General features: G+C 43.5%; 1 protein-coding gene and 1 long non-coding RNA gene across 4 annotated transcripts; both read left to right on the forward strand.

Moving 5' to 3' along the window:
• Positions 1–17,417: 17,417 nt before the first annotated feature.
• On the forward strand, positions 17,418–31,758 carry LOC121855078. 2 transcript variants are annotated; one of them, XM_042349905.1, is made up of 11 exons: positions 17,418–17,513; positions 18,508–18,705; positions 20,232–20,330; positions 20,791–20,889; positions 21,369–21,632; positions 23,041–23,223; positions 23,711–23,905; positions 24,330–24,553; positions 24,834–25,868; positions 26,278–26,477; positions 26,800–31,758. In XM_042349905.1, exons 3-11 carry the CDS (start codon positions 20,322–20,324, stop codon positions 27,138–27,140), a joined length of 2,550 nt encoding a protein of 849 aa, XP_042205839.1. In that variant the 5' UTR covers positions 17,418–17,513; positions 18,508–18,705; positions 20,232–20,321; the 3' UTR covers positions 27,141–31,758. The 2 variants fall into 2 exon arrangements, with proteins under 2 accessions (XP_042205839.1, XP_042205838.1); XM_042349904.1 differs by lacking the exons at positions 17,418–17,513; positions 18,508–18,705 and having other exon boundaries at positions 20,238–20,330; positions 26,293–26,477.
• A 3,132-nt stretch (positions 31,759–34,890) lies between these two features.
• Positions 34,891–81,776, forward strand: LOC121855079. 2 transcript variants are annotated; one of them, XR_006086709.1, is made up of 3 exons: positions 34,891–35,024; positions 40,440–40,515; positions 81,758–81,776. It is a non-coding gene; the product is annotated as an uncharacterized LOC121855079 (long non-coding RNA). The 2 variants fall into 2 exon arrangements; XR_006086708.1 differs by lacking the exon at positions 81,758–81,776 and adding an exon at positions 45,636–45,779.
• The last annotated feature ends 62,403 nt before the right edge of the window (positions 81,777–144,179 follow it).

A 144,179-nucleotide genomic window follows, 5' to 3' on the forward strand; every position in this document is an offset into this window, starting at 1 on the left:
TCTCTATCATTATTATGTGTTTTAGTCTATCAGAAGTTGTTATTGTGCTCGGCCTTTCGTAAGTCATCAGTCCGTCCGTAAGTCGTCAGTCCGTCCGTAAGTCATCAGTCCGTCCGTAAATCTTTCGTCGGCAAACTTTCCACATTTTCCACATCTTAAGAACTACTGGCGGCTCGATCTTGCTTAATACTTCATAGGAATGTTGTATTCCTTAAGGGGTCTTCTTTCAATATTGTATCCGACGTCTGTGTTTGTCGTCATCCCTCCCGGACGTGAAAGCCTCGTGAGGTTCATTTGCTCTTTGGTGTTGATGTCTCATTCCCAACATAATACCAAAACTAACCTTAGAAACACCCTAATAAATACAGTACCGATTTAAAAGTTACAGATTTAAGTACAAGTTTAAGATGTCCTCTGACAGATGACAAGAAAATAGATCTCTCTAGTGTGCCAGAAGTTTAGAGTAGAACTTATAGCTGACAATGTGTGGCAAAAGCTTCTCCAACACACTATGAAACCTAACGAGAGAGAGAGAGAGAGAGACATAACTAGTCGCATACTTTGAAAGAGAGAGATACAGAGAGACAGAGAGAGACGTGTGTGCAATTGATGGAGTCTTGTTATCTGCGAGTGAAGTGAGCACGAATTAGCCTCTGTCACTCCCGTCCTGAGAGTCACTGTCGGTTGAGTCGCGATGCTCTTGTCCCATAAACACTCCAACGTGACAGGTCTTAATGGGGTTATAGAATATGTTGTTCAATCGTATAACCCTTGGCTGAATTAGATCAGTTTACCCTTTCAGAGACAGACAAATTGTAGATTAAAATAGTTCCCCCTCTCTTACACTTCTGAGACATAGAAAATGGGACGAGGTTACCTTCTGATACATACAAAATGAGAAACTTATAGAAGAGCATGAGAGAATATTTTGTGTTGTAATCTAATACGAGTATACAAGAAAACTGGCTGACTGCCTGAGTGAGATAGCTGTCCAACCAACCAGTAAATGATGAGTAAAATGACCACTTCTTTATCACCTCTTGTATCCATCAACTAGAAACTTATCTAACGCCCCCCACACACAAAAAAATAACTTCTAAATTTGTCATCGAAATTGCACTGAGACTATAATGTGTTGATGTGTTCTCTTAAATTCCTGTTAAGTACAAAAAATAGCATATGGATGTTTAAGAATCCTGAAGGTGGAGGAAGTGTGATGATGATCGTTACTGTAGGGTTGTGGACGATGTGGAACTGATGCCTCAGGAAGATGGCAATGGTGTCGTATTCTCAAAAAGTTCACACGGTAATTTTTTTCTCGTAAAGTGAGAGGATTTAACGAACTGCCTCACTTAAGCTTCGGTACAAAGGTGAATTATCTAAGGTTCGTATGTTGAATTTTCCTCATTATTGGAGACTGAAGGAGGGATGTAACTGCCTTACTTAAACTACTATAGAAAGAATTCTCAGATATATAAAATTTTCCTCGTAACTGGAGATAGAAACGGGCATCAAACTGACTCACTTAACCTATAGAAGTAACGTTCAAAATGGTATCTAACTTACACTGAGACTCTGCCTTAGCTAGATGTGACTCGTTAATCCTCACAGGAAGAAAACAATCGTATGAATCTTTGTGGATGTAGACTCTAGTGTCGTAAGAGCCTTCCTTTGTCTAACGTATGGCTGGGTTGGCTGAGTCTCGCGCTTTCCACCACACTCCTATGAGCTGATATTTAGAGCCTTATTATTACATCTGTGCGTTATTCCTGTAGTTAGTGGATTATAATACTTATTCCTCTCTTTGTTTCGTTTGTGTTCCGTGTTTTCTGTTCTTTAATTTAACTCTTCTCCGTGGATTAATTTATATAGTTTACTTTATTTTAATTCTATGTGTGGATGTTTCTCTCCGTCTCGTTTTACTTTTATTCTTCTTTATCGTTTATTTCCTGTTTTCTTTGTGTGTGTGTGTGTGTGTGTGTGTGTGTGTGTGTGTGTGTGTGTTATTATCTGTATGTAAATAATTTTGATGTCTTTATATTATTTCGAGTATTTATCCTCTTGTTTTTTATCGTCTGGTTTATTGTTCATCTTGTTCTCCTCCCCCACCCCCTTCCCTATCTCCTGCTTAGAGAAAGAAAGAAAGAAAGAAAGAAAGAAAGAGCTCCAATTTACCCCCCTTCTCACCTACTTCCCTACTTCCCCCACCCACCCACCCACCGTGCCAGGCAAGCCGTGTCACAGCTGGTGTGGCCGCACGTGTCTGTGGTCAGCGACACGGAGGTACTCGCTCTCTCACACGGCGGGTGAACCTTAACATGTCCTTCCACGATGATATATGGCCCTTCCAGGTCTCGCTATACCGGCCGTTGTCGAGGGCCATTATAGGACCATGATTAGTGGAGGCCATGACCAATGAGGACCATGATCAGTGGAGGCCATGACCAATGAGGACCATGGTCAGTGGAGGCCATGACTACTGAGAACCATGATCAGTGGAGGCCATGACTACTGAGGACCATGATCAGTGGAGGCCATGACTACTGAGGACCATGATCAATGGAGGCCACGACTACTGAGGACCATGATCAGTGGAGGCCATGACTATGAGGACCAATGAAACCCATGAGATGTGAGGACCACAGTACATCCCCCCATTGAGTCCACCATGATAGACTACCATTAGAAGCTACCATTGTCACCATGATAGACTACCATTAGAACCACCATTGACACCATGATAGACTACCATTAGAAGCCACCATTGACACCATGATGATCACTCGGGAAGGTACCCATTACCCTGTCACTCAGAACATCATCATCAACAGGTAATCATCACACCTGGTGTCGTTAGTCAGACATACAGTGACACCTGGACACCTGGGGACATATCACCGACTCTCAGGTGTTCACTCATCATCCTCAGGACCAGACGAGAGAGACGTGAATGATTGGAATGATAGTGTTGAGGATGATGATTGATGATGAGGTGGATGATGATGATGATGATGAGGAGGAGGAGGAGGAGGATAATGGTGATTGATTATGATGAGGAGGAGGGGAAGGAAGAAGTTGATGATGGTGACGAAAAATGAATATTTGTTAATGATGATAATGATAAATAATAATGATGATAAAAATGATTAATAACTACGATAATGATAATAATGACAACTAATGCTTTTCACAATAACCTGAACTATAACAATAATAACATAACTAATAACATATCTCGTCATAACATCAAAGACACATCATAATATTTACCAGCGATGATTCAGCCCAGTGCTTTTGTCTCCTCTTACCTTGACAGATAAGATTTATTTCGAGTGAGTTGATTTGAGGTGTTTTTTTTTTTTAATTCATGTATTTTATTGCAGACAATGGCCAACAACATATCAACTTTATTTTGTATTGTTCAGTTTTAAATCCATCATATGTGAATGGCTGTCATGGTCGAGTGAGGATTTTAAATAAGAAATATCCCCGTGTCTCAAAAAAAAAATGTGTGTTATTGTTGTTTATGGTTCAGGTGTAATGAAATATTGGACTTTATATGATGAACCTTTATAGAAATTCATAAATATCCCTACGAGTTTTAGGTTCTGACACATAGTTGACGAGTGAAGAAAGACGATGTAGTTACGAGTGTTTGAGCGAACAATTACCACCACCATAACCACCACACCATAACCACACCCGCACCATTACACCCATGCTGCCACCATACCAACACCCGCACCACCATAATCACACCAACACCCGCACCACCACCACACTTACATCACCACACCCACACCACCACACAGACAGTTGCTGGGAGGGATCATATGGCGTGGGCCTCACCTGTGGCTAAGGCAGGTGATGAGGTGGAAGGATTACCTGTCCTTCAAGACGTTACCTGAGATGTTGAACTTTCACTCAAGCATCTTCTTCGATCGTGTGTCAGGTGTCCCCTCTCACTCAAGCATCAGGTATCTCTCAGTCAAGGTCCAGCTGTCTCTCACTCAAGCAATAGCTATCTTTAACTCAAATATTTCCCGCATGTGAAGTATCAACGCTTTCAATAACAGCGAACGAGAACTAGGCAGGTAAATACAGGTATACCACGAACACCCAGGTATATACAGGTATACCACGAACATCCAGGTATATACAGGTATACCACGAACAGCCAGGTAAAAACAGGTATATAAGGACCAATTGAGGGCCGTATCAGCACCATCCCGACAAGCAGCTCGACCCGAATAGACCATCTCAGGTACAGCCTCTCCGAAAACCCCAATAAGAAGTTCCTCGACCCGTAGACTGTAATAGTAGTGGTGAGTTTAATATAAGAGGCGTCATTAATACACCCATTGTTTTATGGTAAGAGTCTTGGCTTGAACGTAAGAACCTCATTTAATATTTTTTTAGGGGGGGGGGGTTATATTTATCATAGTGAATGGTGTATATATATATATTTAGTGCTAAGTATAATTTACCTTTTATATAATTATGTTATTTATTTAGTCATTTTTATTTTTGTTTTGACAGCCGTGACCAGATTAAATTTAAAGGTAATTATTTCCTGAGCTGGACGCCATTATTATGAGAGTAATAAGAGTGAAGTGTAGGTTAATATATGAAGCAAATATATTATGGTAATCTACGTTAATATCTTACCCACACACACATGTTGCCCTGTGTGTGTGTGTGTGTGTGTGTGTGTGTGTGTGTGTGTGTGTGTGTGTGTGTGTGTGTGTGTGTGTGTCGATTTTTTTTGTCTACCACCATTACCACCACTAGTACCAGGACACACTACTACTACTACTACTACTACTACTGCTGCTACTACTACCAACACTGCCACCATGAGACACCACCATCAGTGATACACCAGCAATCACCATGTTGAGGAGAGTCTTTTATTCAACCAAAATATAAACAAAACGCTCGAGAATCACAACATGAAGCTGGGGGTTTTTTTTAACCCCCCTCCCCCCAGTCTGACGTTCCCTGCTCTGTACCAATACGCTACGCATGACCTCTCCTGGTGCGCGTGCGTCCAATGTGTGTAGCGCGAATTACGATGTTAGAATGTTAAACGCGTGTTAGAGTACTGAAGGTGAAATGGGGTGTAGTGTAAGGTGTGTGTTGTGAGTTTTTCTTCAAATATTATTCCTTCCTACTTCTCCTTCTTCTTATTCTTCATCCTCCTTCCTCACCCCTTCTCCCCCTTTTCTCCCCATTCCTTATCGTATCTTATCTTTCCAGGTTACTAAGTAAATATATGCCTCCAGTCTGGTTATCTATCTTCGTCTATCCAACCCTCCACCCTCTTCCTCTTCTATTTCTTTCTCTCCGTTTATCAGTCCTCATCTTTCCGTGATCCATTTCATTTTATTTCTTGTCTCATATATTTTGTTTACTACCTGTTGTCCTGTTTACTTTTCTTTTGTATTTTTTCTCTTATTTTCATTTTTATCGTTGGGTTTTTAATCATTTTTCCCTTGGTTATTTTTTTTCTCTCTCTCTCTCTCTCTCTCTCTCTCTCTCTCTCTCTTAGGCTCCACAATTAATATTATTCACATTTCCACCATCACTATTTTCAACTTTCTACCCTTTACCTCTTATCTTCTTCATTCTCCCTCTCCTCCTCCCCCCTCACCATTCTTCTCGGTTACACCACACACAAATTTCTCTCTTATCTTCTCTCCCTCTCCCTCCTCGACCCCTTCCCACGTCACCCACCGCCTCTATCCTGGTTCTTGCCTCAGTAACTACAGCGGCTTCTCTCTATTGGGTTTTGTATTCTGTATTTTAGATGTTGGATTAAAAAAATATAATGTGTAATTGTTTTTTTGTAGTTGGGTCACATTTGGGGTTAAGGGAAGATGTTTATTTCCTATGTTAATGTTTCTTCTCACTAAAGGTATGTCATCTGTTTATTCTTTTTTCGTTATTTTTTCTTTTTTTTTTTTTGCTCAGTAAACAAAGAAATATATATATTTTCTTTGTTTACATTTGGTGTTGCTCAGTGAAAATATATTTTGATTGTTAACCAAGATTTATTTTCATCTTATTATGTAAAATATTGTCTTGTTGAGGTCGTATCATTGTAAGCCAAGTCATATTTCCATTTTATATGAAGTGTTTTGTCTAGCCGCCCACTACACCATCGTAAAGAATCATCAGCGTCATCACTAAAACCAACCAAGAATCTTGTATTTACTAACTGCTAACCTCCCAGACCGATCGTGTGACGTGTCAGGCTGGTTGATGATTAAGCTTTGGCTACACCTACAATGCCACTTAATAATGTGAGGGAGAATTATTTTTTATTTGTGTAATATTTTATATAATTACTGTAAAAATGTTTTATTTGGTTCTATATTCTGTTAGTAAATTTTGAGAATAGATTTTAATTAGTAACGAAGGATAAATTTTTAGTCTTTATAGGGAAACAACGAGGTTTATAGAAGGAATTTTATCTCGCTAGCCAACGTTCTTAACACTCCAACCCTTTCACCTGAAGCCCACCGATCCGCCGCCGTCCCTAACTCACCAACGCCAATTAGGCTTCCACGCTCTGGAGGACAGCCGGGCTGATAATGCCTGCTGGTAACTCATAAATACACAGAGAGGCCAGACTGGAAGCTCACACCCAGGAAAATGTCACACGTCAAAGTTGCCAATTAATTATAATACTTTAACTGTTGAGTTTTGTTTTGTTTGTGATGTTGATTAATTGTGTTGACAGAAGAGGTTGTTATCGGAGTAATGAATAGGTAATAAGTGTACTATTGACTTGTTGATCGGGTTTTATGAGGTTGGGTCTTCTGGAACGTCGTATGCTAATCTAATATAGTCATAAAAGAGGGGGGGGGGTCACTTATTACAGGTGTTACTCCGAATGTAAATAAGTATTAACTATGTTCCCCGAGCCCTGGAGTGAACCACTTTAGTCGAGCAGTCTCTGAATCTCTGCCAGAATTCTTAAAGGTTCGTGTGATTGTCAGAACGGCATCTAGGTTCACTAAAGGCTAGATAATACAGAGATTCAACCATATATTTAACTAACCTTCTCACCTTTCGTAACTTTGAGAATCTTTCACCCGCCTACAAAAGCTTAAGACAAGACCTGTTCTACGTGGTCGCCTCCTCACTGTCGTATTTAACCGGGTTCTCGCCTCTTATTTATGAAGTGTTGTGTTGGAGATAAAATAAACAACACGGAACTTCTCCCCCTCCCCTCCCCTCCCCTCCCCTCCCTTACCCTCCCCTCCCCCACAAGTTCCAACAGGTCATCATTTACCTTGGTTGCTAAAAGTTGACCCATTTGGATTTGTTGGTCTCGTCACATCTCCAGTTTATGAGGAAAATATTGACGTGTGTGTCTTTTGAGAATTGATATTGAATTTGTGGACGTGTTGGCCCTTCCAGTGTGTTTTATTTATGTGTGTGTGTGTGTGTGTGTGTGTGTTGTGATTAGGGTGACTTGTGATAGTTATTCCAAGCCTTTAGTGCCCACCACCATGATAACACGAACACTTGGCTGTGTAAGACTTTGACTATTCCCTGTGGAAGATGGTATGTGTCTGGTAAATGGCGACGCCTCCTCAGAGTAATAATAGTAATAATAATAGTAGTCTATGTCTGTATACATTCATTTAGGTGGTCAATAACTCTCCATACTCTCTTGTACAGTGGAGCGCGTAGTCTGTGTGTGTCTGTGTCTCTATGTCTGCCTTTTATGTCTTTCTTTCTTTGTCTGCCTGTCTGTCTGCTTGTCTGTCTGATCTTAACTGCTACTTGTGTTTCCATAATACCTCACAGGTACAGGGCGACTAGGGAGAGCAGAGTTCAGATTGATGCTCAGGCCATTGCTAAGATACAGTGCTATGGACCACTAACCTAACCTCAGTACTGTGGGTAATGCTTACAAAAGAATGTTTTATCTTTACTGTAATTTATATCTAGTGGGCATTCGGCGTTCATTGAAAGTGGAATCAACGTTGAAATAAAATCCTTAAGTGGTTTTGACGTTGAATTACCGTTGAGTGCCTGCTGAGTGAGTTCTTCAGTCGTGGTCGATGGCGTGGAGTGGCGGCAACAACAGTTTAGTAATTAAGGTACTGCAGGAGGTGCTTGAGACAATGGTTGGTGTGTTGATGTTATCCTCTGAGAATTCTCCTTCGTTCTTCTCTATGCATTTTATACAGAGGAGACTGAATGATATTGGGTAAGTCATGTTTCGTTTACGGTTTTATGTCTCTGAACACACACACACACACACACACACACACACACACACACACACACACACACACAAGGTCACCATCAACCACACCAAAACCGTAGTCATGCACATCAATACCGCCACCACTCCAGTGCAAGCCCCAGCAGTCACAGTGGGTGCCCATCCTCTCCAGTTGGTGCAGTCTGCCAAACTCCTGGGTGTAACTATAGACAACAAACTTGACTGGAAGGCCCATGTAAATAACACAGTCAAGGCAGCCTCGTCCCGTCTCTACATGCTACGACGACTCAGGTCACTTGGGACACCCACGCCAGAGCTGAGGACTATCTACAACGCCTTTATTCTCCCCAAACTAACGTATGAGTCACCAGCCTGGTCGTCTTCTCTCAACTCCACCCAACAACGTCAGCTAGAGAAGGTACAGAAAAGGGCCTGCAGAATCATGCTCGGCGCAGAATACTCCGGCTACACCAACGCTCTCTCCACCCTGGAATGCCATCCCTCAGTGACCTCCACCACCAAGCACTGGAAAGGTTTGGCAGTGGACTACTACACCATCCTCGTCATCGCCACATACCGCCACCGGCAGTCCCCCGCCCACCTCGCGCAGTCCGCCACTACAACAAAATTAAGCCCATAAGAGCCCGCACCGATAGATATAAGAACAGCACCATCCCATCTAGTGTTAAAATAATAAACAACAACTGATTTATGTACTGTACAGCCCTGTAAATGTATTCAATGCATATTATATCATTATGTCTAAATCAAATGCAAGTCTGTATATTTTCAGCCACCGGCTGCAACTCTATTAATAAACCGTTTATTATTATTATTATTATTATTATTATTATTATTATTATTATTATTACACACATACACACACACACACACCACACAGTCGTACACACACAGTCGTACACACACACACACACACACACACACGCACACACACACACACACACAACTCTCAACAACATTATCTAGTTAACCGCACAAGAATGTAAGTTTGTTCGAGATAAGTAAACAAGTTGGTACAGTGTTCTCTCTCTCTCTCTCTCTCGAAGTCGTCCTCCCCCCTCACTATTATCTACCCACACCTCCCCTCCCATCTCCACCTCCCCTCCCATCTCCACCTCTCCCCTTACTACTTCTGGCCTGTGTTCAAGGTGTTGTCAGATAACAGGACGATCTACACCGGTGCTTGCTGAACCGTGACCATCCTGGAAGAAACATTACAAAAAACGGACTTTATTTAATGTTTACATGATGTACTTTTACACACACACACACACACACACACACACACACACACACACACACACACCTGCGTATATATATGTTTCTTTACGTTGTTTGTTTAAGCTGGTGTTTAAGTGTAATGAGAGACGTATGTTTGTTCACGTGTTTGTGTTTACGTGCATGTTCCTATTAATCTTGTGTTTGTATGTGTATGTTTGTATGCATGTGTGTAAATATGTTTGTGTGCGTATTCATGAACTCGTATATGCATTATATATGTGTGTATTTGTGCTTGAGTTTATAAATGTTGTGTGTGTGTGTGTGTGTGTGTGTGTGTGTGTGTGTGTGTGTGTGTGTGTGTGTGTGTGTGTGTGGGATGAGTTGACAGCAGCTTAAATTAAAGATGTGATGGATACTACTGCTTAGTCCGGGAAGGAGGGTGGTGGGGGGGTCCATTTGTCATGTCACTTCACGGATTCCTCTCTCTCTCTCTCTCTCTCTCTCTCATATAACAGAGATTTTATGAAAGAGAGAGAGAGAGAGAGAGAGAGAGATAAATGACCCACAAGCCAGCACTGTTTGTCATGTGCCACGTCTGTCACCTGCTGGGCTTTGACTGATCTTTTCCTGTCTCTCTGATTTATACTGACTTTAATCCCTGTAAGTCAGTATAAGTCGTGTATATGTTGCCTCTGACTTATACTGACTGACCTGTGTATTTATGCCAGTGAATCGAACCTAATACCATTGTTACTAATTAATGTAACAATGATAACAAAGAATTATGAACCTACGCCAATACTATTCTTACCACAGTACCAATGTAACAATGATAACGCTAAGCTACCCAAAGTACCAATGTAGCAATAATAACACTAAACTACTCAAAGTACCAATGCAACAGTGATAACTAAACAAAATACCAATGTACCCACTACACTAATGCCACGCTTACTAACCCCAGTGGCAACATTGAACCGACTTTAAGCCAATTTTAATTTTAAACCTCATTCAGTATTCCACGCCGTACACATGAATGAACCGAATGCTTACAGGGTCATCGTGCATGCCAAGGCGACCAGGAGAGAGTGAGTGAAGTGCATATCAAGTGGTTTAATTCATAAGTGCATATTTTCACCCATCTGTGACTTACCCGAGGTGAAATCCTCATGTCAACACAGATTTAATAAAACCAGACGGCGATTCATTAATTATATACCTGTATGAATTACCTGGTTAGCATTCATGTTTTTATTTTTTTTATTTTATTTTTTTATTTTTTTTTACCTGTTGAAGGAAATTGTGTTTCTCTAATCCCATCAGGAACCACCACCATAGCTTTCATCATACCACCACCATAACCACCACTACCACCTTTCTACCATCACCACTACTACTATTAACACCATCACTACAACCACCACCACCACTACAACCACCACCACCACTACAACAACCACCACCACCACTACAACAACCACCACCACCACTACAACAACCACCACCACTACAACAACCACCACCACTACAACAACCACCACCACTACAACAACCACCACTACACCACCACCACAACAACCACCACCACTACAACAACCACCACCACTACAACAACCACCACCACTACAACAACCACCACCACTACAACAACAACCACCACCACTACTCCCACCACTCAAAACCTGTTTAAGGGTCCATATGACATTATCTTCATCAAGACTTTTAAAGGCTTAGTGTGGGATATACCACCATTCAGAAGGCAGCTAAAAGACGTGTTTTGATTGGCTGGATGATAACTGGGGCCACCTATTGGCTGCCTAGATCACGATTTCTGTTCTTCCCCCAGCAGCTGTATGGTGTGTGTGTGTGTGTGTGTGTGTGTGTGTGTGTGTGTGTTTATATTATTGTTGGTGTAAGTTTGTATGTATGTATGTGTGGGTGTATGTACTTTATCTTTGCATATGTTTGTTTGTGTGTGTATCTGTATTTTGTGCATGTGTTTATAGTAGTAGTAGTAGTAGTAGTAGTAGCTGATCTCCGAACAGAAGCAGCAGCCCAGAAGTTATGTCACAGCCTGGATGAGATGTCGACTGTCCTTCTCTCTCCTTCGGTCGGCTTTGCTCTGCCTCAGGGGAACGAGAGCTTCTGCCCCTACTCCGTCAACTGCTGCAGATATCGACTATGAGGCTACAGTCACCGAATGCCGCATCGATCTGCGGCTCAACTAATTTAACACAGATAGGATAGTTGCTTATGTATTAGGATATTTAATATTAAGGTAAATAAATGGTGGCGAAGGTGTGGCTATTGGGGGAGGCTGGAGGCCATTGTAGTAGTAGTAGTAGTAGTAGTAGTAGTAGTAATAGTAGTAGTAGTAGTAGTAGTAATAGTAGTAGTAGTAGTAGTAGTAGTAGTAATCTTAATATAAAATAAACTAGAACAAAATATATATATATTCGTCTCTTATCAGCTGGTCAGTCCCTCGAGTGTGTTGATAAGGTTGTGTGTGTGTAAAGTGAGGTAACCATTGTCACTTAAGAGCGTAATGGTTACCTGGTTGGGTGTGAGGGTGCAATATGAGAGTGCAGAAGCGTCTTGCGAGCTCATCAGTCATTCTGGAGTGAAATAGTTGTCTTTATGTAATGCTGAGTGCAATAGTTACGTAAGGTTTCCTGGAGTACATTGTTTATACTTTACGGTCAAAATAACCTAGAAAAAATACAACTTGTACCTTGAGAGTACAACTTTGCAACACGACCAAGAGTTCGTTTAAGAGAGAGCGCAACGAAACAGAGAGACAGGTAGGTAGGTGAGTAAGAGTCAGCAGAGTTGTGGTCGTCGCCTCACCACCACACACTTCAACTCCTCAGGTCTAAATTACGTTACCTTACCTGTTATAAGCGTCACTCGTGCCCTAGTTCCTCACCTGCTTCCCATGACCCACGACCCCTGGGGGATTAAGGCGACAAACCTCTTCCCTTCAGGAACCAGAATACCCATTAGCTAAGACAAGGTATTCTGATCTTTATGAAGCCTTTCTTTACGGTGCAAAATCCTCTCTCGTGGTCTTAACAGATTCGTCAATTTCATATGGTCGTGCAGTTAAGGAGAATAGGGCGGCTGAAAATAGGGACTACCGATTCTTAAATTGTGCCGAGATAAACGTGTTAATGGGTGTAGGTAATGGGGTTTGGATGTGATGGGGTGCCTTAATGGTAGTATGTAGCGCTATACCAGTTTTGACATGAAGCACCAGTGTTGACATTAAGCACCAGTGTTGAGATTTGGGGAGTCGAGTTGTCGTGTGTCAAGTGAAAATTGTCTCCTCCCCCCCATCTCTTTATTCTCTTCCCTTCCCTCCCTATTCATATCCACCTCCTCCCCTTCCCTTCGTTTCATTCCTTTTTTTTTTGCACACTTTCCCCTTCTCACCTTTTTGCTTTCCCATAATCACCATCCTGTTCTCTCACTTCCCTTCTTCCATTTCTTCTCTCTTTCTTCTTTCCCCCCTTCCTCTTCCTGCTCTTCCCCTTTCCTTTTTTCTGCTTCCTTCCCCTCCCATTCCCAATCGCACCCTCTTCCCTTACTTCCCCTTTCCTTATATGCACCTCACCTACCTGCCTACTTTCCTTCTACAATTTTCTCTCCCTTTTCCCTCCTCCTCTTCCTCCCTCTCCCTTCCTTTCCCCTTCCTTCCCATTTCCTACTTACCCACCATACTCTTTTCTCTTGCACTTTTCTCTCCCCTTTCCTTTCTTCTCCCTTCCTTCTCCCTTTCCCTTCCTCCCCCTTCCTCTCCCCAGACAAATGAAGAGGGTGGTAGAGGCGTGAGCTTTACCGACGTCGGAAATAGAAGTCCTTACTGTGATAACCTTAGTAATTGGCGAGTGCCCATGGTGTGTGTGTGTGTGTGTGTGTGTGTGTGTGTGTGTGTGTGTGTGTGTGTTTAAGTGTACACACATACCCAGGGGTCTCTGAAACAATTCTAGATGATTTAAAATATAACTCAAATTAAGTACGTGTCCTAACTGAGGAATACATGCCCTCCCCTTCCTCCACCTCATTCCACCCCCTCACTCCACCCTTCAAAACACACTGCCGTAACACACCCCTCTCCTTTCTCCCACCCCCCACCCCTCTCACAGACTTCCCGTAACTCACTCACTAATCACTAGGTGTGTGGCACTACCCTCTCTTGTGTAACTACCCTCGGTGCCCAGTTAATGAAATCATGATAAATAGCTCTAATTACCTTCATACCTGACTAATTAGTTCCTGAGTTACTAAGTCAAATGGTTCTCAAGTCGTATACAGGTAATATATCAAATTTAATTACTATGACTGTTTTATGTGTTCAATTAATAGTATCAGTGACACATTTACACACAGTTATATACACATGCTTATACATAATTACATACACTCGCATATATCATTTGGTATTATACATAAACATATATACAGGAGTGCTTACATAAATATATATTACACGAAAAATCATATATGGTCATTCATACACAAATACATGTGTAACTATGTACACACACACACACACACACACACACACACACACACACACACATACACACATAGATACACGCACACACACAAATATATATCACTTTTAATTATACAACAAGGTATATGCGTACATTCAATTATAAACGCGATAATTGGTTATATTCATCAATATGGCCGCGAGATACAGCCAGCTTACGCGGCCTCCATACCTGGTCACCCCTCGCGGCCCCCTCAGTTTAGATACGAAACCGACAAACGAACCCATGAACCCGAACCAACGAACCAAGTCCCGAACTCAAACTCTGAATCCCTTGAACCCCAGTCATCGCGAACCCCAAATACCCAAACCTGAACTATTTGACCCGAACCTCCGAACTCCTATATGGAAAGTTTGTTTTATTTTAGATGTTTTGACTATAAAATTATATTACCAGTATTAATTATCTCCACTTAGCTTTGGTTATTATTGGGGAAGGTTAGGTTAGGTTAGGTTAGGTTAAGCATAGTTAAATTGTATTCGATGTCGGCAAATGACTAAACCAAATCACCATCAAAAAGTTTCCACCAGATTACAGTAGATTTGGGGTAAAGTGACTCACTACTGTAGGTACACCTGGTAAATGGCACAGCCTAACCGGGAAGTGCGTCGATCACCCGGGAGGCAAAGACGTATATGGCTGACTCGCCAATACAACGGCAGATACATTCAAGACCAGATACAGAAAACTGGGTGTAATCAGCGTGGCGAATATAGAAAATGGCTCGAGGCGAATATAAGAACAATTATTTTTTTATTATTTTGGGGGTTTATTTATCTAAAATTTATATAAAGAATAAATAAAATATAGTGAAATGAGTGTTGGGAATTTTTATTGATGTTTAATCATGAAAGTGTGATATTAACTGCATGTATAGAATAAATAAGACCCTTTGTCCCGTCTAAACCTATTTTTCTCTACCTACATAACCCATTGTCTCTTTATCCCATTTATACCTATATTTCTCTACAAAACTCATTAAAATAGTCATTATGGACAGAGCCGTCAGGTATAGAACTTGAATACCTGTGTGAAGGACAGAGTTGTCAGAGGGGTGTCGGCTTGTCTCCAGGTGATCTCAGGTACACGCCAGTAATTACAGGTGTTGTGGAGGGTGACGCTGAATGACGCTCATTTGTCTCCTGTTGGTGGTGATGGTCTCCTGCTGGTGGTGGCGGTAGGTCCTGTTACTGCCCCCGTCTCTTAGTCTTGGCCTCCTCCCGAGTCTCTTTTTCCTTGTCTTCTTCTTCTTCGTCTTCTTCTTCTTCTTCTTCTTCTTCTTCTTCTTCTTCTTCTTCTTCTTCTTCTTGTATTTCCTTATGTTCCTTCTCTTAATTTTCTTGGGTTTTCTATTTGTCTTCACGTTCCTTTTCTTCTTCACCTTTTATATTTTCCTATTCTCCTTCTTGTTCTTTTTTCTCCGCTTTCTTCTCTTCCTTCTGCATTCTCATCTTCATCTTAACTTCTGCGTTTAGTTTTATTACTGTCATAAATCCCAGTTTATGGATCATTATTTTTTTTTTTTTTTTTTTCCTGCAAAAGTCAACATTGTTAGTAACCTGACCATAACCACAAGTCTCAGTGTTTCAAGACAAGGACAAAATAAACGTAAATATGCAAATGAACTGTATTCGAAATGAGCAAAAGCTTACGAAAATATTAGCTCACATATCCACAGACACACAACAGCGGTTATTACACACAACAACACGACAATACATGATATAGTGAGGCAATCTTAACCTAATCCTTTGTACAGTAATATTAATAAACGAAGCATCAGGTAGTGGTAACTCGTTCGTCAGAAATACGTATAAAGGTAAGAACCAGGTTTATAACTTACTATATTACACCTAATTATAACGAACATATATTCTAAACCCGGGGGAGTTGTCGGCTGCTATACACAAACACCTCAGTAACATAATTCCACTCACTAAAATAATATGATCGTATTCCTCACACACACACACACAGGTCGCTGACATTTATGAAACTTTTATACTGAGCTAATGTGTTTAACTTTACCGCCATTTACCAGTTAACAGATATTACAATTGCAGTCCTAGAATCCCATTTATTCGCCAGCCTCTCCCGTTACGGCTGGTGTGTGTGGAGGAGAAGGAGGGGGATAGAGGCAACGGGATTCTTGATAGTGAACGCTGGGACCACTAGTACTGCTGCCGGCCATTACTGTATGTGTCCAGGTCCTGTCACCTTAACACTCCTCCACTGGGCTCCAAGACACATGAATCACTACCATCCTCAGAAATGTATTCATAGAAATTCCTTTACTATACATAAACCAAGCGGGATTTAGTATACATAATATCATACAGGCTATTGAAGAACACTAGATGAGGAGGAATGCCAACGTAATTATTGTAGGTCTTGTTATAGAACGTGTCTGAATTAACCCGCAGTTTTTGGTTCATTTTCTTTCTTACAGGCTGGGGTGGGGGGGATACTATACTAATTTTAATTGCTATCTGAGTTTACTAAAGAAATATATTTGATATCGCCTTTACCGTCTCAAGCAGTTTATTGGGGGGTCGACTCTCTCGCCTCAATACCACCTACGTCATCGTGTCTACCATTAGTGTTTTGTTACCATACTAGCTACCACACTACCACCAATACTAGTAAGACAAATATCCACCACCACTACTACTACGACTACTACTACTACTACTACTACTATCCACCCCCACCACTGCCACCACCACCCACCCAACTCCCTCCCTCAATCACCATCATCACCACTACTGTCAACCACCACCACAACATCGGTACTAACCTCCAGCCTCACCACACCTCATTTGGAGTCCAATTTCGTCTTGCTCTCTGTGTGTGTGTGTGTGTGTGTGTGTGTGTGTGTGTGTGTGTGTGTGTTAAAGGGTTCAGTGCTCGCTGGTTTATGAAATGCAGAAAATCTCAGTTTCGTATTTGTCTTATATAGTGCTACGAGAGAGAGAGAGAGAGAGATCAAAATGACTTTAGTTCCAATAATTTTGTCCAGTGAATAAAGTCCCAGAATTTTGAACGTGTAGTCTGAGTTGTTATTTCGTCAACAGGTCTCGGGCTTATATAAGTATTAATAGTACAGTTATAAGGTTATTGTATTGTTACTCATATTAACTTGATTTCACTTGTTCTGCTGTGCTAGTTATTGGTCAACAGCAGTCATGAGAGATTTATCATAATTACTTTTTATAGGAATAATAAAATTTAATTATGATTGATATTGCATTAAGAAATATATAACAACATTCTTATTTGTCATCTGTGTGATTATATTTAATTGGTTTGCCATGATGTAATTATTTTCTGATTAAATATTATGACACGTTGTTATTCTCCGGCAGTGTGGGTACACGGCACTACAACGAGCGGCGTGTGAGGGCCACATCGATATCGTCCGTCAACTTATTAAACACAATGCGAACGTCGACCATCAGGATGACCAGGTCAGTTGGGGCAAGATAATGTTATATAGACAGATTAGATTCGATAATATTTAAATGATAAAAGTTTATAGTTAATAGAATATTTTTTATTGTTTTTAAAGTTAGTTATTTTATTAATAGATGACTTATAGTATTATTTTATGTGGTTATCTTAGGCAGAGTATTTATTATATAGTGTATAAACTGAACAATCTGGTGAGGAAAAATAATTCTAATTCTCATAATTCTTAATTGTTGATGGACTGATGTAATTACTAAGCTTGTTAGACACTTACATCTAAGTTATTGGAGAACAGTAATAAGAAAATAACAGAGTTTTATCTCATAATTTTTTAATTGTTGGTGGACTAGTGTAATTCCCGACCTTGTTACGCGCTGAAAAACCTTACCTGTTGACGTGTAGTAATGAATGATGACGTCAGTGTTAGGAAACATGGTGTGTAAAATGATTTCTTTATGTTCACGTTATATCTTTCATTCCTCAAATAACTGTGTACAGAGTCTGAGTACAAATATTTGGGGTTGAATATTATGGCGAGCATTTATGTTTTACTGTTGCGAACATCATCATTTATGGCTCAAAATATGACGATTTTTGTTTTGTGAGGCGGAAAACACGACGGTGAACTTGTAAACTGGTGTTGGTAGTAAACAAGGTGGTTGTGAATATCTGTGGTTGATGGTGTGGTCGTGCAGGTGGTTCACAACGCTCGTAATGTGTGATTTAAAAGTGACAGGAGAATATAAACACCAGCAGCACCTTGGAAGGTTCTCAGGTACTGCAGGATAACGTACAAGGAAGTGAGGTAAATTTTTTTCGCTGCTGTTTTGAACTCAGGTGATAATTATTAATGGAGGGAGAGAGAGTGAGTCAGTATGTGTGAGTCTTCATTCATATGTGTTTACAATGTCATGGTAACTATGTAATCGTATGCATCATTTACATACGTATGTACTTTATGGTGTATGCATAACCACGCACATGTATCATCAGCACGGAAACACGGCACTACACGAGGCGGCGTGGAAGGGCTACAGTCAAACGGCAGAGGCGCTGGTGCGGGCTAAGGCCAACGTGTACATCAAAAACAAGGGAGGATTCGCCCCCCTTCACCTCGCCTGCCAGAATGGACACAATCAAACCTGCCGCGTCCTCCTACTGGCTGGATGCAAACCTGACATCAAGAACAACGTGAGTTTTTTTGTGTTATCAATTTGTTGGTGATAACAACCTGAACGGGTGTAGTTAGGAGTAATTAAGTCTTGTAGGTTAGGTCAGTGATAGACTCTGGTGTTCAAGTCAACGGTAGTTATGGACAGTTAGACCTTTTATCACATAGGTTGGCCACATTAACAACGGTGCCAGAGGAGCCCAGGCCGGGGCCCTCATACTTTGCCACTATTCACCATAACTTTTATTAGTTACTCTTAATCTATTTGGTTTGGCAGTACAGTGTTTGCCATGCTGAAAAAAAACTGGTATTTGGAATATAATAGTGCCGCCCATTATACATCAACATAAATTATGCTATGAATATATAATCAGAAAGTGAACCTTATTCTGTAAAAGGAAAATGTGGATTTGCTGACAGCCACAACACCGCTGGAATCCTTGGTTGAGTTTATTGAAACACTGTGTGAGAAATTAGATGAGGTCAAAGATGTTACAAAGAATATAAAGCCACACAGAAACACCAAAGGCAAAGAAAGAGGCGTTTTGGTGAGACTACTTTACCACATGAAGCATTTACAAACGCCCCAAGTCAGATTTTCAGAATGTAGACCTTGACAGTCACTCTAGATAAGTTGCGGACATCTCTTGAGCCATGTAAAGAAGCTTACAGGGAACTAGCAGGTGATTTTGTATTTTTAAGGTGTTTCTCAGACCCAAATAAAGAACATTTATAAACTAGAATCATTCATCTCACATCAAAATATAAGGATTTTGATTTTGTATTGATGAATTTAAAAATTTCTATGACTTCATGATCCAGCTGAGGGAGGTTTCACCAGTATCAATGATTAAGTTCATAAAAGATCAGGATTCAGATGCAACTTTGCCTAACGTCACCGGAGCCTTAATCAGTTTCTTGTCGCTGCGTGTTAAGGTGTGTGAAGCAGAACATAGCTTCTCAAAAATTAAATTAGTGAAGTATGAAGGGCGAGTTACAGTGAACCAAGACAAGCTGAACTGCCTCACCATTAAGTCTATAGAAAGTGATTTCACACACATGATTGACTTTAGGATTAATGATGTGATTTCTCAGTTTGCTACTAATAAAAGCTCGAAAGGACAAAGTTTAACTGTGAATATCTCCATAACACATTACTTACAGCTTATTCTTCAAATGTTTAATTAATTTCAAAGTCTTCATAAATAATGATTCACTATAGTACCAGTATGTCATTTACAAGAAAAATACAAATTTTAGGTCCAAATATCGTGTATGTATTACAATGAACATACAGTTCAGTATTTGAATTTATTTTATCAAGTATTTCATTCAATATTTTGGTCTTTATTTCAACCTTTAAAATTAATTTATTTATTTTTCAAGTAAAAAAAAGGAAGGGGGCTTTTTTTTTTTTACTTGGAAAATAAATAACCAAACACGGCTATATTCCTTCATTTACTGCCACACATTTACTCATTCCTCCGTATCTGTTGTGATGTGTTGTTGTTAGTAGTGTCATAACCCTGCTCCGCCTCACCCACAGTACGGGGACACGCCACTCCACACAGCTGCTCGCTACGGTCACGCTGGAGTCACCCGCATCCTCCTCTCTGCCAGAACGCATGTGGGCGAGATGAACAAGGTGAGGTCCTGGCCCCTTTTTCCTCCTTCATGCTTCCTGACCCCTCCCTCCTCCTTCCTGACGCCTCCCTCCTCCTTCCTGACGCCTCCTCCTTCCTAACCTCCTCCTTCCCGACGCCTCCTCCTCCTTCCCGACGACGCCTCCTCCTCCTTCCTCCTCCTCCTTCCTGACGCCTCCCTCCTCCTTCCCGACGCCTCCCTCCTCCTTCCCGACGCCTCCCTCCTCCTTCCTGACGCCTACGGCAATCCATCCTATTACATCCTTACGTATCCTAAACATACTCCATATCCTACAACAATATCCTAGTACACCCTAACATATCCTAATTATAATACAACAATTTATCCCATTACATCCTTACGTATCCCATTCTCAAAATCCTACGACAATCCATCCTAGTACATCCTTACATATCCTAAACGCCCCTAGGCACTAAACTAATACTCCCTGGTGTCCTCAGAATGGCGACACAGCACTACACATCGCGGCGGCCATGGGCAGGAGAAAACTAACCAAGATCCTGCTGGAGTCCGGTGCTGACCAGACCGTCAAGAATAAGGTGAGTGACGTTGATGGTGAGTGACGGTGAGAGTGAGTGATGGTGATGGTGAGTGACGGTGAGGGTGAGTAATGGTGATGGTGAGTGACGATGAGGGTGAGTGACGGTAAGAGTGAGTAACAGTAATTCTGAGTGAGGGTGAATAGAGGTTAGAGTGATTGAGAATGATAGTGAGTGACGGTGATGGTGAGTGAGAGGGAAGATTTTAATAGTGTGCGAGTACTGTATTAATCAGTATATGATCATGGGTGTAATTATAAACACTGGTATGAAAAATGAATGTGAATAATGTTTAATGTTACGAATAAATAGCGAAAATTAATTGAAGACCAAAAAATTAATACTGAAATGAATAGTGAATTGTTGTGGTTTTTATGGAAACTTGAAGATAATAATAAAAACAATCATATATAATAATAATATTGTAATAATAATAATTCTGTAATAATAATAATAATAATAATAAAAACTCCCCACAGCAAAACGAGACACCCGGAGATATCGCCAGACGGAAAGAATTCGGCCAAATTCTAGAAATACTGAAGAACCCCCCGCCAGTAGTGTCCCCAGAGGAGCGCCTACGACGAGAACAGGAACAGAAGAAGAGGGAGGCGAAGGAGGCCAAGAGTAAAGGGGCGACGGGAGGGAAGGGAGGAGGGGGGAAGGGGGATAAGAAGAGAGGGAAGAATGACAGTGGGACATCAAGTAAAGACAGCAGTACGAGAGCCAAAGAAAAGAAGAAGGTAAGATAATGTGTATCTGTCTATTACTTTAATTGCCATTTCTATTAGGTTTTATTATTTGTTATTTTCATGTTTATTTACTGTAGTTTTTCCTTATATGATTGTAATGGCAAAATGACAAAAGAGAGAATGGGTTTAGCTACCTCTAGTACACTTCAATAATCTCAAACATTTATCATGCAAAATTATCCACATATTCCACATACAATAGTCACATATCATCACAAATTTTAACTACAAAGGCATAGTCAATACTTAAGTACAAAATATTAAATGCGATAGTTACACATACGAATACCATTAAAGAAAACGATTCTGTCTTGAGGGGTAACTGTTCCATCGAAGTACTGTTAATTTTTTTCATTTTTGTTCTTATTTCTTCCAGTAACTTGTTTATCTAACCTACTTATGTTATTCTTTATTTTATGTGCAGCCTCTTTACTTGTATTTATCTAATTCATTTCGTTTTCTTGTGCATCTTATCTAATGTGTTATACTTTACCTTTCATTACCTTCTTACTCCTGTTTTTGTCATGTATTTTTTTCTATGTATTTCTATAATTTCTTAATGTGCTTTTGAATCTCCACTGTATCTCATCTAGATATATAGAATAATGTGTACATAGTTAAATAGTCAGTAAAATTATTATAAAAGTTACATTGTTTCTCATGTGGACAAAAGTTCGCTTCCTGTGATGAAACTAATTTACGGGAATGAATCGTCGAACTGACTTACCCCGACTGTTTTCTTTTTTCTTTATCATATTCGCCACTTGTCAGCTCACTAGCCGTTGGGCGGTTTATCCAGTGTTAGTACAGTAGGAGACCTGTAGTGTACTCATGTGTGTCCAGGTCGATGCTCGAACCCTTGACATATTGGTGAGAGTTTAGAGCGTTACCACTGTACCACCCAACACCTGGTTGATACTGCTTTAGTTTGGGAGAGTGAACTTTTGACCCCGACTGTATTAATAAACTGTATATTAGTAGATATGTAAACAATGACAGGCAGTAAGTTAGTTTTATCGTGTATAACTTGTAACAATATAATGGCCCATGTCCAGTACACAGTTACATAGATGAGTGTTACATACAGAATAACAGTAACTGACGTGATGATGCCTGTTCCACTGTTAACACTTACCAATACACTGTCACTAGCAGATGGACAGTGACACCCTCTACACTGTCACATGTACCAGTGGCCAACTTGACCAACTTATTGTCACATACAGTATAACACAGTGAATACACCAGTGACCAACATACTGTCACATACATCAGTGACCAACATAGTACCACATATACCACAGCAAATACAGGATAAAATTAAAAGTAACACCATCGCCTCATAGAAGAGAACACACCCCCCCCCCCTAAACTCAGTATCCATTTCCACCCCTCACAGCACAAGTCGGAGCACAAGGAGAAGCGTCGAGGGAAGCAGGTCCAATGGTCTCCTTACGGGTGTCAGTACTACCCTCCCGCCCCCGTGCCGGAACTGGCCACCCCCAACATTGACTCCCTGCCTAAGGATCCACTCAACAAGGGTGAGCAGTATTTCATCGACCTCGCCGGGAATATAAAGAAAGTGAGTCCAGGAATATTGTTTTAGTCTGTTTTTTAATACTTTTCACACTATCTTACACTATTATTATTTCCTGTTCCTTTGTCGTGTCTTTATTATTTCATCCACCTCATTTACACACATGAGAGAGGAGTAATGATGATATATAAGATAGAGTTCTGGAGTGAGTGTAATTTTTTTAAGTAAGGTTTAAACTCCTCCCTAAATATGTTACGAAGACTCTCTAGTGATTATAATGAGGAGAAACTACTACAGGTATTATCTGACCTGAGAGAGATTCTGATTTGAAGAAGATAAAATAAATCAAACTTACATGTTTTTCTCGGATATGGGAAGTGAATTTAAGTAATAACTAACAGATTAAAGAGAAGTACATTACATAATACTTCTAATTTGTCTCTTATTCTCTTCTTTCTTCATCCTTCTTTATTACTGGCTACATCCTCTTTGTCATTTATTAACATCTAACACCGTGCATGACTCCTCTCAGGGTCCCGTGGGTGTGGGGTACACCTGCTACTGCGCGCCCTTCTTCAAGAACGTCGAGGACAAGCTGGAGAAAGACAAGGTGGCGCTCATGGATCACATCGATGCCGCCCATGACAAGCTGGACGCCAAGATCACCAACCTGGAACACCGCACCAAGTCCCACATTCAACACCTTAGCGATAATGTTAAACAGAAGGTAGGCTGGATGATGTGGATGGTGGGCTGGATGATGTGGATTGAGTGGGTCGTTGGAAGTGTGGGCTTGATGACAGGGGTGGTGGGCTGGATGATCTGGATATTAGAGAAGGTGGGTCGTGGGGAAGGTGAGCTTAATGACAGAGGTGGATGATGTGGGTATTAAAGATGTTCTGATATCACCCAAGAGGTCTAAACTCAGCTACGTACATCCTGTTCAGATTTCATTTATCATTATTTTCATAGATCAGTCGGACTATTTGATGGTAATAGAACACCAGTCAGAATATTAGACTTAACCTGTGTATAGTAAGTCCAGTAATAATCCCTAAATGTTTCTGTAAGAGAATATACCGATACAAATATATCTAAAGACTTGCCAGGATTTAAAGCCAAGTAAAACTGAACCTTGTTGACCATTACAGCTGGCGGAGGAGAAGGAGGAGTGTCGGCAGCGAACGGAGAGGAACAAGACCACAAAGGAGATGCAGGCGGAGGCGCGGATGACACACTTGCAGCAGTGGGTGGAGCGGCGACTGGCAACACGAGACACTATCAACCCCCCTGCCCTCGCCCCCAGGACCTGTGTGTTCAGAGGGTCTGTAAGAAGAGCGAGGGATCCTCTTACTGGTCTCTTCCCCCTCACAAGGTAATACTTCTTTGTCACTGTTTTAATTTTTGCTGTGTTTCCATTTGAGGCACGTAGCCTGCTTCTAGTAGGTTAGAGAACCATTTTATTTAACATTGTTTTTGTCAGCTGATTGGACAAAAACAGAGATTGTTACATACTGTAGTATAAAGGAAATGAAAGCCAATATGAAAGGGAGGGTTTACGAGGAATAATATATATTGTTATTAGTGATAATATGGACACTGTAGTTATGGTTGATTGTGTGAGAAAACTGCATATATTTAAAAAAAAATTCCAGATCACGGTCGGAAGAAGCAGTGTCAGAGTACCGAGAAGATGGCGAGAGTGACCGCGAGTCTGTGTACAAGGGCTTGAGAGTACTAGACCATCCGACCTCTATGTACAACATTCCACAGAACCTTCACGACGAAGCTGACATAGTCATCTACGATTCCCCCAAACCTATTCCTTCTCTAGTGCCTGGCGCCCTTCGCTGTCCCTCGCCAACTGACCTTCCCTCCAGGAGCCTCTCTGCTGAAGGCCGAAGAATGTTTGCTCATAACTCCAGAGGGAAGCAATTCCGCAGTCACTCACTAGATGCTCGCCAGGTCTTAGACGAACACCGAAGTCCATTAGAAGGGCATATATCACCACAGATGACCCAAGAAGAAACTCCAGCCAGGAGGTCTTCCAGTAGAGACATGTTGAACGACTCGGCGTGCAGCGATATCTCAGGCGGTCGACGAGGAAGCCGAAGTAGCCGAGGAATGAGTGGATCTTCCGCTCATGGCTCCCCTATGGTGCCTCGCATGAGCCGATTCTCCCCTACCCAACCATCTCCTCTGCTTCACTGCCCAGACATTCCCTCACAACCCGATGGTGCTGCTGCTGCTACTCCCTCCTGTAGACCTTCACCCCTGAACCACACAGACCTCAACCAGGCAGTCGATAACCTAAGAGTCTCTCACGCTGAAAATGGCGCCATACCAAAGACATACGGACGTTTTGACGACTCCCATCACAATGGAAATCAAGATAATGTGAGCCAGGTGCATCAGTCACAGGGATGGAGTGGCTACAGCCGCTACGACTACCGGAACACTAACCCCTACATGCACGGAGACCTACGGGGCCGGAACCCTCTGGCTCACCCACCCCACATAGCCAGTGCCCCGGCAGAACCCAAGATCACTAAGCCGGGGTATGAGACTTATACTCATTACCCGAAGTACCCGCCACCTCCTGAAGAAGGCCAGACAGCAGAAACCTACCATGCCCACATGACGACGGCACAAGAGGACTTTGATGCAGCAACTTACCTTGACATGGACAGGTAACTTTACTGAACAGAATAATCATCAAACTTGTCACGGGATGAAAGGGTTATTAATTTTTTGTGTGTGTGTGTGTGACCAAAATATCTATTAAAAAAGGATAAACCAATTTTAATTAAATTAGGTACAGTAGATGGATTAAATGTTGCTGAAAGAACTGATTTTATTTTGGAAGAATATAGACTAGCAAAGAAAATATTTCATCACAAATATTATATAGAAGAGTAAAGATACTTATGCCAGTCTCAGGTTCATAGAATGGATTAAAGATGGCCCCCGCCCTGTTCGATGCAGGTGAACTGGTGAAATTAAACAAACTATAACCACTTATGTACTTATACAGTATACTAATCAATCAATCAATTAAACTCTCTTTCTATCTCTGAACTTTCACCATAAATGATGCAGAGCTCCCCGTCGCAGGTACAGGATCCAGCAGGCAGTGAGGCGTCTTTACGATGGCTACTTGGCGGAGGGGCACCTGGAGGCCATGAGGGGGGTGGGTAGGAACACCCTGGAGTCCTCGATGGAACACGACTCTCACAACGACTCTGGTTACTCCACCAGACTCTGTACTGGCTCGCAGGGTCCTTCACCAGCACTCTCAGGTGGGTAGCATGTAGCTAACCCACTGAAATTTTAGTTACAAGAAAATCCTACCGAATGTAACCTAACCTAAACGTAATAGGATGTTAGAGGTTAAAGAAGCAGTCTGGCGAAAAGGTTTTGTTGACATGAATTGAAATGTATATGGTATTTGGGTATTATTTCAGGGCTAGAATAATGTATTGTATAGTGGTATATTTAACGTAGTATAGCGGCAACTGAAAAAAGAATAATGTACAGTAAATAATTATTGAAAGGCAGTACATTGTGAGTAACCTTAATCAAGTCAGTATTGTATCTCACCTATGATTATCCCTTATACAGGTGGCCACGAAGTACAGTCAGACAGCGAGTTGAAGCACCACCTGGCAGCAGCACATGCAGCAGACCCCAGCAGACACCATCCCCCTTACGGTGACTCACACCAGAAGCAGGATGATCCCAGCAGACAGCAGCAGCAGGAACATCAACATCAACATCAACATCAACATCATCAGCAGCCAGGGAGGGAGATGATCTACCCCGCAGCTCCAGGTCCCCGCTACAACAACGGGCTCCCCCCAACAGCAGCCGCAGCAGCCCAGCTCGCCAACAACAATCCCAGGTTCTCCACTCCCCACCTGGGCACTGATACCGTCATCATTGGGGAGTCCTCGCTCGTCTGATGCTTCTCGCAGTCAACCACAATTTGATAAACTATTTTGTTATATGCTAATCTCGTAAGATATAAATGCTGATATGACCAATGCGATACAGTACTGTACATCCTTCATATTTATACAGCATAAACGATCCACAAACAGAACTGATTTATGAAAATTTGACATAGAAATTAAAGGGAGCGACGGAAGACCATGAATATTTTCGTATTCTAGAAGTTCCTCTCAAACAGGGCTAATAGTGAATAAACTAGTTCTAGTAAGACAAAAACTGCCATTGAGTTATTATCTCTCGAGTGTCCCCTTTTAACTATATATTGTTGTCAGGAATTATAATGATCAGTTTGAACAATACAGCTACATATTTACCAAAGGTAGAGGATTCACAGTGGGTGTTGTGTGGTGACGACAGAACACTGGAACAGAGAAGCTCCCACTGGTGTAGTAATGTGTGTGTGTAGGTGGACTACAGTGTATAGTGTATATAAGAATTCATATATCTTATACAAAACAACCTTGTAATCTAACTGAAGAATAACTGTGTATTTTGTACATTTGAAATTTTTTTTTTATTGAGAGGCTTAAATCATTATGATGTTTAAACATAAGGAATATTATGTACCTGACATAATTATTGTGACTGCCCAGATGTAAATTCTCTATAATTACATAGGATACAATATATTAATCCTGTACATGTTAACACTATCATTTGTTATTGGTACAAATATCTCCCATCTTGAATACTCAATTATGAATACCAGAAGCCCTTGTTGACACCACATCTTGAAGACTGGCTGTGTAATATTGTACTAGGGAATATTTTAGATTATAAATTGCTCTTAGAAGGTAAATTACCCAGTGATTTTTGTACATGTAGTCTTCATGGATATTATTTTTTGCGTATACATTACTAAAAGTTATAACTGGTCTTTGATGGTGAATGTGATATAATGAAATGAAAAGCACCTTTATATATGGTATGTAAGATAATGTTGATGCATATATGAGTGTACGATTGTCATAGGATATATTTCTTTGTTTTTAATGATTCTGTTGGTAAGGATGGCTGTGTGTGTGTGTATCACTGAACCTTCTTCAAGCCAAATAATCACCTTTTCCTGAAGTCTAGTCGATGTCTACTGTAGAAGCATGTTTGACCTTTCTTGTCGAAGAGTTGGTTTATATTCACAACTAAATGGAGTGGAGAACCTAAACCTAAACCTAACCATATGTTAACCCCTTCACTACGAGAATCCCACTCTTAATATTTTATTTGGCTAACCCCAGGTGATTTTATTCAGCTCAGACTGTCTTCACTAAAAGAAACAATTATTACCACATAAGACATAAAAATTATTACCGTACACACTGTATCAATTTGTCTTAAATGCTCTAATTACTAACTTAAACGGAGTTACATAGTGAGTGGTTTAACATGAAACAGACGGGCTATAGGCAGTCATAACTACTGCAGTATTGAAACATATATGAACGGTAATACCTATACGACATTTTTTTAATTAGAATATAGATTACATTCTGCCCTTTACAGTAGTTCTGCATTACTTACTAAACGAATTGCATCTAACCCACACAAAATTTCTGATTGTAATACAGTTGCCTTTAACTATTCTGTATCCACTAGTAAGAATAACTAACCGTACTAATTATTACGATCAAAATGTTATGATTAACTGGTACAAACACCCCCAGCTGCTAAGGTCTACCCATTCATTACTCAGATCATGTTAACTTCTCTTGCATCTTGCTGTGTGCTGCTCAACCCAACCACCCGTGTAAATAATGTTACCTCATGCTGAGTGGTCGAGGTTCGTTTAGGCTTTACGGTACACATTTAATCTACCAAATAAATTATTCGTATAAGCAAATCAAAAATATTAACCAATGCCGAAATATAGTCCTTTATTGTTTATATATTATAGTGAAAATATAAAGATGTACTGTGTAGTCTAAGATGTTATACTGTGTCGTTTTGATGAATTAAAAGGTGAATGTCCCAAGTGAACTGTTCCTCAGTCAGTGAGAGTCCAGTATTCAGGAGGCAGTGTAATTAAGTGGTCACAAGTTGTTAAGCAAGTGTCTGGAACCGGATTATTAAAGGTTCGTGGATAAGATTATTTAATTTTAACATTAGACAAGAACATGTGTATTAATGTTTTACACTCGTAGTTCCGTGTATTTGAGATTATTTTGTTAACAATTGCGACGTTTCCTATTGACAATCAGATATTTTCAGAAGTTTACATTCGTTTTGTGTTGGATCATTGTTTTCGCTCATAAATTCAACCATATTTAGAATACTGTACAGTTCATGATTATGGTAATGAAGATAATAATCGCGGTCGACTTTAGCTAAAATGCTGTGAAGTATTAGATCAAGCTATTTATTTAGTAATGTCTGCAAACAGCACTACCACCAGAAGGATTTGTTCCATTTCGTTCATTTTCCACATGTTCTAATCATTTTAGGAGGTATTTTAATAGAGGCAACATTTACAAGAAACTAATATAACCGATAAAATTATCCTTTCGGTCATCCACCTATTTGGAAGTTGAAGTGATGTTTTACCAATGGTTTTTATGTGTTTTAAACGATTCTGACCTTAATTTCAACCGCAAATCACTACTTTCCTGGGAACTAGGGGCTTTGGCTGGGGGGAAATCACAAAAAAAGTGAATTTTACGATAGAAATGAAGGCCAGAATCGTTCAAAACACATAAAAACCATTGGTAAAACATCACTTCAACTTCCAAATAGGTGGATGACCGAAACGATAATAATACCCTGTAAACCGGACCTAACCAACCAACCTTGCCTAACTTCCTAGCCGGGGACCTGTCATATTAGATATAAAGTACCAGGGGCTGATCCTTGGGGCTCGGACCCTCCTCTTCATCAGAAAATTACAACACTCATTAATGTATTGTACTCAGGCATTTTTTGTATAGTAAAAAGTAATTTATTTTGGCATCAGAATATCTCCTCTAATATCAAGTGCACATGGCTTCAAAATGGTCTCAAAATGCCGATGATATTGGTCAGATTTAAACAAAAAAAAACTGAGAACATTGAATTAGTGGTAATGTTAGTTAAAATCGAATTTCTCAGTAAGGACGCACTTCTTCTTAATGAGTAAATAGGTTTGTGAATTTATTGAAACATACGAAACAATTTTGACCATTGAGAGATGATAAGTGAGTGATAGAGCTATGACTCCTATGCCATCGTTGTTGGGGAAAGGCAGATTAGTGTACTGTACAATGACCCACAGACAGGAAAGGTTGAGCTGTGCCCGGCTAAAGAATATACTGTACATTTAGTTGTTTCTTCCCTGCTTAACTAACAGCAGGTTGTAAGCTAACACTAGACTCTTTACTAATCGTCCAACATTCTAACACCCACTCAGTGATAATAGGTTTATGATAAACTTCAAACTATTGTTCACCTCAATCGTATTATATGACATACTGTATATCCCAGAGGAGTTTAATGAGTTGTTTTTATACTGAAAATGAATCTTTTTTTTGGTGAATTATAATCTGCTTTGTGGTAAATAACTTGTTCTTATATCGCCGCTTGGATAATTTAGAACCTTTTTTTTCTGGAATTATGTTTTTATTTCCAATTTACCGATCTTGGAACTACCGTAACTACCTATACACCTTCAAAGCTCCGGAAATTAAAGTAAGCATTTCACTCTCACTGGACTGTGTCTGATTTTATGGAATACTAACCACCGAGAACTGCCAAACTTGAATATATTGTACTGTATATATCACTCAGTGGTCCGTTCTTAATAAAATCAGACCGGCTCAATGATTTTACTGTCTCCAGAGTGATAATGACCGTCATAAAGAACAAAAAAGTTATTCTATACATACACATCAGTAGGTTCCAGGCAAACAAGTAAAATACACATTTTAGTGAAAAAATTGTGATGCTAAACAAATTTTCAACGTGGTGATAATATAGACATTAACTTCATTGCAGTACGAATGTTGAAATTATGTATTGTATAATCGTCATGTATTCGGTAAGCATTTATCATTATTGGCTAACCCGGCCATAATGACCCAGGCGTTGACGGCCAGTAAATCAAAAGTAGAAAGAGCATTCTTGTAATCATGCATAACCAAACATACTATTTGGTTTGGTGGTTAGAACCATAAACGCTTACATTATAATTATGTTCTTCTCTGTATTGCCAACTACCAGCTTACCACAAATAATGACTTGTTTAAAGGTTCATCCTTCATTGTCAACAGATATGCTAAAATATATAAACATTCTCTTTAATACGCCATATACAGTATTCATTAAGCACTGCTCAATTGAAAACAGATTTTTATAAGAAAGAATGAGAATAGACCTATAACTAAGGTATTTTGAAACTATGATATTCGGTGATACGACTTGAATCTTTTGGTAACTTTAGTATTGTAACCAAACGTGTGTGTGTGTGTGTGTGCGCGCGTGTGTGTGTGTGTGTGTGTGTGTTCAAGGGCTTCCCTGCTATTCTCTGTATTATTACTGGTCTACATCCACACACTGTTTATTTGTAAATAGCATGTAATATCAAATAAATGCTTTACTGCTTGAGTATTTCTTTTTTATTTAAATGTAAATTCCATTGACCATGTTCGTACACTAACCAAACTTCTCCTTACCTCACCTCTCCTAACCTCACTTCACCACACCTCCTCTAACGTAGCCTCACCATCCAAACCTCACCTCCCCTAACCTCGCTTCACCTCCCGTAACCTAACTTCACTTAACCTCACCTAACTTCACTTCCCTTAACCTCACCTAACTTCACTTCCCTTAACCTAACTTCACTTCCCCTCACCTCACACCATCACTCAGACCTTTCCACAGGTGCCGCCGTTTGGGAGTGCTGAAATATAGATGAGAAGACTGAGGATAGATGCAGCTGCGCCGACAGCTTATACTCACCTGGGATTCCGTGTCTAAGTGCAAGTGGTAGGACGTGGCCGCGGTGGTGGAAGTTTCCGTGAGGTGAGGTCAGGTGACCCAACCTTCAGATAGATAAAGGAGTGACCATGGGTGGAAACCCAAAACGTGAAATTGGGGTCAGCTGAGTCAGGTATGGGTGTAAGTAGGGAGTGGCTGGGTCCAGCATGGGTTTTAGAAAATGTGAAACGATGTCAGTTGGGCCAGTTTTACTGTAAATAATAAAGACATTTCCTATTCTTGGGATTATCATGGTCGGGGGGGGGGGGGGGTTCCGGGTTACCAGAAAACCCCCCCTGGGTGCGCCCTTGACTGGCGCAAGTACAGATACATTCTGGAGTCATTATGTGCGCAGTACTTACCTGCTAACAGTGTATAACAGACGTGACCAAGCGGCTAACGAGCCGACCAGTGGCGAAGCAGATAAAATTTATTAAAATATATACAGTATATAACCATTTCCATAGTTTTAACTTGCAAAAATAATATGTATCTGGTGTCCTTAACCCTTGAGGGCGACGGTGTATCTCCTTGGTGGATAGTTTAAATTGTCGTCTTTAAATCCCGTCAAGGTCGATGGTTTAAACTAATCGTCAGTTATATCATCATCCTGAAAGGTTTAAATGCAAATAATTTACCATTTATTTCGCATGTTCTATCGCATTAGTATGTCTCCACCAATCTTTTATGTATGTTGAGCATTATAATTATGATGGTTTGTTTGTTGACGGATTTAAAAACTCGCCCGTTTACTGATATTGCGGGACAACAAGCTAGGGTATTTAATTAAAGTTCACGGGCTCTTTAATTGAATCACCGTTAAGCAATTAATCATTCTCATTTTCGTATTAAACCTGTACGTGTACAGTTTTCAGGTACAATTCACGTTTAGAACACGCGTGATTATATATAAATATATATACATATAGTAAAATAATTTCCGCCTCTGTTGATATCATTAGTAATTCGATTTTTTACCAATGATTTACAAGTCTCCATTATATATAAATGCTCACCAGATAAAATTTGAGCATGAATTGATGAGAAATCTGAGGATAAATGTTTGCATGTTTAGTTTAGTTTAACAAATTTATTGGCAGAGCTTGTAGTACAGTTTGCCTATTCTGAGTAATTCAGTCAGGTCTTGACACTGAGGGTGGTATCACTTCTCACTGTCACGCAGGACAGAGGTTCACACACAAAGAAATACATCATATTCATTAACAACTATAAATGAACTATAAATGTATATAGGTCAGGTCAGTGGCGGCTCGTGAAAAATAAAATGGAGGGACTGCAAGCCTCACACAACAGTAGGATACACAAATTTGACCTACCTCAGGTATGAGTTGTAGTTGATGTCCACTAATTCCCAGGGCATGGTAGTAGTGTTGGTGGTGATGGACCAGTATTAATTGAAAATAAAGTGATGTAATTGATGGTGCTAATTCACCATGTATTAAATACTGTTCTGTTGAATGGATAAAACTGGTGTAGGTCTTCCTCTTGCTTTGATTTCAGTCTTTTCATTAATGTCAGCTGGGAAAAGTTGATGTTTTGCAAATACTTCACTCGATTTTCCATCGTCAAAGGGTAATTAAAGAAAGCACGATTTAACCACACCGTCCACACGTTGTACGAGACTGAGCTGCTTCAAGTGCGGCGGCGGCGGCGCCAATTAATAACAGACATCAATCGTACAGCATTGACAGCAACTATGAAAGTAACTTAAATTTTGGTCTGATTTTAATGAAAATTCACTTAGCAACGTATTGAAAATAATTAAATAACATATAAAATGATATATTTGTTGGTAGTGTATTATTCAGCTGTCTCTCTAAAGGAATCATACGCCTGGCAGTGAGTGTCTGGGGGGGACTGCAGCCCTATGCACAAGCCGCCACTGGGTCAGGTTCATATGGATAATGTCACTGTTCACTGCCATGCAGGACAGAGGTTCACACACAAAGAAATACATCATATTCATTAACAGTACATATACATATATGTAAACACACACACACATACATACATATACGTATATACATACACATATACATGTACACGTACATATACATGCACACACGCACACATGCATACATATACGTCGGTCAGATTCATGTGGGTAATGCCACTGTTCACTGCCACGCAGGACAGAGGTTCGTACACAAAGATTGCATCATATTCATTGACACTATATATAGGTCAGATTCATGTGGGTAATGCCACTGTTCACTGCCACGCAGGACAGAGGTTCATACACAAAGAAGGAAATACATCACATTCATCAGCAGTATATATAGGTCAGTGGATCACATACATTGGAGTCATATTCTAATTGAAGACTAATCAGTGTGGGCTAGCAAATTTGGGATAAACACCAAGAATGTCCTCAAGCACACCTGATTCAATGAAGTAATTACATAGTTCAAGATACAATAAGTAAGGTGGCCTGAAGTCTTTGACAGTATCAATGTTTGCATGGAGACGGGTATAAACCAATTTTCTTTTAAATCGGTAATTACGTCTCTGGAGAGCTCGTCGACTCCTTGTGCTGTAGGTGGCAGCACTGATACAAGTATGCAATAGTAACGGCTGAACAAGTTAAAAATAAAACAGGTTATACGATATTAATAAGACCTAGGCGAATTAATTTTATAATTCAGAATAACATAATTAAAATTAGACAGTATTAAACCACGTAGTTGAGGTAAATTAAAGTATCAATATATTAAACTGAGGAATGTAAGACCAGTATTACCTCCAACGACATTTGTGCCTTAGAGAGTTTGTTTACCTCCTTGGTGCATTCAAACCTGTGTTGTCTGGTGGTCAAGGTGTTGCTTCTCCACTATGCCCAATAACGCCTACAACAATAATAAGATACCAGCAAGGTAACGTATATTATATGTTATTTAATGTATATAATAGTAGAATACCTGTAAGTACTAGTAGATAAGAGGAGATTGGTATTACACCTGACCAGCCAAGACTTACACCTGGTGATGGTGTTTTGGGTTATTCCTTAACTCTCTTTTACCTGTGATAAGAAAATATGAGGAAATGCTGCTAATATATGTTACTTTGGGTTTCTGATTTTAATTTGATTTATTTGATCACCTAAACAGTTGATTTAAGGGGTCTGACTAATTACCCAAATGTACCCAATTTACCCAAATGTAGTCATAATGAAGTCAAATAATGGTCCTAGATGAATAAATCAGACTGCTAATCACTTCTCGACTAGTATTTGGTGTTAAAGTCACAAAAAATTGGTAAACTTAATTTAATCTGAGTTAATAGATCAAGTGCATGTACCTAACCTAACCTAATCTAACCTAACCCAACCCAACCCAACACAAATCAGATTAAATTAAGTTTACCAATTATTTTTTGACTTTATGACACCAAATACTAGTCGAGAAGTGATTCACAGCCCGAATTACACTTGTACGACCATCATTTGACTTCATTGCGGCTACATTTGGGTAATTCCTCGCTCCGTCGGTACATGCACGCGATCTATTAACTCAGATTAAAGTAAGTTTTCTAATTTTTTGTGACTTTCTGACACCAAATACTAGTCGAGAAGTGATTGGCAGTCCGATTTATTCATCTAGGACCATTATTTGATTTCATTCCGGCTATATTTGGCTACATTTGGGTAATTAGTCGGACCGGATTTAAGAGATCTTTTATGGATTTTTTGTTCATGTTTGAGATTAGCTTATGGCCATGACATGAATAGCAGTCTACAGGCTTTGCTTTTCCTTGGTTTTATTCGTGATTTTTATTTCCACTATAATCAAAGTGTTGAAAATAAACCCTGTATGGTAATATAAATTATATAAAGCATTTCTAACATCATTTTGATACATTGTAGTGAAAGCAATCAGTGCACTTTAATGTACCGTCAACGACACTAATTTTGCTGTTATTTCTGAGGCAGTGAATTTATGTTCTGACATACCTGGTATAACACAAAGGGGTGTCACTATAGAGTGCGGTCTACCGGGACATTTACATTATAGCGTGCGGTCTACCTGGAATATCTACACTGCAGGCTGCAATTTAGTATTGTTATGTTGTAGTATTTATTGTATAGTAGAGTTTTATGATAAAAATACAAAATAGTGATAAATAATTTTTTAATGAGCATCAAATAAACAAAACATATAAAGATGTTGAATAATAGCATAATATTAATGACATAAACTTTGTATCATATTTTTTGTAAATGATAAACCTAATCTAACCCCCTTTTATAAGGTTGGTAAGGGTCCTGGTGTTCAGGTAGTCAGGTCAGGTCAGGTCCGTAGACTACGGATATTGTAGTAGACCGCACGCTATAGTAGCACCCACAAAGGTTTATGTAAGGTAGTATAGCTATACTGAATACAGTCAAATAACTTGTATGCCCTTTTACCGTCAGTTCTTTTACGCATTTAAACACTTACACGTCTTGCGAATTTGTCCTTGTAGACAGATGAATTCTTGGAGACTGTTTGCATCCTCCACAATCACAGATAACTTGTGATAGTACAGTATACCAAACACGACGTGATAAAGATGCCATTGAAAAACAATATGGCTATCTTCACCCTCATTATTCCTGCTTGAGGAAGAAGAGTAAGTATGCGAATTTACAAATCATTTATTAACCAATGCTACTTGTAAGATATTGGAAGTGAATCAAAACCCATAATATTGGTTTTGAATCCAACTACTGTACTTTATAATTATGATCCTCATCATTTTTAAATAGAATAGGTTTAAGAACCAATTGTGCAAAAAGAAAAAATACTGAAAAGTATATGGGAATTGTGCAGGTCATAGGCTTGCAACTCTAGATAGTGAATCCTAAAAAGAAAAAGAGAATCGAGCCTATACAGTATAAAAGGTAATAAAACTCCCGCTATGACAACATACGAAGATGGCTGAAATATCTGCGGAATATTTATGGTACAGTATTTAATTTCTTTGCCATTTGATCATTTTTTTTGCTGTGTTTTTACCTTGTAGTTTCTCTTATCCTTCATGTCCTGTGGTGATTTGTGATTGTAGTTAGAGAAAAAGGAAAAAATTATTGAAAATAATTTTTTTTTATAAATTTTACGAGTACAGTATCACCCAAAGAACAGCTGTGGAAAATATGAATGAATTCTATAAACATGTTCAGGTGCTAACTGTCTGCTCCATTTTTACCATTAATTTACAGTGAACTCTTCATTGATAGGGCTATGAAATGGGAAATAATTTAGAATAAATATAGAATGTTACTGAAAACTATTAATAAATGCATAGCATTCTGTAATGTTATACTGTACAATGGTTGTGTACCTGAACCATTAACTTGAGGTCATTTCTGTATAGAAGTTAAATTCAGAAATATCTATGTTAGCTGGAATCCCTCAAACCCGGAACTCTCCGATAGCCGGAATTGAAATTTTCTCGGAAAATCGTCCCCAAAATCTTAATTTTCCTGAACATTTTGGCTTTGGGAACGATTTTATGAGGGGCACATTTCCGGAAAATTTAAAGAAAATTTTCTCGATACCCGTAAAATTCTTGGAAATTCGGGGGGGGGGTCTGGGTTTGATAGACAAAAATCAGGTGCATTTTCCATAAATTTCTGAAGAAAAATTTTCCAGTACCCGTAAAATTTCAGGAGTGGGGGATATTTTTCTGGGTTCAAGAGATAATGTAATGGGCAATTTCTGGAACTTCCGAGAAAATTTTTCTGATTCCCGAAAAATTTCGGGGATGAGGGATTCTATCCCGTCTTTGAGAGAGTCGTCTCTTTACCCGGAAATCTCTCCTTCCGGAAGTGCTCTGCACCAATTGTTTTGGCTAATGGAGATACCACTACTTTCTTACCTCACGACCAAAAGTTAGACAAGGTTAACATATTTATTCATACACTTTTTATGAATACATCATGTTCTTGCATACCAAATGTTGATAATCTTCACCATGACTGACTGCATGCTAAGCAACTAAGTACAGACAGTCCTCATTGTTCATGCCCCAGTTCTTCGCCTTTTCAATAATTTATTTGAAAATTATATTACCAGTATTAATTAGATTTTGATACCTGTCTTAAAAATTCCTATCCTTTTTGAGTTAGTTTTACTAACTGTATAACAGTTATGATAATCCTGCCATCTAGCGTACGATAGCTCATGTACAGTATAACTGATTTATTTTAGTGTTAAATAATATTCTACTCAATTTAATTACAGTTCATTCTGTATTCTGTATTAAAATTATTTATAAAATACAGCTCCTCCCCGACTTAAAGCAGGGTTAGGGAACCAAATCCAGGTCGTAAGTCAAAATGGTCGTAAGTCGAAAATACTTAAATAATACATAGAAAATCTATTATGGGTGTCTCTTTTTCTTCTCAGCACCACAAAACTCTCACTTTTATGCTTGCCAGCCATTTTAAAGTGAATTACAAACGGAAATGTTGTCAGTACACAGCGTAATTTAAAAAAAAAAATTTGTACTACTGAGGCAGGTCGTAAGTGCGGGTGGTCGTAAGTCGGGGAGGAGCTGTATATCTTTAATCTAATCCATGTACTGTACATGAGAGAAGTGGGACTTCTCGGAGTATCAGAAGATGATTAAAGGAGATACTGTAGTGATAAAGCAATCAACATTTAAAACATAGTGTAATGACTTGTCTAAAGCCCACAGCCATTCTGACCAGAATCTCGTTAAAATCATACGCAACCCCAATGGGTCCTGGTCAAATTGCCGATTGTTATCTGGCCGGTAATCCCGATGACACAAGTGATGGTCTGGAAGTTGACACACGTGTAATGTTGTAAGAGGTATAATGGTACTCTACTGTACTTTCAGTAAGTGTGAAAGAATCATACACACAGTACATAGCAGAGTAGGGTGTATGTACAGTACAGTATACAGCACGTGGACAACCACTCCTTCATGGAGAGAGAAGAGTGATAGCTAGCAATACCTTCTACAGTATACTGTAACTGTAGATGGTACAGGACAAAGGCAGGCCATCCTGTAGCATCATATCACCATTTGGCGTGCTTGCGTTACCAAGCACAACAAGTTCACCCAGCAGTAAATCAGTACCTAAGTTTACCAATTGGGGGATTGCATGCTGTCGAGTGCAGTATTGGCCATGATGCCTCCTTGTATAGTGAAGGCTTAGTATGCCACATCTAACATAACATGCCAGCTGATGTACCAGTTATGAGTGCTCACAATTGTACAGGGGGCCCCCCCAAATTCGCCAGGGTTAGGTTCTCAAAATGGCCATGAATCGCCAAATCCGCATTTTTACTCGTGTACAAAGAAATGTATATTCCCTTTGTGTTTGCGCTAAGGACAATTATTTCTTTTACCTGTAGTATTGTACAGTATATGTGTGTATGTGTAGACACACACGAAACACGTAAAAATAAATAATACAGTAATTGGAAAATCCTCTCTCAACTAATGAGAAACAAATTTATAAAAAATGTGACAGTCTACCCTCAAGTCTGTGCTGTATTAATAAAGTACTGTAATAGAGAACGGACTTTAGGGTAGACTTACGTTTTTAATAAATTTGTTTCTGATTATTTGTGAGAGGATTTTCCAATTAATATTTATTTGTATGTGTTTTGTGTGTGTGTGTGTGTCTACACGCACACACGTATTTACAATGCAGGTAAAGAAAATTACTGTCTCTAGAACAAATGGCTCCCTGTCCTAGCCGCGAAAATGCCGGCAACTTTAAAACTACCCACAGACATTCTTGGGTACATCCAGGGTGTCATCCGCGAATAACCGAGAACCTCACAGTAAAAATCCGCCAACTTAGGGGGGCCCCTGTACATGGTGGTGAGTACAGTAATGATCCTCTACTGAATTATTATAGTATATTTATTGGTACTATTATAGTGTGAGGTCTACAAGATATTTAGGTAAAGTTATGTTACACACGATATCTTTGTACACCGCAAGCTATAGTAGCACCTATTTATTAATTTCGAATGATTCTGCAATGTTTTTTCATCTACTATATTAGATTGCATTGCAGTACTATATGTGTGTATACTTTCATATTTTTTCATTGCATCAAGTACAGTAGTAAAGTAGAGCCAGACCTTGTTTTATGAGGATTTATGAAAGTTCACACTTATGAAAAAAGATATCCAAAGCTATGATTTATGATCATAAATTCTGAAATTATTTTTTTCCATTAGTAATCATAAAATGTGCTAATACAGTATAATCCTCTCTTTTTTTACTGCCAGTGCAGTACTGTATCACATTTGTTTCTCTTTCAGATGGGAGGAATACACAGACATGGGTCGACAGATTCCAGGGACGAGGTTCATTGCCTTCAAGGTTCCACTTCGTGAGGTAAGTACCCAAATCAATTACTGTCTCTTTTGCTTCTGGGCCCAGTATCACATGGTAGTTTTCTTTGTCATCTGGTTTCCTTTGTTTTGATGCAAACTTTTTTAATGGGAAATGGAAAAGATTTTAATTGACAGCTTTGAATGTTGAAAGAAAGTTGATGGCTTGTTTGATTCCCATATTTTTTCTGATGTCTTTGTCTTTCAGTGTTAGTCCAGGAGGAAACTGGAGTATTTAGAGAAAACCTTTGATGTTTGGGTAACACTCTTCTTGCATCTGATTCTGGGATTGAACCTGAGATGCAATATTGAGAGACAAACACATTACTGTACTGTACTGATGTACTCACCCTGTGATATACAATAGAACTGGTATCATGGTTGGTTTAGCTTCTGTTATATATCACTCCAAAACTTAGAAGCTATTACTGCATACAGTACAGTATTAAATCTAACTCCAGGGGCTATTATATTTCAAGTACAATACAGTCTCTCCTCGACTTATGACAGGGTTCCGTCCCGACGACCAGGTCGTAAGTCGAAAAGGCGAAAATAATACATAGAAATTCTAAAATGGGTGTCTCTTTTTCTTCTCAGCACCACGAGAACTCTCAATTTTACGCTTGCTAGCCATTTTAAAGGGAATTACAAACGAAAATTTGGCAGTACACAGCACGATCACTAACGTCGGGAATCGAAAATACGTAATGTGAAAAATATTTTATACGACCATGGCCGTCGTATGTCCGGGTTGTCGTAAGTCGAGGGGAGACTGTATTGGAAAGTGTACGTTTATAAATTTCATGCAACAGAGAAGAATTTAGGTATTATTTTATTACAGTACTGCAACACATCTAAGTCTAATATAGTTGCCATTGCATTGAATACAAAATAGGAGTCCAACGGTTATTTTATTAAATATTTGAACAAGACACAAAAATCTAATACAGTAACTATAATATTGGGTATTACTGTATAAAACACTGGAATTCAGGAGAATTTATTAATTAAAACTACATCTCTACACCAAAAAACTAAAGGTATTGTGTGAAAGACTAAAAACAGTAGGTATTATTGAACCCATTTAAGGGGATTGTCTGGGAAGAAATGATCAAAGTATGACCCAGAGTTGGGACATGAGCCACACTTTCCAGTTACTGTGGTATTTCCACGCTAAGCTGGCCCATAAGCCCCACCCCTCATATACAGTATAGTTACAAATAGCTGATTGGTTCCCCTGAGCGATTTACCTCCCCTGGATGCACGTACTTATATCAACCTTTTATAATAAATAGTAAAAATTTTCTAACATCCTCTCTGAAGTGCTAATGCCTTGAAATGATTTGCACTTTGATAATCCATACATTTATCATTATTTTAGATAATAACAGATCTGTTTATCAATTGTGAACACATTTGGTTTGAATTTTCTATAAACCAATCAGATATTAGTATAGAAGAGGGGCGTGGGGTACGGCCCAGGTTGGCATGGAAAGAATATAAGTGAATGTAACCAATCAGAGAATCTTGGGGTAGTCACAGTTTGGGTACAGTACTATAACCTGTCTACCAATGGATGACTGGTGAAATATGTTCAGCTGCTCCTCACCCACCAAGTTGGTGGAGGGAAGTGCAAGTTCTACTCTAGCAGTGTCTTCTTATTGCACTTGTATTGTTCAGTAGGTAAGTATTAATTTCTTACTGTTGTGGAGATTTCTTAGTGTTGTAAGTCCACTTGAAAAAAAAAGTGTTTGTCCCCCCTGATTTAGGGAAGAACACAAGCCCTTGTGTATGACACTGACATGCTCACATAAAGAAGTATCCTGGCATGTTTAACCACATCCTTGGGACTTTTTTAATTTTTTATGTAGAATGTGGTTAGTGTTTGAGTGTAGTGTTGTACTGTACTTATCCGGTATTTAGACACTCAGCAGTTGTAATATTCAGAGGATTTTTGTCTGTTTTGACTCAGTGCCTTACATTTGGCAAGGTGACTTGGTAAAACAAAATCAATATCTGACAACTCTAAATTAGGACCAGTATGTATACTATCTTATATTTACAGGAAAAATTAATTTGAACTGCAAAAGTGAACTGATGCTCCTTGGGTTCCCAACATAACCACAAAACTTTCTCTCTATTAGTATCCAAGCTTTGAACTTGCACACTGACAGCTGAATTTTCTCCCAATATTACCCAGTGTTCTATCCTAAACCTTCCCAACTTAAGTATGTTCTCTGTTTCTTGAATTAATGTCAGCTTCAGTCACACTTTCAACAGATTGTATGATATCATCAACATAGGAGATTCTAATAATCTCCTATGTACTACGTAATGCAATCATTGAAATTGTCCTGCTGGGTCGGTCTCCAAAAGCCAGTTGTCGGGACAAAATGGTCATGTGGTTTACTCATTTTCATGTCACTTTTACATTTTGGAAATATCTCCGACAGTGGCTGCCTGTTACTGATGGAATCTTACTAATATCCCCAATATGTTATTCAGCATGTCTGGACCCTTTGCACAATATTCATTTAGCCATTTAGTTTATGACCCATATAGGAGGAGAAGGAGGAGTTGAATATGATTCTCAAATGCATGCTTACAGAGCCTAGCTTCAATACTCCTCAATACTTCATGGTGAGGTATATACTGTAATGAATTGGCCCTTTATAATCATACACTTCACTCTGTTCAAGTGTCCTGGACACATTCCTGTTAATCATATCTTTCATCGCATCTTGATATGCCTTCGTGTACTCCGTTCCAAGCATACTGAGTCTCCTTTCCATAGATTTTGTCTGAGCACTGGCAATAGACGCATTATTGGGAAGCACACTTGTTTCTTTTATCCATGGGAATTGGGCAACCCACTGTCTACTGTCTAGATCATGGTTTAATCTGCAATTAATTAGAGCTAAATCTCTCTCTCTCTTCCTTAAGACTGTAATTGTTGGTACTATTTGGTTTCTGCCACATTTACAATTCCAGCAAAAGAGTTGTCCATCTGTTTTGTCAGACCAGTCATGAGTACAATTATGATGTCATTTAAATTGGAAATGCCTGCCATATGGTGAATCCATCCTCTAATGTTATTCACATTTCTTTCACTCATATTGTTAACAATGGGTGAGAACCACATAAACAAAACTTGAACTTGTTCTCTATTAATTGTAAATTTCCTGTAGTTTTAATTACGTTACCTAAGGCAGTAAGCCACAACAGTCTGATCCAACTAACTTATGTTATCTACCCGACGGCCTCACAATGTCCACGTTTCTCACTTCCAGTAATTTCACAATCTGGCAAGTTTCAACCTATGGTATGTGTGATGTTATCTCATCTGCACTGGTACCACAAGCTCTCACCTCCCATATGTCACCATTAATATCAATCAAAGGAACACAATATTATTTACTTTGAAATTTCTGTCTTATTTCCAACTTTACTAACTGCCAAATTTACTCTGGAAAACTTCGACCTAAGTTTCCTGGCCATTCTGTGTGTGATCATAGTCATGTTTGACCTCGAGTCTCACAGCTGAGGGATGACTTGATCTTTACTGTTTACACTATTCATTATGAGCAGAACTCACATGTGACAAGAGATAAGTTTCTGCTTACCGAGGATTATGAGGCATGTTATTAACAACAAATAAATCATGTAAACTGTTCTGTTGGTCCTTACTCATATGACCTATCGGAAGACAACTGAAGCACACACCATTCATGCAAGTAACCTCAAACTTAGCTTAAGTGTCTAAATGTTTTAATCCAGTACAGTACATTCAGGAATGTTAAGAGTATCAGAGTCATGATACAAAAATCTTTTTACATTCATACTCAATCTTACGTTAGAGTATTTAAGTCTGACCCCACGATCTGGTGGCTTACTTAAGTTTCCAACCAAATTAGACAGAACCATCACAGTTTTCAAACTAAACATAACTCTTAATTCAGTGTCCATGTATTCATTACCTTTTTCTCGCTTAACAAAGTTTGTGTCAGTTCCTCAAACAGTTTCCTACTGTGTAACACCCCCTGGACCAGCATGGCCCATTCCATCCTCTGTCATTAACACTCCCTGGACCAACATGGCCTGTGTAACACTCCCTGGACCAGCATGGCCCATTCCATCCTCTGTCATTCCACTTGAGTCATCATGATGAAAGTCCTGTTTTAATCAAGTCTAACCAACATCGTTCTACAATATTTACCATATCAACAAATTTCTTTGCTTTAAACCTTCAGATATAGGTCTAAGAGCCTTAATTGCACTAATGACGGCATCCACAATTTTAGCCGGATTTCCAAATTTATCATCTAAACGTTCAAACATCAACTGTCTTCAACACCCTTCACCGCCTCTACAGCTTCTACTGTTAGGCAAGATTTCAGAGCTTATGGGTCTTCTCCAAAATTCTTTGTCACAAGCCGTTCACATATAATCTTTACAGAAAGTAGGTTAATATCTTATGTTTCCACTAATTTTGAAGGATCCTATGATTTTGCTTTGACTCTTTGATTAACATCTTCATCACGAGGCTTAACATTTCTTACATGGAATTTTGCTTATTTGTATTAACTTGGAGCGGACATCATCTTTTACTCTTTCTAATTCTGTTATATATGCATCAGCTCTCTGTAATTCACCTTCATAGTCCGACTCCTCAGGATCCAACACTGATAAATATTTTTCATGTACTGTACAGTGTATCCTCAATAGCTTCATATGCCTTACATACCTCCGTAAATTTAGCATCAAGAATTTCCGTGGGGTCATTCCTCTGTAAACACTCGTCGAACAGCCTCGCCTTCCTGGTCACCTTCAATTTTGCTGTGGTTCACGGTTTCTTGAACCCCTCCATGTCGTAGAGCGTTCTTGAAATGGTTCACCAGTCAGTAAGAAACAGCAAGCTGTAGAACCATTTATTGTAGATAGATTTTGTCCTGAAATAATGGTTTATCTTGCAGAAGCCAACACAACACATGAACCATAATTGTGACAGTTCCAAACCTTCGCAAACTAAACACTTAAATCAATTATAAACTGCTGTCATTAAGCAAACAACCCTCAATGTACAGAATAATATAATGATACTATACCGTAGTGCATTTTTTCCAGCTGAGAAGAGATGCCCCGCTTCCTTCTCAAGAGTTACAGCTGATAGGAAGTTGCAAATCTGTCAGATTTCGTCCTGAAGTAATGATCTATTTATAAACGAGTTTATTCATAATCGTTGGGATGACCGTTTCTGACGAGAAAGATATTTAGCTGAATTATATAAAGATACATACATTCATTATTTCAAATATCAACACGTAGAAAGTTTATCAGAAGTATTATACATGAATTAACTGCTAAATTCTGGTACCAAACTCACGCTTTGGGTGGGAACATCTCGGAAAAATATGCAACTCTGCATTTTAGTAACATAAAGTGAGATTGCTGAAAAAAAAAAAAAATACTGTACAAAGTATTTTTAATTAAATTTATTTTTCTTTGAAAACATTTGGTCAAAACTTGGAGGAAAATATGCAAAAGAAAAACAGGTAAACCAATAAAATTAAAGATATTTTAATGAGATCTGATAAGGGGAGCTTGTAATCACAGTTCTACATCCCAGAACATTAAAGTCCTACCGACGAAGACCGTTTTCTGTAGTCTGGAGTATGGAACGTTTTCTGTTTAGTTTTGAGGACGGACTTACATGTTTTAGATACAGTAGTTAACTAAAAATTTAGATTTAGTAAAGGAGGAGGAAATTCACTGCTCTCCACTCAGTCGATAGAACTATTTTTTCTATGATCAGTTTCTTATATTACATTTCCGTCGCAAATTGATAATAAGGAAGTTACGCCCCCGGCTATTGGGTTAGGTGAGGTTTAGTTTGGTTATATTGTATTGTGGTTACTGTACTCTGTAATGTTACCAAGAACTCAACCCAGATTATAACATTAATGATGAATGTTTCAGTGTGGTCTTGTCTACCTGTGTATTAAAGCAGTTGTCGCCATCGTATTTGACTCTCCATAATCCTGTCTATATGTCCAGAAGTTTTTTAAAGTACCACAATTAATTCGACAAAAAAGTGGCTGGGATTTAAGGTAATTTCTATATTTTGAAATAGTATCAATTACCACAAACATTGCAATTCCACTACTACGGGATGATGGCTGATCGTACTGTACTAGTGGTGGAGGTTGGGGGTACTAGGGGTGTGTGGTGGTTGAGGGTAATTAGTGAAGGTTCGAGTGGTGGTTCGTTCGTGGGTCATTACCACTCACCGGGAAACAATGTTCACCTCATTACCATTGTAGGGTGGTCGACCATACCCTATACCCTACCCTTCCACCACCCACCCACCCCCCACCCCTCACTCCATCACCCTCTTACTGTCCTATCCATCTCTCACCCACCTCCCTGTTACCCCCCCCTCTCTCCTCCCTTCTCTCCCACTCTACTCTTCCATATTCTGTTCCTGTTTTCCTCTCCTTTCTACCTTATCCACCTTCTCTCTTTCTCAACCTATTTATTACCCTCACCTTTTCTCTCTTCCCCCATTTTCCTCCTCCTTGTTCCCCTTCATCCCCCTCTCTTAAAGTATAAACAATCTTGCCTTTCCTCTCTTTTTACAACACAAATTCTCTCATACCCTGATCGTAACTCACCCATCCCTCTACATTCTCCTACTATGTCCTCCCGTCCCATCCCATCCCTCTTCACTTTCTTAATATTATTCCCTTCCATTGTCACCTCTCCCCTCTCCAACTTTCCCCCACCACTCCTCTTCTCCTCCCCTCCTCACCGTTTCTCCCCTTCCTCTCTACTTTCTCTTCGTCTCTCACCTTCCTTCTTACTCCTCTTTCCATCTTCCCGCTTCGCCTTTTCCTCCGCATTCTATGTTTTTCCTTTATTTTACTCTCCTTTCTTACCATGTCCACCTCCCCCCCTCCATCAGCCACAGGAATAAATACCATACGCTTTCTGGCATCACTTGGGAGTTTAGTCAGCTGCTTTTCTATCACTAATGGAAGGCATTGGTTGTGGACACAGTGTCTGGCCATATGGGAACGAGTGGTAGCCTTTGTTCTCGTAGTGGTTTATTGACGGTGTCTGTGTATATTGTAATGTTTCAATTGGTAGCTCGTGTTGTTGATGTTGTGTAAAAGTTTGGAAAATGGTTTTGGGATGCAAAGAGACCAAAGATTGTGTGTGTGTTTTATGCATATATTAAAGCGGTTTGTACACTGCCGGTTAGAAATTAGAGTAAATTAAAGAGAAATATCGAATCTTGGTAATTATACCAATTTATTTTCTAACTCAAAATAATTAACCCTGAAAGGTACCCGAAGATTGCAGAGTTGTCTTAGTGAGAGAGTTACAGGGGCGGATCCAGGAATATCAAAAGTAGGGGTCAAAGAAGTTGTGGATGGAGGAACGTGGCGAGTACAGCTCGCTCGCTCAACGGGGGGGGCAGATTTTTCTATTAATGCCAATATCATGGTATTTTGAAAGGATGTGCACTTGATATTAGGAGATATTCTGAGGTCAATAGTAATTACTTTTTACTATACAAAAATGCTTGACTACAATACTGCATTAAAGAAAAAGTATTGGAATTATCTAATGAAAAGGGGTGTCCGGATCCCCAGGATTCCCCTCCTGGATCCGCCCCTGGGTTAAATGGCTGTAGGAAGTACCGTAGTGCAGTCTTGTAATATATTGTAGTATGTCCTCTGTATGTAAGTTCATTTTCTGACGAGAATTCTTTATGGAAGAAAATAAGAATCAACTGTGTAGGAGAAACTACTCTATACTTTCTTCTCCGTCACTATTCAGCTTTCGAGTCGGGGGTATGTTACATCATGTCCTTGTACAGTACTTAGTGTTGGCGAGATACATTAATACAAACTTGACTTTGGTTAACGCAGAATATAATAGACCAGTCACTATTTCATCACTATGCGATGACCCTCTGTCCTGTATGGCAGTGAAAAGTGACATTACCCACATGAATCTGACCGACGTATATGTATGTATGTGTGCGTGTGTGCATGTATATGTACGTGTACATGTATATGTGTATGTATATACGTATATGTATGTATATGTGTGTGTGTGTGTTTACATATATGTATATGTACTGTCAATGAATATGATGCAACTCTTTGTGTACGAACCTCTGTCCTGCATGGCAGTGAACAGTGACATTATCCATATGAACCTGACCTATATACATTTATAGTTGTTAATGAATATGATGTATTTCTTTGTGTGTGAACCTCTGTCCTGCGTGACAGTGAGAAGTGATACCACCCTCAGTGTCAAGACCTGACTGAATTACTCAGAATAGGCAAACTGTACTACAAGCTCTGCCAATAAATTTGTTAAACTAAAAAAAAAAAAACGATGAGGTACTTTGATTTTTATCTCTCTCCTTCCGTCTGTATTTATTTTCGTCACGCCCAGCTGGTTTGTTAGGAGTATTGAAAAAAATCGCAATGTAGTGCAATGCAGTTTTGCACGTCTTTTTTATAGTTTATATAAATCCGCACCTTACCTGATAAGACTTTCAAAGTGTTTGAGTGGTATACCATTTTTTGGGTAGCTAGTAAATGTGTATTTTATAATAATGGTATTTGATGGCAGTACAAACGTTGAGAAGAGTAACTGTTCCAAAAATTTTAATGCTTAAATAGTAGATTCCAAATACACTGTACAGGTATTTTGTTTCAGTACGAACTGCAACCTCAGTTATTTATGCGTGATGAGGGATTACACATTCAGTGTTGGTTATACCACGTGTGTTCAACAGGTTATACCACGTGTGTTCAACAGGTTATACCACGTGTGTTCAACAAACATGGAAGAAAAACTGTTCTTCTTTAAGCTTCATGGAGTTATCTATTTATAAATTGCACACGTTGGAAAATTATGATTAAGTTGTCCAGGACTCCAGGAGAGTGGTGACGCCCCGCCGAGAATCTGACTGTGCTGGACTAATTAGGATGATAAATGGATGTAATACGTCCTTGAGACACATCACTGACTCGCGTCCTTTATCAGCTCAACAACCATCTAGGTAATGAAATTGTTGCCGCCGAGGGTAAGATAATGCTGAGTGTGTGCGTATATAAAGTTGGCAATCCCTCGTCTAGTGTGGACACTATCATCCTTAACCCAGTTGTGATGATAACGTCTTGTGGTATTAACTGGTTGTTATTGCCTACACGGTTGGTCATTGTTGACTAGTAGAAGGATATATTGGTTCTCTGTGTGACATCTGACCCTCATTGTTGCCTCTTTGTCGTCGCTTCGGCCCGGCCATTGTGCGACCTTCCCCTGATAGCTGCCCAGCGTCATTGTCCCACTTCTGAGAGCCGCTGATGATCGTGCGGCCGCGGTGTATAGCCGAGTGAGGATTTTCACACACCCGTACGTGATTTAGTTCACCGTAATTGGACATCTAAGTACACATATGGGTGGATGGTTTAAATATTGCAAAGGTGTTAGTCGAAATAACCTCGACGGTAATTAAAAGACTGTCGTAATTTAAGGTGTGATCCATTCTACCCAATTACACCGACAATAACGAACGTGCACGTCTATGAAAAATGTTGGCCTGGCCCTCGCTGACTCCCTCCACTACTACGACACCTCATTGTTGAACCCATTATCGTCATTCTCACCTCTTTTGTCGTGGCTTCACCTCTTTTTGTCGCCCTCTGACCTTTTCTGGCTCCCCGATGACCCAAAGCTGGTGGTGTCGACTCGTGGATATAGTGAGGCAGGTGATTGACGGTGAAGTCTTTCTCTTCTATAGCACATTTTTATTTTATGAGGTTTGAAGTTGTGGGACCTTGCATTGTACTGCTTAGTTCGGTGATTAGAAAAATGACTTGTATAGTTAAATAAACTTGTATAATTAGATAAGTAATCTTGTATATATATATAATTAGTTAGCAATGTATTAAGTGTTAAGTTTAGTGAATTATTTATTAATATTTAACTGTCTCGTCTTTGTATTTTAATACAGCTTTAGCCTTTTAACAATGTAGTAATTTATTGACATTATTGTTCTCGTATAGACGTAAGGCATTAGTGTGTCGAAAAGGAAATACCAAAGTAAAGCCGATTTCAACCATTTTTCTCTCGGCTTTCTCTCTCTCTCTTTCATCTTTTGTGCCCTCCGTGTTTATGACAGCCGAGAGGGAGTATTAAGTAGGGCCTAGCTCTTGTAAAAAGGTTCCTACGTTGATTTTTTCCTCTTGTAATTGGAGATAGAATAACGTATCCATTTTTTTCGCGCTGAGAACCCAACAATGGAGAGATTCGCTCAATGGCTCTTGGCCGTGTTGGGTGTGGCAATTTAATTTGTGGTCTTATTATGATTCCCTGCGTCACGGTTCCTTACCTGAATCGACAACTGTGGAGGGAGGGAGGGAAGGAGGTAGGGTACGAATGGAATGGAGATTATTGGAGGGAGTGTAGTATTGATTTTTTTCACGCGCGCGCATATGTGTGTGTGTGTGTGTGTGTGTGTGTGTGTGTGTGTGTCAGGAAAGATAACTAATGCTAAACTTGACCCGAACATTCCGGTCATTCTACATCAGCATACAATCACCCGACACCCAGCACCCCTCTGTGACCCCGCCATGTCTCGCCGTCACCTCTTTTCATTCCTCCCTTCCATTCCTCACTCATCTTAACTCCCTCCTTCTTGCCATCCATCTACTCTCACTCAACTTCTCTCCCTCATCTTCATTGTCTACGACTGAACGATGTTTCTAGCTTTCATTGTTTTGGCTATTGGCTTCTACCCACTTGAGACGTCTTAGATACAGACTGATGAAAATATCAATGGGGAAAGCTGATTTAGTTACTGTACGTGAGTGACATAATTTGCCTTACAACTCACTACAATAATCCGAGATCGTATAGTTATGGTACTATAAATCACCTGTATTGTACTTGTATTAAAGGAACGAAACGTGACTCAATGGTGTAATTAAACTTTGGCCATTATCTACCTGTAATATTGGCCATAGTAGTTCGTGTTTTATATGCCCATTGGAAAGTGTATTCGATCTTTGCATTGTGAGGTGTGGGTGGTAGTGCCGTAAAACTTTCCAGGTGTTTCTTATAAGGACTGTTCACGTTCATACTCACCGCGCCTCCCAACACACACGACCGCTATCAAGAGACACACATCAAACTCTCCTTAATATCATACACTCTGGTCCTTACATATACCGAGCACCGACGCTTGACATTCGGCCCAGACACCTGATGAACTCGGCACCATACTAAGGGCGAGATAAAAGTCCACCGCGTCTTGAAATAAAGTACAAGGCATCAATAACCTGCCCGTCCCGCCCCTCACACAATACACACCTCTAGATAACTTATCTATCACACCCCATTGAGGACCTTGGAACGCCCATGTACCACGTCAAAAATCAACCTTTTCACGCCCCTCCCACGGTCTTGAGAAGGGGGAGGAAATGGAGGGTCGCCCCGCTCGTATATATCACCACAATTCCACAATCTCTCTGCCGTAAATCTCTGTGGGTATTAGGTAGGATCTGCAGGGGGCGGCGGTCCTAGACCCTCCATCCCTGAAGACAAGTGTTATACCTCAGCGGCTCCAGCCATACTCTCCTAACAACACCACTAACCTTCACTCACACTGAGCCTGTCACATTGGCTTTGTTAGTTGCCGGTTAAGTGTGTACAGAGGAGTGGTGTCCTGTGTCCACTACTGTCCTAGGGAAATGACTGTTCTCTGTCGTCAGCGAAACTTTGTATTTCTTCATGTTGAACTAATGTGATTTTTAGTGATTTTGTTATAATTGTTTACGTTCTCAAAAAACCATTCATCTTACATCACATTAGGATACGATACTTTTTCATTATTGCGCCAACCGCCGCGTTCAATATTAAAAAAAAATCATAGAAGCAATATACAGGATTCACTGCTGTACGGTACACAAGTTCTTAACGCTTAAGTTTGAACCTCAGGATTATCTTAGTATTTGCATTCCTTGTAGGGATGTATTCCTGCAGTGTGTACTTATAAAGTTGACAATCACAGTATTAAAAATAAATAGCCAGTACCATTTAATTACTATAAATTCCTCACCATTTACCCCAAGACCCATAAACGTAGGCCCACCCTGGGAGGATTGACGGATGCCCACACCAGCCAGTCTCCACATACTGTATACCTTGGTCACTGGAGGGCACTGGTAGATAACGAGATAATACCAAGCCTCTGCCACCTAGACGGTCGATAGTCCCAGAGGTACCCTACATGATCTTGGTTCATATATCATCCTTGTTTTAAAAACCACCTCGTGTGGTTTATTTTTTTGACGTGTGACTGGAGGAAGTTGATGAAGAGGTGGTAGTAAAAATGGTTTGCTTATACAATACATCAGTTGTGCCGCGACAGACGATGCTGATGCCTTTATATTCATGAATTTGCTGCCGTTTGTATGATGGTAAACGGAAAACAAATTTATGGGTGGGGAGGATGAACCAATGAAATGAAGTTAAGTTAGAATTGGCGGAATATCAGTATGAAGTAAATTAGAATGATATACTGTACAGGTGCTGTTTTGATTTACTGATACTGTATAAAGGTGCGTTGAGAGAGAGAGAGAGAGAGAGAGAGAGAGAGAGAGAGAGAGAGAGAGAGAGAGAGAGACTACCCAGCACCACAAGGTTAAAGTCTCCCCACATCCTTTGTTATTCATGTCTTCTTTATTACGCCTTAATTATTCTCCCTTTGTTGTTCATCTTTCTTGTCGTCGGGAATTTTGGACAACATCCGCTTTCTAACTTTTTTTTTTAATCATCATTTATCTATTTTTCTCTCCACTGTTTATATATTATTGTGTATTTCATTATGTACTTTGTTTTGAGTTTGTTGGTGTATTTTACTGTTCTGAGTCGCCACCGTGAAGGAATCTTGATGGTTTTAACCGTAGGGAGACGTAACGAGGTGGTACTGTTGCGGCTTGTAGTGGTAATGTTATTGGTGTGGTGTTAGTTTCGTTTAGTTTTGGTGCAGTAGAAATGTAGTAGTAATGCTAGTAGTGTACAGTAGTATTAGGATAGTTCAATAGTAGTAGTAGTAGTAGTGTAGGAATGAAATAGAGGTGATAAATCGTTAGTGTAGTAGTAGGTAGTAGTTAGTAGTAGTGGTAGTGTCAGCGGTACAATAGCGTTTTAGTGTAGCAGCGGTGGTGGTGGTGAAGTTAGTGGCGTAGTGGTGGTAGTGTTAGTGGTTTGGCGCAGCGGGATAGTTGAATTTGGACAGGCTGGGCTATCGGTCGGGTCGGGAAGGTTGGAGTACCTCAAGCCCCCAGCAGTAGTGGACGGGCCGAGTCGTGGCTGGAAGGGAGGGGGCTGTCTCTACTGTCTCCCCCCTTCTGTCCCTTCCCCTCCCCACAGTGAAGCACACATCCTTTGGGAGAGAAGGTGGTCATGGAGGGTGGATATGATGGGGAGAAGAGTATAGGGTATGGGGAGATGAGTGTGGGGTGGGTATGGTGGGGAGAGGAGTATGGGGTGGGTATGAGGGGGGTATGGGGTGGGTATGATGGGAGGAGGTATGGAATGAAGGGTATGGGGTAGAGAGTATGGGGTGGGTATGATGGGGAGGGTATGGGGGGGTGTATGAGGGGAGGGAGTATGATGGGGAGTTGTAGGGGAGGAAAGAAGGTTCAAGTTTGAGAAGGGAATAAGGGAAGGATGGTGGGTTGACTGTGAGAGGAAGGGGGAGAGGTAAGGAAGAGTGTGATGAATGGTACTGGCGTGTGGTGGGGGAGGGGAGAGGCGTGGTTGTGGTGGCGCGGGCGTGGGAACATGTCGGTACGGGCGTGGTGGAGGTGGTGGTAGAGTAGGCGCGGGGTGGAGGCCTCCCACTGGCCGCCAACTTAACCAGACAGTTAGTATTCCTTGGGTGACTCTTGTTGGCTGACCCACTGTCCCCAGCTGCCTTGCCTCCTTCACTCCTTCCTCCTATCTCCTTCTTTTTCCTTCCTCCATGCTCCTTCTTCAGCTCTCTCTCTCTCTTTCATCAGTTTGATTTTTTCCAAACAGTACTTAGATTGTTGTTGTATTTTGATCGTGTGTGTGTGTGTGTGTGTGTGTGTGGATAATGTGGTCGTCATGTTGTGGTGGTGGTGGAGGAATTACCCAAACATGTCGTGGTCGTCATCATCACCCCTCTTGTAGTGGTCACGTTAGCCACCTTCTCTTGTCCACATGTAAATACCTTCGTTAAGCTTCTCAAAGGTATGCGTAACGCCCTCATCAACACTTACCACTTCTCTCCCCGTATTACTGAGGGTTTTTTTTATTGAGGAGACTGAATATGCTTTTAGATAACAAAACACTTCTATTTTATATACTTTGAGGACGTCTGATAGATACTCTTTCTCGCGGGCCCTCATCTCGCAATTATAGTCTTAAGGAAGTTGTGCCTGACCAAAGATTGCCTGGTTTTTTTATATTCCCCGTCACATAATATTACTAGAGTTTAGCATATTGGAGAATATATATATGTAATCCAGTGCTCGGCAATCTCGACCTGACTTAAGATAAAAAAAAAATAGCCCACGTTTTTTTCCTTCGGTCTTTATTTTTTTTATAGTATCCAACACCTTTTGTTACCATTGTTTGGTTAAGTTCGTGGATGCCTATCTTCAAGTTTATTATTATTATTATTATTATTATTATTATTATTACTGGTCTTGTTGAAATTATTATTATTAGTATTAAAATTACTATTATTATTATTATTACTGGTATTCTTAAAATTATTATTATTATTATTATTAAAATTACTATTATTATTATTATTACTGGTATTCTTAAAATTATTATTATTATTATTACATTTTCCAGTTATGCAAATTAGGGATTATATGAGTCACTGGATAAGTATTCATATCCTGTATCGTCACCTCTTCATCCGTGATTTGCACATTTTTAGCAAGAGAAGTAAGAATGAAAAAATAATGTCGTATTTGCTTGATAATACTCGTATTTTTATAGTAAACGAAACTCATTTTCTCTGGAAGGTGACTATTACTTTTATATTTGTGAGAGAGAGAGAGAGAGAGTGTTCATGTGTTTTGGGGGTTGCGTGTGATTTGTGAGCCAGGTAAAAGTGTGTTAGAGGCAGGTGGGTCTCCCAGGTAAAGATCAACACGGGGGTCTCTGAGGTGGACGGACACAAAAACAGTCTTGGTGTCTGGGCCACTCCTGATCTTTTTAACCCGGGGTGAGGGGGGGAGTGGGGGTGTGAGAGGGGGTATATTTTGTCTCGTGGGTGGGGGGGAGTGGCGTATACTGTAGGTATGTTCACTGGCGACTGTATACGCTCTCTCTCTCGGTCTAGACCCCCTAGTGTCCAAGGCGTGTTTTCGAAATTAGTTGTTACTGGGGTATATAATTACCAGTTAACAGCGACCCCGTAATGGTTGTTAATGTCCGCCCCTCCGTCTTATCACACTTCCTGCTGGGTCACGTTGACAGCCTCTCGTCCCTTCCTCTCCTGGGGTGGTTGGGGGAGGGGGGGGGGTATATTTTATTTATTTATTTATTTATTTATTTTTATTTCTGGGCTGAGGTGAATCGGTTCGAAATTCCTTTTATTCCTGATGGAAATAAATCGGTTTGTTTCTGTGGATTTTGTTTGTTTGTTTGGTTTTTAATAAAGATATATTGGTGCATGTCTTTGTGAATTTCCCATTTTTTGTGTTTGTTTACTCTTTAATATGTGACATGGCCCTATTTTGTGTGTCTCTGCTTCTGTCTGTCAACATATATATGATTTCTTAACTCGGGTTTCCACCTCGTAGTGAACATGTGGGACCAGTTACAAGTGGGGTCAACTTGTGGGACCAATAGCGCGTGGAATCAATAAACTGTAGAATCAATAACGTGTGGAAGTAATTATTTTTAGAGTCATTAGCTTGTAGGGTCAGCAGTTTGGGCTCAGTAGCTTGTATGGTCAGCAACTTGGGGTTAGTGGTTTGTATGGATCAGTAACGTGTAGGGTCAGTAGCTTGTATGGTTAGCAACTTGGGGTTAGTAGCTTGTATGGTCAGTGTAGCTTATAGGGTGAGTATTGGGGTTCAGTATAGCTTGTATGGTCAGCATTTTTGGGTCAGTACCTTGCGTGGTTAGCGTTTTTAAGCGGACCCTAGCTACGTGGTCATTAAAATAGGTAGCGTTCTTAAGCGGCCAGTAGCTACTTGGTCAGTAACATTGAGGCTTCACACAGACCCAAGGTAAGTAGGTTCACCCTGGTAACAGATGCAGGTGTATGGAACTGGCTACTGGTGCCTGGTGTGATGGAACAGACGTCGGTTCTCTTTGATTGAATTAAGTCACTGAAGCTTAAACTGTGTGTGTGTGTGTTGGTATGAGTAAGTTTGGATATAAGTATGAGTGAGTGAAAGGTGTGTGTGGCGGGGGGGGGTGTAGTATGGGCTGTGGGGTTGGGGGAGGTAATTACAGGTAATCAAGTTACCTGGAGGTAATTAGTGCCTTCGTGACCCTCGTGACGCCTCTGTTTTCCTGTCTTTAACTTCTCTATCTTTGTCATTTCCCCTTCCCTTATTCTTCCTGTTCTCCCTACCTCTACCCCCCCATTCTTCTTGTCTTCCTGTCCACTCTTTATCTTTTCCTCTTCTCCCACTTCTTTCCCCTATTCATTTTGTCTTCTCTTCCAATCCTCCCCAACTTCTCCCCTTCCTTTGGCATCTCCTCCTCTCTCCTTATTTATTCTGTCCTGACCACCTCTTCCATTCCTCCCCTACCTTTCTCATCCTCTTTTCCTTCCTATCTATTCTCCTTCTCCTTCGTCACTCGGGAGCTCTAAGAGAACGTGGTACCATCTTCCGTCGACCTTAAATACTCTGGATGCCATAATAGTTTTGTAAATTTCCTTAGAGAAATTTTCCTTTATTTTTTTCATCTTATCCTTCGTCTTCCACCTCCTTTCCCGTTTTTCATTTTCCCTCCTCCTCCCACCCCTTTCCTTTCTTTCTCCCCTTCTCTCTCATTCATAGCTTCCCTCGTTGTTTTTCTTCCATCTTTATTCATATTTATTTTCCTTCCTGTTCCCACTATTTGGTCTTCTTTTCCTTCCCTATTTGTCTTAGTTCCCTCACATCCCTTCCCACCTGCCCTACCCCCTTCCCACCAGTCCTACCCCCTTCCCACCTTCCCTACCCCCTTCCCACCTTCCCTACCCCTTCCCCACCTGCCCTACCCCCTTCCCACCAGTCCCTACCCCTTCCCTACCTTCCGTACCCCTTCCCACCTGCCCCCCTTCTCCTGCCCTACCCCTTCTCCACCTGCCCTACCCCCTTCCCACCTGCCCTACCCCCTTCCCCACCTGCCCTACCCCTTCCCCACCTGCCCTACCCCTTCCCCCTACCCCTACCCCCTCCCCACCTACCCTACCCCCTTCCCACCTTCCCCTACCCCTTCACCTACCCCTACCCCTTCCCCACCTGCCCTACCCCCTTCCCACCTGTCCCTACCTGCCCATCCCTACCTGCCCCTACCCCTTCCCCACCTTACATACCCCATTCCCTCCTGTCTTACCCCCCCCCCTTCCTACCTGTCCTATACCCCGTCCATAAATGACCCTTCATTCTCCAGTGACCTATCTTGATGATGTAAAGATAGGTCAAGTGTAGGGAGCGCCCATCACCTCGCCCTACCTGGGGATATATAACCAGTAACGACACAAAATATGGCGTCAACTGTACCCGGAGACTCGACCGTAATCCCCTTACCTTAGTTATATCAAGATCAAGAAAATGGCGTCGACTTTACACTGAGACTACTGTACCCATAACTCCTCCCACCTTTTCCTCCCCTGTTGAGATTTACCTTCAATTACTGTACGACGCAAAACATGGCGTTGATGTTGCTCTTGACACTACAGCAGTTCATCATTCTTAACTACGGACGCACAAGATGGTGTCGACTTTACACGGAGACTTGCTGTAACTGGATACATTCTCTTACCTCACTAGTTACGGCAGGGAGGGGCGAGGGGCGAATATCAAGGTGTGAAGGATAAGAGAATTCGGACCCAGGGGACTTGACGGAGGTGTAGGAGGGGGAAGAGGAGGAGGAGGTGTTACGTAAACATTCCTGCAGGTGATGTGGCTGGTGGTTCCTCTTACTACTACTACGACTCTTGTTATTGAAAAGGAGATAATTTTTTTGGACCTTGTTCATTATTCTGTTGTGCTCTTTACCCATTGTGTTTTGTCTTTTTCTTCACTGACTTATCGAGATTTTCTTTCCTGGGTAGACTGACTCTCTCTCTCTCTCTCTCTCTCTCTCTCTCTCTCTCCTCTCTCTCTCTCTCTCTCTCTCTCTCTCTCTCTCTCTCTCTCTCTCTCTCTCTCTCTCTCTCTCAACATAAGTGGGTATCGCTGCTCATATCTCCAGGAGCTATAATATGATGCCTCAATATGATTAAGTTTTCCTCATAATGATATACCTTCACGTCAATAAGTCCCTCTAAGAAAATCCATTTGTTACCTGTGTCCGAGTGAATTGATTATGTGTCCGATATTTATTACCTGTGTCCGATATTTATTACCTGTGTCCGATATTTGTTACCTGTGTCCGATATTTATTACCTGTGTCCGATATTTGTTACCTGTGTCCGATATTTATTACCTGTGTCCGATATTTATTACCTGTGTCCGATCAAATTTATTTATTTTGTATTTTTTTTTCAGTTTATTTTACTAATTTATTATGTTGGTCAGCATTGTGGGTAATATTTAACAGATTTATTTATTTATGGGATGGTGAAGATTGGTCTCTGTGTCTTGGCTAAAACGCTGTAGAATCGAGTCATGTTCTCCAAATTCTTCGAAAGTACTTTATGGTTTCCCAAAATAAGTTAAACTCCACTAAAAGAGTTGCTAATGGTCTCCTAGTCTTCGCTAAACTCGTCTTAAGCAGTAGCTAGTGGTCTCCTAGTCTTCGCTAAACTCCACTTAAGCAATAGCTAATGGTCTCCTAGTCTTCGCTAAACTCCACTTAAGCAGTAGCTAGTGGTCTCCGAGTCTTCGCTAAACTCGTCTTAAGCAGTAGCTTGTGGTCTCCTAGTCTTCGCTAAACTCCACTTAAGCAGTAGCTAATGGTCTCCTAGTCTTCGCTAAACTCCTCTTAAGCAGTAGCTAATGGTCTCCTAGTCTTCGCTAAACTCCACTTAAGCAGTAGCTAGTGGTCTCCTAGTCTTCGCTAAACTCCTCTTCAGCAGTAGCTAGTGGTCTCCTAGTCTTCGCTAAACTCCTCTTAAGCAGTAGCTAGTGGTCTCCTAGTCTTCGCTAAACTCCTCTTAAGCAGTAGCTAGTGGTCTCCAAACTCGTGCCTTAGTTAGCGTGTGTTGTGGCTAGCGTCTCGTGCCACGGTATATAGGGCTGGGCTCCTCCTCACATTAAGTACTTGATTAAAATTGAATTCGAAGAAAAGTTATAATTTATACCAATCTGAGAAATTTATTGGGTAGCGTTAAGAGTGGTATGTTTTTTTTTTTATTATATCGGGGTCAACGTGTGTGTGCGTGTGTACTTATGTGTGTGTACGTATGTTTGTATATGTATGTATATACGTGTGTGTGTGTAAGCGTCAGTATATGCGTGGGGTTAACAGTGGCGGGCGGTCGTGATTAGATCAATAGTTAATCTAGCAGTGATGGGGCATTATGTGTAGCTATCACTGAGTGTTATTATATGGTGTTCAAATTGGCATTCTGTTTATTATAGAGTGAGTGGTGTTTACCCCGGGGCGAGGGAGGTGCCACCGTGTTCTACGTGGTTGTTGGTGGATGTAGTTTACGATCCTAACTCCCCCCCCTTCCCTCCCTCCCTTCCTTGTCCACGCCCCACCACCACCCAGGCTACCCCGGACATACCAACACACATACGGCCGCCAACACACACACACACACACACACACATTCAGAGGCACGCACGCTTAAAAAAAATGATTAAGAAGGGAAAAAATACCTGGGAGACCTTCATTACCAACAAGGTGATCACAGGTAAGGAGGAGAGGATCTTGTGAGGAGGCGGACGGAGAGGAGGAGACATAGGATAGAAAGTAGATGGTTGGGAGGAAGAGAAGGAATGTAAATATTGCTGTAAATTTAGAGGGAAAGTAAAAAGGAAATACAAACGGAAGAGAAGATGATGGGAAAGACAGGAAGGAGTGTGAGGAAAGGGGTGTAGAGGAGAAGTGAAAGAGTAACAGAGGTGACCCACGAGTTGACCAAGTAGCGGTGGTCAGGAGTAACAACACCCACAGGTATAGTGTTTGATGTGTGTCGTGTTACTGAGTGTGTTTACCTGCCTCTTGTCTGTGTGTGTCTACCTGTCTCTTGTTTGTATGTCTGTCTACCTGCCTCTTGTCTACCTGTGTCTACCTGCCCCTTGTCTACCTGTGTCTACCTGCCTCTTGTCTGTGTGTGTGTGTACCTGCCTCTGTCTGTCTGTCTAGCTGCCCCTTGTCTACCTGTCTACCCCTGTCTGTGTCTACCTGTGTCTGTCTGTCTACCTGCCTCTGTCTACCTGTGTGTGTGTGTGTGTGTACCCCTTGTCTACCTGCCTCTGTATGTACCTGCCTCTTGTTTGTATGTCTGTCTACCTGTGTGTGTGTGTACCTGCCTCTTGTCTGTGTGTGTGTGTCTAGCGTGGGCAGGACTGATATATATATATACTGTATCTTGATGAAGTAAAAGACGAGCTTCATATCTTCTCTTAATTTGGTTGCAAAATATCCCGCCAATATTTGTTGTGCAAAACATAAACCTGTTTCTGTCGTGGGTGTGAGGGAGGTATGCGGGGAAGAGTTGTTTTTATGCTCTGGTGAATATAAACCAGTTTTTTGGTGTGTGTTCTTTAAGAGATGACAGGAAGATTGCCTTACACATCAGTGATATAATTAAAGGGTTAAATTGTGAATATCAATTTAGCTTGGTCAGAAATCGTGTCAGGTACCGTAGACTTGAGAGTAGGTCATTCGGCCCATTACAAAGTCTTGATTGGAGATAACGTTAGATGGCCCGGGAGATGAAAACACTTAACCTGGGAGATTGGGTCAAATGTCGATCGGAGATGAGGTCAGATGTCGTGCGTTTGGGTCATCAGCGGCTGGGGGTCAGGGGTGTAGCCCGGCGGGAGGTCAGAGGGTAGGGAAAGTACTAACGTGTATTATGTCACGCCTTTCTGATCGATGGTGTTGACGCCTACTGGGCCACGGAGGTACTTCAGATGCCCCATGTATTCGACTATTCCTCCCGTCATCTTGGCCGGAAACTCGACGGCGCGCGTCTCCAGATTCCCTTCAATATCAAGATTTGTCTTCATCTGTTCCGACCCTCCAGGTGTGGACTGCTCAGGTACGGCTCAACAATGCTCGATCGCTGTGCTCTCCCCCCTCTCTTTATTTTTGGGAAATCTCAACCTTCAGACAAGAAGGAATGGTGGCGTGAGGTGCTGTGGTTCGACACCCTGTTTAATTAACCTGATGATTAACCACCGCAACGCTACCTGGAAGGGTTAGCATTAGGGTGTTTAATCAGGTGAAATCAGCCAGAATCTTACACACACACACACACACACACACACACACACACACACACACACACACACACACACACACACACACACACACACACACACATCCATGTCCATATTCCTATTGTAAGACCTCCAGCGCACCTTACCCGAAGTCTGTACGCGGAAGGTGGAGTGGCGAAGTCAGGTGGGTGCTAGATGGTCCCGTGGGCGCTGATGGTGACCTGGATAACAAGGTGTGTAAGGTGGGGTGGGTGGGGGGAGGGGGAGAGATAATAGGTGTCGGTCCAAGATAGGCTCGCCCACGCTGGCTTTAGACTGACTGGGCATCAATAAGCGCTAATTTTATTGGTCTGTTCGTGTCTCCCTAAGTCCCTGGGATGGGCGACTGGTGAATGGCGATGAGCGTAATTTGCTGAGTGAGAGTGATCGTGTTTACGAGGGGTGTGTGTGTGTGTGAGAGAGAGAGAGAGAGAGAAAGAGAGAGAGAGAGTAGGATGAAGGAGAAGATGAGGAGGCTGTCGTCTAGAGTCTCGGGGGTGGTTCTGTTGTTGTTGGGGGTCAGCAAGTAAATGACCTTTTCCGGGTTTTTTGAGAAAGGTTATCATTGGTATCTTAGGGTCACTACTATTTGGTCTCATCAAGGTCAATGTTTTGTTGGAGTCTTCCTCGTTATCCTGTTGTACGCCCGAGGCAATGAGGCAGCATAGAGGTTTGAATGGTTTTAATATTCAGTGATTACCTTAACTCTTGTGTTCTTGGTGCGTTCATTGATGTTTATAATTATCGTGGTTGTTAATGCCGTCATCAAGGTTATTAGTGTTATTATCAAGGTTGTCATTGAGGTTATTAGTGTTATTATTAAGGTTTTTAGTGTACTTTAGGTTATTTTTGTTAGTATTTAGGTTAAGGTTATGGGTGTTATTATCAAGGTTATTAGTGTTATTATCAAGGTTATTAGTGTTATTATTAAGGTTATTAATGTACTTAAGGTTATTTTTGTTATTATCAAGGTTATTAGTATCGTTTCCTTGGTTATTATTATTATCAACCTTGTTATCAGCGTTATCAATGTTATTACTATTATTCTTGGTAAGGTCTCGTGATTATCTTGTGGAGGTTTTACTGTTGTGTGTGTGTGTGTGTGTCGTCACCACCACTGATAGTTGTGTTTAACTTCTCTCTAAAACAAGGTCACAGTTGTCATTTTAAACTTTACCATTGATAGGTTAAGGTCACCAATGGCTTGTTAGTCACCATAGGTCATCACTGAGTGGGTTATTGAGGTCACTATTGACTTAAGGTCATAACTGAATTGGTAAGGTCACAAGAGGTCAGCGAGTGTGTTATGATGGTCACCGCTCATGTTATTAAGGTCACCACTTATTTTTGTTTCGTTAGGGTTATCTTGATCAGGTCATCACTTACCTGTTATCATCATCAAGGTGACAGCAGTCAATAGCGCTCCTGATAACAGACATATTTGTGATCTCATAACATCTCTAGTTAATATTAAAGAGATATGGGAAATATGCGTGTTATCCAATGTTTAATATAAGAGATTTACAAAAACAAACATCTTTTAGACCTTCCCAAGTGTGTCAAGTCTACAGTAGGTTAAATCGTTTAGGAGTTTGTCTAAGAGAAATTAACAAGACGCTGAAGCTATTCTGACAACACGGAGTTATTGTTGATGGGAAAATTAACTGGAGAAACCACATACAAGCCATTAATAGTAAAGTCAATAAACAGTGCGGTATCATGTATCACACTCGACAGTCACTCACTCTCACAGCAATGAAAGAAATCTATCATGATCTTGTTTACCAACACCTGATACACTGTCACATACTATGGGGACCTCTGGCTCTTCAAAAACACGATCTCTGGTTACTGCACAAAAGAAAATTGTACGGACAATGACCTACTTGAAAAAAAAAAGATCACACAAACGAGAAATTTGCTATATTGAAAATTATTAAAATTCGAAGATATTAACACCTACTGCTGTGCCCTCTTTGTTTACAAATCTATCAATCACCTGTTTGACAATAATTATTTCCAGTTCCGGAATAATCAGAGATATAGCATAAGGCACCCAGAGCTACTAAGACCACCCCTCATGCGCTCCTCTCAGTCCCAGACCTTCATAAAATATCACTGTGTGAAGGTGTGGAACAACTTACCCCCACCCACCCGAGCAAAGACTACGCTCCCTTCCTTTAAATCATCTCTTAAAAAATATCTATTGTCTAAGTAATAATATTTCTTGTAACACTTACTATATTTACAGTACCTGCTTTTATTGTACCATCAAAACCGTTTTATCGGAAATTATCCTGTAAATAGATAAGTAATTACCATTGCAATAAACATAATTACCAACTAGACATAATCCTGACAGCTCTGTCCTCTTGTTCAACCTTAATACTGTACACCCCAGGTTGTACTGCTCCCCCATTATACTTATGTTTTTAAATTCCACTGTAATTTATGTATATATATAAATGAAAACAATAAATGAACTAAAGAAATAATAAATAGATAAAATTAATAAATATTGAAGTGATAACCGAGGTAACATGTTCTTATTACCGCCATGTTATTGTACTATTCCAGATGATACTAAATGTTACATAATACTTCCTTGAGATAAATGTATAGTATATATCAGATGCCTAAAGAGAGCTCAGGTTCTCAACTGGCTCAGTCATGTTAATATTGTTATTATTATCCACTCTGTATCTGTGTTTTTCTGGCCAAATAAACTGTGTCAATTCAATTCAACATTAGCGGTAGAACGAGGAGGCTGGGGTTGAGGGAGGTCGTGACATAATCTGTTGTAAAATCATTCAATAAACGACACAGACTGAAGCCATGACTATACAACAGATTAACTATGGTCGAGCTCTGCTGATTTTTTTTCCTTCTGTTTTATCACGTTAATGAAGATATTGTATATGCCAGGAACAACATGAACTAACCCAAACGTAGGTGTGTGTGTGTAGTTGTGATCTTCGTCGAACCAGATAAATGATGAGTCTTTTCATTATGTGGGTGTTGGGGGGGGGTTTCCAGGGTGGTAAATTAATAAGATATTTAATTTCTCAGGGTTTTTGCTTGTGGTGGTCAGGGTTGGGTCTCAGGATGTATATAATGACAGGTAATTGGGCCGTTCATCATCATTTTTTTTTTGAAGGGCTCGGGTGGCAATAGGGCGTGGTGGTGGGTGTGATGTATTGGTGAGTGTAAGTATTGTGTTCTTGAGGCCGCCACGCCACGTTACTCTTAGTGGGGGTGTTGTTATTAGGTCCTTCATGCGTTACTTCACAGGTGGAAACGGTGGGGTGGGGTGGGGTGTGGAAGGGAGGGAGGGCGTATGGTAATGAGGGAAGACTTTCTCACAGGGCGTCTCTCTAGGTCCCTCAAACATTGTCCTGGCGACGTGGGTGGTCCTCAGTCGTCGTTCTCCCCTTCCCAGGACTCCCCATCAACACCTGAGGCGCCCGCCAACACCCGCCAAAACAAGCCAAGACCCAAATCCGCCAACACTCCCCAAACGCCGCCAAAATCCGCCACAGCTACCAAAATCCGCCAAAGTATGCCACACCACCAAAATTTAGCTTAGTTCTGCTAATGACGCTAAATGAGGGAGGGATAGGGGAGGTGGTTGGTAGGTGGCGCTTGATGGAGGGATGTGGTAGGTGTGGTATTCCGCCGCTGGTAATCCACAATCAAACTTTATTACAGCGGCTATGGATGGGGAAATTTGTGCTAAGTTAGGACGGAGGAGCATTCTCACGGTGCTTGTGGAAGAGGGGAGGAAAGGGAAGGTGGAGGTGCGGAAGAGAATGATAAAGGGAAGGGATATGAGGAAGAGAATGATAAAGGGAAGGGATAGGAGGAACAGAATGGGAAAGGAGAGAGGGGTGTGGCTGTGGACTTGTGCATTTTTCGTCGTCTGTGTAGTCTTTTGGACCTAAGTTGCTAAAGGTTGTGAAAACGGTCGTTGCCAAGTAAGATAAGGCAATGGTGAATATACTGTGGTTGTGATGGTGCAGTATGGTGACATCTGCTGTGGTTGTGATGGAGTTGTATGATGAAATATGCTGTGGTTGTGATCTGTGATGTTAACTGTATGGTGAATATGCTGTGATTGTAAGGAGGAGAAGACCAATTGGGACGGAGGTTTTAACAGGCTGTGATTTGTGATGTAACTATGGTGCAATTATGGTTCTAGAAGGTGGTGGTAGTGGTGTAGGAGAGAGGTGTGTGTCGTAACTCAGTGTTGTTGGGTCTCGTGGATCCCGAGTCCACGATGCGTTGAGATGAAGATAGTGTAATCAGGGAGATAATGGGCGTGTGCGGCCGGCTGTGGGTTTTACCTGTTCTGTTGGGTTGTAGGGACCAGGCGTGGGTGGGTGTGGGTTTTGTTGGATATCAATTCATGGAGTCGATGCAGCGAAGAATGACGATAATTATTCCGGGACTTAGAAACCTTCCATATCCAGATAGGTTAAAGAAACTAAACTTGCATTCCCTAAAAAGACGAAGAGTGCGGGGAGATATGATAGAAGTATTTAAGTGGGTGAAAGGAATCAATAAAGGAGATATAGATAAAGTTCTTATAATATACGAGCAGGATAGGACTCGGAGTAACGGATTTAAGTTGGATAAGTTTAGGTTTAGGAAGGAGATAGGAAGGAACTGGTTCACAAATAGGGTGGTGGACGAGTGGAACAAGCTTAGCAACTTTGTAGTAAATGCTGGAACGCTGGAAGGGTTTAAAAGGAGGCTAGATAGATTCATGGATGATAGAGAGTGGTGGTAACTCTCGACAGGAGCTGCCATGCACAGGCCAGCCGGCCTATTGCAGACTTTTTATGTTCTTATGGCGGTCGGTGTGGGTGGTTGTGTGGTGGAGATGGGGGTCGGATGTGGGGTTAGGTGTGGGTTGATGGGAGTCAGGTGTGGGTTGGGGGGGTTCAGGTGTGGGTGGGGTGGGGATGAAGATGGACGTGTGTGGGGGGGATGAATATGGCTGGGATCTGGGGTAGACATTGATTCATGAAGATATTAAATTGGATTGCATTAATACGAATAATTTGTGCTTGTATCGTATTACAATCTATATACCTGTATCCTTTTGCAATTACACTGTACCTGTATTCTGTATTATCTTAATAGAAAAGATCGGTATTACCTGTAGCTTTACATTTATTTCTGATTTAATGAACAAAATGGATCCATCTCAGTGTTTATGTACAAGTTTACGGAGTTGCATCATGGGGTGGGTGGAGTCCGGGATGATACTGACGCCAGGTGTGTGTGTGTGTGTGTGTGTGTGTGTGTGTGTGTCCCTCACGTGCCTCCTCCCGATGGTGGCGAGACACATCTTATCTCAGGAATTTCAAGATTCTCGTGTTGTGGTGGTGGTGCCTCATGGTTAGACTCCTTCACCACTAGCAGCGTATTTCTGTGAGCCTACCACAGAGCAAGACAGATTCTGTACCACCAATCTTTGTTGTGTTGTGAGCCCACGACACATTGCACACCTGGCTCTACCCTATAAATACTGTGCGCTTGCAAAACACCTAACTTACCCTAGTGTTGTGAGCTTGTGACAGAGTTAATCCAATTTGTTTTAGTGCACTCTGCTTCTGTCATATACAGTAACTAACACAACAAAACTCGTATCGTTAGTGTGGTCAACTTACGACACACGCAAATAACCCTATGTCTTAGAATTCCCTGAGCATGTGACAACGTAGAGGACCTCATCTTAGTGTTGTGAGCTGACGACACATGGCAGTACTCTCCTTCCCATGGTTTTCCTGTCGACAACTTAGGCAATGTTGAAAAAACCCATTGTGCTATACTTCCCAATTCTTTTCATGGAAACCGTAAACCATTCACAACATATTAAAACCAAGAGGCAGCTTTGTTATCATGTTGGGCTAACGTACACCCACTAAATATATTCGGCACCCGTGTCATACTGTATCACGCCGTAATGGTATCGAATAATTTTTTAGTGGGTGTAAATACGTAAGTGCGTGCGTGTGTGTGTGTTATCTATGAGACTTGATATCAGTCAATCAATCAGGGGTGACAGTGCGTTATCATCTTTCTCCCTCCGTGGCTCCTCCTTTCTTTACCCTATTGGAGCGATCGGTGACTTGGGTGCAGTGGTGGTGATTGAGAACCGTTCCCTCTTCATAAGTCTCCACACTTTTATGGATCATTTGTTGACTTGTATATCGTTTAGGGAGACATGAGAAGTTATTCCTCATGACGGCCCTGACTCACGTGCTTATCCTCTTGACTACCTGATGACTTGTTACTTGGGAGGATAAATCACAAGGTGTCGTTCAAGTACTCCAGTATAAAGTGTGGTTGTTTCAGGTGATAGCTCAAGGGTATCTGGAGGTTTGTAGGTGTCGCGTTAGTTGATAAGGTCTTTCAAGTGTCTCACCTCAAGCATGATTGATTCGCTAATTCAAGAGGTTTGAGTCAGGGGGAGAGGGCAAGTGGAGGTTGGGAAGGAGCAAGATTATATCAGAGAGAGGGGGTTTTCTAGGGGGTCGGGGAAGGGGTCGTGTAAGCGAGGAGGATGGAGAGGTCTTTTAGGGGAGGAAGAGGAGGGGGGGGGGGGCAAGGTGAGGTCAACGGTGAAGAGTAAGAGCAAGTGGGTGGGTGGGGGTGATTGAGTGATACCTGGGCCACCGGTCTTTGGGGGACTACACCACTAATTACCCAGCAGGAGGGGGCGGCCCTGGTTTTCACGCTTTCACACTCACTGTTACACCACCTACCGCACCGTACGCTACCACTTCTTACCCTGCCGCATCGTACTTGGGGGAAATATGTCAGTGTTTTCCTCTTCTCATTTATTTTCAGAATGTCTTTAACTGACTCACTAAAACTGCTACATAAACCTGACGGCGATAATGACTGTACCGTAATCTGATGTGTCCCCTCGTGGCAAGTAGGAATACCGTGAACTAAAGAAATGTTCTGATAACTCGGTACGTGATTGGTATTAGAAGGTATTACACTTGACTTTTATTGAGATGGGTGTCAAAAATCTCTTCGTGTTATGGATGGAATTATCTTATTGTATGTCTTAATTATTTATTTATTTTTTTTCATATTTTTTCTTCTGTTGTCGATGCTTCAACTCGTTTGATGAGTGAGGAAGAGGAGTGTCTAGCGATTGATATGTGTTAGTGTGTGTCTGTAATTATAAAGTTTTAAAATGAACTGTGGTGTCGGTTTTCAACGGAATTTAACTTGGTACAAATGGTATGTAATATAAACGGGCGATTTTTTAATGTTTTTTTCAACGGAATTTCACACAAATGGAAGGGGGTATTTTAAAGGGTTGTGACGGCGGCGCTCTTGGAGGTTTTTGAAGACAGTGTCCACTACCGCGCGGACAGGATGCGGGACTTCAGCGAGAGGTAGTAATTAAAGCGTTGGGTGGCTGGTCTCGGAACCCAATCGGAACAGGTAAATTACAGGTTAGTTAAGAGAGTGGTCTGTCGTCGTGGTGGTTATCAGGATCCAGCACAAGGAGCCAAAGCAAGCTGATGGTGTGGTGAGGTGGGCTGGGCTGCTGAGAGCGGGAGATAAAGGTGGGAGGAAGAGAGAGAGAGAGAGAGAGAGGGAGGAGGAGGAGGAGGAAGAGAGAGAGCACACACGCTATCAAGTAATCATATATAGCACTCCACCAATCCATCCTATTCCCCTCTCCCGTCCTTAGAGTAAAGCGGTTATACTTCACCTTCTTCTTCTACCCAGTCCTCCTCTTCTACCCTCCTTCCCCCCCCTCCTCCTCCCTCCCCCCCCCCTTATAGGCACCAGGAGGACGATCCCCTATAGAGATACATATAGTGTGTCGCTAGTCTAGGGAACACGGCGTCAAATCCTCTTATAGACAGGGCGATGTAGAGGAAGATAAGTGAAGAGAATGGCAGAATGGGAGGTGTGGTGTGGATACGCGAGAGGAATTGAGGAAGTTTGAGACGTAAGGACCGAGTTTCCTTGATCGAGTGGGGAAGTTATCACTCGACAGATCGAGGAACGTGTTTAGTAAGCTGGCTGGATGGATGGGTATAGGGAAGGGCGAATGGACGGACGAAAGCTTGATTGAAGAAATGGACTGGTGGAAGGAAGCTTAAATGAAGAAATGGACGGACGAAAGCTTGATTGAAGAAATGGACTGGTGGACGGAAGCTTAAATGAAGAAATGGACGGACGAAAGCTTGACTGAAGTAATGGACTGGTGGAAGGAAGCTTAAATGAAGAAATGGACGAAGCTTGAATACGTAAATGGGTGAAAGATGATGCCAATAAATGAACCAACGGACAAAAGCTTAAATGAAAAATCGGACGGGCGGACGGAGTAAATTGAGGAACAGACGGAAGCTTGAAGGATTAAAGCTTAAATGTGGGAAAGTAATCTTAATAAGTCTTACAAGGTAACCAGAAAGTAATCTAACTTGAGTGTTTGTAAAGGTAACCAGAGAAAGTAGTATATTGTGAGACTGGGAAAGTAATTGGAAAGAAAGTTAAAAAAGTTAAATTGCAGGAAAGTGGCCAAAAATGGGGTATAATTTGGATGGAGGAATAGAAGCCAGTAGTGTAATTTGAGTGTAGGGAAGTAGCCAGTAGTCGAGTATAATCTGGGTGTAGGGAAGTAGCCAGTAGTCGAGTATAATTTGGGTGTAGGGAAGTAGCCAGTATTAGAGTATAATTTGGGTGTAGGGAAGTAGCCAGTAGTCGAGTATAATCTGGGTAAGTAGCCAGAAATTAGGGCCAAAAATAAGGGTGAAAATGGCCGTCGGTAATTAAAGGTGCAGCAGGTGTGTTGGGTCCCGTAGTCAGCTGATTCCACCTCCCCACCTATAGTCAGCTGATCCACCCACCCATACCTATAGTCAGTTGATTCTCACCTGTATAGTGTCAGCTGTGTCACGCTGATGACCGTTCCGGGTGATGAGAGTGACAGGGAAGCGAGAATGAAGAGTGATGGGGTTAACGGAAGAGGGGGGGATGGTCGATAGGAATGGAGGAGGGAAGAGGAGCCGATGGAAACCTATGGTCCTCTTCTCTCCTCTTCTCTTCTCTTCTCTTCTCTTCTCTTCTCTTCTCTTCTCTTCTCTTCTCTTGATACGAACGTCTATAGAGTGTACAGTGTGGTATGAGATGATTAAAAGGCGAGAGAGAGAGAGAGACGCCTGGCTTGTGTCGACTCGCCAACAGGTATACTATCATCTCACAGCTACAGGCCAGGCCCCCCCAATTCCCTAGACACTCACAGACCGAGTGTCGAAGGGGTTATATTTTCGGCTTGTGTCTGTTTGTTTCGTGTCTGTGTGTTTGCCTCGTGTCTGTTGTGGTGGTAATGTGTGCTGCAGAATTATCATAGTCGGAAGTTATTAAAGTATTGTAATTTATGGATAATTTATGTAATATTACTTGAACTTCTTGTTATGGTAGTTATCTGAATTTAGTTACTTTACTGATTGTGTCGGATACTGCGATAACGGGCATTTTCACGTGTCGGATACTGCGATAACGGGCATTTTCACGCTAACCTAACCCAATCCACACTATTTAACCTATACTAAACCTAACCTCACCTAACCCAACCCAACCTAACCTCACCTAACCCAACCCAACCTAACCTCACCTCACCTCACCTCACCTCACCTCAACTGTTTCATCACGACCACCACCAGCGGGGCAAAATGAACGCCATTTGTAATCCGATAATTACAGCCTTCCATAATCGCTTTCTTTCTCTCCCCCGCCTCTACAAAAGACGTGGTGGAGGTTCTTAAAAGTGGGTGGCGCTACGAGGGTCATTTTATTCAACTATCGAAGCCAGATAGTGTGGCGCTGACCATTAATGTCAAGGAGGTGGGAGGAGCAGATGATGGGCAGTGGGGAAGGAAAGGAAGGGGAGGAAGCCAGATAGTGTGGCGCTGACCATTAATGTCAAGGAGGTGGGAGGAGCAGATGATGGGAAGGGGAGGAGGTATGGGTGGCAGTGGAGAGGGGGGGGGAGGAGGTATGGGTGGCAGTGGAGAGGAGGGTGGAGAGGGGAGGAGGTATGGGTGGCAGTGAGGAGAGGCAGGAGGCATGGGTGGTAGTGGAGAGGGGAGGAGGCAAGGGTGGTGGGGAGGGAAGGGAGGAGGCATGGTGGTAGTGGGGAGGGAAGGGGAGGAGGTATGGGTGGTAGTGAGAGGAGGGGCAGGAGGTATGGTGGTGGTGGAGAGGGGGCAGGAGGTATGGGTGGTGTGGGAGAGGGGCAGGAGGCATGGGCAGGTGGAGAGAGGGCAGGAGGTATGGGTGGCAGGAGAGGGGAGGAGGAGGAAGTGGTGGTATGGGTGGTAGTGCAGAGGAGGGAAGGATAGGAGGGATGGAAAGGGAGAGGGAGGGCATGGGAAAAGAAGAGGGGATAAGGAGGAGTATGGGTGGTAGGAGAGGGGGTAAGGAAAGGGAAATGAGAGGGGAAGGAAAGGGAGAGGTGAAAAGGCGTTGGAAGAGAAGAGGAAATAAAGGGGAGTACGGGTGCCAGGGAAGTGGAAGGGTAGGGAAAGGACTGAAGAGAGGAGAAAGAATCATGGGGGTGAGAGAAGAGGAAGAGGATGGGGTAGTAGGGGAGAGGTGAATGGCATGAGAACAGAAGAGGAGGAGGAAAGGGGAATGGACAAAGGAATGGAAGTAAAGGGATGTTGGAGAGCGGAGGAGAAGAGAAGCGGAGGGTTAGAGACTGGAAGGGGGTCGGGGGAGGTTTGGAGATGGGGAAGAGGTGGGAAGGGGGGAGAAGGTGGAGGGGCAGATCTGGAGGAGGAGGTTGGAGGGTGAAAAATGAGGAGAGTGAAGAGACAGGTACCCGGTCATTTAGTGTGTGCCGTGGACAATGCTGAATTACAGGGTGGGGTCGCCTGTCCTGATGAACCTATTCTCCCCACACACTTCTACCTACCTACCTACATCTACCTACCTGTACAGAACACGAAATAAGTATGCTAAGACAACTCCACAGAATTTACCTATAGTGTTAGTTCATATAAGAGAGAGAGAGAGAGAGAGAGAGAGATATCTTTCGTTCTGGTAATGAGAGGTGGCAGTCAAGAGGGTCATTCCATAATCTACACCTTCACATTCCTCCTCCACCCTCACACCTTCCTCCTCCCCAACCACTTTCTCCACCCCATCCTTCTCCTCCTCCACCCCTTCTCCTCCTCCATCCCTTCTCCATCCCTTCTCCTCCATCCCACACCCTTCTCCACCTCTACTCCTCTCCTCCACCCCACCCACTTCTTCATCTCCACCCCACCCCTTCTCCACCTTACCCACCATCTCACCTCCACCCCACCTGTCCTCCACCTTTCTAACCCCACCTCTTTTCCCCCCCTTTTCTACCCTCTGATTGTAGTGGACCTTTTTCACTTAGAATTTTCCGCCAGTTTGCTTGAAATCAATTTTATACCCGTGGAGGAATCTGTTTCCTAGCAGTTGCTTTCCGTCGCGGTGCTTCAAATCAATTATTGTAGTCCTCGTCTTCTCACGTTAAGTCCCAGGTAATTATTGGTTTGTGGGTATTTGTCTGTAAGAAATATTATCATTCTCTCACACACACACACACACACACACACACACACACACACACACACACACACACACACACTAGCTGCCAATCGGTTTGTTTCCGGGTTGTTTGCTGGGCTTCAGTTGTCACACGTGCGCGCGAATTTCTTTCTTGAATAATTGGTTTTGTGGCGTCTGCTTGAAGTTGATTATCATCGTGTGTTGTGTGCGGTCGCTTCCAGACGATTGATTTTCGGCTGTTTGCTTGAAATCACTTGTCATCCGTGCACACATTTGCTCCCTGACAATTGCTTTACAGCTGTTTGCTTGAAGCCGGTTTTTATTTACGTGTAAAATGGGTTCCTCTCTCTCTCTCTCTCTCTCTCTCTCTCTGTCTCTCTCTCTCTCTCTCTCTCTGTCTCTCTCTCTGTCTCTCTCTGTCACTCTGTCTCTGTCTCTCTCTCTCTCTCTCTCTCTCTCTCTCTCCCTCTCTCTGTCTGTGTGACAATGTGTGTGTGTGTGTGTGTGTGTGTGTGTGTGTGTGTGTGTGTGTGTGTGTTAACGCGCGTGAAACCGTAATTACAGAGTGTACGGGATGGGACTGGAGGCTGTGGTCGCCACCCGTGTTTATGACATGGTGGTGGTGGGCGGCACTGACCCAGGCTGGGTTGTGGGCGTGACCTGACCCACCCTCCCTCCTCCCGACGTGGGCGGTCATGGAGGGGCGAGGGCGGGGCTGCTGTCAGTCACACATCCAGCTGTCCTGCCTGCCCACCCAACTTTTCCACACACTTCCACCTACTCACCTTCTACACCCACCCATCCGCCCACCCACCTACCCACTCCTCCACACCCACCTACCCACTCCTCCACACCCACCTACCCTGCTCCACCCCACCTACCCCTCCTCCCACCCCACCTACCCCTCCCTTCCACCCACCTACCCCTCCTTCACCCACCTACCCACTGCTCCACCCATCTACCTCCTCCACCCATCTACCCCTCCTCCACACCCATCTCCCTCCTCCACCCACCCCTACCCACTCCTCCACCCACCTACCCACCCTAGTCGTGTACACCCGCCGCCCACCACCCACCTATGTGTTGTATTTCCTGACAGATGAAGGTAAGGTTAATGTGCTTGGCTAGTGTCTGGCAGTTATGGTGGGCGTGGTGACTGCCTTAACCTTCCCGGGTCTTCGTGTTATCTAAACTAAATAAAATAACTCTTAACCTGACCAACCATAACCCACCCTAATATAACTCAACCCGTCATAACCAAATGTAACCCACCGTAATATAATTCAACCCGTCATAACCCAACCATAACCAAATCTAACCATAACCTAACCATAACCAAATCTAACCCACTATAACCTGACCAGAACCAACCCAACCCGTCATAACCCATCGTAACCTAATCTAACCAAACTTACGGGTTTTGTATGGAAATTTTGCGTCTAGTTCCAAATCGGGTTTTAAGATTGAGATTTGTCCTTTTGAGTTATCACACACACCTGGTCCCTATAATCCAGCACCTGGTTCAGATTACCGCAGGTGCTCTCCTCACAAGTCTCTCACCTTTGGCCATTACCTTACCTGGCCGGATGATATTACCTCACCTGGATACAAGTACAATTTAGGGTCGTTACTGGTTAGGTGGACGGTTTAGTGGTTCAGTTACTTTCACCGTGTGTCGTGTCCAAGAGTCGTTTAAAACCCTTTTATGTTCTGTGGTATAAACGATGCTGAATTTCTCTTCCGGATTTAAACATCTTTGCTCTCTCTCTCTCTCTCTCTCTCTTTTACACGGTTCTCCTCTTTCTCCCCCTTCCTCTCATCCTTATCCCTCTTCCCTCCACTCCACCCTTCCCTCACCCCCTTGACGTGGTAGTCCAAGCTTCCTGTGATGAGATAATCCAGGTTAGGATAAACCAGAGAGGCGGGGGCTCGTCCAGCTGGTCACCGGGCCGTGTACCAGACAATACCGCTCTGATTATGTTAACTCGCTCCGTACTACACAGAGACAGACAAGAGGTGCCACCCAGCCCCAAGTGGTAATTCTCCTATCTCGTGGATGTGTGAAGTGGAGGAGGGGGAAGTGGAGGATTAAGGCGGACTCAGTGGAAAAAAAGGTTGTGGATTGTTTATGACAAGACACTGATATGATCATGTCATAAATGTCATAATGAAATCACAACTGTACAGAAATCAAATACATGTTAAACCTATAAAAAAATTCCAATGACTAAATTTGTGTTTCAAGTTAAGTTCTTTCGCAGATATGGAGAAATAAAAGTAAAATGAAGCCACTGGACTTGAATTTGCTTTCATAAGACCAAAAGTTATGTGCTGGCAGGAATTCCTCTCTTCATGTATATGTTTTGAAATATGCTCTTACAGATATAAATTAAAATAATAGCCGGTACAACAATACTTCACAAATATTTGATAAAACAGGAAACATTCAAATCACTTGTCTTAATGCAAAATAATTTCATACTCATTTTCGAGTCACAGCTGCTAGTTTTAGTTTCGAGTCACAGCTGCTAGTTTTAGTTTCGAGTCACAGCTGCTAATTTTAGTTTCGAGTCACAGCTGCTAGTTTTAGTTTCGAGTCACAGCTGCTAGTTTTAGTTTCGAGTCACAGCTGCTAGTTTTGGTTTCGAGTCACAGCTGCTGGTTTGTTTCTGGTTCACAGCTGCTAGTTTGGTTTTCGGAGTCACAGCTGCTAGTTTTGGTTTCAGTCTGGCTGCTGGTTTTAGTTTCGAGGTCACAGCAGCTGCATAGTTTGGTTTAGTCACAGCTTCACTAGTTTTCGAGTCACAGCTGCTAGTTTTAGTTTCGAGTCACAGCTGCTAGTTTTAGTTTCGAGTCATAGCTGCTAGTTTTAGTTTCGAGTCACAGCTGCTAGTTTTAGTTTCGAGTCACAGCTGCTAGTTTTAGTCGTTGATTTGTTTTATATGCAGGTTGAAGAGGAGTTAATATGCATGTACTGTAGTATGAAAATATTATTTATGGCAAGTTAACGTGTCAAAAACTTAGGAATTAAATCACTGCTTTAAATCATAACAACCCTGTCTGTTTTAGTAATGATAACCTTTAAAACATTATTTCAGAGATGTTATGTTTTTCCAGCCATATTTGTTTTAATCCTTTATATCTATACACGGTGTGAGGCCGCCCTTCCTGCTATCTATCTCGAGGGATGAGTCAAGCAGGTATCTTAGTCGGTCTATTGCCGGGAGGAACCTTGATCATCTCTTTCATGTGCTGACGACTGTATTCAGTTCGTGGTGCCCGGGGCGGAGGTGGTTGCAGTGTTAGCGTGTCTCTGATGATAGTGTTGATCACTCGTATTACTGGCTGGCCGGCCTAGGGTACGTCCAAGGTGTCCTGCTAGTTAGACCTCCAGTGCCTCCTTACATCTGTCATGTAGGCTAGCAGCTGTCACCAGGAAGGACGTTGGCGAGTACACGCGTCACCCGAGGGAGTACTTAAGAGAAATAGGGGACATTATTTTGTCGTCGTGGGGACTCCAGATGGTCTAGTAGCTTAAGGGAACACTGCCCCGTTATCCAGTTGCGACAGAGGACAGAAACTGCTGTATAATACCGTGAGTTGTGTCGGGGTCATTGGAGTTTGTTTGTCTCAAGAAGTTTACAACTATGCTATTAGTTCTTGCACATCAGTACAGGTATATGTGCATCACAGGCCCAACACTTTTAACATTTTAAATAAGACAAACGGAAGTTCGAAGCCCTATTGAGATCTTGAAACAGAAAGGGAAGAGTATCGTCGTTGAACCAGGCTGACTGGGGTGTGGTGGCGGTAACTGTGTATAAGGCTATCAGTTACCTGTGATATATGTTGTAACCTAACTTGTTGATTTAAATTAACACGTACAGTTATATCCTAAAATAGACTAAAAATTATAGTGAGACTGCCTCAATTTCGAACGTTCCCTCTACACTAGTTAAGGAACAAAATTGGGGTAGCGAGTTTTTCCAGTGATTCATTGTCGATTTTATCTGGTGTTAAGTGTACATATCTAGTTCAAGTAATGTCTCGGTGTAATTTTGACAATTTCTGTGACTTTATTTTGTGATTATCTCAATTCATACAGTCAGGCGTATTTGTACATCTTCACCAAGTGGGAATATTTATGGTAGGAACTTAGGAGAGTGAGGGCCTGGATGATCAGGTTGTCACCCAGGAAGGCTGGTCGAGGAGCTGCAGGGGTGGGAGGAGCCCCCAAATCAAGGCCATGTAAAGACAGAGAGATGGTGCCGGGGAATTATGGGTCATGGGGTAATATAGCACACACACACACACACACACACAGGGGGCGCGCGCGCACATAAAAAAAGAGAGAAGGAGAGAGGGGAGGACATTTACACACACGGGTCAAAATGTAATTTAAGATGGGAAATGCCGGGCGTGATGGTGTGGTGTGTGGATGTTAATGTGTAGTGTCCACGGCATTATCAGTGCCCGCGCGGTAAAATGTTTATGGCCGCATAAATTTGTCAGCACCTCCCGTACACAGTGTTTGCTTACCTGCTTGTGTTCTAATGCTTGTGTGAGGCGCCTTGCTGAATGACAAACACCAAATGACAAACACTTGCAGTAACTGTTGCTGCAAGTACCAGAGAATTTGAAGAAAAAAAGTAGCTATAGCGCAGGAGGTGGGCGCCTCGAACTGGTTAACTATGTTACCGATAAGGGCAAATGGTTTCAGTCTTAATAAACAAGAATTTACAGAGGTCACTACTCTAAGGTACGGTTGGCCAATAGAAGGTTTGCCCTCCCAATGTGTGTGGCTCTTCCTATGACGTCGATCACGCCATAGTGTGCAAGAAAGGGGCTTCATATGCATGAGGCATGACGAAGTAAGGGATCTCACAGCAATTAGGTTGAAGGAAATCTGCCGTGATGTCATGGTAGAACCGACCCTCCTTCCATTGAACGGTTAGATCTTCCAACATAGGATTTCAAACACATCCAACGAAGTCCGTGTTGACGTCAGTGCGCGAGGATTCTGGACGCGGGGATAGCGAGCCTTCTTCGACATCAGGATTTTTTTATCCCATGGCCGCATGTCACCGTAACTTAGCTCTCGATGCTGCACACAGGAGGTACGAGAACGACAAGATAAGGGCATATGGGGAGAGAATTCAGAACGTTGATCAAGGCAGCTTTACTCCTCTAGTGTTCACAACCTCTGGTGGGATGGGACCAAGATGCTTCTACGCCAGACTCGCAGAGGTGCTATCCGAACAGAAGCAGCAGCCCAGAAGTTATGTTACAGCCTGGATGAGATGTTGACTGTCCTTCTCTCTCCTTAGGTCGGCTTTGCTCTGCCTGAGAGGAACGAGAGCTTCGGCCCCAAAGCCGACAACAGCTGCCGATATTGACTATGAGGCTACAGTCACTGAATGCCGCATAGATCTGTGGCTCAACTGATTCAACACAGACAGGATAGCTACTTATGTATTAGGATATTTAATATTAAGGTAATAAAATGGCAGCGAAGGTGTGGCTATTGGGGGAGGCTGGATGTCATGAGGGGTGGGCAGGTTATGCCTCTCATACTTCTCTTTTAATTTGTCCCGTCAAGTTTAATAATTACCTCCACTCACTGGCGATCACTATCTACCTGCTGCTGGCGACTCATGGTGCTTCTGGTGGTAGTTGGTGGTGGTGATAGTTAATGGTGATTGTGGTAGTGGTGATTAATAGTAATTGATCTTGGTGGTGGTTGTGGTAGCTGATGGTGCTTGTGGTGGTGGTTGTGGTAGCTGACGGTGCTACTGGTGATTGTGGTACTGGTGGTTAATAGTGATTAATCTTGTTGGTGGTAGTTGGTATTGCTGGTGGTGTTGGTTGATACTGGTGCCCCTGGTGGTAGTAGTAGTGATGGTTGACACTGGTATACTCTAGGTGATCGTGGTTATAATGCGACTGAATGGTAGCCAAGTGTTGATGTTGGCGATAACGGTTCTTGGTATGAGGAGGTGATGGTGGCAGCGGCTATCTTGCTACTACCGGTGATGCCTTGGTGATGGCTATCTTTGCCCCTGCTGGTGATAATGGCGATCTTGGTACTGGTTATGTCGATGGTTATCTTGGCCTGCTTGCCCCTCTTGGTGATAGCGGTCACTGGTGGTGGCTGGTGGCGGGTAATGCTGGTGGTGGCTGGTGGCGGGTAATGCAAAGTGTGTGTGTGTGTGTGTGTGTGTGTGTGTGTGTGTGTGTGTGTGTGTGTGTGTGTGTGTGTGTACTGATCGGGGAGGAGATATCTCGTCTGGCAATCTAGATCTTGATATCTTTGCTACCGTTGATGAGGGTGATGATGACAGGGGCTAGCCAGGTGAATTGTGTCTGTTTTTACTCCTCATATTGTTCATTTCTGTTCCTTTTTTTTCTCCTTTCACTTCCTCTTCTCTTCCCTTTCCTTATTCCCTATCTACTTTCCTCTTCCTTTTCCTTCCTCCCCTCCTTTCCTTCCCTCTCCTTTCCCCCCCCCTCGCTCTCTCCCGTTCACTTTCCCCCCTCCACTACTCCTGCCCCTCAATTTTCTCCTCCCCCACTACTCTTACCCACCCCCCCCTCCCCCCCACCCCCTCCCCCATGCCCCCTCCCCCCACCCCCCATACCCCCTCCCCCATGCCCCTCCCCCATGCCCCCTCCCCCATCTCTCCCCCTCCCCGACTCTCGGTATCCTATATATTAGTTGATTCTTATCACGCTGGTATCACTGGTTGGCCTCCCTGACGTGTGCATGTATGGGAGAGACCTGCAGAGAGAGAGACACGAGATTGTGGGGTGTGAAGACGTCAAGTGATGGTACTCCTAGTATTGGTGGGCGTTGGTTGGGCGGCGTTGAAGAGGGCCTTATGGACGGGGCACTATGGCGTTGAAGGGGGAAGTACTGTCATTACCCTGAGAGTTGACTCCATCTTGAACGTCGGTGTGTACACGTAGATGTGGTTGGGATTAATTCACGATCCCAAGTCTTCTACTGAAATGAGGCTTCTGTGTGTGTGTGTAGGGGTGGGTGGGGAGGAGCACCCAAGACCACAGTGGCTCGGCCCCTTGCATGACCCAAACAAGTTTCATCAAATTGAATAAGTTGATTTTATCTGGTAAATGGCAGGGCGTCACCTGTGTACCTCCTCTGTCCGCGTTGCTAATGAGGGATCTCTCAACCTTCAAATTGTTTCCAAACTTCGTCTAAATGTTAATGTACAATTTTGACGAGATTGGAATTAATATCTGGCTTTTGGGTTTTTATGTCATGTGTACAGGATGGTGTGGGCAAGTAATGTACGTGGGTGGGTTATGTGTACAGGGTGATGTGGCCAACTGTACAGGGCGATGTGGCCAACTGTACAGGGTGATGTGGCCAACTGTACAGGGTGATGTGGCCAAGTGTACAGAGTGATGTGGCCAAATAATGTACGTGGTATATGTGTAGGTTTTGTGGCTGTGTACAGGGTGAAGTGGCCAAGTAATGTACCGTGCGTGTTTGACTTTGTACAGGGTGATACCGCCAAATATACAGGTTGATGTGGCCAACTGTACAGGGTGATGTGGCCAAGTGTACAGAGTGATGTGGCCAAATTAATGCAGTCAGGTGGACTTAAGTAGTATACCTGTACTGTTATTACTTTAGCATTTCCTTACCTGTAACAAAACACAAGCTAATGTCTTATGGACTGATACACTAAATGAACTGAAGGTAAACACGGACTCCTGTGTCGGTAAAATAGAAATGTCATCGCGCAATAATATTAGTGTGGAATTTTATACAATAGTTGAATAAAAGAGATGAAATGTTTACTTTTCTCTTGTACTTGTAAGTTAATTTAGTTTGATTATTTTTTTTCTGATTATATCGGATTAAAATGAATTATATATTTTTTCTATGTTATTTATTTACCTGTTGATGATTGATGTTTTTAGTTGTATTGTTAACTCTGTATTTATCTTTTATTACAGGTATGTGAAGTGAAAATTACCATATGAGAAACTGGCTGGTTGACGAAGTGACTTAGTTCGACTGACTTATTGGATTGACTGACTTACTGAATGGTTGACTTGACTTGATTGCCAGACATCCTGACTGACTACCTACCTGGGAGCATCGTGTGAATTCAGGCGTTGTTCTGGGTAAGTAAAATAATTCAACTTGGAGATATTCATACCACTGTGCTTTACACACCCGTCAGTCCATCCTTCCGTCCCATCCCATCTTGTAGGCAGAATTAATTGCCAAACATCCATACGGGGTTTCCCAAGACGTGTATGGTCGAATTTTGCATTTTAACATATTTTTATTTCCAGTACCTACGATATGTGTTTTATATCAAGGACGATTATATTCTGTGGTTTAACAAGTTATTTATTTATTTTTCATTGAATTGTTTTAAGTTTATAAAGTGGGGTTTAACAACTATTATTTTTGCTTAATTGCTTGTTAATGAGATATTCGAGGTTTAATTAGTGCGAAAATTTATATGCTTACTTATTTTTTGTTTATGTACAACACAACATAATATTTATTTTTGTTGTTGTACGAGATAATTTGTTGATGTTTATGAAGACGTGATGACAACACGGTATTGCCTCAAAGGTTAAATATAATGAGAGACTGCTGCTTGAAGACTCTCTCTCTCTCTCTCACAGTGCGCATGTTAAGAAAAGAGAAACCACCACAATCCACGCAGAGAGAGAGAGAGAGAGAGAGAGAGAGAGAGAGAGAGGAGAGAGAGAGAGAGGAGAGAGAGAGAGAGAGAGAGAGAGAGAGAGAGAGAGAGAGTACTGTACACCACCACCGCCTCAGGGGAAGGTGTGGGAACAGTCGGCATGAAATTACACCACTGCACCAACACCACCATCAGGGCTCACTTTGGGCGTCGTGTGGATCTCTGGGGCTCACTTAAGGCGTCGTGTGGATCTCTGGGGCTCACTTAAGGCGTCGTGTGGATCTCTGGGGCTCACTTAAGGCGTCGTGTGGATGGGTGTTCATTTGAGGCGTCGTGTGGCTCTCGGGGGTTCACTTTTAATGTCGCTCTGGGGTTCATTAGGCCGGGCGGGGTTCATTTAGGGCACGTGGATCTCTGGGGTTCATTTAGGGCGTCGTGTGGATCTCTGGAACTTTTAGAGCTTGGTATTTCGTCCTAAAACCGAGATCGTTCGTAATGGGTGCGTTTTTTTTTTTTTTAAGATTTCGTGAGGTTTAAGGTTAAACCATCTTGAGTGAGTTTATAAATTAGGGGGTAAAATGAGTTCTCAGGAGTTCTGTTAGAGTAAGTACAGAATTTTAAGGCCGTACACGGATTTCTCAGGAGTTTATTATGAATATCATTTCTGGGGGTTGATCAAACCTCCGTCAGCGGGATTATTATTTATATATGAAAAACTCCCAGAAGTGAAAAAAAAATATGAACATGTACAAGAATTTCACGAATTTGTAATGGCTTCTGTTATCATGTCACAGTTGAGGTTAAATCAGGTACAGTATATATTCTGAAAGGTAAAAAAAAAAAAACTTTAATTTTGTTATTTTTTTGGCCATTACGTCTTGTAGTTCGCGTCGCTTGTAAATAATGGCGAAGGCGAAACTGGATCACCTATTTCGCCCTAAAGATTATTAACCACCCTAACGCTATTTGGGGAGGGGGGGAGGTAAAGCTAGGGTAGGTTAGGTTTGGTTAGGTATGGTTAGATATGGTTAATTTTGGCTAGGTATGGTTAGTTTTGGCTAGGTATGGTTAGTTTTGGTTAGGTTTGGCTAGATATGGTTAGTTTTGGTTAGATATGGTTAGTTTTGGTTAGATATGGTTAGTTTTGGTTAGATATGGTTAGTTTTAGTTAGATATGGTTAGTTTTGGTTAGGTATGGTTAGTTTTGGCTAGGTTTGGCTAGATATGGTTAGTTTTGGTTAGATATGGTTAGTTTTGGTTAGGTATGGTTAGTTTTGGCTAGGTATGGTTAGGTTTGGCTAGGTATGGTTAGATCTGGTTAGGTTTGGCTTCGTATGGTTAAGTTAAGTGGGTATGGCGAGGTAGTACAGCAGTGATAGTGTAGTACAGTATAGTGTTGGGTACGGTTGTGTAGTGTTGTGCAGGGTACGGTGGCGTGGTGTGTTAGCAGGGTGAGAGGGAGAACGTGAGTCCTGTTTATGCCAAATTGTGGTTGAGTGGCCCCTCTCCAAAAAATCACCCCCCTCCCCCCCTCTCTCTCTCTCTCTCTCTCTCTCTCTCTCTCTCTCCTCTCTCTCTCTCTCTCTTCTTCCATTCTTCAACATTTTCTGTTTTCCTTTTTTCCTTCATTATCCTTTTCCTCTCTACTTTCTTCTTTCTACTCTTTATTTTTTCTTTGCAGTTCTTCCTTTATCTTTTTCTCCTTCCTCTTTCATTCTCTTTTCTTTTCTTCTTTTCTACTCTCTTATTAACTTCCTTCCTCTTTTGTCGTCAATCCCTTCACTTCCTCCTGCCCTTCCCTCCTCCTCCCCCCCTCCTCATCCCCTCTTCTCCTCCTTTTCCTTCCCTCCCGCCCTCCCCCCGCCTCTTCCCCCACCTTCTTGGTTATCTTTACAAGCCCAACACCTGTGACTAGAAGACATATTTATTGTTGTTTAGCGCTGGATCTTTAATAATGTTGTGTGTGTGTTTTGTGTACGAGTATGTGTGTGTGTGTGTGTGTGTGTGTGTGTGTGTGTGTGTGTGTGTGTGTGTGTGTGTTATTGTGTACAGTATGTGTGTGTGTGTGTTCTCTAGTGTGGTGAGTGTGTGTGTGGGCAGGGATGGACGGTGAGGTGAGAGGCGGCAGTGAATCTTGGCCGAGGTTCACTGCCTTAAATTAGACCGGGTGTTGTGACTGCTGTAGCTTACGATGTCTTATAGAATGACAGCGTGGCTCTTCTCTTCCATCCTCTCCCATTTACCTGTATCTCTTACCTCCCTTTTTCTCCCTCTCTCCCCTTGTTTCCTTTCCCTTTCCCCCCTCCCTCCTTCTCCCCTCCCTCCTTCTCCCCTCCCTCCCTCTCCCCTTCCAAGTTCTGGGTATCTGAAGCTGATTCTATTGATTTCTGTCCCGTTCGTCAGTCACATTTGGTTTGCGCCCGATAACTTCCTTCCCTTTGACTCGTTGGGTTTGTTTTAGTGTGTGTGTGTGTGTGTGTGTGTGTGTGTGTGTGTGTGTGTGTGTGTGTGTGTGTGTGTGTGTGTGTTGAGACGGGTTCGTGTTGTTCGTCTAAGTAATTTAGAAAAAACAAAAATGGCTTCTTTTAATCTGGAGAATATGTCCACATTATTCACCGACTCGCTTTTTTTCTTGTGCCGACTCCTGCTTAATGGTGATTTTTTTTTTACGTAAACATAAGCGTCACTTTTATATATGTTTGGATAATGCTTCTTTTTTAGTATAAGTCGATCTTGTGGATTGACGAGAGGGGCGGGGAGGAGTGGGGTGGTGATTGGAGGGTGGGGTTAGGGGAAAGGAGGGGGGATGGGTTGGCAGGATAGGAGGGAAGGAGTTGGGGGAAAATTGTGGGGTAGAGGGATGGGAAGGAAGGGGAGAGAGGGGATGGGATGATGTAGAGGTGGGTGGGTGAGGTAGGGAGGAATGGTTAGGGAGGCGTGGTTGGAGGTGGTGTGAAGCAGGAGAGGTGGTGGTGAGACAAGGTGAGTTGCTGGGGAGACAAGGAAGAGTGGTGGTGAGGTGGGGGGTGGTGGAGAGGAGGTAAGGGGTGGTGGGAGGTGAGGATGTGGGTGGTGGTGAGGTGTAGGGGGTGGTGGGAGAGGTGAGGTAGGGGGGCAGAGAGAGGTGAGGTGGGGGGGTGGGTGGGAGGAGGTGAGGTGGGGGTGGTGGAGAGGTGAGGTAGGTGGTGGTGGAGAGGTGAGGTGGGGGGTGGTGGAGGCGGCAAGACAGGTATACCAAGCATGATTTAGAGTTCTCGTAAAACTGTTCACTCGGGCTCTCGTCCTCCTCCGCCCGCCCACTTAGCTGACACACGCCAAGCTGTGGGTGGCCGCCGCCTCCACCTCTTCCACCCTCGCCACAACTACTAATACTACTGTTGCAGCTTCCTCCACTACTACCACTCTCGCTTCCACCACCGGCACTAATACTACTACTTTTGTTAACGTTGCCTCCAGCCTCCCCTAATAACCACACCACTACCATTTTATTACCTTAAAATTAAATATCCTAATACATAAGTTGAGCCGCAGATCTATGCGGCATTCAGTGACTGTTGCCTCATAGTCAATATCTGCCACCGTTGTCGGCTTTGGAAACAGTGCTCTCGTTCCCCTGAGGCAAATAAATGCGTACCTAAGCAGAGAGAAGGACAGTCGACATCTCAACCAGACTGTAAGGTAATTTCTGGGCTGCTGCTTCCGTTCAGAAAACACCTCTGTGAGTCTGGCGTAGAAACATCTTGCACTTGGTCCCATCCCGCCAGAGGTTGTGAACACCAGAAGAGTGAAGCTGCCCTGATCAACGTTCTGAATTCTCTCCCCATATTCCCTTATCTTGTCGTTCTCGTTCCTCCTGCGTGCAGCATCGAAAGCTAAGTTACGGTGACATGCGGCCATGGGATAAAAATTCTTGATGTCGAAGAAGGCTTGCTGTCCCCGCGTCCAGAATCCTCGAGCACTGACGACAACACGGGCTTCGTTGGATGTGTTTGAAGTCCTATGTTGGAAATTCTCACCGTCCAATGGAAGGAGGGTCGGTCCTACCCTGACATCACCACAGATTTCCTTCAACATATTTGCTGTGAGATCCCTTACTTCGTCATGCCTCATGCATATGAAGCCCCTTTCTTGCACACCATGGCGTGATCGACGTCATAGGAAGAGCCACACACGCATGGGTAGGACAAACCTTCTACTGGTCTACCGTACCTTAGAGCAATGGCATCTGTAAATTCTTGTTTATTAAGACTGAAATCATTTGCCCTTATCGGTAACATAGTTAACCAGTTCGAGGCGCCCACCTCCTGCGCTATAGCTACTTTTTTTTCTTCAAATTCTCTGGTACTTGCAGCAACAGTTTCTGCAACTTATCACTTTGGCAGTGCTGTCGTTCTGTCGTAATGGGCCGTCGAATCTTGTTTACTTCGCTGGTATCCACCTCCCCTGTTGCGTTCTGTGCTATTATGTAGTTGGTGAGGGCTACCGTGAGCTTAACTACTACTACTACTACTACTGTACTTCTTTCATTCCTGCCACAGTCGCCTCCACACATTTTGGTACCTAACTATCCTAATACAAAAGTTTCTACCCTGGCCGAGTTAGTTAAGCAGCATATCTATTCGGCATTCCGTGACTTACCTTATAGTCCATGTCTGTTACTGTTGTTGGCTTAGGGGTCGATGGTCTCGTTCCCCTTAAGGTCTATAGATCTTGGTTCGCTGGGACACAGGAGACAGACCCGGGCAGGAAGAAAGATAAGCAACACTTCAACCAGGCCAAGACGTAACTTCAGGGTTGATTGCTTCTGTTTTGATAACACCTCGGCCAGTCTGGGGTAGAAGCACCTTGCACTAGGTCCCATCCCACCTGATGTACCACAACTATTAGCAAAATCATATTACAACCTTAACTCGCCACACTCACTACCACAGCCGCATCCACCACCTCACCCACCACTATCTCTGCCACTCCCAACCATAATCGCTACAACAATAATAACTTGATCTACTAACATCGTCACCACAATTAGTTCTATCGTCAACCCCCCCCTCCCCACCCTCTCTACCACTCCCGCGACAACTCTACCACCACAATCGCATCCACTGTTCCTTGGCTGCAGTTTCACTAATCGCCCCCAACCGTTGCACCATCACTAGTCACCACAACCACCATTATGGTCATACCGAGGGCCACGTTTACTTTACATAATTGTTCTCTGTGCTTTGTTCATCATCCCAAGATAAGGATTTTATTCATGCATGTTGTTTTGTTTTATGAATGAAAGCCTTTTTTGGGGGGGGGGGAGTTTAGTTTGGTTGTTAGAAGTTCTTAATAGAAAATTACGAGGGGGAAAAAACAAGTTTGCGTTAGAGTGTGTTAGGTCACTCTTACGATGACAGCGCGTTCGCGACTGGTGGTGTGTATACGACAGACCAGTTGGTGGTGAATGGGAGGCCCGAGGACTCGTGTATAATGTTGTGAATGGGATATCTGGGTCGTCCAATTACGTGGCCACTCTTGCCTAGGTCTTGGGGATTGAAGAGGAGGAGGAGGAGAAGTACCAAGAGAGGAAGGAGGAGGAGGAAGAGTGAGGGGGAAGGAGGAGGAAGAGTGAGGGGGAAGGAGGAGGAAGAGTGAGGGGGAAAGAGGAGGAGTGATAGAATAATTTGTTGACACTTGACAAACTGGATTGTACAATTGAGCTGAGGACGACTTGTTTCTTTGTCAGAGGGAGATATGAGTGTGTGTGCGCGCGCTCGTATTTAGTTTTATCCCTCTCCTCTTCCTCACCTTACTTAATTCCTTACCCTGTTCCCCTTTTCCCCATTGTTCACCTCCAAACCTTGATCTCGTCCTTCCTCAAGAGTTACATTCTTTCGAGTTTCACTTACCACTCATCCTTAGTCCTTTGTGTTCCCACCTCTCTCTCTCTGGCCTTTACCCCCCACATCTCTCCACACATCATCACACCCACACCATCACCCTCCTCTGGCCCTTGGTGGTGGTGGCGGCGATGCGCGGAAAGACATGTTGACCCCTGAGGACGAGCCGTGACCCCCACGCTACCTTGCACTGACCCCTTCCTCCTTCCCTCTGCTGACCACTCTCCCTTTCTCTCCCCCATCCTTGGACCATAACGTGGGAACCTCTGGCCCACTCCCTCCATCCCCTCTCCTCATAACCTCTTCCTTGGGGATATGGGTTTGGGTAGGAGGAGGAGGAGGAGGAAGGAGAAGACGTAAGAGAAGAATGTGTAAGAAACGTGGAGAGAGAAATATGTACAGTCACCCAAAAAATCCTGTCGCGAACCATGAACCCCGAGATTCAGACTCTTGAATCCGAAGCATTTTTGGACAGAATAATGTATCGGTGTCTACTGCTTCGGGTTCACGAATCTGAATCTCGTGGTTCGTGGTTCGCGGCAGGACTTTTTTGGGTGACTGTACATGGAAGCTTAAGAATGTAGGGAGATTCTTGTGAGAAAATGTCAAGATAAAGTGATGTATATTTTTTAGGTGCTTCATCTACCAGAGTTAAATGAAGCATCGTTCTGTAAGTCATATAGTTTTAGGTGCTTCAATTGCCTGGATTAATGAAGCTTACTTTTAGGTGCTTCAACTGCGAAGGTTATTATTATTATTATTTTTATTAGTCATTGTATTTTATTATTAGCTGATGATATTATTATTATTATTATTATTATTATTATTATTATTATTATTATTATTATTATTATTACTTACTGACTTAACAAATGTTTAAAATCATTCAAGAAATCAATGTTGAATTTATTTCCTGCATCTTTTCGAACTATGAGACTCGTCGATATGCAAATATAGGGTTATGACTAGGCAGATGGGATGTTAGTAGACGGAGAGTGGGAGGGATAGAGAGAAGGATGGAATGGATGGATAGGTAAAGCAGAGGCAGTAGGGAGTGGTGATGAACCAGGGGGAGGATGTATAAGATGATTGGAAGGGGCAGTGGAAGGGGATTATCGGCAAGGGTTGATGGGATGGGTGAATGGTCACTTTTTGGTGGGAGGGAATTGAGGGAGGGATTACAACAAGGGCATGACGTGGGTTGTGGGAGAGGAGGAGGCGGAAGAGAGGGTGTAGAAGGAGGAGGAAGGTGGGTGTGGGACAAGAGGATAAGGAATGTAGGAGTGTGAGAGGGGGAGGAAGATAAAGAAGGATGTGAGAGGAGGAGGAAGATAAAGAAGGACGTGGGAGAGATGAGGAGGAGAAGGAAGAAAGGTTATGGAAGAGAAGAAGGAAGAAGGGAGGGTGCGAGGGGGGAAGGGGAGAAGGAATGAAGGGTGTGAGAGGAGGGGGAAGATAACGAAGGATATGGGAAAGATGAGGAGAAGGAAAGTAGGTTATGGAAGAGAAGAAGGAAGGGAGGGAGGGTGCGAGAAAGGAGGATGAATGATGGTCACTGATAGTATCGACCGTGAACACTGATGTCTCATTATGATGTCGATAATAAGGTAAAAATTGCACGGTAATGAATAACCTCTTGTTCATAATGAGAGAGAGAGAGAGAGAGAGAGAGAGAGAGAGAGAGAGAGAGAGAGAGAGAGAGAGAGAGAGAGAGAGAGAGAGAGAGAGAGAGAGAGAGAGAGAGAGAGAGAGAGAGAGGAGAGAGAGAGAGAGAGAGAGAGAGAGAGAGAGAGAGAGAGAGAGAGAGAGAGAGAGAGAGAGAGAGAGAGAGAGTCATTAATGAGACGAAACACCACACACTAATATCCGGCCCAAAGTGTGTTGATTTATTGATCGTATTAAATTTATTAACATCTTATCTGAACTGATCATTATATTGGCTATGTTGATGTGTAGATAATGGTATTTATTTATTTATGTTATTTATTTATTTATTTATGTTATTTATTTATTTGTTATTTATTTATTTATTCCTGTAATTATTTATTTTTGTATTTATTTATTTATTTATAATTGTAAGGGGTTGGAGTCTACAAGCTCTTCGATATGGTAAACCAAAACAAAAGCACTCGAGTTAGGTGTCGTACTCATGGAGGATGATATCTTGGACCTTTTGACCTGATATTATAGCAGTTGTGTGACCTTTTGACCTTATATTATAGCAGTTGTGTGACCTTGACCTTATATTATGGCAGTTGTGTGACCTTGACCTTATATTATAGCAGTTGTGTTGGTCACTATGTATACAGTATAATCCAAGTTTGAAGGGGTGTTGGTGTGTGTGTGTGTGTGTGCGGTGTGTGTGTGTGTGTGTGTGTTCTCTTGTTAACTAATGATGTTTTTTTAGTTAAGGGAGACAGACAGACAGACAAATGCAGTCCCTCCCTCCCTCCCTCCCTTTCTTCCTTACTCCTCCTCGTCTTCTTCCTCTCTCACACTCTCCCTTCCTTTTCCTCTTCTCTCACATCCTGTCTTATACCCCCTTTTCCCTCTTTCTCTCTCCCACTCTCTCCCTCTCACACTCGCTTCCTCCTCCTCCTCCTCTCTAACATCCTCCCTTCCTCTTCTCCCATACCCTCCCTCTCTCTCTCTCTCATACACCCTCCCCTTCCTCTTCTCTCCCATACCCTCCCTTCCTTCTCTCCACACCTCCTTCCTCTTCTCTCCCACACCCTCCCTTCCCTCATCTCCCATACCCTCCTTCCTCTTCTCTCATACCCTCCCTTCCCTCTCCCATACCCTCCCCTTCCTCTTTCTCCCATAATCTCCCTTCCTCTTCTCCCATACCCCCCCCTTCCCTCTTTTCTCTCTCCTACACCCTCCCCTTCTCTTTCTCTCATAATTCTCCCTTCCTCTTTCCCATACCTCCCTTCTTCCTCTTCTCTCACACCCTCCCTCCTCTCTCTCACACCCTCCCTTCCTCTTTCTCCCCCCACAATTCTCCCCTTTCCTCTTTCTCTCCCATACCCTCCCCTTCCTCTTCTCCCACACCCCCTTCCTCTTTCTCCCATACCCCTCCCTTCCTCTTTCTCCCTCATACCCTCCCTTCCTTCTTCCCATACCCTCCCTTCCTCTTCTCTCTCACACCCTCCCTTCCTCTTCTCTCACACCCTCCCTTCCCTCTTCTCCCATAACACCCTCCCCTTCCTCTTCTCTCACAATTCTCCCTTCCTCTCTTCCCATACCCTCCTCTCTTCTTCTCACACCCCTCCCTTCCTCTCTTCTCTCCCCCATACTCCCCTCCTCTCCCTCTTCTCTCCCATAATTCTCCCCTTCCTCTCTCCCATACCCTCCCTTCCCTCTTCTCTCTTACACCCTCCTTCCTCTTCTTCTCCCATACCCTCCTCCTCTTCTCTCTCCCATACCCCCTCCCTTCTCTTCTCCCATACCTCCCTTCTTCTTCTCCCATACCCTCCCTTCCTCTTCTCCCATACCCTCCCTTCCTCTTCTCATACCCTCCCTTCCTCCCTTTCTTCTTTCTTACGTTGCCACCTTGCCTTCACGTAACCATATTATGTTGTAGGAAGATTTGATTATTGATTTTCTTGGGTGATTTTCTTTCTTTCTTTCTTTCTTTCTTTCATTCTTTATTTACACCAACATTAATTCTTAGTTCTCTGGGATGTAAATGTTTTTTTTTTCTCTGTTTCGTGTGTATTAAGGGAATAAATTTCGCCCGACAGAGGAATATTTTGCATAATAGTTTTCTCGTTAAAGTTTGTATGTCAGAGAGAGAGAGAGAGAGAGAGAGAGATAATAATAATAATAATTTGCTCCCCTGATAAGCAGTCATAAGTGTCCATATTTCTCCCCAGGTAATATTATGCTTGGCGTGTTTTTGTGGCGCTTGTACACCTGTTGGACCTTTTTAGGCGGGCCGCGAGTAATACTGATTAGTTGGTAGATGAATAGACTGATAAATGGATAGGTAGGAAGATGCATGGATAGATGTGGATAGATGGACAGATGTGTAGATGAATGGATAGATGTAGATAAATGGACAGGTGTGTAGATGAATGGATAGATGTAGATAAATGGACAGATGTGTAGATGAATGGATAGATGTAGATAGATGGACAGATGTGTAGGTGAATGGATAGATGTAGATAGATGGACAGATGTGTAGGTGAATGGATAGATGTAGATAGATGGAGAGATGTGTAGATGAATGGATAGTTGTAGATAGATGGACAGGTGTGTAGGTGAATGGATAGATGTAGATGGATGGACAGATGTGTAGATGAATGGATAGATGTAGATGGATGGACAGGTGTGTAGATGAATGGATAGATGTAGATAGATGGACAGATGTGTAGGTGAATGGATAGATGTAGATAGATGGACAGATGTGTAGATGAATGGATAGATGTAGATAAATGGACAGATGTGTAGATGAATGGATAGATGTAGATAAATGGACAGATGTGTAGATGCCAGTGGATAGATGTAGATAGATGGACAGATGTGTAGATGAATGGATAGATGTAGATAGATGGACAGATGTTATTCAAATTTAATCTATACTAAAGTTTCATAACCTAACTTAATCTAACCTATCCTATGCTATCCTAACATTACATATCCTATCCTAGCATTACGTATCCTATCCTATCTTTTACTAACGTAACATAACCTAACCTATCCTAACCTAACCTAACATTACGTATCCTATTCTATCTTATACTAACGTAACATAACCTATCCTAACCTAACCTAACATTACGTATCCTATCCTATTTTAATTAATTCTAACGTAACCTAACCTAAGGTAACATTAACCCGCCAGTACAGTACTATAATGTTCCAACAGGGTAAAGAGTTATGGCCGCTCCGTAAATTATAAAGCTCTGATGATAAAACACGTCATCAAGCGGTAACCTGTATTTTGTTTCGTTTTATCTAGATCCTAATTATACTAAGTACCTTTTGCTACTTGTCTAATGAGGCTACATGAATCCAGATGTTATCGTGTGTGTGTGTGTCTGCCAAATGATGTGACGTTTTGTTAGTTAATTTAGTCTTCCCTCCACTGACGCATGTTTAGAGTACCGAGGTAATGTATTGCGTATGGTTATAATGTTTTGGTCTGTCTAGGGAGAGTGTGAAGTGGAATTGTAGGGTAATCTTAGTTGGGTATTAATTTTTTTTTTTTATTCTTCAAATCAAAGTGCCAGCTATTGGTTAGATCTCTCTCTCTCTCTCTCTCTCTCTCTCTCTCTCTCTCTCTCTCTCTCTCTCTCGTAATCCTGTTCCACATTCCCTCTCCGCCCACCGGGTTATAAGCCTGGTACAGATGGTAACTCTCATCTAGTTTACTTTTTTAAAGCTTTGCACATTAATTTATTACGTATAAGATAAAAGCTTATGATCTAGTGGTGAGCGGTGCGTCGGGGCATGTGTGGATTTATTGGGCACGTCCCTGGAGCGTCATAGATCAAGGAGTTTGGGGATGGCTGGCTGGTCGTCTTGCCTAACCAGCGTCAACATTCTTTGGTTTCTTCTTCCTCCTTCTGACGTGACTGTGTGGGGTTGGTGGTGGGAAGGTCATCTGAGAATTATTATTATTTTTTTTTTTCAATCAAAGGCTTTGGAGTTTAGTTTGAGTTTTCTGTTTTCCTTGATGTGTGTGTGGGGGTTGTATGGATATTTAGACAGGTGTGTGGGGTTGTGTATGTATATTTAGACAGGTGTGTGGGGGGTGTATGTATATTAGACAGGTGTGTGTGTGTAAGGGTTGTTGTGTGTATATCTGGACAGTATTGTGTGTGTGGGGGGGTTGTATGTATGGACAGTATTGTGTGTGGGGGGTATTGTTTAGGGGTTTATATATATGGACAGGTGTGTGTGTCAATAACAAGACCAGATGTACAGTGCCAATATTCAAGTCGCTATGTCAGAAGTCAAAGATGGCACCGGGCAGGATTATTTACCGATGTGTGAACTGTGTCGGTATCCTCTAGTGGAGTTTGTCTTCCTCTGGTGTGTCTGAATTTGTCTTCTCCCGTGTGTAGGTCTTGATGTGTGTGATAGTGTGTTTGGCCAGTGTGTGATAGTGTGTTTGGCCTGGGTGTACCTGTGTGGGTGTGTGTAGTGTGTTTGGCCTGGGTGTACCTCTGTGTGATAGTGTGTTTGGTTTGTGTGTAATAACCTACGTAACCTGAGTGTCCTTGTGTGTGTGCATGTGTGTGTGTGTGCTCTAGGTGTAGTGGGGGTGTAATGCATGAACCGTACATGGTGTAGTTAACCAGGGCTTGGAAGTTAACATATGCCCTGGGTTATAATCTCATCCCTACTTGACTTGAATAATGTGCCGATGTTGTATATATATTTAGTCATGTGTCATCATTGTGCCAGTTTATCAGAATGAGTTGTTGGGATGGGAGGTGGTGCCGTCAGAAGCCCCGCGTGGCGAAGGGCCAGTTGAGGGCGGGACATAAGAGGCGGTCCTGTCCTTGTCGGCGGCACCATCACGCACCCTTGTAGCCAGACTCTCAGTTTCGGACGTTTGAGATTACTTTTGTTGTTTTGAGGACCCATTAATTGGTAGCTGATTTGGCGTGTAAGTGGTTTTAGTTAAAATTATTTAAAGGTTTATTATGTTCTTTAGTCCCTCAGTTAATTGGGAGAGGGTCGTTATCTCGCGTGTTTACGACAATTGAGGTTCTGGTATTCAGGGCGGGGATAGAGCCAGCCAGGGGGGGTCTTAAGGAATGCCTGGGAGGACGGGAACCTTTCCTCCTGCTCCTCATGGTGATGGGGAGGGGTGGCGGCGATGCTTCTGATGGTGGTGGTGGTACGGGTGCCTGGCCTCTCTCACCAGCTGTTATCTTTAGAGCAGCCGAGATGACTCCGAGGAAGGGGGGGACAGGGAGGGAACCCCATCCGAGGCGGTGCTGAGCAGTGAGAAGCTGTTTAGCATCTAACAGCATTGAAAAAAAAAATTAGTATAGACGCCTTGGTCATTTTTTAACAGAATGAGGGATAGAAAATCAATGCAACAAATATGGATGAAAAATATATAATCGATAGTGGAAATGATAGATAGACGGAGAAAGCGCGAGAGGGAAGGAGTTGGGGGAGTAAGGGTGGATGGTTGATGAAAGGGGGAGATAGTGTCACCAGGGGGAGATTCGAGAACGACAAGGTGAATGGTTGATGGGCGGGGGGCCCTCGTGGTGATGACACTGTTTGACACGCAGGGGTGATACCTGAGCACTTGATAGGTTACTGTTTCCCCACACTAGATTATAGAACGTAAGGAGTCATGGGAAACGAAGATATGCTTTGTGAACGCTATATTTATTATCCCGGAACGGAGAAGTGGAGAATATACAGATTTTTGTCAGTGGTGAGACCATACACGGGTGAATGTGGTTGAGGGGAAAAATGAGTCGACAGCTCCTGCGAGAGTGACAGCAGCCGTGCAACTTTTAGTATGGATCGAAAAATGGCAATTTGGTGTATAAAAATGTAAAATTTTAGAGTACAAAATAGAAATAGATTATTGCTAGGTGTATTTCTGATGCTTCATGTATGCTGTTTTGAATGTGTTGGTGTTGCTAACCTAACCTAACGGCAAAAATCTGATAAAACAGACGTTTGTGCAGAAGTGTGTTTGGATAACTTCACACGTGTTGGTGCTGTGTCTGGTGTGTTGCTGTTTAATGCCGCTTATAGTAATTTCCGGCCGTCTGAGGTTTGAAGACTAACTGATACCTTGTGAATGTTCCTGTGCATCAGTTATAAGAAGAGAACTGCCGAGTAGGAGAGTAATAGAGTGTACCCTGTCACTACCTGCTGTACAGAGGGAAAACACTAGCTCACCCCAGCTTGTTGAGAAGACATCTATTACACAAAAGGTTTCTTAAGAATCTTGTGAGATTTTTTGTAGCAGGAACACTTGAGGTCACCTGAGGCAGACAAGATTACGAAGGTTGTGTGTCTATGGTTGGGGGAGGGGGGGGTGGGTGTCCAGTGAGGAGTCTGGCTGTGTGTTTGTGTAACCCGAGACCCCCCCAAGGGCAGTGAGGGTTATATTTATCGTGTCAACATGTTAGTGACACACGTGAACTCGGCGTGGCCGGCCGCTGCTTGTGTAAACGGGCCACACTTCGCCAGGCAGGTGTTAATGGTCGGGATTTGGCCTCCTGGTCCCGTCTCCGCCTCCTTCCCCCCAATACGCTGCCGATGCTGTCGCGGGTAGCTTATTCCTCATTCTGTCTGTCGTCTCTTGGCCATTGACTGGGTCTTCAGTGTTACTTTATTCTACTCTCTTCATCCACGGTCCCGTCCTTCTGCCTGCCATGCCTTGGGTCAATTGTTTGCCTCTGCATTCTTCTACGGTCTGTTCTGGTTCCTCCAGTTTTTCTTGTACTAATTTGCTTTTGTTTCACGACTTTCTCTCTCCTGTTGACACTCCCTCGTGGCCCTGTTCTTCTGCTTCCTGGTGTCTTGGTCTTTTGTTTCCTCCTCGTTCATTCCCTCTGTCACAAGTAGTGTTGTGCGCTCTCTCTCTCTCTATCTTTCTGTCTCGTTAACAAATTCTGGTAGTATAGGTCGCCCCATCTGTCCGTGAGTCCGTCTGGTACACTATCTAGTGCATATCTCTGCTTCTGATGGTACTGTACTTCACTCAACACAACACCAAATAGTCAAGGTCCCCACAGCTGAAGGTCATTTTGATCTGTTTGTGTTTGGTTGGATCATAACTGTTGAACTTGGAGGGCGTGTTGTGTATACCGAAGCTGCCCTCTTGTTGCTGATGTCTCTCGTACTCGTGCTCCTAATTAGCTGCCGTGTTCTGATATTTTGCCGTCGTCGCTGTCATTAAGCCGTCTACTACACTGTTGTATCTGTTTACAGTATCCCTCTAGGAAGGTACACGTTTAGAAACCTACTGTAGGTATGTGTATGGTAGCTACACCTGGACCTTTCTATGCTCCTGGCCGTTTTTATCATCGTATCCACCGTGATATTTGTTTCCCGTAGATGTACAGTACAGGAGGAAGTGGAAGAATGCATCACGGATTTACTGCCTTCGATGACCCGCTCTGCTCATCTCTGTCTGCCAGTTCAGTTGACAGAATAAATGGTAAAGAATACGCTCTGTGAAGACAATGATGGTGTACATTCCTGCTCGTTTGTCTTGGATGTGCGACTTCCTCAAGGAACTCTTAACATAATACATGGAGGAAATGTTGTAAACACTCATCATAATTTGTCGTTGCTGTCTCTTATGATGAGTGTAACTTGTTTGTGCGCGTTACTGCTAGTGTTACCTAAATTGGTGATGCTACTTAGTTCTCGTAGGTTGTTCCTTGCCCTCCCTCGTGGTACATGCAGGTGTTGACTGAGTAATGTTATGCGGGGCGGGGCGGGATATTCTCTGCCATATAGGGTCAGGGGATGCTCTTGTGTGTTAGTGACAGGCACATGCTTGCACCGTGGACACCCTCGCTCACCTGTACTTGGCTCTGGGATGCTTCAACTTGTGGGGTGTTTACCTTGCTGTCCAGGTGAAGTAATATTAACTAAAAGTCCTAAGATTGTAAATTTAATCACATTTGGTAGTGTTTGAAAAAAAAGGGAATTTTCTTTAGTAAAATCCCGTCTTTACATCTATATGTATAGTTCTCATTTAATAACCGAGATTAACTGAAATTTAACCTATACCAGTATATCGTTGCTATGTGGCTTAAAATTGATATTCTGTATATTCATCTACATGTTTACGCCAGTCATGTCCCCGTGTTTGATTAAAAAGAAAACAAAGTGAACGGGGATGAACATTTTTTTCATTAATGGTCTAGTTCATTCAAGCTCTTACGTGTGTCTTGTGATTGTGTGGAGGCCATATTATTAGACGGTCGTGGGTGTTGATGTTGAGTTATTGTAGTGAGAGTAATGGAACGGGAGGACGTCGGCTCTGAGATAGTTGTTAGTTCAGGAGAGAGGGTGAGTACAGAGAGAGAGAGAGAGAGAGAGAGAGAGAGAGATTTTTTTTTATTATTAAATTACTGTGGTCCTTTTAACCCAGATCATGCATATTTTTATGTTTACGTCAGAAAAGGGAAGACTATACCTTTATCACAGCAAGATTAGAAACCTCTTAACAGCAACACTTATAAGCTGAAATGGAGGCAGTATCTCTGGTGTGTGGAATTCGACCAGGTTGTGTTTTTTATTGCCATCTGCGCTTGAGTGAAAGTTTACAAAATAGTCCCAAATGTTTATTTCTTGAGCTCGGGCTGTGTACATTGTTAAGTGAGGATTACGTGCATTTTTTTCTAACAAGTTCCCACCTACAGATACTTTTTTTTCTTCCGGGAATGGGGGTGGGGAGGGGGGTCTGTGTGTATGTATGTGTGTGCGTGGTTGATAAGAGATGGAAGTGTGTGTATGTGTGTGTTGAAGTTATACAGTATATTCAGTGTTTACAGAACCGCGGTCGTGCTGCTGTAGAAGGAAGAAATCCGGCTTGTAATGGTGTGGTGGCGTTGTTCTCCGTGTGTGTGGGGGTGGGGGTGGGGGGGTGGGGGGTAATGAGAAGTATAGCTTACTTTGTTTATTAAACGTTCATTGTATGTATGGACGCTGGTGTGGTTCGTCTCAGCTTTTGAGATAGAGTGGGGAGGGGGGCAGCTGCGTCTCTTCCTTTCTCCGATTCACACGTCACCTCCGCCTCTTCTCCTTCTCTCCCTCCCACTTACCTACATTGATTCCCATCTTCCCACGACTCGCTATAAAGCTACCTAATGTCTTCCTATCCCCACACATCTCTTTCTCCCAACCCCCCACATCTCGCTACCTATCCCCTATCCTACCCTCCGCTTCTCTGCCTCTCACCCCCACGACTACCCACGCATCCTCCCGTCGCCTATTGTGTGTCCTGTCCTACACACCACCACCCCCTAGACGCCTTTGTGAGGGCGTGACCACAGACTCCTCCCAATGTTTACAAACAAACGGAAAGCGTGAATGTGGTGTAATGAAGGCTTCAATAAATATGAGGCCCAGGAACACCTCCCAGTGAGAGGAAGAGATAAGGCCCCAGTCACTAACTTGTGGTTGGTGGAGGGGGGCGTGTAATAAACGCTTTGGTCCACTCACTCCCTTACCTCACCTTCATTATATCTGCGTCCTCCTCCCTCCCCCTCCTTCAGTAGATCTGCCTCCATCTCCCCTCCCTTCCGTTGTAGATATGCCTTCCTCCTTCCCACGTTTTTTTCTCGGCGGGTACACAGGCTGTTAATGAGAGTGAAAGTGGGTTCCCTTAGGCATAACTGTCCGCGAGGGGAAGTGCTCATACAAGATAACAAATTGTGTGATGGAAGCGTGATATGATAGAAGTATTTAAGTGGGTGAAAGGAATCAATAAAGGGGATATAGATAAAGTTCTTATAATATACGAGCAGGATAGGACTCGGAGCAACGGATTTAAGTTGGATAAGTTTAGGTTTAGGAGGGAGATAGGAAGGAACTGGTTCACAAATAGGGTGGTAGACGAGTGGAACAAGCTTAGCAACTTTGTAGTAAGTGCTGGAACGCTGAAAAGTTTCAAAGGGAGGCTGGATAGATTCATGGATGAGTGGTAGTAACTCTCGACAGGAGCTGCCATGCACAGGCCAACCAGCCTATTGCAGACTCTTTATTTTCTTATGTTCTTATGTTCTTATACACAAGGAGGTAGACAGTATACCACCTTCACTTCCCCAACTGTTAAGTTTGATACTGATTCACATCTGGGTAAATTTGGGGGTGTCGTGTGGGCGAACCAACGATTATAAGGACGAGGCGAGCCCTGAATACACACACGGGAGCAGCAGCCTTTGGGTGTTAATAGTAAGAGTATATATATATTGACTAAGCGGTAGGAGAGGGGGATGCATGTAGGCGTATATGGTAGGAGGGAGGGGATGCTCAGCTGGCGTGTAGGTCTGGAGGGACGATGGGCCAGGCACAGTGGGACGCCTCGGCCAAATTAAGCCACTACACACAACCTCTTTCTACTCCTCCACTCCCCCCCTCCCTCCTGGTGTCACACTCTTCACATTTATCTAGTGTTGCTGCTGCTGCTGGAGATGTTGCCGTTATTTACAGCTCAGCATCTCTCTCTCTGCTGCCGACTGTCTGTTGGTGAGGCTGCAGCCGTCAACCATCGCTCAGCAGATGTCCCAACACTCGGATTTATGCCGACATTTTTAAATTTCCCGTTTGTGGATGATGGAGTTTATGCTTGGTAATATTTATTGGCGCTGTGAGCCTCTGTTTACTTGTTGCTTTATTCACTGTATTTATGTTGAGTTTTTGTACGTGAAAATTGTTGGGTCTTCAGTGTTTGTCACATCATTGTTTTAATTTATTAAGATTGTGTTACACTGTATAATGAGAGAGAGAGAATTAGTTTGTGTGTGTGTGTCTGTCGTGTCTTAGTCTTCTTATGTCTTTCTGTGTGTTCTATACATAAAAACTGGTCCAAGAGCCAAGCCAGCATCTCAAACTGAAGACAGGAGAGGACTGAATACTCCTTGTGGTATACGGTATCCTCCAATCAGCTGTTTAGTGGCCATTTCATGTGATCCAATAATCAGCGTGTGTGTGTGTGTGGGGGGGGGGGTTATACCTGACTCTCTGGGTTTCCTTTGGAGGTTATTCGAGGTGCTTTCTTCTTCGGTCACTAGGTCATTGTTTATATAGGCCTATATATATTTTTTTTTTTGGCCTTAGACTATTTGTTTTATCTTAGCAATTCTTGATCCTCTCGCTTCCTCTCATTTATTTTTCGTGTAAGAGAGCCTAACAAGTCGCCTAAAATTATTTACGATCTATGAAATTGTATTAAATCTGGACTTAACCATTTAATTTGAATCTTGTTGCGATAACTTGGGAGACACACCTGCTCGGGGAGGCTGGAGTAGAGTGGAGGAGGAGGAGGCTGGGTAGGGGAGGAGGAGGAGGCTGGAGTAGAGTAGAGGAGGTGGAGGAGGAGGTTATGGTAGAGTAGAGGAGGAGGAGGGTTATGGTGGGGGAGGGGGAGGAGGAGGCTGTAGTAGAGGGGAGGAGGGGGAGGAGGAGGTTATGGTAGGGGTAACCAGAAGTTGTCTCTATTGTTTTTGGTCTTCCGAGGAGCAATCAGGGAGTTTATGACCATAAATGTAGCTCTGTTGCCTCTCCCTCGTCCCTCACCTCTCACCTCTGTTTCACCCTTTCTCTTGGCCCCCACACCTCTCCTCCCCTTGCCCTGTCTATATCACCTCTCACCACCACTCATTTCCTTCGCTCCTGATGTGTCAAGCCCTCATGACCCATCTGGACGACCCGGTTGTTCCAGTGACAGCAGCACCTGGAGGCGACACTCCCCCATGCGTCATCGGGACTTTTCCAGGAAGTGAATTATTCGCGCGAGTTGCCTCCTACCTTCAGTAAATGTTTGAGGATTAATCATCTTATGCACTGTCAATAGTGTGGCGTCATCTTGGGTGTGTGCGGGTAGCCTACTGATTAAAGCCTCAGCTGTTTCGTACTGTGGAAAATGTAGAAGGCGTGAGGGAGGTGAGGAAGACGGTGCAGGACACTAGCAGGATTCACGCGGATTTTTTGGAAATTAGTAAATATATTTTTCAGCAACTGAAATGTGTTGGAAAAATAAGATATTTTACTCGTGGGCTGTGGAGAAATTATGGAGAAAAACGAGTAAAAATAATTCTTTTGTCATTTTTTAAGGTAATATCATTGCATCGAAAATCATTTACAGTTGAAATTTTACCCAAAACACTGAATATTTACTCTGGGATAACATTTGAAAATTGTTTTGAATATTTTTATTTTGTAATACTTTAGGTAATATTGAAATTATAGTTCATACAATAAATACTTAGTGTTATACAGAATTGGCATGTCCTACTTAAAAAAAAATATTAAGGAAAGTTTAATTTGGAAAATGTGGTTGTGGGTTATGGGAAAGTTTTAGAAAAAATATAAGGCATCAGATTACCAAAGTTCTGCTCATTAAACATTAACCTTTTTGTATTCCCCTACATAACTCACTGATCACGTGTGTGTGTGTGTGTGTGTGTGTGTGTGTGTGTGTGTGTTTCACCAAGATGTACAAAAAAGTAATACGGCAGATTTCAGTATTTATTTACTCACTCAAGCCAACCTGGTTACAATTCGACTCAAAGTCAAGCCAAAGCAGCGAGTTAAGAAGTCATAAAGTTTATAATTTGCAATAAAATCTGATTTCACGAGTGTTTTTCTTGCAGTCGACTGTTTTGAGGTGAAGTAACTGACCGTAAAATAGTGTAGGATAAATGTCACCATCCATTTCAAATTGATGGTTTTCCTTTAGGCAAAACATCAGGACCTCCTCTGAAGATGGCAGCAGAAAGTCGCTCACTTCTTACAAACATCACGAATACCTTTCCAACTTGGACTTCCTCTTTTTCTTTAAGGTGTAGCAATATTTACCTTCATTCTTCTTTTGTAATTCGATTGGTATGTTCCATGTGAGGGCTTGTTATGAGGAGGGGGGGAGGGGGGTGTCGGGTGCTGGTGGACGTGTGGGAATGTTAACTGGATCATAAATGGTGGCGTTGTGTTGGGTGTGCGGCCACTGTTTGTCAAATACCGCACCCAGGTATGTCGGTGCCCCGCGTCGTGTGCCCTTAACCCTCTCTCTCTCTTATCATATGCTGGGTCCTGAGCCATGTATGTGCACACTCACTCAACCCTTCATCCTCCTCCGCCCCCTTCTCTCCCTCCTGCTGATTACCACTACTACTTTTACTACTTTTGCTGCTTATTACTGTGGTTCCTGCTGCTGCTTTGTTGGTTGGCTGTTTTTGGTATGTAAAGAGAAGGGGATAGGAGGATATCAGACGATTATCCACGTAAAGGGACAAGAGTACACACACACACAGGGAGCATGCACAATAAATTAAAGAGTCCCCGTGGGATTTTTCTGGTGAAAATAATCCACTCTTCTAGATGTGTTTATAGGACCCCAGACATTAATAAAATAGTTGTTGACAGTCCTCTCTCTTGGTATGGGTCTCTACAAGCAGCTCCAGATGGCTCGCGAAGACCTGGATCATTTAGTACTCCGTCATGGTGAGCTGCACATTGTCATGGCACAGCTACTCACTAATGGCTCTTACATTGAGAATAGTGGTTTAGACTTATGCTGGACAGAGGCAGATCTGTTAGGCCCAACAACAGTCAAGCAAATCTTAGACGGAAGACTTGAGAAAAGGGAAGTTGAGGCATACGTAGTCACTTTACAGGTCCTTTTAATGATGTACTGTATCAAGAATCTTTTTTTCAACATTATCCAGAACTAGTAGATAAGCTTTCAGCCGCTGCTGAAAACCTCAGAGAAACATGAATGGAAGGCACCTGTGAGACAGTAGGGCATACAAACATGATACGCGTGGTGGAATCTCTGCAGTTAATGACAGAGTTTGATTCTCAGGATGGCCACAAGCCAATGCTCATTGTAATGAAACAGTACATGCAGATGGTGTTGGAAGTGCTCCAACTCATCAGGTCTGTCCGAACAGATGACTGGAACCTACACCTACTTGCCACCAAGGCATTCACCAAATACTTCTTTGATGACAACAAACTCAACTATGCACAGATGATGCCAGATTATCTGACAGACATGGAGTCACTGAAACAGTCTGATGCCGTCAAGAACCAGGTGTTTGAGAGCGAGGGAGTACCACAACCTCCTTCAGGAAGCTGTTATCCTGCAGAGACTGGCCGGGGTGCCACAGCTCTGGGTTCACCAACGAGGCACCATATGCCATTGGGATGGAGCTTTGCCCCGGCCAGACTTTGGAAAACTTTACTGAAGCTCAGGTCCCACTTCCAAAAGCAACCGCTCTCCACAACTGCCTCACCGTCCTCCGGGAGGTGTGCCGGATCCTCCACAAGGCCGGTTACGCCCATCGGGACTTCCACGGCAGCAACATCATCGTGGAGCACACACACCTGCCTACCTGCTTATACGAGAGGAGTATATGTGGGCATACAAGAAGCGGATACTTAGTGTGTGGATGGGGCATACACAGACGGGTGTTGGCACGGCAAAGTTGAGGGGTAGTGGGGCGGGGCGTACCTAGTCATAAGGGAGGGAGGGGCGTGCATGTGTGTGTGTGTGTGTGTGGGTGTTAGAAGCTAAAGATGAGAGGAGGAGGCATATGTGGACGAGGAGAAGAGAGGAGCCCGGGCATGTGTGGAGGAGGGTGGGGCATACATGTGTTGTGGTGGAGGAAGGGCGTGCGTGAGAACGGCGTGTGGTGTACCGTATAAGGAAAGCGGGTGTCAGATAACCCCGGTGGGCGTGCGGGCGGGCTGACCGGCCATGTACTCCGCCCACCTCCACAATGCATTTTCTTTTTAACTCGAAAATTGGCCTCGGGTGTCATAATGTGTGTGTGTGTGTGTGTGTGTGTGTGTGTGTGTGTGTGTGTGTGTGTAAAACTAACTCGGGAATCCCAAGTCACAAACATAATATACCTGAAGGCTCTTCCCCCCCCCCCATATTTCACCTAACCTAACCCCTAGGAGGCAGCGTTAGGGTGGTAAATTTTGAGGTGAAATAAACTAAGGGAGGCGAATCTTAAGGTGATCCGTTTTGCACCTTACAAGAGGAGGAGTGTGTAGCGTGTTGGGTCAGTCTCCGTGTAACTTTACTGTCATTTTTAGACATGACTTCAATGCCCTACCTTACGTCAGCCAGTTAGGTACGTGGTTGGGTGATAGTTATTAAGTACCCACCGAAAATGACGAACGTGTCCTCAATGACCGAAAATGACGAACGTGTCCTCAATCACAGCCTGGGAGTCACACGGGAATGTTAGGAACGTCAGATCAGGAGTTATGTAAAAGTATCGAGCTCATGTTGAACGTATTCTGAAGCAGATTTATTATACGTCAGACAAAACACTTCCCCCCCCCCTCCCCCCGGCGCCTCACCTGTAGCAGTAATTCACGATTTTGTGTACCTGGACATCGTGGAGAAGCATAACAGCAAGTGTAGGAGTTGTGACAGTGACCCTTTACCCGGAATGCCCCCCCTCCCCCTCCCCTCGGTACAGTGGTCGAAATACCCCTTAAAATCCTCTACTGGCAATAGTGGTTACATCATCCCCGGTGCCAGTGGTTAGCACCATCCCCCGGCATAGTGGGAAAGTCACATCATCCCCGGTACAGTGGCGATCATCCCTGGTACAGTGGTTACATCATCCCCGGTACAGTGGTTACATCATCCCCGGTACAGTGGTTACATCATCCCCGGTACAGTGGTTACATCATCCCCGGTACAGTGGTTACATCATCCCCGGTACAGTGGTTTCATCATCCCCGGTACAGTGGTTACATCATCCTCGTTACAGTGGTTGACAGAGAACTTTTAACACCCTGGGCTCCAACAAGGATGACTCATAGTTGAATAATGGTAAGGTGCGTCTTCGCTAATATTTAATAAGAGTTTCATCATCAATAAAGTCTTTGTTCTGTGGTGCAAATTTCTCCTATTCTCGTCGCCAAAGCCAAGCCTTTTTCCCACCGAGGTCCTGAATATGTGGGTGGGGTGGACGGTGGGTGGTGGCGCGTAGACAGGTGGGTGATGGGTGGTCTGGTGGTGGGCCAGGAGTCACCCACCACCACCATCACCGCTGCTGGGACAATTATAAGCTTATGACGATGGTTGGGAGATAAGGGATTAACGCCTAAATTGTTTATTCCGGGGACGCTCGCCTTGCCTCTCCTCCCCTCCTCCATGCAGCTTGTCACCCCCCCCTCCCTCCCTTGTTTGCCTCGCCCGTGTTTGTTTGATGTTGTTTATTTATCTAATTGTTGTGTTGATTACATGTGGTAAATACTGAAAGTGATCACCTTCGTTATATACCTGAACAATAAATATTTCCAATAAGTTAAATATTTTTTTTTTTTTTACAGATCTCAGACATTATTAGATGTAATACTGTTTTTGCTTGGTATATTCTTGTTTACTGTACCGTATATTATTTATTATCACAAGTTACATAACCGGTACTTCTAAAAGGTTCCAAATTATCCCACCTGACCAACTAGATGCATAGCCATTATTCTTTTTATTAATCAGTTTTTATCTTCAGCTTCTGTACCGTGTGATGAAACAGCTGACTCCGCCATACTGTACTAGTTGTGTTAAGCCGCAGTCAATTTAGGGTAATGGTCCAAGAGGTGCAGTAATTGGGTGACCTGTGGCTTCACCTGGCAGTCAGTCAGTCCTCTCGCCTTGTTGATGTGTAATCTTCCAGTAATCCTTTATTTCTTCTTCTTTCCTCTCATCCGTCCGTCTGTCCACTTCTTACCCTGTTCTTCTTGATGATTCTTTCTCTTATCCTCTTCTCTTTTTCCTTCTTTCCCTCTTTATCCGTTCGTTTACCTTACATGTCTACTAATTTATTTCCCCTTTCTATCCCTCCGTCTCTACGTCTTTTCTTCTCCTTTTCCCTCCCAGCACCACCCCCTTCCCTTCTTTCATTTCACTACCTCACCTCCCCTTTCTCCCCTCGTTCCTTCCCTCCTCCTCCTCCCTTCATTCTTCCTTGTCCCTTCCTCCTGTCGCACATTTTGGGTGAATCTGTTAGTCCACTTGAAACTGACCCGACACAGATGTCAAACCAGGTCAAGGCGGCCGCGGGGGGCAGATGGCCAGGTTGTGCGTGACCCTGTTTGTGATGCTCGTGTGTGTGTGTGTGTGTGTGTGTGTGTGTGTGTGTGTGTGTGTGTGTGTGTGTGTGTTATTCTCGTGTTTGTGTTGTTGATGATATTGTTTGTGATGATGTTTTCCTGTGTTTGTATTGCTGTTTGTGTTTTGACGTATTGTTGATGTGATGATGCGAAGTGAGCAATTAATTTGAGAAGTTTATTAAAGATGCTATTAATAGATATATTTTTTAGAGGGAATTAAACATTGAATTTCATCTGGGTTTTTTTGTGGGTAATATCATTGGACCGCACAACGACTATAAATGGGAATTCCAACGCTAAATGTATAATGACGTGTTATGCACTTAAAATGGGTCCTCTTGTGTAATGCATTGACCAGCAGTTAACAGGACGGACAGATTATATTTACCTATTTACTCTCGATAAATAGGACAGCCGTAATTTAGTTGGGTCAGGTTACATTTATTCCTGATCAGTTTGATATTTCCTTGGTGAAATTCATTATTTAAGGATGTTACACACTCTACCTACAGTTCAATGGGTTCAGGGGGCTTAATGTGCAGTAATGGAGAGAGAGAGAGAGAGAGAGAGAGAGAGAGAGAGAGAGAGAGAGAGAGTTTTTGTAAGGACTGGTGTTCAGCTGAGATTCATCATGTTAATAAAAAGTCGTTGCTGTTAAGTTTGTGATGGTAACGAGAAAATATATGTTCCACAGCTTAAGGTGTGTGTGTGTAATTGCTTGCATATTTGCTTGGCTGGTTGACTTCCTGGTTTAGGTTTAGGAGGGAGATATAGGAAGGAACTGGTTCATAAATAGGGTGGTACAAGCTTAGCAACTTTGTAGTAAGTGCTGGAAAGATTTAAAAGGAGACTAGATAGATTCGTGGATGATAGAGAGTGGTAGTAACTCGACAGGAGCTGCCATGCACAGGTCATCCGGCCTATTGCAGACTCCTTATTTTCTTATGTTCTTTTGTTTGTCTGTAATAACCTGTCGTGCTTGTTTCGTTCTCTCTTTGGGAAGTATGAAGGGACAAACGTATATATAGATAGGTAGAGATAGAACGGAGAAGTGAAATAATATGAGATAAAGAAGAGAAAAACGAGTAGAAAGGACGGTGTAGGAGAGACCAATGGTGGGGGAGGGGGGTGGGGGCTGTTGGAGTAGATCATAACTTGTGTCAACACTCACCAGCCTCGCCACCGTCACCACCACACAGCTGTTGCTCCTCCACGCCTCTTGTCCACCCCATAAACCTGGACCCCCATCAACACCACCACTACCACCACACATCTGTCGACCCCTCCCCCCCCCTTCTGGTGTCTCCGCTTAGGTGATGATAATTCTTAGGGAAAATTGGGAAGAAGGGAGAGGGAGTAATAGGTCTACGAAAGGAATAAATGAAGTGAAGGGTGATAGGCCTGTTTAGTTAGGGAGAGAGGGGGGAGGGGGGAATGGTGGGACTGGGAAGACAGGGAGAGGAGATGACTGTATAGGGAGAGAAAGGGTGATTGACTGGCATCGTGAGGGAGAGATTGACCTTGGAAGATGGGGAGGGGGGGGGATAGGGTAATGTAATGATGGTTTGATTGGCGGCGAGGGAAGGGGGCGGGAGTTAGGGGGATGAGATTCCGTACCTAGGGAGTAAGGGTGGATAGGAGAAGCTTGCTAAGGGAAGAAGGGAGGGAAGGGGTCTCTGAAGGATGGAGGGAGGGAGGGCAGGAACTTCCCTCCTTTACTCCATAGTGTCCTTGTCCAGCGGGTCGTGCACATACCGTGTAATATTCATGAGACTCACAACAACACTGGTAATACATCACCACGCACCATGTTGCTGCTATTGGGACGACCTGCTGGTGTTGAGGTCGTCCTGTCTGATGATAGTGGTTGTTGTTGGGGGCGGTGGTGGTCGTTGTCCTGCTGGTACGACTTACCGATAGTGCCACTACTACCAACACAGTCACTCTCTCAGGTACAACTAACAGGTATTGGTTAACGCAGCAGCGGCAGTAGTGCTCTCGTGGTCATCATATTTCATAACACTGTACCGGTAATAGGGTGGTGCAGGTGGGTGGTCATAACGCTGGTGGGTGATTACTGGTCGTTGGGACGGGCTCTGGCTGTTATTAAAATATCCTAACCCGAGAATTTAGTGTACGCGTCTACGATGTGATTATGTAGTTAGGGAATCACGTGGGGTATTTTGTCCTGAATAGGGAAGCTTTACCTGGCATGCAAATGAGATGTGGATGGAATGTCTCTTCTCCTCCCGCTGGAATATATCACCTGTTGAGTTACTACTGGGTAATGGACTCCTGCTTCTGCTACCGCCTCGTGCCCTTCTGGCTGGGTGGTTGACTGGGTCTCTGTTTGTCTGGATCCTGTGTTTTACTACTGGGTATAATGACCTTGTTTCTGCTCCCACAGGGTTTAGGAGAGACAGAGACAGAAGGTTGGGGGGGGGTAGCGAACATTCCCTGGTAATCCCTGAATTATCCTAACCACATATATTACCTTCTGTAAATGCAGGTTTATATTGTTATTCACTCAGTGGAAATATGAATAATACTCGAGTTTAAATATGAATGAGGAAGTTAGTACACAAGGCATATAATGTACTTCCAGGTTATTGTATGATGTACTTACCCTGTACATATTTTACTTTATATGATAATGTGAATATGATGTAGTGTATTTACTTTAGAAATTCAAGCTTATTATTATTATTTATTATTATTATTATTATTATTATTATTATTATTAGAAGTAGTAGTAGTAGCAGTAGTAGTAGTATCATCATCATCATCATCATCATCATCATCATCATCATCATCATCACCATCATCATCATCATCATCATCATCATCATCGTCATTATAATCATTAACGTATGCACTTCCTGACGATTCAACATTGGTCTTTTATTTCAGGTATGTGTGTGTGAACTCCCTGTGGCTGTTCTCCAGGGCGGGTGTTATGGTAATATATATAGTCTTAGTTTGGTTCATGTTTCATCGCCCTCCTAGCTCGGTCTGTGAGGGTGTATGGTCATAGCCGTGTTTATAGTCCTGTATTGTTAGTAGTTAAAAATAGTCTTGCTTGTTTGTTAGATTTCATGAGTGTCTGAGCAGAAGTTTTTACAATCTAATTCATCCGGACATTATTCAACTTGATGTATAATTTCATAGATTTCCTCACGTGATCATCTATAGTAACTCCATCATGCCCGGGAACGTTTGTGTAACGTGTAGTAAAGACGTTTATCTGCGTCAAATACTCGGGAGTGAATCCATCATGGTAGGTTTTCTCGTCTGTTTAGTGAAGGTCAATACTGTACTGAAGAGACGCCAGTAGCCGGACCACCACTACCATCCAGCGCCACCCTTATGTCTTCAGCCCTGTGAGTTGAGTTTTAAGGTTCCATTGTTATTGATTATTGGGAAACCTCCTTCAGACTTAGGATATGTTGAAGTTCTTATTGGTTTAATTATAACTCCGGAAACCCTGATGACTGGCTTAAGGTCGTATTGGTTTCGTTAAATCCCTTAAGACCCTGAGTGGTTTAAGGGAGTGTTGATTCAATTTAATCCCATAAGACCTGACAGGGCTTAATGATGGTTCCCTAAAAATACCCACTCCCCCAAGACCCTTACTCCGTCTCTTTCCCTGCTCCTTAAAAAACCCTCCCAAGACCCTGACAAACTCCCTGGCCCTTAACCCCCTCCACTTCCCAAAGACCCTTTCCCTGGCCCTTAACCTGCAAAGACCCTTACACCGCCCCTTTCCCTGGCCTTCAAGGCATAGAGACGGTGTAATCGCGGGAGTCCGTGTTAGCTGACAACTGTATAATTGGTTCCTTGCTTTATTTCACGAGCATAGCGAGGCTTTATGAGTGCTGGCGTGTAAGGGTTGTGAGCCTAAGAGCTGTGTCTGCTGGTGTCTGGTATTAGGAATCATAGGGTCGTGTCTACTGGTGTCTGGTGTTAAGAATCTTAGGGTCGTGTCTGCTGGTGTCTGGTGTTAAGAATCTTAGGGTCGTGTCTGCTGGTGTCTGGTGTTAAGAATCATAAGGTCGTGTCTGCTGGTGTCTGGTGTTAAGAATCTTAGGGTCGTGTCTGCTGGTGTCTGGTGTTAAGAATCATAAGGTCGTGTCTGGTGTTAAGAATCTTAGGTCGTCTGCTGGTGTCTGGTGTTAAGAATCTTAGGGTCGTGTCTGCTGGTGTCGTGTTAAGAATCATAAGGTCGTGTCTGCTGGTGTCTGGTGTTAAGAATCTTAGGGTCGTGTCTGCTGGTGTCTGGTGTTAAGAATCTTAGGTCGTGTCTGCTGGTGTCTGGTGTTAGGAATCATAGGGTCGTGTCTACTGGTGTCTGGTGTTAAGAATCTTAGGGTCGTGTCTGCTGGTGTCTGGTGTTAAGAATCTTAGGGTCGTGTCTGCTGGTGTCTGGTGTTAAGAATCATAAGGTCGTGTCTGCTGGTGTCTGGTGTTAAGAATCTTAGGGTCGTGTCTGCTGGTGTCTGGTGTTAAGAATCATAAGGTCGTGTCTGCTGGTGTCTGGTGTTATGAATCATGGGCCGTGTTGGGTAGCAGTAATAATAGGACTATACATGTCTGCTTGAGTCTAGTGTTACCGATCCTAACCTGACTGCCTCTGCTAGGAAGACATCATAACAGTTCCGCTGGGGCGTGGCGGCACCATCCATAAGAGAAGTAGCTTTAGGGGTTCTCCATGGCGTTGTGCTGTGCCCCCAGACAACTTAGGAGGCTTCTGAACATGTTTACCTCGGAGTTATGGTAAGGGACTCTGGCACCAGGTGTGTGTGTCACGGCTATTGCTATAATGACAATGATAATGATAATAATAATAAAAATAATAATAAAGATAGTTGTAATATTAGTTGTGTATTTGTTCCCTGTGTATTCACATTTTCAGTGAAGTAAATTGCTCCCAGCGTATTTCCTTGTATTTCCGTCTTGAGTTGCAGTGGTTATACAAGTTTTAGTTAGAACGTCAAGTATCACCGCAACAGTGACTTTACCTGTAGGTTCCAGTGACCTGAACTTCCGCAAAGGTACGAATTTTCACCCTTTGTTCCATCTCAATCTCTGCCAAGGTACGAATAGACCAGTTACTCGAAAGTCATCTTGTGCAAATCCGTCCTGGTGTGTTTTTTCTCGTCAGATGTTCCAAGCTCGATTAATCGTGTGTGTACCTGCGTGCGTAGTACTTTTATCAGCTTCTGCGGTAACTAAATGTGTTTGATGACTTACCCCCAAATCCACAGTGTCTTCACCTGAGTGTTATAATACTGAACGTGACCCCAAGTCTCTCCCGGTTTTAACATTCAATATTTTTTCTGCATACTCGAGTGTTATTCCTTTTCTGTGAGTACTGTGACTATAACCTCTTGAGTACGATGACTGGAACTACGGGGAATAAGATGACAAAGTATTTTATATGCAGCATCGAGACTTAACTTAACGCATTATTATTATTAGTAGTAGTAGTAGCAGTAGTAGTACCTTAGTTTTGATAGTGTTCTATATTGTTATCTTTATTGTTAAGGCAGCAGTAGTGGAACGAGCATCAGAACAGGACGCTAAGGGTCGTCTTTTCATTCATACAAGACCGTGACCTTCCCCCACCATCATTAATCTGTGTTACCGCGGCAGCAGCTTGGCTAATAGTGTCACCATCATTATCCTCCATCATTATCCTCGCTAAGTACCCCCCCCCCCCTTCCCTCAGGTCATTATCACTTCAATAGCGTAATTGAGTTCACCTCCAACTGATTTGTAGACTGGGATTTGGGGAAGGGAGGGAGGGGGGGGGGTGGTGGTTGTAGGAGAGGGAATGGTGGTGATGGGAGGGGTAGACCAAATAAGGATGGGAAAGGTGGTGGGTATGGATGAAAGAGGAGATGGTTGTGATATTGAGGAATTGTAAGAGTTTAGGTGAGGGAATCAAGTGGAGACCTCGGGAAAGGTGCCATTTTGGGGAAGGCAAGGTAAGGGTTGGGATTGAATTGGATGTGTGGGATGGGTTGTTGACGAGTAGTAGTAGTAGTAGTAGTAGTAGTAGTAATTAGGGGGATTGGGAGAGGAGGATGAGGAGGAGGAGGTTGTCATATCCCCTCGTCGGTCACAGAGTATCCGCAGTACTTAGGTCTAATAAATGACCCTCTTAAAACGGCCGCCGTGTCATGCGTTGGTTCTCAAAAGGACATTATTGTCATTAATCCCGACAGCGTAAATGGATTTGATGTGAGTAATGAGACAACACGGGCGTTATTAATTGATGTGTCGGGGAGGGGGAGTAGGTGGTTGGTTGGTGGTAGTATTGTGGTGGTGATGGTTGTAAGCCTGTACTGGTAGTGTCATTGTGGTGGTTGGTGGTTAGGTTGTAGGTCCTGTTTGCTGTGTTGATGGTGTTTAAAGTGTTACTGGCTGATGTTACTGTTAAATTGTGATGGTGGTAGATGTTGCTGGTTGTGGTGATGGTGGTGGATGTTGCTGGTTGTGGTGATGGTGGTAGATGTTGCTGGTTGTGGTGATGGTGGTAGTTGTTGCTGGTTGTGGTGATGGTGGTAGATGTTGCTGGTTGTGGTGATGGTGGTAGATTATTATTATTATTATTATTATTATTATTATATATTCTGTTGGTGTATCTGAACAACTGCCTTATTGTATACTCTCAGAAAATAGACCCAATGGTATTTATTAAGATAATCGCGTATTTACCTTAAACAGAATTGAAAACACATGATTCTTGTCTGGCTGGGGCGAGGTAGTGCCGTGCGGGTCTTGAGTTGTGGTGGACGTGAAGGGATAACAATCATAACTGTTATTTATCGTCAGGTACGTGGGATTTATCAGGTGATTAGGTGTGGCAGCTGTGATTCTTTTACCAATCAAGAGTCCAGATCCTCTCAAAGATTCACATGTTAGATTTCTCTCCCTCAGTCCTTCCTCCCTCTCTCTCCCTCAAGTCTTCCTCCCCCGTTCTATCTCAGCATCAACTCATCTTGTTGTCCGGTGTTCATTCTATATTGGGTTCCATATTCGTGTCTTAGTTAAATTGGTCTTTTAAAAGGGGGGTATCCGGCCGTCGCTTGGGGGGTATCCGGCCGTCGTTTGGGGGGTATCCGGCCGTCGCTTGGGGGGTATCCGGCAAAATCGCTTGGGGTATCCGGCCGTCGCTTGGGGGTATCCGGCCGTGGATGTGATGTATTCAAGCATTACCCCCCACGGCAGATGTATGTACTGACCCGACGCTTGCCCCCGTGACCGTGTGTTGGTAATAATCTGTCTGTGGCGCGGCCGAGTACTTAGGGGTAGCCTCAGGCGGAAGGGGGAGTCTTTATTCATTGATCAAACTGTCGTAGGCGATTTTTTCTCTCTCAATTGGTGTGTGTGTGTGTGTGTGTGTGTGTGTGTGTGTCTGTGTGTGTGTGTGTGTGTGCAATTAAATTTGATGCCGCCCAGCAAACATAATTCTTCCCCTTTCCTTCCATCCTCCCTCTTCCCTACTCCTTCCTCTTATCTACTTTTCCTTCTCTTCTCCCATCTTCCTCTTCATCGTTCCCTTCTTCCAACCTTTCCTCCTCCTTCATCCAACCTTCCTCTCCCATCCACTTTCCTTCCATCGCAACCTCCCTCCCTTCCCTCCCTCCCATCCCAACCTTCCTCTCCCATCCCAAACCTCCCCTCCCATCCCTCCCTCCCATCCCTCCTCCCATCCCATCCCTCCCATCCCGTAATACTGCTATGATGTGACATTTTTCTCCTTCCATCCCTACAAATGTTTTTATGGTTGTAGTCGAGAGTGCTCAGGAGAGGTGACATCCCGAAGGTCAAAAGGTGAGGGGGTAGGATGCAGGAAAGGTATTGGGGAGAATGATGAAGAGGGAAATGATGAGGAAAAGGGTTAACCATCATGTTGACTCTAAAGCTCCGGTTGGAATCTGCTGCATTGTGTATATACGTTTTTGTGGTGGTGTCGCCTGTATGCCAAGTCGCCTCTCGGTCCGCCTTTATTGTGTCTGCTGTGGGGATTTATTGTTTAACTTGTCGCTTTGGTATAGTGGGGATGTTTTTTTTTTTTCCCCCTTCCCTCCTGGCGCAGCAGTAAGTCGCCGTCATCATCAACCTCTACAGGCTGAATACCCGCCCTCCACCCTCTTCTTTCTGACCATCTCCGCACAGTGAGCTGCTGCTCCTTTCGAGTTTTATCAATCCATCTGGTAGTTAGTATTTATTAGGGTCTTTCTTATCTCTTGTGAGTCGCTAGTAATTATATCGTACATACTATCTAAAGCAGGTACCTGGGACGGACTGATTACTGTTTAATGAGTACGGAGGTGCATGTGTGGGAGGGGGGGCTGTATGTGGTGCCATCTGGTGCATTCCTTGGCGCCTGTAATGCATGTGTGGTGCATTGCGGCGAGTACCTGAACCTCACCTGCCTCGCACGTCACACCCCCTAAGGACGTCATGTTGTTCACCTTTGTTTACGTTGCTAGCACACACACACACACACACACACACACACACACACACTTTACTACCTCTCATAAACCACTGGAATACTTTGCACTATCATTCTGTCACATACCACTTCCTATTTTTTATTTTCTCTTCGCCTCTCCCCTTCCTTCTCAACCCTCCCTCCCTCCCTCCCTGCATCAGTTCCCTAGGAGACTGTGGCAGTAACGGTCGCAGCCATGCACGACCTTCAGCAGTGGCCACAACAAGTCACATTGTTACACATACCTGGCCAGCCTGTTTTAGGTGTCAAGATGTATAGAGCACACGTTCACCAACACCTCTCGTGGACCCACACACCAACTCATTCACATCCACCCACTCAAACAATCCACCCACTCAGTCCGTCCAACCATCCATCTCCGTATCTACTGTTCTTGCCATAACCCGACGTTCGCGAGCTTGAGTCCTTCACCATGGTTCTTTCTTGTCGCGTCATTCTTGCGTCATGTCACTCCAGCGTCATGTCCTTAAACAGTCATACGTCACTGTACTCAAGTCCCACCGTCTTGAGATGTCTGAAAAATTTTTTTGTCATAATTTCTCTATAATTAAATCAAACAAAATGTTTTTATCTCTAGAAATAAGTGGTACCAGAGACACACGTGGGGCCTGTTTCTGTGAGGGGCTGAGGGAGATGGGAGGCTGTTATTACCAAAGAATAATAATAATAATAATAATAATAATAATAATAATAATAATAATAATAATAATAACACTAACGCACACACACACACACACACCCTGCCCGCTACTCATCTGTCATCCAGCCAGCCAGACATCGGCCCTAGCCTCTCATCCATCACCCATCACCGTCCACTCGAGCGACCCTCCACCAGCAAACACCATCACCACGTGCCGTCGAGGTCAACACGCGGTTAGGGCTCAGCACGTGGCAGGGGGTGTGGGGTCACGAGAACCTTAAGTGGAGGGAAGGGAGGCAGACTGTTAATGGCTGTGTACGGATCTGATTTCAAGAGTTTCAGCTTCCCTTTGGCCTGTGTGTGTGTGTGTGTGTGTGTGTGTGTGTGTGTGTGTGTGTGTGTGTGTGTGTGTGTGTGTGTGTGTGTGTGTGTTCCTAGAATATCGGTTTTATCTGTCTATTTTATTATTATTTCGTCGTGTTGTTTGTATCTTGTTTTCATTTCCAATTGTTACGCGATTTCTTTGGACGCGCCATCTCTCTCTCTCTCTCTCTCTCTCTCTCTCTCTCTCTCTCACAAGAGGTACTATATATATCGCCTTAATCTCCTCACCTCTCAGCCCCCCCCTCCCTCCTTCCCTCTGCTGGCAACCCTTGAGAGTGAGTGGGTAAGTCAAACAGGGGCGTGTCAAGTATTTGTTTGGCGTCCAGCTTTTGCCTGCCACTCTGTAACAGGACCACTGGCTGTTTGATCATCTCTCTCTCCTCTCTCTCTCTCTCTCTCTCTCTCTTCGTTAGCTTCTGTACTTTCTTGTTGCATCCTTGATCACATTTGTAAGTTGTGGTAGCTACGTGTTGTGGTTGGTGCGTGTTGTGCTGTTGTGGTAGGTACGTGTTGTGTTGTTGTGGTTGGTGCGTGTTGTGCTGTTGTGGTAGGTACGTGTTGTGTTGTTGTGGTAGATGCGTGTTGTGTTAGGTGCGTGTTGTGTTGTGGTAGGTGCGTGTTGTGTTATTGTGGTAGGTGCGTGCTGTGTTAGGTACGTGTTGTGTTGTAGAGATACGTGTTTGTTGTTGAAATTTTAAGTTATTCTGATCGTCTACTGTAGAACCTGTCCCTTGTTATTCTGGGGTTAAGCTTTGAGTCCCAGTAACCCCCCCCCCCCATCCATGCCTCTCCTATCAAGAGACAATGAGGAAACGAAAAAGGAAATGAGGCGTGAGGGATAGACGTCACTCATAACTAACTACGGTAAATTGAAAAAAAAGGTGATGTTTTCCCATTCTTAATTGTCGTTATCGATCGTATAGTTCCCCGCGGTTATTGTGGGGTTTAGATAAATCTTTTGATGAGGTGAGGCCATCAACCAGGTATATATATATATATGGGTGTTACGTGTTGGGTATTATAGTGTTATATCTGAGGAGTGGTCATGTTGACAGGATGGTGGGGTGGTCATGGTGATAGATAGTAATTTCGTGGGTTCATGGTATTCTTTTATCATATCGTTGGTAAGACACATTACTGTACGGGGAATCGGTACCTTGATTGGTGTTTGCATTTCTATCTTAAGTGATGTAAACGAGTATTGTATCCAGGTATATAAAACTTTTATGGTAGACGTTCCTTTAGGTTAATTGTAACTAGTTGTATACATTTAACGTTAGGGTGTTTGATCAACAGGTGAACTAAACAGGTGTTCTCAGTCTTCATGGTATGCTTTATGTGTATAAATTTCAACTTCAGCTGAATTAAAAATTGCACATTACTTACGTCCTGCTAAAATTATTATATCGTAGACTGCATTTTTTTTTTTAATATTTACAACACTCAATCGCAGTGGGACGAAGGGACTCTTACGTTGTGCTACACAGAAAGTCACTTGGTTCCTGTTCATTATCTTTAGCGCACTGTACTGTATACTTCAGAATATTCACCGTGTTAAGCGCCTCCCTGTGAAGATGATAGCAATTTCACGGGGATTGGCGTGGTTGAGGTGTGTGGAGTGTGGTGCGCCGCGACATGATACCCCACAATGTGTGGATAATGTAATTAGCGTGTTTGTATCAGGGACCTGCTTGAGGGTGTTTTTACTACCTGTGGCCACATTTGTTTGTCTGGTGGTGGGGGGCGTGCTGGAGTGGTAGTGTGTGTGTGTGGTACCTGGTGGTTGGTGTTGAATGGTGGTGGTATTGGTAGTTGAGGGAGCATGCTGTATGGTGTTATAAATTCAATTATGTGTTATTGAAGTCCGTGAGGTTGAGTTAGCTGGCGAGTTAGGATACTACTAGGTGGCTGGGAGAACCTTGATGGTAGGGTCAAGAAGTTGTTACAGGCAGGGGTGTCGCTCAAGGGTTCTGGTGGTTATGGGAAGATCAATCCTTGTTCTGAGTCCTAACGCCACTCTACTTCGTTCCCCCTTGCCCATTTACGCCCACCACCACCCGCCACACCCACTGACACTTAACTTGCACTCTCCACGCCCATCACGACTCAGCACGCCCTAACACACGCCATCAGCCACGCCCGTCGCCCCTTGCCACCAGCCCCCACGCCCATCACGACCCTGCAGACCCTTACGCCCTTTAGCACCCACTCACGCCCTCCCTCCCCCTCCCTGCGCCAGGTAGGTGAGGACACACGCTGAGCTTCGAGACGTGTTTAGCGCGTGTCTCGCCAATTTAACTTTGTAAGCAAATAAGAATTAACTGACTTCTTGAGAGCGTGACGTTGGCCGACCGTCACGCTATTCTTAGGCCAAATAGGACGGGGTGGGCGTTACTAAATTAATGTTGTGACGGGGTGATTGTTACGGAGGTAATAATGTGGCAGCACGGGGCGTTACGGTGTTCCTTGGATTAACGTGACGGGACTTTCGGTAAGGAAATTTGAGAGGAAGGTTTTACAAAAATATAACAGGGGGGGGGGGCCGCCGGTCCTCGCGGATGGAAGAGCGTGAAAAGGTTGACACATTGACTACCTACTTAGTACATCACTGCACAGTCGGAGGCTGGGAGACTACCTGAGTGATTCCCGCCCCCTCGTGGAAGATAAACAAGGAAGGAGAGACAGCAGGAGAAGAATAAGGAAGAGTATATAAGTAGGATGATAAGCATGATAATTATTGGTAATTGTGAAGATTTCATGCATCCAAATATCGCCTCATCTTGGTCATTCTGTTGATGTTTTCCTGAGAATTGAAAGTCCACTTATTGTACTGTAATACAGAGGCGGATCAGGGAATATCAAAAGCCCCCCCCCCCCCGAGAAGTTGTGGGAACAGGGCGAGCACAGCTAGCCCCACTAGAAGTATTTTGAAATCTGACCAATATCATGGCCATTTTGTGGCCATTTTGAAATCATGTGCACCTGATATTAAATGTTCTGAGGTCAATAGTAACTGCTCTTTATTATAAAAAAAATCATGAGTATAATACAAAGTATTGGAATTTTTTTCTTCCACGGATGAAATGGGACGGCGTCAGTGTCATGTCGTCGATAGGAATGAATTTTTTTAACCCCCAAAATGAAGTCTGATGAACGTAATTGAAATGTATCAGATAAGCCAATCACATATAGATAGGTTTAGTTAGTTGTCTGTAAAATATATTATTATAATCTTTGTTAATTATTATTTTATATCAACCGCTGCAGAGACAATTTTACTGCCTGTACCCATTGTTTGTTTGCTCCTACGATTTTTACTTTATTGAACTTTTTGCGTTAGGTTAGTGGTCCTGCTACCCAAGCTAAAACCCCAATCACTTTGTGTAGTTGTGGCGTAATTTGTGTATATTGTAGGTGCAAGTTGTGGATATGAGCAAATATGGGCGGTTCCTTCTTTACGTGTTGCCTAAACCTTTTACCAACACGTTGTACACCTGTCCAGCATCACTTTCACAAATCCTTTCTGTCACTCTCAAAACTTGTCTGGCGTCACTTTCACCTACCGTCTTCCTTCTTTGTTGACGAAATGTTTCTGTCTACTGTTAGATCTTCAAACGGTATGGATGTTATTGTACCAGGCTTTTGTGTACCGCGAGCTACTATGAGTTGTACCATGGAGCCTGACGGGTCTACCAGGGGGCCACAAGCACTAACACTGAAGTACAGCATGATGGCGGTGATAACCATCTTCGCGTTCGCTGATTGGTCGGTGGACGACGCGTGGGAAGTGGGGGGGGGATGAGGGGGAGGGAGGGCAGGTGAGACTAGAAGTAGGAGGGAGGGTGATGAGGTCAGAGTTTAGAGGTTAAGGTGGAGGACGAGCCAGTCAGGTCAGGTCATGGGGGTCAATTAAGGTCATCAAGATCACCGCAGTTAAGGGCCTTACGTGCTGTGTTAACGAGGGCATCGTAGGTATGTACACGGGAGTTTGTTTACATAACACAAAAACAGCTGATTGGCAGCACGTGAAGGAGGTACGTCACGTGTTGGTGGGTCTCGTGAGGCGGCCTAGAGGACACAGGTGTTGCCAGGTGGAATAAGATAGGCCTTGGCTCTATTGGATTTTGCTGCGGGATTTCAACACGACCTTCTGTGATTATAAGGATGATGTCCGTGCAGTGGTGGTACACAAACTTACATCTGAATATTATATCCAAATAATTTAGTCAGTGTATATCCAGAAAAACAACAATTTAAGACTGAGAGAACACTTTAGTTTTCTTAGTGATTTTAAAACTGAAGGCGTTTAGAAAAAAGGAAAGAAATAAGATCAGATAGAATTCCTTCATTTGTTTTAACTGCGTACAATAGTTTAACTTTATCAAAATGGCCGAACAATAAAAAGAGCCAATATAAATACTAATGAAAATTGATGAAACAATCCTTCTTTCCCTTTGAATCGTGAAGGCAAGGCATTACACACAATCAACAAGGCGGCAATGATATTTATTTTTTCACTTCTGTAAAATAGCAGCATCCATCTTTGCCAACGTCGGGTGTCTTGTCTGGGAGGACGTTGGTGGCAGAGTGGGGGAAACGGGAAGACTGCTGATGAAGATAGTGTTAAGCGGCAGAACTGAGGGAGGGTGAGGAGACGGGGGTAGTGACGTCATCGGGGTGATTGTATTAGTGACGTCATCGGGGTAGCATCATGTAGGGTAGGTGAATACACAGGAGGAAGATTGATGATGTTTTGGTTGGGGTGTGATGTGTGCCGGCGGTGAGGGAGAGACGGCGGTGAGGGAGAGACGGGGTGAGGGAGAGACGGCGGTGAGGGAGAGACGGGGGTGAGGGAGAGACGGGGTGAGGAGACAACGGTGAGGGAGACAGGGTGGGGAGAGACAGGGTGAGGAAGACGGCAGTGAGAAGACGGGTGAGGGAGGCGGCAGTGAGGGAGAGAAGGGGTGAGGGAGACGGTGAGGAGAGACGGCGGTGAGGGAGGACAGGGGTGGGGAGACGGGGTGAGAGGACGCAGTGAGGGGGCAGTGAGGGAGGGCGGTGAGGAGAGACGGGGTGAGGAGACAGGGGTGAGGGAGACGGCGGTGAGGGAGACGGCGGTGAGGGAGACAGGGTGAGGAGGGCAGGGAGGGCGGGGTGAGGGAGAGACGGCGGTGAGGAGAGACGGCGGTGAGGGAGGGCAGGGGTGAGGGGGAGACGGGGTGGGGAGAGACAGGGGTGAGGGAGAGACAGCGGTGAGGGAGGACGGCGGTGAGGGAGGGCAGGGTGGGGAGGGGCAGGTGAGGGAGAGACGGCTGGGGGAGGGAACAGGGTGAGGGAGGGCAGGGGTGAGGGAGAGACGGGGTGAGGAGGGCGGCGGTGGGGAGAGACGGGGTGAGGGAGAGACAGGGGGTGAGGGAGACGGCGGTGAGGGAAGACGGCGGTGAGGAGAGACGGGGTGGGGGAGACGGGGTGGGGAGGCGGTGAGGAGGAACGGCGGTGAGGGAGACAGGTGAGGGAGAGACGGCGGTGGGGAGACGGTGAGGGAGGCCAGTGGGGAGGGCAGGGGTGAGGGAGAGACGGGGTGGGGAGACGGGGTGAGGGAGGGCGTGAGGAGAGACAGGGTGAGGAGACGGGTGAGGAGACGGCGGTGAGGGAGAGACGGGGGAGGGAGCAGCGTGGGGAGACGGGGTGAGGGAGACAGGGGAGGGAGACGGCAGTGAGGAGACGGCGGTGGGGAGAGACGGGGTGAGGAGGAGGAGAGACGGGGTGAGGGAGACGGCGGTGAGGAGAGACGGGTGAGGGAGAGGGGTGAGGAGGGCAGCGATGAGGGGAGAGACGGCGGTGAGGAGACGGCGGTGAGGGAGAGACAGGGGTGAGGGAGAGACAGGGGTGAGGAGACGGCGGTGAGGGAGAGACGGCGGTGAGGGAGAGACGGGGTGAGGGAGAGACGGGGTGAGGTTTGGTCGGTAAAACTGAGGAATAATGTAAATAGCTAAGAAGAGGAAGAGGGTGAGGATTTGTGTAGATAGATAGATAGATAGATAGATAGATAGATAAATAGATAGATAGATAGATAGATTAATAGATAGATAGATGAATAAATGAATACGAGAGAGTTGAAAAAGACAGAAAGGAGGTTTAGTAATTAGCCGAGAGGAAGAATGGAAAGAAGATAAAAAGGGAAGGAAGAAGGGAAAGAGAGAGGGGGGAGGGAAAGGTAGATTAGACAGGGAAGGTGTGTGTGGGAATCATTAGCTATGCAGTGGAAGTAATTATGGGTGTCTGAGCAGGTATATACCCTCTACTCACCCCTCCCTTACCTACTCTACCTTCTCTCCTCCCACTCCTTCCCCTCCTACTCCCCACCATTCTTTCCTTCCACACCCTTTCTCCTCTTCCCCTTCTTTCAGTCCACTTCTCTCCTTATTCCCTTTTTCTTTCCCCATTCTATCTTCTCCCCTCTCTTTTTCATCTCCTTCGTTGACTTTACCATCTCCTCTTTTTTCCTATAATTTCTTTCTATCTTTTATGTTCCTCTCTGCTCCCCTTCTTCTTCATCTTCTCTTTCTTCCCCTTCTTCATCTCCTCTTTCTCCTCCTCCCCGTCTCCCCCCCTTCCCTTTTCTTCGTCCTTCCTTTCCTTCTTCTTCATCCTCCTTTTCCCTTCTCTTCTCCTATATCATTATCAAACATAAGCTTCTTCAGGAAACATGATAATCTGCGAGAGAGAGAGACGCTTAGATAGTAGACGTCAATCTTCTTTAAGTAGAATTTAACTATATTTTAATACTAATCTCCCACCAATAAGTGCTAAATACTCACTTATGATCCAGCAAAGGCCCCCCCACTAGTGCTGGGTAGTCCTGCTTAACTGTATAAATGCGCTGACAAGTACTGGACAAATCACTTTATAGTTACAAAGGCATCGTGAGTACTTGGTATTCATTCATGTCACTTAGGAAATAATCATAAGCACAGGATGGTCATAACAACATATGGGTGTTGATAAGTATTGGATAGTCATCTGTAATGAGTAGTGTCCGAGGTACCGGAATAGTCTTGTTACTAATCCACCCGAGGCGTCCATAGTCCATACCTACTATTTAGCCTAATGACTGCGGGGGTTGACCGTAAGTACTGTTTAGCTCTCTGTGTCTTGCGTCCTAAACACTAGATACTGGGCTATAATGGTTCGGGTCTCTTAAAGGACTCGAGATACGTGTGTAATGATTTCCCTCTAGAAGAACCCCTTACGCCCAATAGCCAAGGGGCGAGCAGGGGCGCCATCTGGTCGAGGGATGATAGTTCTTTTATCGGCCGTAAAATGCAAAGTTCCATCAACATCCACCACCACCACACAACCCTCCGTCTCTTTACCTCTCCCTCCTCCCCTACCTCAGCTCTTTGTACCCCCCCCCTACCCTTCCCTCTCAAGGATATCCTGGTGGTAGGGAAGGAACCCGGATCATGAGGCCTGGTGATGATGGCTCTTGACGGCAGCACATCTTGTAGGATGTCTCGCAGGATGTAGCAATACCAGTTGGCCTCCCACCATTCTCCCTATCTCCTCCCTGCACGAAGGTTCAATAAAAAGAGAAGGCTTTTGGGTTGTTGGTGACGGAAGCCAAGGTGTTGTCATTCCTCCATGTTCCTGGTGGCTTCTGAGGGAGGGAAGGACGCCGAGGTATTGCGGTTCTTTGAGACTCTTTATAGGAGGGAGGTAGAACTTGGCTGCCGAAGTGATGATGAAATTTCAATGGGCTTCTCCACTTCCCCGACACACTGGAGGAAGGAAAGGAAGCCATTTTGCTCTTTCTTGCATGTTATTGTTTATGTTAGCTAACCTTTAACCTATGTTTTCATTGTAACTTTCTCATACCACGAAGGTCAATGGATCCGTTTTATCTTAATTCTTCACTTGCAATCACATGGAAGAGTCGAAACAACGCGTTCTAGATAATCATATCACTGTAAAATTTTGTATACTGTGTATCGTTCGCTTTTTTTTTACAACAATAATCTGTCTCTCTCTCGAGTATAGCAATCAATGTTAAATGTTTAGTCACACAAACCAGTTATATTGGCGTTAACTATAGTGTGTAGGGGTTCACGTTAAGCCAGACATATCTATTGTGGTAGTCATGTTGAAACTCCTTGTTAAGAAGTATGTACTGTACCTTAGTTGTGTTAAGGTTTGTGTTATATATGTGTACAAAAGATCATTTAAGATATGTATTCGACAAGAGCATCTGGCTGTGACGTTTCCATCTTTTTTTTTTTTCATCCACGCGATTGTAATGGATTTTTTCCCGAATTATCCTCATTTTATTTTGGATTTTCCCGAATTATCCGCCTTTTGTTGGATTCTAGTCATTGCGTCGGGATGAAATTACCCACCGACTATAAATTAGCGTTCCCGGTGGAGGGGTCTGATGCTCAGGTGTTTGTGGGGAAGTAAACATTAGTCTTGGGTGATTGCCTGAAGAATTATTATCTACCCTTATGTACAACTGCTCACACAAAAATATTTTCCTCGGATTTAAGCAAATATTGTGTAGTTGGGTAAACCACAAGAAAGCCATATATATATATACCGAGTGAGAGAAAGGGAGAGAAAAATGTGGGAGATAGAGATAAATTAGTGAGAAGGTAGAGAGATGATAAATATTAACCCGCCAGCTGATGGGGAAAGCCTCTCTAAATTTAAGATGGGAATTTTGCCATTATCTGTGTTCCTCTCTCGGTCGGTGTACTGTAGACATCAACACCAAGCAGATGTGAGGTAGTGTGGGTGGTTGTGGTGTAGGTGGTGATGGTGTTGAATAGTCTAGGTGGTGTAGGTGGCGATGGTGGTGTTAGTGGTGTAGTTGTGATGGTGATAGTCATTGCTTGTTGACAGGGTGGTGTTAACGTGTTATTAATTAATTTCACAGGTAAAGGCGTTGTTGATTAAGATGTGTTGGGTGATATTGATAGTGGTGGTAGCTATTGGTGGAGCTGACGTCATTGACAATTATAGACGTAGCATTTAGAGGCAGCATTTAGAGACAGCATTTAGAGACATTTAAAACGTAGCACTGAGACGTAGCATTTAAAAAACGTAGCATTTAAAGACGTAGCATTTAGAGACGTAGCATTTAGAGACGTAGCATTTAGAGACGTAGCATTTAGAGACGTAGCATTTAGAGACGTAGCATTTAAAGACGTAGCATTTAAAGACGTAGCATTTGTAGACGTAGAAGTTGAACGATGAAGAAGAAGACATCATGTCGTGTATCAGGTAAGGGTGGCGTGTGTGTGTACCTGGTGATGAAGGTTGTCAATTAGGGGCCTGGCTTACCTGGGCAGTGTTGAGTGTGTGTGTGTGTGTGTGTGTGTGTGTGTGTGTGTGTGTGTGTGTGTGTGGTGTGGTGTGTGTGTGGTGTGTGTGTGTGGTGGGGGTTATATTCCTCTACCCTCCACGCCCTGCCAATCACACCCATTATCCCCCCCACCCACCACGCCCCACCTGGGTCGGTTTTCAACCACTTCCTCCGCCCGTACACCCACTTTTCAAGCAGCTATTATCTTTCTATGCGTTCTACTTCGATAACACCGCCGTTCTCAGTCCCACGCGTCTATTCCACTCCCACACACGCCCATTCTCCACCCACACACGCCAATTCTCCGTCACATACACCCACCACCCTCTTTCTCTACTTACAACCCATTCCCTCCTTCACACCATCCCCGTCCCTTACACACCATCCCGTCCCACACACCATCCCATCCCCACACCCATCCCGTCCTTACACACCGTCCCCGTCCCCACACCCATCCATCCCGTCCCCACACCCATCCCGTCTACACACCCATCCCGTCCCTTACACACCCATCCCCGTCCTTACACTCATCCCTATCCAACACAACCCAACCTTTGCAACCATACACCCATTCTTTGCCCCACACCCCCCCAACCTACCCTCCCCTTCTCTCCCCCCCCTCCCACCCCTTCCCCTCCCCCCTCCCCACCCCTTATTATCCACCGTGAGAGCTGCTCCTTAAATGTGAAGCTACTATGACTTTATCTTGTTAAGGTCAAGTGAAATGGTCGACAGGTTTAATCCTTAAGTTTACGGGGGAATACAGTAGAGGGTTTTATTGGCCACGAGTTGAGGTCCTGAGGCGGTCATTGGTGGAGTGGGTGACAGTCTTCTGGTGTTTGTTATTATTATTATCATTGTTGTTGTTGTTTGTAGTAAATAGATGTTCCGTTATCTTTCTTTCTTTCTTTCTTTCTTCTTTCTTTCTTCCTTCCTTCTTCTTCTCGTCGTCCTAATGTCTTTAATAATTTTAACCTGACAATAACACAATCCTCCTCCTCCTCCTCTTCCTCCCCTTCTCCTCCTCATTCTTTTCTCAACATCCCAGCTTCCTCCTCTTCCACCTCCATTTTCTCCCCTTTCTTCCTCCTCTCTCCTCTCTCCCCTTCTTCCTCTTCTTTCTCCCCGTCTTCCTCCCATTTCTCCCCCTTTTCCCCCTCTCCTCCACCTCCTCATTTTCTCTTCCATCCTCCTCCTCCACATTCTTCCTATTCTTTTCTTCCCTTCATCCTCCTCTTCCCTTTCTCCTTCCTCCTCCATTTCCACTTTCCTCCCTTCTTCCTCATTGTTTTCCATTATCTTCCTCCTTTCTCCTCCTCCACCTCCCCTTTCTTCCTTTCTCCCTTGCTTCTCTCTTCACCTCCATCTCTTTCTTCTACCCTCTTCCTTCTTTTCCTCACCTTCCTCCACTTCTCTTCCTCCTCCACCCCTCTTGCTTCTCTTCCTCTTTCCAATTTCTCCTCATCCTTCTTCTCCATCTCCCCTTCTTCACCAACCTCCACCTTCAGATGTGTAATTGTTATAGCCAGGCAAGGGAGAGAGAGAGAGAGAGAGAGAGAGAGAGAGAGAGATCACTGCAGGCACGACACCTTCAGATTGAGGTGTAGTGAGAGGAAGCTACAGGTATCTTTATAATTGCTAATATATATCTATCATTTCCTTACTTCTCTTGTAAGTCGTCCCTGTCCCCCCGTAATAAAAATTTGTCGCGTGTTGTATACCTTGGCCAGGTGAGGGACTTTCTCCAGGTGTCTGTGATTAATCATGTTTTTATCTTCATAATTCGTGATTTTATATTATTTTTTATTATTATACAGTATGCAAAGACCGTGAGGCTGGAGGCCATGTTATGAAGAAAAAAAGTGATTGTGGTAGTAGTGGTGGTGGTGGTAGTAGTAGTAGTAGTCCTGTGTTTAATGATGGTGGTGGTAGTGCTCGTGGTGGTGGTGGTGGTAGTAGTAGTCCTGTGTTTAATGATGGTGGTAGTAGTAGTAGTCCTGTGTTTAATGATGGTGGTAGTAGTAGTAGTCCTGTGTTTAATGATGGTGGTAGTAGTAGTAGTCCTGTGTTTAATGATGGTGGTAGTAGTATTTCTTTATCGGTTGATTTTTAGATGGTGGCTACAGGTATGATAAAAAAGGTGATTAAAGGATGATAGTGAGACAGGTGAAGGTGACTGGGTGAGAGGACGGGGAAGGGGAGAAGGGGAGGCAGGATAGTGTTGGGTTCGAGGGTCAAGCATCATCCATTGACCTTAACCCACACGCCTCTCTCAACCTCTGATCCCAGGTGGTGATGGTGGTAGTTATAGGGTGGTGATTGTGTTAATGGTGGTGATAATGGTGTTGGTTGTGGCAGGGAAGTGTTGGAAGGGATGGTGGTGATTGTGGTGGAGATAATGAATGCCGATAGTGGTAATGGTTGTGGTAGAGAGGGGATGTTTGTGGTGGAAGGGATGGTGGTTGGAGATGGAGTGTTGATGTTAGTTATATAGATAGGAGAGGACAGGGGATAGGTAATAGAGAATAGATATGCCAGCGGATAGGAGAGAGTATGGACAGAAGTAATGGAAGTTGGAGACGTAATGAAGGATAGAAAGGCTAGTAAATACCTGTAAGAGAATCGTGTCAAAAGCAATAAGAAAATAGTGAAATGATAAGGAAGGATAGGTAGGTAGACAAGTAGGTAGATAATTAGGTTGGTAGGCATGCAAGCAGGTACAGTAGGTAGGTAGGTAGGTAGGCAAGTAGGTGGATATGAATGCAGGCAGGTAGGTAGATAGGTAGGTAGCTATGTAGACAGGTAGGCAGACAGATAGGTAGACAGGTAGGCAGACGACAGACACATGGGCCGACCACAGCGTCTCACCCACCACCCAGCCAGCCCAGGTATTTTAAGCGTTAAGGTTAGATTAATAGGTTGTGATGGTCCTCTCCGATATGCAAATTGAAATTAATCCCCGCGCCGGTGTGGAAGTGGCCCGGGTAATTTGTTCTAATATCTGGAATAAATCCTCCTCGGTAAAACACCTCCCTCGTTTTTGTGTGTTTTTTATGTGTGTGTGTGTGTGTGTGTGTGTGTGTGTGTGTGTGTGCGTGTGCGTGTGTGTGTGCGTGTGTGTGTGTGTGTGCGTGCGTGCGTGCATATGAACAATCATTATCACACAATTAAGTATCACGTCGTATGTGGGGCGTAACAATGTGTGTAGTTGAGGAACTGTCTGGTATAATGCAATTGGGTTCAGGTTATTATCACCGTCTAAACCTTCTTATTCATGGGAGAGCGTGCGGTCTTCCGTTTGAGAGATTTGATCTGAATAGTTCCCCAGGGATCATCTTAACCCCCCTCTGTGATCCTTCCCTCTGGTACTGCCTTCTTCCTCTTCCTTACCTCCTCCTCCTCCTCCTCATCCCCTTACACCTGTCATACCTACATATATACCTTACCACTCCTCCACCACCTTCCTCCCTCACTCCTCCACCACCTTCCTCCCTCACCCCTCCACCACCTTCCTCCCTCACCCCTCCACCACCTTCCTTCCTCCCTCCACTTCTTACTGTCTCTTCACTCCTCTTCTTTCCTCTTCAGTCTCTTTCTTGTCCTTCACTCCTACCTTACTCCCCCACTCCCTCCTTCCTTACCTCTCTCCCACAAACACCTCCTTCATCCCTCCCTCCCTGCAGGACCTCACAACCTCCCCAATGTCCGGTTGATCCTCACGTTCTAATCTGTTCATCAAGGCGTCTTTTAAATCGTCTCATTTGGCTGATCGTCTGGTGTGTGTGTTGATCGCCCGTGATAGACGCTGGCGATAATTGTCCCTTCCCTGAGGACCATGGGTGGTGCTGAGCCGTGGACGAGAGCGCCGAGTGACGGATGAGTGCGCTGTGAGTGATTACGCAAACGACGATTGGATTAACACGATGAGTGAACCTAGCATGGCCGGTAGTGAGTGACACACACACACACACACACACACACACACTATAGTGAGGCGGGCCACACCATGTCCCTCCCTGTGTTGAGTGAGGCGGGCTACAGTCCCTCGTATCTCTACATCTCCTGCAACATGACCCTCCCCTCGTGCCCTGTTACCTCCCTCACCTCTCTCTCTCTCTCTCTCTCTCTCTCTCTCTCTCTCTCTCTCTCTCTCTCTTTTTCTTGTTTATCTTTAATTTATCTTCTTTTCCAACTTTTTCTCCATTATTTTTTTATTGTTTATTACTTTCTATTCCTTTCTCCTCTACTCCTCTCCTGGTTCCCTCTCTCTCACTGCCTTACCTTTTTTTATCTCCCTCCCTCCCTCCCTCTTTTCCATCTTCCTTCTTTACCGTTATCTTTTCTCACCCTCCCTCCATCCTTATAACCCGTAACTCTCAACCTTCCTCACTTGTGCCCATCATTCTTCATCCCACCTCCCTATCTTACTTACCACCCCTCCCTATCTTACTTACCACCCCTCCCTATCCTCCACTTACCCACCTCCCTCCTCACTTACCACCCCTCCCTCCTCACTTACCACCCCTCCCTATCCTCACTTACCACCCCTCCCTATCCTCACTTACCACCCCTCCCCCATCTCTCTCACCATGCATGTGTATTTTGTTAATAAGCTACCAGAGGGGCCCCACTACCACCACCACCTCCTCTTCCTCCTGCTGAACGGTCTGGAATCCCTCGTTAAGATTTGGACCGCTTCCAACCAGCTCTCGCCAGATGAGATGACCCATTTTTACGTAACTTATTAACAGGTGATTCCCCCCCCCTCTTGCCACCACCACCTCGAGTAACTTGTTTGGATATAGGTGAACCAGGTGTTATTGTTTTTGGTTTTTTAGGGGAGTTTTATTGGTAGGGGGAGGGGGATAGAGTTGTTTTTTTCCCCCGTCTTTCCGTCCAAATTTCCCAGTTTCTTTTCTCGTACAGGCTTGAGATTGTATACAGAATTTACGTTTATAGGAGGAAATTTACATACTTGTTCCCTCCTGTAGAAATTTTGTTTAGAATGGTCTGTCTTTTTTATGTAAATTATATAACCAGATTTTTTTTTATACACGAGACCCAGAATTTTTATACTTGTACTATATTGAATTTTTTTTTTACATAATTTTGTGTAACCTGAAATTTTCATGCTTGTGTTGTATATAATTTTGAACAGAATTGATATAACCCGAAATTTTCATGCTCGTTCCCTAAATTAATTTTGTTGGGTCTTTATATCATTTTTTTTAATAAGGTCCTGGTAAATATCTATACTTATAAACAATTTATATAATAGACATTTTCATACTTCTGTCCTTTATCAATTTTGTACGCAGTTTTTGTAACCCAATATTTTCCAAGGTTCGATTTATTTTCTTGTACGGAATGTATATAATCTCTTTTTGTTTTACTGTTATCTAATATAAAAGTTTTGTACGTCATTTACCTAACCTGATATTTTCCTACTTGATAACGATATGAATAGTTATTATGCTCGAGTTCCCACACTGAGCTCTCTCTCTCTCTCTCTCTCTCTCTCTCTCTCATCTGGTAGAGTATTATGCACACACTGGTTTTGGCTCCTGCTGTTGGGATCAAGTGCCTCCCGTAAACTTACTGTCTGACGGGTGAGGAGAAGGTGAGTGTGCAGGAATAGTGTGCTGGGGAATAATTGAGGGAGGGATGAGTAAGGGGGGGGGTGGTGGAAGTAGTTGAGGAGGAAGAAGGGCGCAAGAGTGTGTGTGTGTGTGTGTGTGTGTGTCAGGGGGCAGGAGCACAACCGCCCTTTGGCTCACGGACCCCCTACTGACACGCGCCCTAATATCCCTCCTCCTCGTCGTCATCTGCCTCCTCCTCCTCTTCCCCCCCTCCATCTCTTCCTCCCTCCTTCTCTTGTTATTCCTCCCTCCTACTCCTCTTCCCGCTATTCCTATTCCCTTGGCTCCTCCTCCTTTCGTGTCTGTGATGTAAACTATCCTGGTTGGTGCTGGTGTTTGTGGCTTCTGTGGATTTTTTGTGTGCCCGCGTCTGCTTCTATATTTATCAGGTATTCTCTCTCTCTCTCTCTCTCTCTCTCTCTCTCTCTCTCTCTCTCTCTCTCTCTCTCTCTCTCTCTCTCTCTCTCCGCACGTTGTGTAAATACTCAAGCTAGTCAAACATAACCACAAGGTATCTGAACAGTGAAGAAGGACAAGACGAGTAACTTGAGAACTGGTAAGACTCTGTCCTGGTAATAATTCGTTGGTGTGATTTTAAAGCGGTGGGAAATTGATGGTGGGTTTTTCTTAAGTTGGAATCTCGTGTACACACCCACCATTCTCCAGGTCCGCCCTCCCTCGCGCCATGTTTTCTTGTACTTGTGATTGACTTGATGATAAGACGAGTGACAATCGCCGCCGCCATATCTGAGGGTCGCCGAGGAGGAGGAGGAGGATCAAAATCCGAATCCCTCTGGGTCTGCCTCATAATGGCCCCTGAATGGTCATTTGTTAGTAAGCCAAGTTTTATCGGCTGTGGATCTCTTCTGATTCTCGCGGTAGACAAGTGACGGCCTTCGCCCGCCGCCTAGTCTTAGGGGGAGGATCACAACCCATCTTAGTCAACCTCATAATGGTTTCAGATACCTTGTGAATGGTCTTTTGTCAGTAAGCTAACGCTCTCTGTAACCGATCCCAGGTGGTTGACAGGCAACAGTCTCCGCCTTATATGAGATTCTTCCCGTTGATGGATCAGAATCCACCTCGGTCAACCTCATAAGAGTATCGAATGCCTCGTGAATGGCCATTTGTCAGTAAACTTAAACTCTCCGTTGTAGGATAAGATCAAGTCGGTTTTGGCATCCTGGGGTGGAAAGACAAGTGACAATCTCTTGCCCCGAGGCCCTTCCGAGCAGGATCAGAATCCACCTTGGTCAACCTCAATAATGGTTTCGAATACCTCGTGAATGGTCATTTGTCAGCCAAGCTCAGCTATCTGTTGTATGATAAGATCTATCGCTCTGTGAATCCCGTGGTGGGAAGACAAGTGACAACGGCCGCGGGAGGAGGATCAGAATCCAAGCTTAGTCAACCTCATAATAGTTTTGAATACCTCGTGAATGGTCATTTGTGAGTCAGAGTGTGAGTGACGGGTGTGTATTGTGAGCCGTGATCCCTTCCTTGTGGGTCATGGGGATTGGTAAAGCCTTCTGTCAGCTCTTTATTTTGATGTTGGTGTTCGCCTCTACTCTCCTCACAAGTCGTCCGCTGGTACATGTCTCTTCTCTTTTTTGTTGGGTATGTGACGTGTCATGATGGCTTGGGGTATTTGTAGTTTTTGTGCGTTTTTTAGTGTGTGTGTGTGTGTGTTCTTCTTCTTCTTGAGTATTTGTAATGGGAACGACATGGACCACGCTTTCTCACGAATTATTCAAACTATATATTCATTTTTACTCCATCGGGAGGGGGATATAAGAACGCTTGTTTCTGTCCTCGCGTTTGCCTGTCCATCCGTCTGGGAGTTGTCAACGTGAAGACTGATAAATGTCCGTGAACTGTAACCAAATTGAGTGTTCGTCGTTTTCTGTCACCACTGTCCAGAGTTGTAGCCTCTAGATTTGCATCCTCTTTAGGTATGTAACCCTTCTGCACCTCTAAGGGCCGTACCCTTAGAACCGTACTTCCACTACCTCATTGTTTTAGGTCCTTACCTCTAAGGGCGTGGAGTGCGGCGGTCGAGTGGGTACAGCGCTCGCCTCCTGTTTCATAGGTTACTGGTTCGATCCCCGGGCACTCCCATTTCACCCAGCTGTAAATGGGTACCAAATTTTACAACTTGCGGAAGTGAAGACGGTGGAGAGCAGTGCCTGCCATGTTGCCTCCATGTGTACAGAAGGTTTAGTGTACATTGTGCTGTATCCACACTAACGGGCAGTCATGCCTATGGGGTCTACTTTCACTTGTCTAGGACCGCACCTTCACCATAACTTCCTCTGGTCCGTAACTTCTCGCGTTTCATACGTTCCTACTTGTCATGCCGTCTTAGGACCGTACGCTCTCTGCACCCTGAACCTTCCATGTGATGTAGTTAGTCTTCTCCTGACCTTGTTGTTCTTGTTATGATATCGTGTGTGTGTGTGTGTTGAAGGTAGGTGGGAAGGAGTAGTACATGTGAACGGGGACACATACAACAGACACATCCTAGAACTGGATAGTAAAACCACAAACATGGAGAACACCTGTTTCACTCGGAGGCGCCACACACTTAATAGCCGTGGTCACTCACCTCCTCCTAACCAACACACAACATCACCGGGGAATGAAGAATGAAAATACTAATGTTAATATATGAATATTTCTGTGTAAACCGAAGAACGCGGATGAGAAGAGTGAGTTACAGCCAATGAAAGGTGCCAGTGTTTTGTTATGTATCGATTACACCAAAATATTTGTATTACGTACAATGTAATGATAGGTTTAACGCCCTCTGTTGGTTGGTTATGTAATATACGCAATGGTTCTCTCCTCGTGCATGTTTATAATTCTCTTCATCATAGTTAAGTCACATCACATTCATGTATGATTTTACTTCACTGAGATAATGTTGTGTTAAATGGTAGAGGGGAGGACGGGAGGTCAGTTACTTACACATTTATGCAAATTTAATGACTTGTCTCATAATTTTCTCCGTGTAAATTGTCCTGTAAGCCTGCATATGTACCTGTCATATATATTTAACACCTACAATATAGTTTTACATATAAGATGGACGATCAGGAATACTTACAGTATATATATATAGAGTGGTGTTAATACATGAGTATCTTTTAAACACATGTAAAGATAAACACGTCCTCCTGGTTCACTATGAGGCTAGTTAGACTTTTATGTGGTTGTTATAAAAGTTGTCGTTATATTCCTGCTATATTGTTTGTCTATACTGTGTGTGTTTGTGTAATGATGATGATAATAATTAACGGTTTATTGAAAGAGCATGGCAGCCGGAAGGGTGTGTGTGTGTGTGTGTGAGTGTGTCTGTCTGTCTGTCTGTCTGTCTGTCTGTACAGTATATCAGTTGTGTGTGTGTGTGTGTGTGTGTGTGTGTACAGTATATCAGTTGTGTGTGTGTGTGTCTGTCTGTCTGGTGATGGTAGGCTTCGTCTCCGTGAAAGTTGGTAGTGGGGCAGTGTGGTGGTGGTGGGGCAGGTGGTGGGGGCAGGTGGTGGTTGGTTGATGGTGGTAGGTAGGTGGTGGGTCATCTCAGGTGTCGCCAACACTCGCCTCACTGTCACATCATCACCATGAATATTCATTTCCTTCAGATGTACGAGCGCTGCCCCTAATATCTCTTGGGGGACACGACTTCTTGTTTTTGTTTAAAGGCGGCCATGGCTTTAAAATATATGAGACCTTCCCGGTTATATGTCTTATGATACAGGTCCCTTCTGTCTGTCTGCCTCTGTCTGTCTGTTTCTGTCTCTCTGTCTGTCTGTCTCCTAGAAAAATTTTCCTTGTCCGGACCAAAAAAAATCGATATTTTAATTATATTTTTATGTGAACGACCAAGCTAACAACACCAAAATCTCGTGTGTGTGTCAGGGGTCAAATTCACCGCTGAAGGTCAAAGGTCAAATTAGGCAGTGGGAATATTATGGATCGCGGTCATTTTGTTTAAGTCTATTAAGGAGTTTAAATGTATCAGCGCCTTCCCTTTAAATATTTAACTAGCTGCCTCGTGGGACGGAAATTAGTGGTTTTTTTTTTTATAGATATTCTTTCTCTCTTTGTTCTTTCTTTCAAGCGAGTTTTCGATGGAAGGAATTTTTCAGGTTTGTCGGAACGTGTTGCTCTTTAACTGTGTTCCGTCGGTCATCTTGTAAGGGATCTAAACGAGGTTTCCCTGGGAGCAAGATTGACAGATAACTTCCGAGGCTGGTGATATCTTGAGTGATAGCCCGCTGATCTGAGTCCTTGACCTGGGATACTGACGGTGGCTTAAAAGAGGTCATTTGTGGAGAGGGAGGAAGTGAAGAAATCTCTCTCTCTCTCTCTCTCTCTCTCTCTCTCTCTCTCTCTCATAAATTTATATAATATGTGTAAAAAAAATAATAATTCTCTTCTCGGGTCATGTGAGCACTTGATCATCTTGCATAAGTCCACATCTTATTTACTCTCTTGTTTATCACCCACCCACCTGTCTTGTTTTACCCGGCGTCTCCTGTTTGGTTCAATAACAGTCGCGCGATTGGCTATTATTATAATGGCCAAGACAAGGGGGAAGGGGCGGGATAGATGAGAATCGTTTAAGTTTATGTTTGAAAAAATTGCCAGCAAATGATGTCAAGATTGGCAGAGGGTTTGGTTAGTGGAAGGCGTCCCGTGTGGTAGTTGGAGTGGTGATGATGGTGGTGGTTAATGGGTGTTTGTTTTCAGGTGCCTTGTTTATATCCCGCCACCGATAATTTTAGGGTATATAATCGTCCATCAGTCTGTCAGTCTGGGCCGGCAGGTGTATAGGCGTCCGTCCGTTTTCTATTCACTTTATATACTTTCCAAATATATATATATAAAACAGAGTGGGAAGGGACGTTAACTCTGCCGTATGGAGTGATCCAAAGTCTTCCTATTGATACTGACAGAAGCCTCTCGACCCCTGTAACTCTGAGCGAGGGGTCGTATAGGTTGGGTTTACCTTTATATTACAGTTTCTATTTGTCTCAGTAGGCTACTGTGCAAAATATTACTTATTGAAGTTTACTGAATAAAAGACTTTCTCAGTGAACTTTGCTGAAATGAAGAATTATTCATTACATTAGTACTTTGAGTAAGAATAAAGAGGTACTCGGTGAACTAAAAGATTCATTTTACTGAAGAAAGACTGACTCAACGGGGCCTTACTCACTGAATACAGTCCACCATGTCCCGTGGATCGACACTACTGTATTAGCTTGGTGTCCACTCACTCTACCCCCTCTGCATATTCATGAGCGTAAGTGAAATCGGATATTGATTTCGGATAACAATGGTGGCCGTATAAAGAAGACAGCCTTATGTATGGCAGGTGTTGGTGCATATCGCAGACCTTACCACCCTCCCCCCACCACACCCTCCCCCCACCACACCCTCCCTCCCCCACCACACCCCTCCCCCACCACACCTCCCCCACCACACCCCTCCCCACCACACCCTCCCCCATCACACCCTCCCCCACCCTCCACCCATCCTCCCCCACACCCCCCCCACCACACCCCTCCCCCCCACCACACCTCCCCCCACCACACACCCTCCCTGCACCACACCCCCCCACCACACCCTCCCTCACCACACCCCCTGCACCACACCCTACACACCCTCCCACCTCCCCCACACCACACCCCCCTTATTCCTTTTCCCCTCTCCCATATCCCCTGCTCCTCCCCAACGCTACCCCTTACCCCTAACCCCTTTCCTGCCAACCCCTTGTCCCAACCCCTTCCCCCAACCCTTGTCCTCCTCCCCCCAGTCCCCTTGTCCCCTTCCCAGTCCCCTGTCCCCCTTCCCCAGTCCTCTTGTCCCCTCCCCAGTCCCCCTTGTCCCTCCCCAGTCCCATTGTACCTCCCCACATTTCCTCCATTCCCCCCCCACATTCCCTCCATTCCCCACCTCCTCCCCCTACATTCTCCCCCACATTTCCCCCTCCCTCATTTCTCCCCCTCCTCTTCATCTTCCTCTCCTCTTCATCCCCCCTCCCCTACACCCCCACCGCCCCTCATACGGCACCAGCAGTCCTTGTACGGCCCGGCATGACTAATAGGTCGGGGGGCTTCGATTCCCAAAGATGAGCACGTAAGGCAGATTGTCCCCGTATATAGTCATAAGACAAGGTGAGACCGCCCCTCTGTCTCACTTAAAGCATAATGGCTTAATGCGACTACTATGACTTAAACCAACTTTAGATTTTTTTTTTTCACCCTTTTTATTGGAGAGATGTGTGGACGCACTTGACTGGATGCACTTTTCTGAACGCACTCGATTAGTATATTATAGGGAATGATTCTTAAAAGGGTATTAAGTCCGATTGGTTTAAACTAATGGCTTAAATGATTAAATAGTCTTGGTTTTAGATTCTCGTAAGGTCGTGTGTAAAGGTAGATTAAATATTATAATGCAACTAATTAACTCACTTTATCCTACGGTGGTGGTTGAGAAAATGTCACCGAAATTATACAGAGACTCGAATGTGTAAGGTAGAATCATTCACTTGTCTGTAGCTAAGAACAGGAGGAGGAGGAGAAGTTTTTTGAGACGGGGGTGTCCAGGTGCGCCAGCGGGGGGTCACCTGTTGTTGATTGTTGTCTTTAGCACCTGCACCTCTCTCGCCTTTGTGTACATGGTCTTGGGCTCATGTATGTATGTATGTATGTAGACAGAAAATGAGCAGAGAAAAGGGAATGGGGGGATGAAAATGGGGTGAGTGCCAGAACTATTGAGTCTTCATAAGGTAGAGAGACTGAGTGGTGACCTCGTGGTTCTTACCTGGCGTAGAGGAGGTGGGAGAGGATGATGAAAGTAAAGAGGAAGGAAGAGAAGAGAAGAGGGAGGGCAGGGCACTTAAGGCAGGTGAACTAATTGTGTTGCCTCTTGCCTTCTTACCGCAGAGTAGAAGGTGGAGGAGAAAGGGATGCGAAGAGGGAGGGAGAAAGATGAGAGGAGGGATAGAGGGAGAAAGATGAGAGGAAGGAGAGAGAGGAAACGAAAGGAAAGACCATTTTTTCAGGGCATTCTTGAGGCAGGCAGGTGAACTAGATGTGGGTGCTTCATGGCGCTTAACCAAATTGAGGTTGATGGGTTGTCGCCGTGGGTGGCAGAGGCATCGTCATCCTCCGGGCATCAATTATATTACACCTCCAGATTGCCTTCCCGATTAATAGGCGTTCTTCTCGTCCCCAGCTGGTCTTGTGGGGTCAGGGGGGCTGGTACCGTCCCCATCTGGTCTAGTAGGTTTTTAGATATCCATGCCGTCTCTCGCTGGTCCTTTAAACATTAGATATTTATATTGTTACTTGTTGAGGCTGGGGAAAGGTGTGTGTGTGGGGGGTGATATTCCTGTTATCTATTTTTACCAATACATCTTTTTATTTACTCTAATACAAAAAAATAAACGAGTTATATTTTATCATCGTTATTTGTATATTGTTATTTTATTAAATTTTCTGGTTAGTGAGAATTAATCCCGATAGATCGTTGTTTTTGTCGTGGATATGAAGACCGTGGGAGGGATGTAGTGATATTCTTGTGGCGTAGACTTCATGTTATCTAGGGAACGTGATTGGGGGGTCCGTGTTGTTAAAGCGTTAGTTCTTGTTGTGTATTGTAGTGCAGTGGGTTAATCCAATGTGTGTTTATATTGGTCTCTTGTTATTACCTTGTATGTGGTGTTGGAACTCGTCACGGCCCTCTCCTCCTCCTCCTCTCTTCATCCCGCAGGTTCGAGTCTCGTCTGTTGGTCCGTCAATTGTTATGTCGGACACAGATGAGGCAACATTGTCTTGAAATAATTTTTGTTTTTATCTTTATGATCTAATACTGTGGATTGGTTACAACTTCATGAGGTTTGTGTGCTATTGGGAGTTGTGACCTCTATGATTATTATTATTAGTAGTAGTATTATTTGGTTAACATTAGTGTGTCTTATGATACTAACTAGACTATATAACACCATGTGACTTACTGTTGGGATCCATTTATCAGTATTTTTTTTTTCAGTTACGTTAATTCACAGAAGCGTCTATCCCATGTATGTGTTCGCCTTTTATGACGAGGCTGAATCATACTGTGGGTTGGAGTGATACCAGAAGGCACTTTCATTCTGCATGTGTGTGTGTGTGTGTGTGTGTGTGTGTGTGTGTGTGTGTGTGTGTGAACTTTATTAGTCAGCGGGTACTAGTCATGGTGGAGGAGGGTCGTACATGACACTACAGCAGCTGCTCCGCCCTTCTGAGTGAGAATGAGTGATGGCTTCGTGGACTTTACTCTTGAACACACACACACACACACACACACTTGTAAGATTATTGTATTGTATTGTAAGATTAATACGTGATATATACTGGACTATATTAATAATTAACGGTTTATTTAGAGAGCATGGCAACCGGAAAGCTGAAAATATACAGTTACATAATTGTGGAATGGGTTCTTGATTGACAAATAATATACAAGTAACATAAGTTGTACAAATATGGTATATAATTACTAGGTGGGGTGAAGGTTCTACTACAGGGCATATCAACATAGTGACAGTGCACAAAGGTAAGATTGACTGGGAGTGAATACACTGGTTAATTACAAGTTATTGATAATTTTTCCAATGGTTGGGACTGGGATGTTCTTATAGCGATCAGTACATGCTCGTATGGGCTGGATGCGGTTGTGGTGTCGAACAGCAATTCTCGGACAAGAGATCTCGTGTGTGTGTGTGTGTGTGTGTGTGTGTGTGTGTGTGTGTGTGTGTGTGTGGACCGGGGTTCATTTTACCACACTCGGCCTCCCTGCAGCGTCTAGACCAAGTAAGATGGACTTTTATGATGGTTTAGAGGGATGGAACATTGAGTGTTTGTGTCAGTGAGTGAGAGGGAAGTACAAACACACTGATTGAGTGAGTGAGAACGAGAATGTGTATCCGTGTGTGTGGGTATATCTTACGGGTGTGTGGGTATCTCTTACGGGTGTGTGGGTATTTATAGCCGCTGATAGGTGGATGGTAGGCGTGCAGTGAAAGCATGGTGAATGTGTCCAGTGCAGGAATATAGTAGTATTAGTGTGTGTGTGTGTGTGTGTGTGTGTGTGTGTGTGTGTGTGTGTGTGTGTGTGTGTGTGTGTGTGTGTGTGTGTGTGTGTGTGTGTGTGTGTGTGTGTGTGTGTGTGTGTGTGTGTGTGTGTGTGTGTGTGTGTGTGTGTGTGTGTGTGTGTGTGTGTGTGTGTGTTGTAATATAAGTGTTTAGCTTATTGTACATGTATGAGGGTAGGTGTGAGGGTTAGGTGGGAAGGTTGGCGGGTAGATGAGAGGTTAGGGTGGATGTGAGGAGGGCCGGGTGGGTGTAGCTAGGGGAGAGAGAGCTAACTGCGGGTGGTGTGGGCGGGTGGACGGGCGGGGGGTCACAGCGGTCACTGATGGCCCCGAGATAACGCCGTCATTTGTCTTGCTCTGCACTTGTGGTCACCTCTCTCTGCCTCCCTCTCCCCCCTCCCTCTCCCCCCTCCCTCTCCCCTCCTAATGTCCTGGGGGGCTGCCGGATGCTGGGAATGGGAACCACCAGCTGGGGAACACCTGTCCTGGGAAGGTCATGGGGTTGTATAGGAACCCGACAGCTGAAGCTTTAGATTGGTTATGGTGTGTCTGGCCTCCTCACTAGCCGCCACCCAGCACCTCGTCCTCCCTCCTCCTCGTCCTCCTCCTCCTCCTCCGTCCTCCTCCTCCTCCTCCCTCCTCCTCTCCTCCTCGTCCTCCTTTCCTCCTCATTCACCTCCTCCTCCCCAAAGCATTACCATGACCTCTTTACTTTCTCCACCATCCCAAGGCCAGATCGTGGGACTGTACCCTAAACTCTTAATTAAACTATCTACGTTGATTCTTTACTTTGTTCACATTCGAAAGACAATTAGTTTTATTGGATAAGTTTTACCTTTCATGGGTGTATTCCGTTTGAATATTCTTAATAAATTTCTTGTCTATTCCTCCATGTGCACAGTATTCCCAGTTGACTTCTCTCCATGTGTTAACTGCTTTTGGTAAATTTGGCTCGTGTGTGGTTAAGTCGTTTGGACAGTTTTAGGGAGAGAGAGGTGATTTATACGAGTGAAGTTGGTCATTTTTAGCGGGAGATGTGGTCTTGGCGCGTAAAATTGGGCATTTATTGGTGCGTGTGTGTTTTTGGGGCGTAAAACTGAACATTGTTAGCGGGGATGTATGTTTTTATGGTGGCCAATGTGATTTTTTGGAACTTGTTATTGATTAAAGGTGACATTTTTGGCGCGTAAAAATAAGAAAATTCGTAATTTTTGTGGGAAAGTAATAAGTACGGCGGACGGCGTGGCGGGATGTCCCTGCTCATTTGTTCCCGGCGTGCAAGCTGCCACGTGCACCCTCCCGCGCCCTCACTCACCACCCGCCCCCCTGCCGCCCGCACCGCCCCTCACCTACCCCCCCTGCCGCCTCTCAACTCGCCCTCCTGTTGATTACCATTTGTCACTCCACTTTACCAAACTGGCCTTTCTCCCATTTGCTGCTGATCTGGGCTAAGTGTAAAGACTTGGCCCCTCAGGTACCCCGTGCGACACTACACCGGGTGAAGGTAGGTAGTGGGTGATATCAGGCACTATGTGAGAGGTGATTATGATAGCTCTCGTACCATGATAAACTGATAACTCGGCTCATTGATTAGGTGATATCTGATACTGATTTGATGATATCCGGCACTGAGTGTGGATTGATATCGGGGTCAGTGTTAAATGACAAATCATGACACTGATGTATTTGCCACTGTGTTGGTGATAATAGGTATTATGGTAGGGTGATATTGGCACCATGATTGGGTGGTATCTGACTCTGAGGGTGGTATCTCACACACACACACACACTGGAAGTCGTCCGGGTTTCATCGTACACAGGCGAACTTTCAACACAATTTGCATAAAAGTTTAATGTGAGCGACTGGTTGTTGTTAATTAAACCTAAACTCGCTCGGCTCCAGGTCCAATTGAAGCCCCTGTTCCAAGTTAACAACAAAGACTACAACTACGACAGCAACCACAACCTTGATCCCACAACATACCACTACTCCCACAGCACCCCTCCCTCCCTACACCATCCCCCTCTCTCCCCACATCATCTCCCTCTCCCTCCCCTACAACATCCTCCTCTTGCCACACAATTCTCTCCCTCCCCCCGACTCCACCATTCCTTAACTGGGAGTGGTGGAGCGGCGGACTGGTACCCGAGGGAGGTGAGGCCCCGCTGGCTAGGGCGTCGCCAGCGTGAGTCGTTGGTCAGTGTGTGGGTTTTAGGGGACGTTAATGGCCGCTGTGGGGACGTTTAGCTGGCCCCATATTTATCCAGCTGAGTGGCGGAGTTCATCTGAATCTCAGGGTTTGAGCTGACTTACAGTTTAGCTGACCCAAGTGGTAAACTGACTCTCAGGGGCGGAGCTGATCTTTGATAAAGCTTTACGAGTCAATCAATTTCCTGTCCATTAGATCAATCGACGTATTATATTGAGATCAAGATTGCCAGGTGGAACACGAATTATCTCCTTCATATGACGAGTTTATCTTTATTACAGTTTAACCTGGAGTCGATTCTTAGGGAAGCTCAGTTTTCTTGACAGTCTGCCACCTCATGCTTCTCGGGTGACAGTGGTGATGCTCGCCTCCCGCATTTGGAACTACTGACACTTAAATGGGGATGTTTTGGGGGGATTACCACTCTAAAGTTAATAAACTTGCCTATGTCTCCCTTGAAGTCGTTCGCTCCGTAGACGTTGATTGTAAGTGTGTAGAGAAGCCCGGGTTCTAGATAGTGACGCTCTCCTGTTGTTGTGTCCCCAGTTATTATGCTTCCTCTTATGTGTTCCAGTTATTAGGTATATCCCAGCTGTCCTTATGTTGACACTGTTCTTGGTTACAGTCACATAACAGATATACTGACACGACAGTACAGGTATGCATCAGTGTGTGTATAGTACGGCTTATGGAACTCATGAAGGCTCTTATGGTATACTGTGTACCTGAGATCCGTGTATAGTAATTCGTGTATGTCATTCTCTTGATATACCTGAGTTATGTGTATGATTTATATATACAATTTGGGAATGTATTAGTATATTAGTAAATGATATACCTTATATTTACTGTATCGTGTATGACTTATGGGATTGCATCGGAGTTTTTTTTTTTTTATTATATTAGAAAGCTTGTTTGGTTGAGCGCAGGGAAGGTTTTTTTATGGGTGTGTGTGTGTGTGTTGAGGAGGTTGTGGTGTGTTGTGGGTAGCGAAGGACAAGGTGTTGGTGGTGGAGGTCCAGACGCGCTCAGCAGGGGAGACACACACACACACAGTGACCCAGTCTTAGGGCGTATAGCGTCCCGTTGCACCTTCTGGAGATAGATTTCAGGTGTTATA

Source organism: Homarus americanus, unplaced genomic scaffold (assembly GCF_018991925.1).
Source record: "Homarus americanus isolate GMGI-L3 unplaced genomic scaffold, GMGI_Hamer_2.0 scaffold26734, whole genome shotgun sequence".
Classification (NCBI taxonomy): domain Eukaryota; kingdom Metazoa; phylum Arthropoda; class Malacostraca; order Decapoda; family Nephropidae; genus Homarus; species Homarus americanus.

Excerpts from the sequence above, each read along its gene's own strand:
- LOC121855078 (XM_042349905.1), top strand. Across the intron at positions 23,224-23,710 it reads TCGCCGGGAATATAAAGAAA|GGTCCCGTGGGTGTGGGGTA; the intron begins GTGAGTCCAGGA and ends GACTCCTCTCAG. Across the intron at positions 25,869-26,277 it reads ACTTACCTTGACATGGACAG|AGCTCCCCGTCGCAGGTACA; the intron begins GTAACTTTACTG and ends TAAATGATGCAG.